The following is a 144,179-nucleotide window of genomic DNA, read 5'->3' on the forward strand; positions in this document are numbered from 1 at the left end:
AATTCAAATTCCACATTTCTGGTTCCACCAGTCTTATTAGTTGTGGGCAACTAAACCTCTCTATGCCTCAGTTTCCTCAATGGGGAGAATTTAAAAACCTATCTCATGAGGTTGCTGTGAGATGTAAGTGTAAACCAGTTACAGGCCTGAAACATTTTGAGTCACCCCAAATCAGCACGTTAGCACTTTTCTGATGACACCTGAACTCCGTTGGTAAAAGCTTATCATAAAAACTAAAACTACATTCTAGAAAGCAGAATCTTTGGAACCTTGAGGAAGGCAAAGATTTCTTAGATACAATGACAATAAAAGGCATTACTCAGAAAAGGAGAAACAGATGGGGCTTCATCAAAATGTAAAACTTCTGTTATCCCAATGACATCATTTAAAAAGTGAAAATATTCACAATGTATATTGTGATAAGGAACTTGTATCCAGAATACTATATATATAAAGAATCCTTGCCTTAGCCAGTTTGGCTCAGTGGATAGAGCATCTGCCTGGGGACTGAAGGGCCCCTGGTTCAATTCCGGTCAAGGGCACATGCCCAGATTGTGGGCTTAATCCCCAGTAGGGGAAATGCCTCCTGCGTTTAAAAAAAAATAATAATAATCCTTATAACTCATAATACAACAATCTGGTATTTTTAAATGAGCAAAAGATTTCAATAGACATTTCACAGAGAAGATATAGAAATAGGAAAAGATTTTCTGCACAGGCCAACAGAAGCAATCCGCTTGTTAGGCCTTCCTACTGGCCACAGTCAGGGGACGGCCACCTGAGGACTAGAGACCCAGCTCCGTGAGCTTCTCAGGGTATGCAGTCATCGTCACCCATAGGAGAAGGTTAGGGACTGCACCAAAGAGGAAAAAAAGGAACCTGGTCCAGGAGGGTGGTGATCCAGGCTCTCAGCCCACTGCCCAGGCAGTTCTACCAGCCTGCTCCAGAGAATTTAGATAATTTTAATTTTTGTCTTTTTTAAAAATATAGTTCTTTATTATTGAAAGTATTACATATGTCCCCCTTTTCCCCCTATTGATTCCCCCCAGAACTTCAGCACCCTATTGTCTGTGTCCATGGGCCATGCATATATGCATACAAGGTCTTTGGTTGATTACCTCCCACCCACCCTCTTCCACCTTCCCTCTGAGATTCCTCACTCTGTACCATGCTTCCATGTCTGAATCCATTCCATTCATCAGTTTATTTTGTTACTTAGATTCCACATATCAGTGCAATCATGTGATACTTGTCTTCCTCTGACTGACTTATTGCACTTAGCATGATACTCTCCAGGTCCCTCCATGCGGTCTCAAAGGAGAATTTAGATAATTTTGAGGAGGACATTCCAATAGGGGAAGGGGGAAATGGGGTACGGGAGTTTGAGATGCACCTAGGACAGTGGTCGGCAAACTCATTAGTCAACAGAGCCAAATATCAACAGTACAATGATTGAAATTTCTTTTGAGAGCCAAATTTTTTAAACTTAAACTATATAGGGTAGGTACATTGTTATTAACTTAATTAGGGTACTCCTAAGCTGGCCTTTGCTAAAAACATCCTCAATCTGAGGGGTCGACCTCAGTGAACGTACCCCCACTTCTTCTAACGCCACTTCTTCAAAGTAGATTCGCCCAGGCCAAAAACCGACTTCTGCGCATGGGCCACGAAGTTTCAATCGCACTGTACGTGCACGCCCGCACGTAGTATTTTGTGGAAGAGCCACACTCAAGGGGCCAAAGAACCGCATGTGGCTCGCGAGCCGCGGTTTACCGACCACTGGCCTAAGAAGATATAAAAATTGTTCAAAATTGTTCAAATTTGATGAACACTGTGAACTACTATTTTTAAAGGCATTTAAATTGGAAAGGAAGAGGTGAAACTATTGGCAAATAACAACATTGTGTGATTAGAAAATCCTAAGGAATCTACAAAAAAATATTACTGGAACTGGTTGCAGGACACAAGGTCAGTGTAACAATCAAACATTTTCTATATAGTAGAAAAGCACAACTGGGAATTGAAATTGAAAAATAAAACCATATAGTGCTCATCAGCATCCCAAAACATGAAATGTATAGGAATAAACCTAAAATATGTACAAGACCTGAACCCTATAAATCACTGCCAAGAGAAATAAAGACCTGAATAAATAGCTATTCATGCTTATGAATTAGAGGACTCGGGATTGTAAAACTTGTCAGTTATCCCCAAATCCCAGAAGAAGAAAAAGTTAATTTGACAAGGTGACTCAAATTTATATGGAAATACATGCATAGAAATCACAAAGTTGGAGCACATACATATCTGTTTTCAAGCCTTAGTATAAAACCACAGTTTATAGGACAGTGTGGTAGGTAGGCATAAGGATGGACATACAAATCATTGAAACAGAATACAGTCCAGATGCATATGTCAACTGATTTTCAACAGATTCAAGATAAGTCTTTTCAACAAATGGTGCTGAGACAATTGGATATCTACACACAAACAAAATGAACCTTGCTCCTTATGTTATACCAGAGACGAGTATTAATTTGATATGGATCATAGACCTTATCATAGAAACTAAACTATAAAATTCTAGAAGAAAACAGCATCTTTGGAACCTTGAGGAAAGTAAAGATTTCTTAGATACAATGACAAAAAAAAAAAGGCATTAATCAGAAAAGACAGATGGAACTTCATCAAAATGTAAAACTTCTGTTATTCCAATGACACCATTTAAAAAGTGAAAATATTCACAATGTAGCTGATAAGGAACTTGTATCCAGAATACTTACTATATATAAAGAATCCGTACAACTCAATAATACAACAACCTGGTATTTTTAAGTGAGCAAAAGATTTCAATAGACACTTCACAGAGAAGATATAGAAATAATAGCACATGCAAGGATGCTCAGTCTTATTAGCCATTAGAAATGCAAATTAAACACACAATGAGATATCACTACATCTAATGTTTTTAAATGTTGGCAAGGATGTAGAGCAATTGGCATTCTCATACATGGCAAAAGAGATACAACTTTGGGAAAAGGATTTGACAGTTTCTTAAAAATATCAACATACACTTGCATATGACCCAGAAATTTCATTCCTAGGACTTTATTCAAGAGAAGGAAAATAGGTTCACACAAAGACTTGGACACAAGTGTTCACAGCAGTTTTATTCATAGTAACCCCTGAAAATAATCCATCAACATGTGAACGGATAAACAAATTGTAGTGTACTCACTCGTGGAATATTATTCAGCAATGGAAAAGAACTCACTACTGTACAGACAATATGAATGAATTTCATAAACTTTAGCTGAGCAAAGGAAGACAGACACAGAAGATTGCATAGTGTAATGATTACATTTATATGAAACTCTACAAAAGGAAAATCTACAATGACAAAAAAGAGAAAAGTTGCTGCCTGGCACTGGGGGTATGTGTGTGGATAGAACTGACTGGGAATAGACACAGGAATCCTTTTGGAGTAATATAAATGTCTATTCAATGATTGTGGTATATACGTTTGTCAAAACTCATTATATGAAACATAAAATGGATGCATTTCTTTGTGCGTAAATTATTACATGGGGTTGATTTTAAAGTATCATGAATAGCCCTGACCAGTTTGGCTCAGTGGATAGAGCGTCGGCCTATGGACTGAAGGGTCCCAGGTTCGATTCGGTCAAGGGCATGTACCTTGGTTGTGGGCACATCCCCAGTAGGGAGTGTGCAGGAGGCAGCTCATCGATGTTTCTCTCTCGTCGATGTTTCTAACTCTCTCTCCCTCTCCCTTCCTCTCTTTAAAAAATCAATAAAATATATTTTAAAAAATAAATAAAGTATCATGAATAATAAATATTTTGAAGTGTAAAATTTACAACATTATTGATATGTTTAACATAAAACACACATACTGTAGCAGAATGGGCTTGTATATTGCAGTTAATAGTTTCTCTTCCAATTATTCAATTATTCCTTTAAACCATTAAATATGACATGAAATGTAACTCATTTTTACAATGGCTATCTTTTTTCTAACTTTTTTTTTTATCCTCACCTGAGGATATGTTTTTGATTGATTTTTCGAGGAAGAGGAAGCGGGAGAGAGAGAGAAAAAGAAACATTGATGTGAGAAAAAAAAAACATCAATCAGTTGGATCCCTTATGTGCTCCCATCAGGGATTGAACCCACAATCCAGTATGTTCCCTGACTGGGAATTGAACCTGCAACCTTTTGGTGTGGGGGATGATGCTCCAACCAACTGAGGCATCATACCAGGCCAATGGCTATGTTTTTTACAAAGTTGAATGTGACATTCAAAAAAAAGATTTTTTATTGGTTTTTAAAGAGAGGGGGGAGAGGGAGAGAGAGAGGGAAAGGAGAGGGAGAGGTGGAGGGGGAGGGGGAGGGAAACATCAATGTGAGAAACAAACATCAGCCAGGTGCCTCCTGCACACCCCCTACTGGGGATGGAGACTGCAACCTGGGCATGTGCCCTGATTGGGAATCAAGCCAGCTCTACCTTTTGATACACAGGATAGTACAAAACCAACTGAGCCACACCAGCCAGAGCTGAATGTGACACTTTGGAAAAAAAAAACCTTTTAAATGTCTTAAGAGTAACATGCTAACAGACTTGTAAAACTTTCCCTTTAAAAAGTTGATAAATTAATATGTACTAATTTGTAAGTTGATAAATTAATATGTACTAATTAATATGTACTAATTTGTAATATGTATTACAAATAGGTAATACCAAAATGAATGAAAATAGGGTTTGTCCTCATGAAGTTAACAGTACTTTATAATAGATAAGAAAATCATACATATGCTCCAAAATATGTTAGTAGCATACCACCTCTCCTATGCCAGGCACTTCAGTTGATTTAATCCACACAACAATCTTTACAGGTAGGTATTAGTATTCACATTTTACAAATGGGGTAATTGAAGTCTGGAGAGATTAAGAAACTTGCCCAAGTCCAGCTAGTATGGCTCAGTTGGTTGAGCATTGGGCCATTCACTAAGAAGTTACCAGTTCAATTCCCCGTCAGATAATGTGCCCTGGTTGCAGGCTCAATCCCCAGTAGGGTTGGTGCTAGAGCAGTGGTTCTCAACCTGTGGGTCGCGACCCCTTTGGGGGTCCAACGACCCTTTCACAGGGGTCGCCTAAGACCATCGGAAAACACATATATAATTACATATTGTTTTTGTGATTAATCCCTATGCTTTAATTATGTTCAATTTGTAACAATGAAATTGGGGGTCACCACAACATGAGGAACTGTATTAAAGGGTCGTGGCATTAGGAAGGTTGAGAACCACTGTGCTAGAGGCAGCCCATCGATACTTCTCTCCCTCTCCCTTCCTCACTCTCTAAAACCAATAAAAAAATATTTTTTTTTAAAAAAAAGTTGTTCAAGGTAAAAAAACTAATAGGTAGTGATTTATAGTTCTATCTGACGCCAAAGTCCATATTCTATTATCAAATGCAAAGTAAAATAAATGATAAAAGTCAGTATCAAAGTGCTGGGGAACTTAAAGAGCTGTCAGAAACTGTAACTTGTTTAGGGGCTCAGAAAGGCTTGCTTCATGCAAGAAATCACTTGAATACCTGAAGGATAAGTACAATTCCAACAGAAAAATTGCAAGAAGTTATTGTAGGCAAAGGGCTTGCCATGAACATGGGGGCAGGAAAAACAAGCTGGAGGAACTTTGCATTGTGTAGTTTCACTACATCTTAAAAGTATTAAGAGAGACAGAATATAAATATATTAAGAACCATTCTATTTTATTTATCTACTAGAGGCCCGGTGCACAAAAATTTGTGCACTGGTGGGGGGGGCGGGTGTCCCCCAGCCCCACTTGTGCCCTCTCACAGTCTGGGATCCCTCAGGAGATAATGACCTGCTGGCTTAGGCCCACTCCCAGGTGGCAGAGGGCAGGCCCAATCCCTAGGTGCAGCCCCCTGTCACACACAGAGCAGGGCGGATCAGGGGGTTGGGGCACTGCCCCCTGTCACACACAGAGCAGGGCGGATCAAGGGGTTGGGGCACTCCCCCCGTCACACTCAGGGCAGGGCTGATGGGGAGGTTGCGGCTCCACCCCGTCACACACAGAGCAGAGCCCATGGGGGGGGTTGGGGCGCAGCACCCTGTCACACACATAGCAGGGCTGATCAGGGGGTTGGGGCACCTTCCCCTGTCACGAACAGAGCAGGGCGGATAGTGGCCCCGCCCCGTCACCCACAGAGCCACAGGGCGATCAGGGGGTTTGGGTGCTGCCCCCTGTCACGCTGCTCCAGGGGCCAGGAGGCCTCGTGGCTCCGCTGATTCCAGTGCTGGGAGGCCTCGCTGCTCCGCTTGACATCGGGGCAGTGAGGCCTCACTGCTCAGCTGATCCCGGTGATGGGAGGCCTCGCAGCTCCGTTGATCCCAGTGCCAGGCGGCCTTGTGTCTCCACTTGACACAGGGGCAGTGAGGCCTCGCTGCTCCGCTGATCCCAGTGCTGGGAGGCTCCACTGATCCCGGGGTGTGAGGCCTTGTGGCTCTGCTGATCCCAGTGCTGGGAAGCATATTACCCTTTTACTATATAGGATAGAGGCCTGGTGCATGGGTGGGGGTTGGCTGGTTTTCCCTGAAGGGTGTCCTGGATCAGGGTGGGGGTCCCGCTTGGGTACCTGGCCAGCCTGGGTGAGGGGATGATGGCTGTTTGCAGCTGGTCACACCCCCTTCAGGGTGGGGGTCCCCACTGGGGTGCCTGGCCAGTCTGGGTGAGGGGCTGAGGGCTGTTTTCAGGCTGGCGGGTGACTGAAGCTCCCAAACTCTCCTTTTTTTCTTTCTTTTTTTTATTCTGGGATTTATTTACCTTCTATGGCTGTCACTGGAACTGAGAGTCGGCTTTAGCTCTGAGGCTTGGCTCCAGCTCTGAGACCTCGACTGCTGAAAGCAGGTATCTGGTTTGTTTGGCTTCTATAATTGAAACACTGTTGCAACTCCAGCTCGGCCAGCTGGCTGAAAGCATGGGGTTTGTTTAGCTTCTATAATTGCAACATAGTTGCTTGGAGTGCAAGCTCAGAGGCTGGCAGTGGCAGGTGGGGAACCTTGGCTTCCTCCTTCACTGGAGCAAGAAAGCCTCCTGTTTGCTTCAGCTGCCTGGCTGCCAGTCGCCATCTTGGGTGGCAGTTAATTTGCATATCACCCTGATTAGTCAATGGGAAGCGTGTCAGAGGTAAGGTTAATTACCATGTTTGTCTATTATTAGATAGGATTTTAAGAAAGAAGAGTTTTTAATTCACAAAATTTGAGGTATGAGATATAAATCATTAATATTTATGTCAGGAATATACTCTACTGAAACCAGAAGAAAATCTATCAAACAATGGCTTATACAAATAAGGGGTTTTTATGGCCCAAAGTCTAGGACTCTGATTCCATCAGGACTCATGTTTCTTCCATTTTCCACCTATTTTAAAAGGCAGCGGTGAACTTCTGAAGACTTGTGAGAAGGAAAACCATATTAAAGAAACCTCTTTTCAAAGGTTTGGGAACAATATATTGAATAGATTGGAATGGGAGGAGAGGAGGGGAGATTCAGGAAATGAGATCAGTAGTCTAGGAGAGAAGTCATAAAGGACAGAACTACGTTGGTGGTCACTTTCAGCATGAAGCGGGGAATAAATAAGGAGATACCTTGAGACACAACAAAGAAAAAAAAGTTTTTGTTTATTTTCTGACGTGAAGGTGCCATAAGATAGGGAGAGATTGATTGTCTATGTGAAATAGGCTATTTTATGAAGCAAAATCCCTCTAATTGTTGGATAGTAAAGGATTAGGAAGGTAGAACAGAGAAATTAGGTTTCAAAGAGAAAAGACAGGTTTTTTTTTTTTTTTTTCAGAAAGGAATGAAAATTGGAGATAGAGATATTTTAAGGTAGAGAAAATTGAGGTAGCCTAATTGAAAGCAAAGAGGGTTTGATTTCTCACATCTTTTATTTTATCAATCTATAGATTAGCCCTTGCATTTAGGATAAAAACTGATTACTTAAGTTGCCTTCAGGGCTTTCTACTATAACCTGAGGCCAGGGGAGCCAATAGAACATTATTTCTTTTCTTTCTTTTTTTTTTTTTTTGACATTTTTTTCCTTTATTGATTAAGGTATTACAAATGTGTCCTTATTCCCCCATTTTCCCCATCCCCCCACTCATGCCCTCATCCCCCGGTGTCTGTATCCATTGGTTATGCTTACATGCATGCATACAAGTCCTTTGGTTGATCTCTCCCCCTTAGCCCCACCCTCCCCTGCCTTCCCTCTGAGGTTTGAGCATCTGATCCATGCTTCTCTGTCTCTAGTAGAACATTATTTCTTATTAAGTACCTGTCACCAAAATACTATGATCCATTAAAGCAGGTCTATTCATTTTCCATGAACTAATCCAATTCTCCATTCTTAGCATCCTACCCAAAAAGCTATTTTGCCTTCCTTCTTGTTTTCATAAATCTCATTCACTCTTCACGGCTGCATTCAATACCAATTCTTTCAACTGGCTTTCCCTGACCACTCCAACTCATACTGGATGCTTATTTCCCCTCGCTAAAACAGTTAGTATTGTTAAAATGTCATTCATTTTAGCAGTTAATTCATCTAGACTGTCTTCTGCTTTTACTTAACTTATATTTGTGTATATTTTGTCTGTGGGGAAGAATTGCATATTAGAGTGTGACTATATTTTGAAAAAGGCTTCTCTAAGGTCAATCAATATTTTGCAATTTTGCCGAAACCAGTTTGGCTCAGTGGCTAGAGTGTCAGCCTGCGGACTGAAGGGTCCCAGGTTCGATTCCGGTCAAGGGCATGTACCTGGGTTGCGGGCACTTCCCCAGTGGGGGATGTGCAGGAGGCAGCTGATCGATGTTTCTCTCTCATCGATGTTTCTAACTCTCTATCTCTTTCCCTTCTCTATGTAAAAAATCAATAAAATATATTTAAAAAACTATTTTGCAATTTTAATAGCTCTGTTGAGGGATAATTGACATACAATAAAATGCATCTATTTTAAATGCATCATTTAATAAGTTTTGACATATGTATCATCTCTGAAATCTTTTCCACAATCAAAATAGTGAACATATCCATCATCCCCCAAAGTTTCCCTGTGGTACTTTATTTTTATGTTGCATTTTTTAAAATATATTTTTATTGATTTCAGGGAGGAAGGGAGAGGGAGAGAGAGAGATAGGAGCATCAATGATGAGAGAGAATCATTGATCAGCTACTTACTGCAGACCCCACACTGAGACTATACTAGTAGCCCATAGCCTGAGCATGTGCTCTGACCAGGCACCAAACCTTGACCTCCTGATTCATAGGTTGACACTCAACCACTAAGCCACGCCAGCGCCACAGGCCAGGCTCCCTGTGCTACTTTTTAATCTCTTCCTCCTGCCCCATCCCATCCTCTGAATGTCCCCAGGCAACCACTGACCAGCTTTTTATCACTACAAATTAGTTTGCAATTTCCAATAATTTTATATAAATGAGGTCATACATATATATTCTTTTTTGTCTGGCTTATTTCCCTCAAATAATTATTTTGAGCAAGTCCAGGTTCACAGGCATGAGACCTATGCAGTCCCACAGGATCCTGTGCTTAAAAGGGCCTGGCACTTAGTTTAATGCTCTATTGTCACTGTTCTGAAATTCCTAATAATATATGAGCAAGGGGACCTATATTTTTATTTTTCACTGTGTCTCACAAATTATGTAACTGGCCCCAAATTAGAGATTCATCCATGCTATGGTGTGTATCAATAATTCACTCCCCTTTACTGCTGAGCAGTAAGTACCCCATTCTATGGATACGCCACAATTTATTTATCTTCTCACCAGATAATTCGTTTATTCATTCATATTTAGACACTTGGGTTTTTTCAGTTACAAATAAAGCATCTGTGAACATTTGTTGACAAGGCTTCACTGAATTGCTTTTGTACCTTTGTCAAAAATCAGTGCCCATATACGTATAGTTGTATTTCTGAAATATCTATTCTGTTCTATTCATCTATTTGTCTATACACCAATACCATACTATCTGGATTATCATACTCTTATGAAAAATCTTGAAATCATATAGGTTTAGTGGCTTGTATTAGTGATAGTGTTAGTGATGTTAGTAATCCATAAATGCATGTTTTTAGCATATGGGGATGAAACTTGACCAGGTTTGGTGTGGTAATTTCAACAGGATAAGAGCAACAATATCATTAATATGAAGTAATGCCATTGGGAGAGAAGAAAGCTGGTGGACTCCAGAGGAGAGTATTGTGAAATACAGCAGAAGTCATGGAATACAATTAAAAGCAAATGCTCACAGCAGTGGTGGCTCCTCTGGTTGGCTAGTAAAGAAAGAGAATGAGAACTCAAATGTGAAGAGTGAGAAACCTCAAAACAGAGGTATTAATCTAAAAAATGATAAGTTGAGTACTGTGGTTTGGAAGAAATATTAGAATTAATTCAATTTCTTATTGATGTGGAAACAGAGTCACAGTAATGTCCTCAGGTTGAATTTATCTATAATCTCCTCTAAAACAGAATCCATCTATACAAATTTGGTTCTAGGCTGGCAGTTGAAAGTCAAATCTTTGTGAGTAAAATCTTTCTAATCTATAGAATTATTATTCTTATAGGTAAGAACTTCATTCCTGGAGAACTATTTCATACCTTACAAAATTGATCATGAAAATGAAACAAAACAGGCACACATGCCATTATAAACATTAATTATGTTAGACTAAGCACAATATAAAAATTAATATTTTAGCTTAGACTGGGTAGCTCAGTTGGTTAGAGCAGTCTCCTTATATGCTAAGCTCTTGAGTTCGATCTCAGATAAAAGCACATACAAGAATCAACCAATGAATGTATAAATAAGTGGAACAACAAATCGATGTTTCTCTCTCTAAAAATCAATCAATAAAAAATTTTAAATTAACATTTTAAATGCTCCTTTGGGAAACATCTACATTGGCACATACGTAACACAGGGAACCTGAGAATGAAGATGACCTTTTTTCTTGTAAATGTCACTACAGTAAGCACATACAACTTTCATTCTGGCAGGAAACTTTGAATTACCTTCAAAATTGGAGTTATCTGTTTTGAAAATCTGGGCTTATTTTAATGTCCATGAAAGCTTTTGAAAAGTCTTTGAATGGCAAATGCTGGGGAGAAGCAGATTCCTTGGTGAGGTCTTCATTTTCAAAGATCCTTCAGGATGTACCAGCTGCAAACAGACAGCTGGATGACCACAAACCCTGACCAGCTGGTGAGTGTTGCTCATCCAGTTGCCCTCTAACTGCCCCCCACCCCATGAGCCTGGTCGCCCCTCAAGGCCCCCCCCGCCAGCCTGTTCGCCCCATGCAGCCGACATCCTAGGCTTGCCTGCGCCTCAGGCTGGCCCTGGGCAGTTGGGGGGCTGAGGGGACTGGGCGCCTCCATCTTGTGGTTGTGGGCACCGCCATCTTTGAGGGAAGTCAATTAGCATATCCCGTCCTTATTGGCTGTGGGCGCCGCCATCTTTGTGATGGTGTGAGGGTCAATTAGCATATTCCCTCTTTATTAGATAGGATAGTCAATGGTGGAAATAAATGGAATTATTTTAATTTTTTAAAATTCCATTTATTTCCACCATTGCCTATCACCTTTATTTGATTTTGGGGGGAGGGGGAGGATATTGCTCTAGGGCTTGCAGTATACGTTTTTAACTTATCAGACTACTTTTGAATAATATTTATACCACTTTATGTGTAATATAAGAACTCTTCCAACACTGTATTTCTATTTTCCTTCTTCCATCCTTTGTGTTACTGTTTTCCTATATTTTACTTCTACCCTATGTTATCAGCCCCATAATATATAGTTAATGTTTATAAAAAAATTTAAAATGAGTAGAAATTCATGATCCTTTTCATGTTCTTCATGCCTACGTGAGGAGTAATATCATGGAGGGAGTGCTTTGGTCTAAAGAAGTTACTTTAGTTTGTATGTTTTAACATTTCTCCGTGAATAGGTCTCTGCTGGTGATGATATTTTTTGTATGTAATTTGTGATTTCACCTTCTTTTTTTGTTTTGTTTTCTGATGCAGCCAGGGCATGAACCAGGCACAGGCACAGACCAAAAACCAAGCTGGGATAAACAAAGAGTTACTTTGCCCCTGGCTGATATGAGACAAGCATCACCAATCCAGGTGCAACTCTACCCAGGAGAGGGACATCGTCTTCATTTTTGAAATATATTTTTGCTGATAGAGAAATCTAGGTTGACAGTTTGTAAGTTTAGGACTTTAAAGGTACTGTTCCACTGTTATTTTTTATTTTGCATAGTTTGATTAGAAGTCTACTATAATTTGTATTTTCATTCCTGTTTATAATGTCTTGTTTACTGAATGTCTTAAGACTGTCTTTATCAGTGACTTCCAGCAATTTGATGCTGTGCCTTGATATCATTTTTTTACTGTGTTGTTAATTATGGTTAGGGTTCATTTATATTCTTACATCAGTGGGAATATAGTTTTTATTAAATTTGGGAACATTTGGGCATTTAAAAATATATTTACTCCATTTTTCACTTCCTGTGAAACTCCATACATGTTAGACAGCTTTATTTTTCCTACATGTCATTGAGGTTCTGTTAATTTTTTTCTTCTGTGTGCTTCAACTTGTAGACATCCCATTGCTATATCTTCAAGTTTATTTATCTTTTCTTCGGCAATGTCTAATCTGTTAATCCTATGTAGTGAAAGTTTCAATTAAAATTTTTTAATTTTTTTATTTGAGAGAGATCAATTTGTTGTTCCACTTATTTATGCATTCAAGGGTTGATTCTTGCATGTGCCCTGACTGGAGATCAAACCTGAAACTTTGGCATATGAGGACTACACTCTAACCAACTGAGCTACCCAGACAGGGTCAAAAGTTTCACCTTAGATATATTTTCATCTCTAGAATTTCCATTTGCTCCTTTTTTATATCTTATTTTCCCTTTTGGTGTATATTATTTTTTTCTTTATTGATTAAGGTATTACATATGTGCCCTTATCCCCGCCACCGCCCCCCCCCCCCGACTCATGCCCCCACCCTGCTGTTGTCTGTATTCATTGGTTAGGTCTATATGCATGCATATAAGTCTTTGGTTGATCTCTCCCCCTTACACCCACCCTCCCCTACCTTCCCTCTGACGTTTGACGGTCTGATAGATGCTTCTCTGTCTCTGGATCTGTTTTTATCTTTTATTTCTCTCTTCATTATGTTCATCTGTTTGCAATTTCCTTGAGTATGCAGATAATAGTTCCAATAAACATATTCTTATGGGTTAGTTCCATCATCTCTTTAATTTCTGGATTTATTTCTAAGGACTGATTTCTCCCCACTGGTTATTGATCACATTTTCCTGGCCCTTCACGTGTTCAGTAACTTTTTTATAAGAGTCTTGCCTTTGTAGAATTTTACATTCTTGACAGAATTTTGGGGGAGAATATTCCTTTTAAATTTATTACTTTGTTCTGACCTTTGTATAAGTTAGTTATATGTGTTATCCATCTTCATCTTTTTAAAAGTTAACTTTTAGGCTTTTTAAAAAAGAAAACCTAGAGTAGCTTTCTCTCTCAGGCTACTCCCTAGCACTAGGACATTGCCCTTGTGTGAATTCTTGGGATCTTTCAGATTTTGCTTCCTTGGTAATAGTCCTTACCTTGAAAGTTCTTTACTCAGACTTGTAGAGATTTACAATATCCATGACTAGATTAGTGGTCAGCCAGAGTCTCAAATTAATTCCTGTGCAGATTTTTGGAGCCTTTTCTCTTCATAACAGCACTCTCCCAGTGTTCTGTCCTCCAAATTGTAGCCCCCGGGGTTCCCCAAACTCTGATTTATACAGTAAGAACTTCTGGCTCTTTTTGGGTTTCCCATCCATATGGCACAGTTCATAAAATGACTTGTAGGCCTAATGCAGCAGCAATCATGGGGCTTATTGCCTGTTTCCGCTCTCCTTGGGATCAGTCTGTTGTCCCATGTTTGAAATTGTTTCCTTTTATTCCAGTGTTCTATTTGGATATGATGAAAAGTCCAGATCCTGTTAATCTCTTGTGGCTGGAAATGGTAGTATGCTATTTTAATAACACCCTTTATTTACTACATTTAACACATATTTATGGAACACCTACTATGAAAAGCCCAGAAATACAAAGATAAATGAATCACAGACGAAAAGTTACAATATTGCGGTAGCTTTCAAATGTGGCCCCATATTCTTTAATATTCCTTCCACCAAGAAGTGAGATTTCTTCTCCTTGAGTACAGACAGACACTGTGACTCCTGTTCCAGTACACTATGACTGAAATAATGCCGTGCCCATTTCCTAACTCAGGTCTTAGGACAGTGATAGTTTCCTTTTCCTGAGTCTTGAAATGTTCAGTTCAGTATTCTGGGAGGAACCAAACAGTCACTTAGGAGGTTCCCTGTCGTTGTTCTGACTAACAACCCCAATGACCCAACCAACTGCCAGCATCAACTGCAAGACCCGTTAATTGTGTAAGTTTTCAAAAGATCGCAGCCCCAGGTGTCATCATCCCACCCTTTGAGCCATCCCTGCTGATAAGGAGCGAGACGGGCAAGCTGTGCCTGAGGAACACTGACCACATTTCCAATTTGCAAGCAAAAGAAATAATGACTGTTGCCCTAAAATACCAACTTTGGGGTAATTTTTACATAGTAAAAAACACCTGGAACAAATAGAATACCATTAAGTGCTGTGATAGAGGCGACCAATATCAAATGAACAAATCTTTATTACATGCCTATTTCCAGTCAGGTACTGCACCAGGAAAGGCTTCTGAAAAATGAAATACGTGTGGAGGTTTACAGAAGGTATAGAATCAGAGCAGGAAAGGCAAAAAGAACTGCTTGTTTAAAGCCATGGAAAGTCTGGGGGCATCAGAAAAACTAAAGTAGGGGGTATGAATAAACTTTGAGGAGCCTGAGGGAGGGGTGGGAGGGATGGAAGGGATAGATGGGGTGGAAAAGTGAACATCTGTAATACATTCATCAATGAAAATAAATAACGACTAAAAAAATTCGAAAATGTGATAAAAACAAAAAACTGAGATGAGGTATTCAGGGACCAGTTTAGTAACGATGTAGTACTAAAGAATTAGGATTTAATCCTGAAGGCAGGAGGCTGATCTGCATGCTTGTAATCATGCAGCTAATGTATCATTTATTTAATGACTGTTTTTCCCATAGGTTATTAGACTCCGAAAATGGTTATCTCACATAGAGCTTTTATCCCTATGGCATTTCCAGCTTTTAGAACGGTACTTGGCACAAATAAGGAGTTAATAAATATGTATTGAATGACTGAGTGGCCGAAGAACCATGTGAGAATTTCATAGGCATATGATCAGGTTTGTGAGCTAGAAAAATCATTCTAGTAGAGGTATGGAGAATGGTTGGGAGATAGGCAGGTGTATTAGCTTGGCTGCCGTAAGAAATGACCACAGACTGTGTGGCTTAAATAATAGACATTTATTTATTTTTTAGCTCTGGAGAGTGGATCCTAGATCAGGGTGCCTGTATGGGTTTAGTCCTGGCTTGCAGACATAGCTGCCTTCTCACTGTGTGCTTACGTGGTGTTTCCTCTTACTAATCCATCAAGAAGACCTCACCCTCCTGATCTCATTTAAACCTAATCATTACTTAATCATCCACCAAAGGCCCCATCTCCAAATAGTACCTCACTGATATTATGAATATCAACCTATGAATTTTGGGAGGACACACTTCAGTCTATAAGGAAAGGAGAAAACCCCGGTAGGAGGTGAATGCAATCATTCATCTAAGAGATAATGAGGGTGTGAACTAAAGTAGTGTTAGTACTTCTCCTAGGATATTTTCCCCCTACACGTTAAACTTACAGATTTTTCTTGAAGTAGTTCCATTTGCATGTTGCTTTTTTTTTAATGTATAAGAATTTTCAAAATTAAACCAAAGAAAAGATTTAGCATTTTAAAATTAACCACAGAATTTAGTAAACACATTACAGAAATATTTGAATATGAAATTGACATAAAGTTTCTACAGTGTTTTTAAAACTATAGTGAAAAATGAAACTCCTGCAGTTTCAATGTTTTAAGGGCTAATAATGAAAAGCTAACCTCAAAATACAAACTCATTTCACTTTTTTATATTTGGCTTTTATGTTAAACATAATAATGTTTAAAACTTTACATTTAGAAATGTTTATTATTTACAGCATATTAATCATAAAAGCCCCAAATAGCTAAAGCCATCCTTCTAAGTCATATTCTAAGTCAGAATATATAGATAATGCTATCAAGATGAACAATTCCCAGTGCTTCACTATTCCCAGTGCTCACATATTGATCATCAAGGCTTGAATAATTTGATCCATAGATTATTGCTGGCAACAGAATAATTCAGTCTCATTACTGAACCACAAAGCACATCCAAATGTATTTCCATAAACATTTGGCTACGATACAAGGTGATTATAATAATGTGCCCCAGCTCTGCTCAGAAACTTGAGGCGGACAAGTTGTCCCCTGATTCTGTCAGCCCAGGAATCAACAACTGGTTTTTGATAGAAAATTCTCTGGTTCACATACCAATAGTGATGTTTAGGACGAATTTTATACTGTCAGAATGAAACACAAGTAAGCTTAGCTCTGGCTCCTCAAAATGTTAAGAACCAGTGTTACAAATGTACCACTTTTTTTTACATTATGTTTTTACTTTTTTCTGCTTTTGAAAGAAAGTTGGCTCATCATTAAAATATTTGAAAAACACAAACTGCATAGAAAACTAAAAACCAACCCAAATCTTATCACTCGGAGAGGATCATGTAATACTATTCTCATGTATTTCCTTTCAGACTTAAAAAATCTGGGTTATTTTGTAATTCTGCATGGTTTTGTAACCTGCTTTTAAAAACTTATGTATTTAGATGTCATTCTATGTAAAGATACATCTATATTATCACTTTTAATAGCTGTGGAGTTTTTACTAGTACAGCGTGTCTACTGTGTTTACTGGACCAATACTAATTATAACTATTGCTTATACTTATTTAATGCTTACTATATGCTAATCAACTAAGGGTTTCACTTGTATTAATCCACTTGATCTTCACAACCCTATTATTTCTCCTGTTTCTTACAGAAGAGGAAACTGGGGCCCCAAGAAGTGAAGTAATTTGTCTGATCTCTTAATATTGGACATTTTAGTGGTGATCAATGCTTTGGTAATATAAGCAATGTTGTTATGAATATCTTTGCTCATGTTCTTAAAGGATGTCTTTGGGATACATTTCAAAAAGTAGAATTGCTGGGTACAAAGGTGTTCACATTTTTAAAGGCTTTGGTTACATACTTCCAAATATTTCCTTGAGGAAGAATATATTAATTTACACTTAATTCAACAGTGCGAATGTATGATTCCACATTTCTAATTCTATGTCTGAATGACAAAAATGTATCCAAATACTACTTTAATTTGCATTTTCACTTTTAGAAATGGAACTTCATTCTTAATGGATGTTTGTAAGCACTCTTTGTACACCACTACTAATACTGTTGCTGACATTTTGCAAACACTTGTTTACATGCTACATTTGGAAGTGCTCTATTTTTGGACACAATTTACCTAATTTCAGTTCTCCTGCAAGATGCTGTTTGTTCCAAATGGGATGCAACATCCAGCAGATGCTCCTTAAAATTTCGACATTTGTTAAATAAACGTAAGTGAAATTAGTAAGTAAACATTTTAAGTGGTTAGGAATCACCAATCAATTTCTAGTTCCATTTTTCAGTTTTCTTTTTTGCTCGGTTTAGGGGGGGCATTCTTGGGTTATGACACTTATTTTCCAACCAGCACAGCTGCCTACTGACTGCACAGTTAGTCAGTACCCACCAACGCCCAACGAGAAGCGTTTTCCAGGCATTCTGCAGCCGGGCGTTCGGGGAGACTCCGGGGAAGGTGCCAGCGAGACCTCAGCCCTCTCCCGGGAGCGCCCGACACTCCCCTCTCCAGGGATGCCAGCCCAGCCGTCCCGCTCACATGACTTCATCCAAGCAAGCTTGTCACCGGGGACAGCAAATTACTCTCAGCCTTGTTGACTCCAAATGCAGGCGTTCCCACCCCCCTCCACTGAACTACAAAGTTAGGACCACCCACCGAAGGGGGGAAAGGGGGTCTCGCTCAACACAAACGCGACCCCTTTCTTTCCCAGCCCCTTTCACTCCTGGGATTGTTAGTCGGCTTCCGCGCGCCTGGAGGACCCCGTACCCCGCAGACTGCAAACCAAGGCACAAGAAGAAAACGCAGGCATTATTGCCACTCTCCTGTATGACTAATCAAAAGAGAAGTCGGGTGGAGGGGACGCTTTGGTTGGACCTGTTTTGGAGGGGCAGTTTCTGGGCAGGTTCTGGTCAGGCAGCGCTGAGGTCACCCCGATTCCCGACAGGCTCCACGCGGGGGCCATTCTGGGCTCCGTAGCCGTGGCCGCCGCTGCCGCCGCTGTCGCCACCGCCGTTGCTGGGGGTCCGGTGAGGCGGTAGCCTGTCGCGGACCCCGCAGGGTCCGTGTCAGTCGCTGTTTTTGCCTGAGGGGTCCTCCTTCCTCCGCCGCACCCTGACTCCCGCGGCGTCGACGGGGAGTCCCTGCGGACACCTCGGCACGCGGGGGAGATGCCTCTCTTCGCCACGAACCCCTTCGATCAGGATGTCGGTAAGTGTTTCTGCCGCTCCCGGTGCACCGCCCCCCGGACTGCAGCCCGCTCTGCCCGCTCTCTGCGGGCGCTCCGGACCCCGGGGCCAGGCCGTCCCCCTTACCCGAGGCTCCAACCTTAAGAGTTCGGAGGAGGTCGCGGGCTTGGCGCATCCTCTTTGAAGGAAGATGGGACTCCGGGAGCCCGCGGAGTGGGCCTTGAGCCGGGACCGTGGGTTTGGGAAGAATGGCCCGAAGGGCTGCGGTGGAGAGAGCCCGGGAGGAACCGCTGGCGTGGCATCTGGTGCTGGGACCGAGCCGCTGGGAGAAGCGAGCTGGGGGGGCTGGGGAGGGGCGCCTCGGCTCCGGGGGGGGGGAGGGGGCGGGGATGCTGAGTCCGCGCTCCAAGTGGGGTTCTCGGCCACCGCTGAGGCCGAATGGAGGACCCGAGCTGCTGCTGCCAGTGGGGGCGCGGGCCGTGGGTCTGAGAACGCCGGCTTGTTTGGGATGTAGAACGCCCCTCCCCCCTTTTGTTTCGGAATCACTGGCGGTAGGTACCGACCGGCCGTACCGATTCAACAGGTTCGCTTTTGTTTATCTTCTTCCGGCTTAAGGGCATTAACTGCGCGGGTTGGAGTTTGCGAGCAGAGAATTTTGGGGTGATCTGACTGCAGCTGTTGTAGTAAAGAAAGGGGAAGGACAGCTGTGAGTGGAGTTGCCTCTGTATTTTCGTGGTGAATGGTGGGTGTCAGGCTTTGCCTTTTTAACCCTTCCTCACAGCGTATCACTGAAGCTTCCATGGAGATGCGGGGGAAGGCCAGCAGAGGGTTAAATCTGATATCTGCCGCTTCCGAGCTGCGTGAAGTCAAGGGCAGGCCACTTCAGCGCTTTGGGCCCCAGTATCCGCATCTTTAAAGAGAGAAAAACACATCCTCTTCATGGTTAAATAATATGTGTAAGTGCCTACTGCAGTGCCTTCATACAGTAGTCACCTAAATGATGGCTTTTTTTTTTTTTTTTGGTTCAAGTTTAAATGAATGTCCTAAGTACAGTGGATGGAACTTTAGAGTTCACCAATAATACTTGTAAATAATTAATTGGAAAAATTGCATTTAATCTAGTAAGCACTTAGCACACGCTATTTACCGGACACTCTTCAGTGACTTAAGAAATTGAGGTACTGATAAGACATGGTTGCTGCCCTTTAAGTAGTTTTACAAATTATTACATTAATTTCTAGGGCAAATACTTAAAGTAAAACAATTTCTTAATAACTGCTTCTTTCGTTTCCAGTACCTTTGTCTAGTTTTTTTTATAATCTAGCTTCCAGTTCACTTTTATATCCTACTGACTCTTTTAATGCACCTTTTCATTGCGATCAGATACATTTCTTAATGTTTTCTTACAAAAGGTTTCTTACAAAACCTTTCTCACTATCTGCAGCCACCAGTTCAAAGCAGGCTCCTTCTTGCCTTTATATGTTTGCGTCTTTTATTTCTTCTACCTTTCTACATGTCCTCATGATGAAAGGCCAGCTCAGGAATTGTTTCTTGATTACTCTATCCTAGGGTTTTTCAGTAGCAACAGTATGATGGTTTGGACCAGATAAATGTCTTTGGTGTATGTGTATGTGTTCGTTCTATCCTGCGCAATGTAAGCATCCCCGACAAATACCCACTAGATGCCAGTGGCACCTCCCTTCCCCAGTCATGATTTAAAAGATTTCCAAAAATTGCTAAATGTCCCTCAGGCCCACAAAATAGCTCCCAGTTGAGAACTGCTCTAACTTACCATAATCTCCACTCTTTTCAAAATTTCTGCAACACCGTTTATCTTTACCAAATTATTTGGCATCCTTTTTTTACGCTCCTTAATTATTTAATTACATAATAAGTGCTTAATATTTGTTGAATTGAGAATGTGTCATGTGAGCTTGCTAGATAGTAAGTTTCCTGAGTATAGGAACATTGTTCTGTTCCAGAAAAGCTTACTTTTTAAAGTTAGTCAGGTTTGGGCATTTTCTCTTCTCATGATCCATGTATCAAAATATTATGAAAAGTTATCTAAGAAGACCTGTCAGAGACTCCCAATAAATAATCCTTGGACAGAGTCTTATAAACTCCTATGTTAAATAGTTTACTAGGATAGCATGTAGAATACAGTATGTAGAATACATTTAACTGAGTATGTCAGTGGTATTAAAGTCCTCTCACTAAATCACTTGATATAATTATTTACCATTTAACATTAGTAAACATTTGTACTTAAAAATTATCTTCTACTTTATTCATAAACTGAAATGGTGAATAAGGAATTCATGAACTGATTTATGTAATATAGCATTTTATATAAAGAAGCAAAATACTGGCAATAGCTTTTCCCTTGAAGAAATGTCTAGACATGTTATCAGAATGTAAGCTCCACGAGGACAGGGATTTTTGTTTGTTTTGTTCGCTATGATGTTCCCAGCATGTAGTGTGTCTGATACTAATAAACATTCAGTAAACAGTTACTGAATAAATGGATCTCATTTTGGATATTTCTTGTGAAGTTCAACTCTTGAATTATAGATATAACTCATTCCATCAAGCTTTTATGTCAAAGCCCCTAGTGACTTCCATCTTGCCAAATTCAGTAGTCAACAGTCAATTCCTAGTCCATTTTTTTTATTGTTGATCTCTTAGCATTCCTCTTTGATATACTTTATTCAGTTGGTTTCCAGTACACCAAACTTTTCCTGATTTTCTGCTTTAAGTCCTTTTTAAGACTCTTTTGGCTTATCCTTTTTGTGACTTCCAAATGTTGAACTGAACCTGGAGCTCAGATCTAGAACTTCTTTCAAATTTTGTTCCCTTAGAGTCTTAGGAGGCAGTTTAGCTTAGCTTTAAGAATTCAGATTCTGGAGCTACACTGCCTGAATTCATTTTCCAGGTTTGCTGCTTACCAACAGTGTGACTTTGGTCTAGTTGCTTAGATACTCTGTGCCCCAGTTTTCTTTAATATGGAATATAGAGATAGTAATAGTTCTACTCATTCCTTCATCATTACCTATTTCAGTAGATGGCATCATTGGTATTTCCTGTCACTCTTCTCTGTTGTCTAGGAGCCATCATTGATTCTTCATTTCCTTTCACACTCCACATCCATTCTATCAGGACAGTGTGCCCTGACTGGGACGAACTGTGATCTCTTGGTTTCTAGGTTGATGCTCAACCACTGAGCTACGCCGGCTGGGCAACTTTTTTTTTTTTTAAATCTTCACCTGAGGATATTTTTTGTAATTGTTTTATTAGAGAGAAGAGAAAGGGAGAGGGATGAGGAAGAAGAGAGAGAGAGAGAGAGAGAGAGAGAGAGAGAGAGAGAGAGAGAGAGAGAGAGAAAGAGAGAAACATTGGTTGCCTCTTGTACACACCCTGACCCCCAGTCTGGGTAAGTGTCCTGACCTGGAATCAAGCCCACGACCTTTTGGTGTTGAGATGATGCTCCATCCAGCTGAGCCACAGTGGCCTGGGCTCTACTTTAAAATGTATCCAGAATCTCATCACTTCTCCTTGCCTCACCACTATTACTTTACTCCAGTCATCATGACTTCTTTCATAGACTATGGCAAAAGCTTTTTATTAGGCTTTCTTTGCTACCACTCTTACCCCACATAATCAGTTCTCATCTACAAAGCTCAGTGATCTTTGAAAAATGTCAGATAATGTCACCTGCTCAGCATTCTCCAGTAACTTCCCATCCCACTTACAAGGAAATGCAATTCCTTACTATGGTACCCTATCTGACTCCTTCCTGTATCTGATGTGATTTTGATCCGCAAACACTCACTTTCATCTAAGCCTCTTGGGTCTAAACACTCTAAGCTCATTACTGCCTTTGTATCTATCTTGTGCTGTTTGCTTTCCCAGGGATATTCTTCCCTCAGGTATTTGAAGGTCTTCGGTCACATCATTCAAGACTGTTCAAAACAGTTTATAAGAGAGGCTTTCCCTAACTACCTTCTGCAAAAAAAAATATTAATCTTTACCAACTCACTGTTTTCTTGTTCCATCTTATTATTTTGCAATATTCAACTACATTGATTGATTGATTGACTGTATGGAATATAAACCCCATAAGGATAAGAACTTTTTTTTTAACCCTTTTATTGAAGTTATTGAGGTGACGTTTAATGAAATTATACAGGTTTCAAGTGTACAATTCTGTAATTCATCATCTGTATATTATTTGTGTGTTCACCACCCCAAGTCAAGCCTCCTCCTATCACCATTTATTCTCCCTTTATCCTCTTCTAAGGACTTTTCATTTCTATCCCCAGTACCTTAGGGACAGAACATAGTAAGCACTCAATAACTATCATAGATCTGCAGTCTTGTATTTCTAAATATGTGTGTTTTTTGTGTGTTTTTTTTAATTGATTTTAGAGAGAGAGAGAGATAGACATTAGAAACATAAGTGTTAATTGATTGGCTGCCTCCTGCATGCCCCCTGCCGGGATCAAGCCGGAAACCCTGGGCATGTGCCCTGACCAGGAATCCAACTGGTAGCTTCTTGGTGCCTAGGTTGCTGCTCATCCACTGAGCCATACCGGCCAGGCACCAGTCTTGTATTTCTGTTTAGTGTTTTGTTATCACCTAAGAAAATAAATCTATCAGAAAATTGAACTTACCTTTCCTAGTCTGGTTCTTCAGCCATTATTTAGTAGTTTTATAATGTTCTAGTTAGCTTGACTTGAAACCCAAGAGGCATTTTGAATCATTCCCCTGCCTCTGCTAAATCATCAAGTTTTGTTTTTATAATAGTACATTTGCATTACTAGTCAGATTATTTTGGACCAGTTTGTATCCTACAGTTGGACATGTTTTTCCTTTGTTTTGCTTAGTGTACCCTGTCATAAACCACAGCTAGATTAATCTTCATAAATATTAATGTCCTATTCTCTTGCAGTATGGTGTAATGGAAGGACCTTGGGCTTTGGGTTTTTGTTTTTTCTTTTTTTTAATTCTTTGTTGTTGACAGTATTACATATGTCCTCCTTTTCCCCCATTAGCCCCTTCCAATTTGCCCCCCGCCCCCTGCCCCAAACCTTCAGCACCGTATTGTCTGTGTCCATGGGTTATGCATATATGCATACCCGGTCTTTGGTTGATTACCTCCCTCCCACCTCCCCTCTCCCACCTTCCCTCTGAGATTCTGCACTCTGTTCCATGCTTCCATGTCTCTGGATCCACTCCATTCATCAGTTTATTTTGTTACTTAGGTTCCACATACGAGTGCAATCCTGTGATACTTGTTTTCCTCTGACTGACTTATTTCACATAGCATGATACTCTCCAGGTCCCTCCATGCTATCTCAAAGAGTAAGAGATTCTACTTTTTTTTACTGCTGCATAATATTCCAGGATATAAATGTACCACAGCTTTTTTATCCACTCATCTACTGATGGGCACTTGGGCTGTTTCCAGATCTTAGCTGTTGTAAATTGTGCTGCTATGAACATAAGGGTGCATACATTCTTTCTGATTGGTGGTTCAAGTTTCTTAGGATGTATTACTATAAGTGTGATCACTGGTTAAATGGCAGATCCATATGTAATTTTTTGAGGAAACTCCATACTGTTTTCTATAATGACTGTACCAGTTTGCATTCCCACCAGCAGTGTACTAGGGTTCTTTTTTCTTCACATCCTCACCAGCACTTGTCATTTGTTGATCAGCTGATGGTAGCCATTCTGACAGGTGTGAGGTGATACCTCGTTGTCGTTTTGAGTTTATTGCTGTGTATGGTGTAAGGTGGTGGTCTAGTTTCACTTTTTTGCATCTATCTGTCCAATTTTCCCAACACTATTTATTGGAGACTTTCTTCACTCCACTGTATGCTCTTGCCTCCTTTGTCAAATATTAGTTGACTGTAATGTCTTGGGTCTATTTCTGGGTTCTCTGTTCTGTTCCATCCTATATAATAAAAGGCTAATATGCAAATTGACCCAACTGCAGAATGACCGGTCGCCATGACGTGCACTGACCACCAGGGGACAAACGCTCAATGCAGGAGCTCTCCCCTGGTGGTCAGTGTGCTCTCACAGGGGGAGTTCCACTCAGCCAGAAGCCAGGCTCATGGCTGGTGAGCACAGCAGCACTTGGCGGGAGCTTCTCCTGGCAGCGCTGAGGATGTCCAACTGACGGCTTAGGCCTGCTCCCCGCGGATCAGGCTTAAGCTGTTAGTTGGACATCCCCTGAGGGCTCCTGGACTGGGCGCAGGGCAGACTGAAAGACCCCCACCCTCCCAAATGCACGAATTTCATGCAGCAGGCCTCTAGTTGATCTATATGGCTTTAGGTTTAAATTGCAGCTGAAGCATTTGCTCTTAGTGGGCAAAGTATGGACTTAGGCAAGTATAGAACCCCATGAGTTCATTTTCCACCTTTGTAAATAGGGATAAAAATATTTAGCTCATGGAGTTATTATGAGGAATACTTACAAAAAGACTGATATTCTCTTTACTGGAATTGAGTATGCTTCAAATATCTTAAATTCAGCATGCTCAAAATCATACTTAAACTTTTCTTCTCTAGTGTGCTTTTCTGTTCTGTTGACTGGTTCCTTAGTTTACGTAGTCAGATACATATGTCAAGAATCTGCAGGTTGTTCTTGACTTCTGTAGTTGTAATTCTCTACATTCTAAACAGCAAGTATGTACTGTCTTCTATGTGGCAGGCACACTGAATATGCCCCCACGGATTCTGGTGTTGTTGTGTGTAGTCTGGATGCTTTACCTTCCTAATAGATTGGCTCCTTTTTACCTCATCAGCCTCACCTTCCACTACTTTTCCTCAAGGTAAAGTTCTTTCCTTGTTGGCTTTATGCTACTGTTTTTTCAGGTTTGGATCCTCTGTCCTGACAACCTTTCTCTTAATTAGTCTTTATTAGGGTTAGTTTAAGGGGCCTTTGCATGTAAAGCAGTTAGTTAGCACATTACCTGGCATATAATAATCAATAGTTACATTTTAGCTTCTCTTATAAAATTAGGAATACTTGTGGTGTCTGTGGATACTACTTGGATTCTAGGGGTGGTACCAGTTGTTGTCAAAAGATACTCAGGAGAAAAAAAAAGATATTCAGATAAAATTAAGCATACAGATGTGTTAAAGGTCTGCTATCCACTGGGTTAAGAAGTTATCCTCATTGTTTCTTTTTTTCCTATTTTCCCTTTCCTGTAAGCTATTCTTTCTAATGCTTTTAAGTTTTCATTTCTCTTTTGTGCTCTTCTCTTTCATTTCTCTTTTGATGCCTCCTACTTTCTGATTAGTAGAGCTTCAGATTGCTTTTCTTGGTAGATAGGATTTCCAGTGGTCAGGAGGTACAGGGAATTTGATGAACATTTCTGAAAAATTGATTTCCATAATCCCCAAAAGAGGACAGTTTAAGACTTGCTTTCTCCATTGATCATTTTTGAAAAGCATCTCTAAGCTGATTGAAAATCTTTTTCCTATAAGCATTTCTCACCTCCCTAAATCTTTTGACAGTCATAAATTTTGAAAAAGTCAAAAGAAGCAAGCTGCTTATCAGAAAAAAGTTCTCCAGTCCATTGAGGCTATTGAAATTTAAACGAGGCTGTGTATGTTATCTTCTGGGTATTGCTGGGCAAATTGATCAATCTCTTATTGAGTATTTGTGTAAGGATAATCTGAGGATGAAATGGGATTATTATGTTTTGAATTCTTTAGAAGCAAGTCTGTTTTTGTTGTCACTTTTCCTTTTCCCACAAGCCCTGTTTTGAGGGTCTTAGAGAGTAAATAGTTCTGACTTCATTTGCTATTCATAAAACCAGGTTGAACTGCTGCCAAGTAGTTTATATTCTTCTGGTTTAAAAAATATTTGTATTATAACTGAGAAGAATTCTGCTTGTTGACCTTGAGGCAGCATCAGTAAATGATATGAATGGATTTAGAGCTCTGAATGGGTTGCATTTCTGATCTGTCTGTATATGTATGCTTGAGTCAGGTACTGATTCTGTTTATGCATAGGAAAATAGCAAAGGTAGTTCATGAGTGTTCAGCATATCATCTGTTAAGGACTATATAGACACTCCTGGATATGACCTAATTTGGGAACAGTAAGATCATACTTAGTTATGATAATAGGTAACTTATATTTGATCAGACAGAGTTCTATAATTTCTAGTTATTACCTTTTTAATATAAAGTTTTAATAAGCATAACAGTTATGCTTTTAAATAAAGTGATGGGTTTTAAAATTTAAATGTGTTCTTTTTTGAAAAAATGCACTATGCTTTTAAAAAAAGTCTGCTTGGCTACCAGTCAGTAGGATGATGAATTAAAGGCATTACAGATCAAAGTAGTAACTTGCTTCCCTTTTCTAAGAAGTAGTAAATGGAGGATATTGTTTAGGATGACACACTGAGCCTTCTTGGGCTTCAGAGGGGTTGAGGGTCAATGGGGTAGGACTATGAGACTCCTCAATTAGAACAATTTCATTTGGAGTTGTGAGATATATATATATATATATATGATTTTCCATTATAAGAGTGCTAAATAATAAAAAGTTTGAATAGTCTTTGTTTCTGTTTCCTGGGAGGGAGCTTCTGAATTCTTAAAATTTCCTGAGTGAGGGGAGCATCTTTCTTATCCATGGTGGGTTCCTGGTACTAAACCTTAGTTTAGATACACTGAGCATGGGGGCTGGCACCTCCAGAAGGAATACCTTGTGATCAGAAGTTGGGGCTTTGAGTCTTATGATAGCAGCCCTGCCAGAAAGCAGGGAGGGGATTGGAAATAGAATTTCAAGAGATGTTCAGTCATACCTTAATGAGGATACTCCCATAAAAACTCTGGAAACAAAAGCTCAGTTGAGCTTCCTGTGGGTGATGTTAGTGGCAAAACTGCACCAGCATGTTATCAGCGATTGTGTTATTATCTGTGGAAATAGGGTGTCCACCGGTAGATCCCTTTCCCCACTGGGTTCTTGGGGTTGGGTCCTTGCGATATCTTGAGAAAAAGAATTTTCTAAGACTCGCATGGGAGGATGAGTGAATTTTATTGGCATGGAATTATATCCCTGGGTTTGCAAAGTCCCATTTCCCTTCAACAAGTCCTGGAAGAGGGGCAGCTGGGGATTTAGCGGAACTGGAAGCAAAGCCAGCATCCAGAGTTTCCGTTCCATGGTGGAGCTGGGTCTGGTGTAGCATGAGGCTAGTCACAATCCATCAGTCTATTGTGGTAAATAACCTGATTATTTACCGTGATATCAATTGGACCTTGATTCAGCAATCTCAGTACTTGAGGTCTTGCTAAGAAAGAATTCAGATTCCAATACAAGCAAAAATATATATAAAAGCCTCAGCGACCAAATGACTGGTTGACCGATTGCTATGACGCGCATTGACCACCAAGGGGCAGATGCTCAACGCAGGAGCTGCCCCCTGGTAGTCAGTGTGCTCCCACAGTGGGAGCGCTGCTCAGCTGACCAATGGGCGCCAGAGGCAGGGCTCATGGCTGGTGAGCACCGCTGCAGTGGCATGAGCCTTTCCTGATAGGGCAGTGATGGCAATCCTTTTGAGCTCGGCGTCAGTATTTTGAAAAACCCTAACTTAACTCTGGTGCCATGTCACATATAGAAATTTTTTGATATTTGCAACCATAGTAAAACAAAGATTTATATTTTTGATATTTATTTTATATATTTAAATGCCATTTAACAAAGAAAAATCAACCAAAAAAATGAGTTCACATGTCACCTTTGACACGCGTGTCATAGGTTCGCCATCACTGTGATAGGGACTGCCTGGGCACGAGCCTGTGGCAGGCATAGTGAGGCCAGGATGAGCAGGAGTGGTGTGCGCCCATCCTGGGCTCCTCCCTGGCCGCCTGCCACTTAGTGCACTACTACATCCCTCGGGGGATGTCGGACTGCTGGTTTCAGCCTGATCCCTGTGGAGATTGGGCCGAAACTGGCAGTCTGACATCCCCCAAGGGGTCCCGGATTGCGAGAGTGCACAGGTTAGGCTGAGGGACCCCACTGGTGCACAAATCCATGCACCCGGCCTCTAGTTTATTTAGAAAATCACAGAGGTAGAAGTGAGCCATCTGGGTTGCATGGATTCAAAACAAGTTACAGAGGCAAAAGAAGGGCCCTTGGAGGTTAGGAGAAAGAAAGCAGAGATATGCCTAAAGTAAGAAGGTATAGGTAGGGTGTGGGGGAGGTAGAGGGGGGCATTAGAGGGAAAGGGGGAGGGAAAGAGAGAGGGTGAGGGAGGATGAGGCAGGGGAGAGAGAGAAAGAGGGCACTGGATCCTTTGTCTCAAGGGCATTTAAGGGTGGGGATTTCAGGGGAGATCTCTTGGGAGGATCTCAATAGAATATTCATCACCTTTTCAGGTGTGTCCTTTCATGTTCTGTGGTGTCCACTGATTGGTTGGCACTAGGAGATCATTAGTCATTGCATCTGGTCCTGATATCAGCCATGGTATCCCTCTGTTTGGTTTAGCTGATTTTCTGGGCTTAGAGCTGAAACACAACTGAGGCCTAAATGTCATCTCTAGTTTGACCAAAACTCTGTCTCTACGGGCCACAGGCTCATGGCTTTGTTCCTAAGATTATTTGATTTAGGCTAGAACCTCATTGTCCCGAGGGCTTAATGCTTAAGGGAGTGGTCATGCCAGGGTTGTATGGGAGTCATATGAGGTTGTTCTCTAGCCCCTTTGTTCTTCCTCTGTGGATTTCACTACATGACTAGAAAAATGCTAGGGGAAGAAAGGTCAGGGGAGGGTCTGAATCACATAGGACTGGAACTAGAAGCAAAGTCAGCGTCCAGTTTTCATTCTGTGGTGGAGCTGGGTCTGGTGTAGCATCAGCCTAGTAACAGTCCATCAGTTCATTGTGGTAAATAACCAGGTTATTTACCACTTGACCAGTCATATGAAAGGTCAAGGGGTCTAAACTGCATGACCAGCCATATGCCAGGAGAGGAAGGGTCACCCTCTGGGGGAGGTTCTTGTTTTCCCAGTTGCTAGGTACCCAGGGCTTTCCATCTTGGTTACATTTTATTGTTCTTACTCTGCTCATGCCTGTCTAACTGCCTACTACAGTGACACATTGATGTGTCAGGAAGGTGATGCATCCTGAGGGCTCAGAAGCTTTCTTTGTATTTGGGACCCTCCCAGAGCTAGCTCTGTGTATGTCTTTATTGCCTGGTTCAGATTTGTATCTTTTCTAATAAAACTAATCGCAAGTGCTTTCCTGAGTTCTGTGAGTTATATAGTGATTTATTGAACCTGAGGGGTTATTGGAGGAATGCATGGATGGCTTTTCTCATTTGCTAATGGGAGTGGGGTTCTTGGGTACTGCTGGAATGAGCATACCACTGGAGGGTGCGATGTGGTAGAAAGCTTTATTTTCATGGAATTACATCCTTGGGTTTCCAAAGACCTCTTTCCCTTAATCCAGTCATGGAAGTTGTGCAGCTGTGAATTCAGTAGAGCTAGAAGCAAAACCAGTATTCAAAGTTTCCTTTCCATGTTGGAATTGGGTCCAGTACAGCACTAGGTAGTTGCAGTCGTCCATAGCAAGAGGACCAGGAGCCAAGAGAGTGAACTTTGTTTAGGAGATTAAATATCTCAAATCTTCCTGTGCTTGCAGTGGCCATGCCTGTTCTAGCCAGTGACCTGTTCCCACGTGTGACTGACAGATAAGTACCCTCCCTATGTTATCCAGACTTGCTGGCAAAGCTGTACAATGACATGCCTGTATTATTTGTCCTTCCCTTTGCGCCTTTCCAGTTATTCATAATTAGGTTAAATTACCTATTGCAGTTATGTGATTAGATTAAGTATTTATTGAACACAGAGACTGAAAGCATGGATATTGAAAGAATTACCCAGAGCAGAAATTGTTATTATTTTCAAGGGACTTACAATATGTTGTTGAAGCTTGGATAGCAACAGGTTAATTTGAATCAGTTATCAGTGGCCCCTGCTGAACAAAATTATACGCTGTTTCAATATTTGGTTTCTAAGTAACCCACTTAATTTTCAGAGTAGGGTTAGTTTCTCTTGTTTTCTTCCTTTCCTTCTACCAAACCATTTTTACATACTGGCTATAGAGTCTGTTTCTTTTTTTTTAATATATTTTTTATTGATTAAGATATTACATATGTGTCCTTATCCCCACGGTACCCCCCCCATCCCCCCCGCTCATGCCCTCACCCCCCCCCCCCCCCCCCGCCCACCCCCGGTGTCCGTTGGTTAGGCCTATATGCGTGCATATAAGTCCTTTGGTTGATCTTTCCCCCTTACCCCCACCCTCCCCTACCTTCCCTCCAAGGCCCGACAGTCCAATCAGTGCCTCTCCGTCTCTGGATCAGTCCTTGTTCATCAGTTTATGTTGTTCATTATATTCCACAAATGAGTGAGATCATGTGGTATTTATCCGCTCTCCAGTTCCATCCATGCTGTGGCAAATGGTAAGAGTTCCTTTTTCTTCTTCCTCTTCTTAAAGAATACCTTTCAGCATTTCATATAATCCTGGTTTGGTGGTGATGAACTCCTTTAGCTTTTTCTTATCTGTGAAGTTCTTTATCTGACCTTCAATTCTGAATGATAGCTTTGCTGGATAAAGTAATCGTGGTTGTAGGTTCTTGGTATTCATCACTTTGAATATTTCTTGCCACTCTCTTCTAGCCTGCATGGTTTCTGTTGAGAAATCAGCTGACAGTCGTATGGGTACTCCCTTGTAGGTAACTGACTGTCTTTCTCTTGCTGCTTTTAAGATTCTCTCTTTGTCTTTTGCTCTTGGCATTTTAATTATGATGTGTCTTGGTGTGGTCCTCTTTGGATTCCTTTTGTTTGGGGTTCTCTGCGCTTCTTGGACTTGTAAGTCTGTTTCTGTCACCAGGTGGGGGAAGTTTTCTGTCATTATTTCTTCAAATAGGTTTTCAATATCTTGCCCTCTCTCTTCTTCTGGTATCCCTATAATTCTGATGTTGGTATGCTTGAAGTTGTCCCAGAGGCTCCTCACACTACTTTCATATTTTTGGAATATTTTTTCTTTTTTCTTTTTTGGTTGGGTATTTTTTGTTTCTTTGTATTTCAAATCTTTGACTTGATTCTTGGGATCCTCTTGTCTGCTGTTGGATTTCTGTAGATTATTCTTTATTTCAGTCAGTGTATGCTTGATTTCTAGTTGGTCTTTTTTCATATCCTCCAGGGTCTCACTAAATTTATCGGCGGTTTCCATAAAATTCTTGAAAAACCTTATAAACGTGGTTTTGAACTCTATATCCAGTCGTTTGCTTTCCTCCATTTCTGTCATTTGTGACCTGTTTCTTTGTCTCCGCATTTTTTATGCTTCCCTGTGTTGGTAGAGTGGTTTTGTGTGCTAGGTGTCCTGTAGGGCCCAATGGCTCAGCCTCCCGAGTTACCTGAGGTGGACACTCTTGGTGCACCCCCTTGTGGGCTTTGTGCACAGTCTTGTTGTAGTTATGCCTTGATTGTTGTAGGATCACTGGGAGGAATTGACCTCCAGGCCAATTGGCTGTGAGAATCAGCTGTGTCTGCAGTGGGAGAACTTCTGTGCTGAAGACACCCTTCTGGGGCAAGACTTGCTTCAGTGGGGCTTTGGTGCTCACTGAGTCTGCGCCCTGAGTGTGTCCCTTATGGATCTGAGGAGATATAATCTGGATGGTCCCACTCTGACCACTGGGTACACTGGCTCTTGGATCTAAGGAGGTGCTAATTTAGCCTCGGCCTGAGGTTACCCGGCAGGAGCTAGAAGAGAACTGCGGATTCCCCTTCCTTTTTTGGAGTTTGGAGGTGCCCAGATGAGGCCCAGCTGTGAAGCAATGCAAGTTGCTGTGGGGCCTTGGGCCTTCTCTTGGAAGTTCTGGGTCTGTCTGGCCCAGCTGCAATTTTTTAGGTAATTTTCTGGTTGCAAAGGGCCGGGGCATTCATATGCAAAAGCCTCTGCCTCAGCCTGGGTGGGGCGTGGTCTCAGGGAATCAAAGGGCGGAGCAAGCAGCTATGGCTGATCCTCAGCCCTTCCCTAAGGGGCTGCGCGTCTCAGTGTCCCGGTAATTGCTGCAAGCACCTCTGAGGGAAAGCCGCCCTCAAGCTCTGAGTTCTGCCTGCTGCCAGACAGTCCAGTTTCTCCCCGCCTGAGTCCTGGGTCCCCAGAGACTTCCCAGAACCAGAGTTCAGAGCAGTCGTGAGCTTGTGCCTCCCTCCCAATTCAAAAAGACAGCCGCGTCCTCAGGTGCCAGCCCCTTTTCGTGCGCGGGAGCCTCCGTACCTCTGCACTTTACTTCCTCAGCTCCTCTGGCTCTCAGTGTGCTTTTCTCTTTTCTTCTAGTTGTAGAATTTCCACTCAGCCAGCCTTCCTGTAGTTCTGGATGATGTCTGTTTTGTCTTTTCGTTGTATTTTTGAAGTTGTTGTGGGAGGCAGCAATTTCCCGGTATTTACCTATGCCACCATCTTAGTTTCTCTGTTTTTTTTTTTTTTTTTTTTGTTTGTTTTTTCCTAAAAGTCTAGCTCTTGCACACAGCCTCCACCACTATCAATGGCCTGCAACAGAGTGGTACGTTTGTTACAGTTGTGAACCTACCAACATTCATCTTCATATTCAAAGTCCATAGCTTATACTAATGTTCACACTAAGGTTTGGAGAAAGGACTGTATAATGACATGTATTCAACATTATAATATACAGAGTAGTTTCATTGTCCTACAGATACTCTGTGTCCACCTATTCATCTCACTCTCCCCCTAACCCCTGGCAACCTCTGATCCATTTTTAGTGTCTTCATAGTTTTGCCTGTTTAAGAATGTCATATAGTTAGAAACATACACTATGTAATCTTTTCAGATTACCTTCTTTTATTTAATGGTATGCATTTAAAATTTGTCTTTTCTTGGCTTGATAGCTCATTTCTTTTTAGCATTAAATAATATTCCATTGCCTGATGTTACCACAATTTTACCTATTTCCCTACTGAAGGACACCATGGTTGCTCCCAACTTTTGGTTATTAAGAATAAAACTGCTAAAAATATCCATGTGTAGGTTTTTGTATGGACATTTTTCAGCTCCTTTGAATAAATAACAAGATGTATGGTAAGAGTATGTTTAGTTTTGTAAGAAATTGTCAAAATATCTTCCCAAGTATCTGTACCATTTTGCATTTTTACCAGCAATGAGTGGAAGTCCTGTTCCTCTATATTCTCACCAGCATATGCTGATGTTAGTGTTTTGGATTTTGGCCATTCTGATAGGTATAGAATGATATCTTCCTATTGGTTTAATTTGTAATTCCCTAATGACATATGATATGGAGCATCTTTTCATATATTTATTTGATATCTATAGATCTTCTTTGGTGAAGTGCCTATTCAGGTCTTTTTCCTGTTTTTTAATTGGGTTGTTTTCTTGTTACTGAGTTTTAAGAATTCTTTGTATTATTTGAATCACAGTCCTTTATCAGATGTGTTTGGCAAATAATTCTTCCCAGCATGTGGCTTATTGTTTCATTTTCTTTACAGCATCTTTCAGACAACAGAAGTTTTTAATTTTAATGAAATTCATATTATCTATTATTTCCTTCATGGATCATGTCTTTGGTTTTCGATCTAAAAAGTCATTGCTATACTTGGGTCATCTAGAGTTTATCCTGTGTTATCTTTTGGGGAGGTTTTTTTTCTTTTAAGTTTTTGTTGATTTTTAGAGAAAGAGAAAGGGAGAGGGAGAAAGAGAAACATCCATGTGAGAGTGAAACATCCATCAGCTGCCTCCTGCATGCCCCCTACTGGGGATAGAGCCTGCAAACTGGGATCAAACCTGGCAATCTTTGGGTGCACGGGACAACATCCAATCAACTGAACCACACTGGCTGGGCTCTAGGAGTTTTTTAGGTTGTTTTAAATTTAGACCTATGATCCATTTTGAGTTGGGAAAAACTGACATCTTCACAATATTGAGTCTTCTATCAGTGAACATGGAATAACTCACCATTTCTTTGATTTCTTTCATCATCAGGGTTTTGTAGTTTTCTTTATATAAGTCCTGTATATATTTTGTTAGATTTATACTTAGGTATTGCATTTTTTCTTTGATTGCTAATGTAATGCTAAATGGCCTTGTGTTTTTAACTTAAAATTCCTTTTGTTCATTGCTGATCTACATAGGAAAGTAGTTGACTTGTCTTTAGTGAATATATTTGACAAGTAGCATTATGTAAATTTAAGGTGTGCAACATGTTACTTTAGTAAGTTTGATGGTTATACTATAATATACTAGAGGCCCGGTGCACAAAAATTTGTGCACTCGGGGGGGAGGGGGATCCCTCAGCCCGGTCTGTGCCCTCTCGCAGTCTGGGACCCCTCGGGAGATAATGACCTGCTGGCTTAGGCCTGCTCCTGGGTGGCAGAGGGCAGGCCCAATCCCTAGGTGCAGCCCCTGGTCGGGCTCAGAGCAGGGCCGATTGGGGAGTTGGGGCGCCGCCCCGTCATGCACAGAGCAGGGCAGATTGGGAGGTTGCGATGCCACCCTCAGTCACACTCAGGGTAGGGCCGATTGGGGGGTTGGGGCACCGTCCCCTGTCACACTCAAGGCAGGGTTGATGGGGAGGTTGCGGTGCCACCCCCTGTCACGCACAGAGCAGGGCCAATCAGGGGGTTGGGGAGCTCCCCCCTGTCACGCACAGTGTAGGGCCAATCAGGGGGTTGAGGCGCCACCCCTTGTCACGCACAGAGCAGGGCCAATCAGGGGCTTGGGCGCTGCCCCCGTCACACACAGAGCAGGGCCCATCAGGGGTTTGGGGCGCCGCCACTCTCACACTCAGGGCAGGGCCGATGGGGAGGTTATGGGTCTACCCCATCACACACAGAGCAGGGCCCGTGGGGGGGGGGTTGGGGAGCTCCCCCCTATCAGGCACAGAGCAGGGCTGCTCAGGGGGTTGGGGCCCCGCCCCCTGTCACACACAGAGCCGCAGGGCGATCAGGGGGTTTGGGCACTGCCCCCTGTCACACTGATCCCAGTGCCGAGAGGCATATTACCCTTTTACTATATAGGATAGAGGCCTGGTGCATGGGTGGGGCCAGCTGGTTTGCCCTGAAGGGTGTCCTGGATCAGGGTGGGGGTCCCCACTGGGGTGCCTGGCCAGTCTGGGTGAGGGGATGTTGGCTGTTTGCAGCAGGTCACACACCCTTCAGGGTGGGGGTCCCCACTGGGGTGCCCGGCCAGTCTGGGTGAGGGGCTGAGGGCTGTTTTCAGGCTGGGAGTGACTGAAGCTCCCAACTGCTCCTTTTTTCCTTTTTTTTTTTTTTTTTTATTCTGGGCCAGCTTTAGCTTGAGGCTTGACTCCAGCTCTTAGGCCTCCGGCTGAAAGTAGGTTTCTGGCCTTTGCTTACAATGTTGCAAATCTGCTGGCTGAAGTCTGTCGGTATTTGTTACAATGTTTCTTAAACTGCCCGCTCAGAGGCCTGCAGCCGCAGGCGGGGAACGTTGGTTTCCTCTGTCACTGAAGCAAGCAAGCCTCATGTTAGTTTCAAGCTGCCTGGCTGCCAGCGGCCATCTTGGCTGACAGTTAATTTGCATATCTCGCTGATTAACCAATGAAAAGGGTAGCGGTCGTACGCCAATTACCATGTTTCTCTTTTATTAGTGTAGATTGTTGTCTGTTTTCATGATACTGTGCGTTAGATCTCTATGACTTATTTACTAGTTGTCGAAAGTTTATATCCTTAAACAACATCTGGTTTACCCTCCCAGCAATTGACTTTTGTATATTAATTAACCTTGTATTCTGCAATCTTGTTATAATCACTTATTAGTTCCAGCTTTTTCTTTTTCAACAAAAAAGATTCTTTTGGATTTTCCATATAGATAATTATGTTACCCGTGAATAAAGACAATTTTATTTATTCTTTTATTTGTGTGCCTTTTGTATTATTTTCTTGTCTTTTTTTGTATTAGCTAGGACTTCCCATATGATGGAGAAAAGGTGTGGTGAGATGGGATATCCTTGCCACAGTGGTAAATAAAAGGTTCCAAGTGGGCCGCGCACCTATGACACGAGGCCATAATGTATCTAAAGAAGCCATTATTTCAGGCACCTGGGTGCAGGTGGGTTGAGTCCGAAAAACGAATCAGCAGAGACTGAAGGGAGAGGCAGGTTTTTATTAATCCTTGCTGGCTGCAAGCTGTTCTGCTGATGTAAGGGTCGTGTCTGTCTTTGGTTCCTACTGATGCCAGGTGTCTTCTGGTTATCTAAGCTGTGCAGTGCTCGGATGCAAGCTTTCTGCAAGATACCTGCTAAGCACAATACATTTTCTCTGCCCTGTTTTATTCTCTTTAACCCTTTTAGTAAAACTTTCAGTTTCTCACCATTAAATATATTAGGTTTTTGTGGATGTTCTTTGTAATTTTGAAGAAGTTCGCTTTTATTACTAGTTTTCTGAATAGTATTCATCTTCATTTCACTTATACACACACACACACACACACACACACACGCACACGCACGCACACACACTATCCTTTACCTCTCCCTTCGAAAAACTTCTTTTAACATTTCTTGCAAAGGCCACTCTATTGATAATAAATTTCCTCAGTGTTTCTTTGTTTGAGAAAGTCTATTTCTCTCTCTTTTTTTAAAACATTTTTTTTTATTGATTTCAGAAAGGAAGGGAGAGGGGAGAGAGAGAGAGAGAGAAACATCAATATGAGAGGGAATCATTGATCGGCTGCCTCCTGCACTCCCGCCAGTGGGGATTAAGCCCACAACCCAGGCATGTGCCCCTGACTGGAATTGAACCCGGGACCCTTAAGTCTGCTGGCCGATGCTCTATCCACTGAGCCGAACCAGCTAGGGCTCTCCTTTTCTTTTGATGAATAATTTCACAGGGTACATAATCCTAGGTTAGTGGTTATTTACTCTCAACGTAGCCATTTCACTCTGTTCCTCTCCTGTTTGCATGGTTTTTGAGGCATCAGATGTCATTCTGTTTATTCCTATATAGGTACAGCAGCGGTTCTCAACCTGTGGGTCGCGACCTCTTTGGGGGTTGAACGACCCTTTCACAGGGGTACTTAAGAGTATTGGAAAACACATATATAATTACATATTGTTTTTGTGATTAATCACTATGCTTTAATTATGTTCAATTTGTAACAATGAAATTGGGGGTCACCACAACATGAGGAACTGTATTAAAGGGTCGTGGCATTAGGAAGGTTGAGAACCACTGAGGTACAGTGTTGTGTTTTTTGTTTTGTTTTTCTTCTGCTGGCTTCTTTTTCTATATATTCTTCATCTTTGATCTTTTGCAGTTTGAATATGATATGCCTAGGTGTTGTTATTTTGACATTTATTGTGTTTGGTTTCCTCAGTTCTTCTAGGACCTGTGGTTTGGCGTCTAATTTGGGGAAGATCTGAATCATTGTCTCAAATATTTCTTCTGTTTTTTTTGTTTGTTTGTTTTTTCGCCTCTGTGTTGCACCTTTTGTAGTTTTCCACAGTTCTTGGATAATCTGTTTCAGTTTTTTTCAGTCACTTTTTTTTCTCTTTGCTTCTCAGTTTTCAAAGTTTCTGTTGACATATCCTCAAGTTTAGAGATAATTTCTATCATGTCCAGTCTACTGTAGAGCTCATCAATGGCATTCTTAATTTTATTCTGTTCTTCATCTCTAGTATTTTTCTTTGATTATTTTTTAGAATTTTCATCTCTGCTTACATTGCCCATTTGTTCTTGCATGCTGTCTCATTATTCCATTAGAACTCGTAGCATATTAATCATAGTTTAAAACATTCCTGGTCTGATAATTCCAATATTCCTGCCATGTCTGAGTCTGGTTCTGATACTTGCTCCGTCTTTCAGACTTTTTTGCTTTATAAGTGTGCGTTAATGAAACTTAGACATAATGAACTAGATAAAATGAACACCAGCCCTTAGTGGTCTGGTGGTAAGGTGTCAGTGGGAAAGCATTCTATATTCCTGTGATTGGGTCTCAGTCTTGTCGTGAACCTCTGCCACTGGAGTGTGAATTTCTCACATGCTGATCAGTATCCCCTGTATCCCTCCAGGTGGAACAGGGTGGCCACAGTGGGTTGGAGTTGGGTATTTCCCTTACCTAGGTGGGTTAATCTCTGACCAAACCCTAGTTGGTTAGGTGCTGGCAAATAGTTTCTCTTGAGAGTAGTGGGTCTTATTAACAAGAGAATGCTCTGGTATCTTTCACAATAATTACTGTTCTCCTTCCTCTGGCATTTTGGCCCAGACTTGTCCACACTTAGTCCCAGCAATTTGTTACAGTTTAAATTTTCATGCCACTAGTGGTTTCTGGTGATGTTTCTGCTCTAAGTTGTGATTCTGTGTATCCACCTGTCTGTGTTTCTAATTTGGGGGGGTAGCAATTTTCTCTGTGACTTCACCTTTGAGGGACATACGAAAAGTTGTTTCTTATCCACTTTTTTAGTGCTTTACTTGTTAGAATGGAGTGATGACTTCTAACTCCCTGACATGTTGGACAGGAAACAAGAAGTTGATGCCTGTGTCTTAACTATGTCTGATGTCTCCTTGTCTAGAAAATCTTCGCTTTACCTCCAGAAAACAAACCTTCACTCCTTTTTTTTAGGAGGAGTAGAGGTGGTTCCTAGAGCCCTTGAGTAAGAAAGGCAAAGTAAGGACCTGTCTACATTTCAAACAGCATTAACCCATTTACATCTAACTTTAAATCATCTTTATTCTTCACTCTCAGTTTCAAAACTTCCTTTTGCTACCAATATTTGAATTTTCTGAGAATTCAGTGGTGTAAAACATGCCGGTTCTTACACTTTTTTTCTTACTGCCAATATACGATCCACTTTTCTTGGTCTTCTACATTGTTATATAGCTTTTGAGGTATTGTTGCTATTATTGCTTCTCATGTTTTCCCTCTCTTGATATTTTTAATTTGTCAAGTTTTTATTTAAGGGAAATATTCAGTTAAAGCTTGTTTTTCTTTTGTTCAGTTTCTTCTTATCAGAACCCAAAATCAAAGCTAAATAATTAATTTAATTCCCTGAAACATTTTATAGAGATTTGCCTATGTTCCTTCACTGGCAAGTAAAGCTAAGAATTATTTGATAATGAAATGATTTCTTATTTTTATTTTGATATCTGCAGGGAGAGATAGACCTGCATATAATTATTTAAAAAAAGAAAAATCAATGGCATATTTTTTATACAAAGTAAAAGCAACTGAAATGGGAATGGGGAAAATAATTGTGACAGGTAATAAAGGTGCCCTTTTTAAAGATGGACTTGAACATCTCATTAATCAGACTGCTGACAGTTATTGTGATTTGTTGTTGATACTTGATTATACTACAACTAGAGGCCTGGTGCACAAAAATTTGTGCACTTGGGCGGGGGGAATCCCTCATTCCGACCTGTGCCCTCTCTCAGTCTGGGGCCACTCGGGGGATGACCACCTGCTGGCTTATGCCTGCCCCCCGGGGGATTGGGCTTAAGCTGGCAGTCAGATATCCCTCTGGCAGCCCGGGAGCCCTTGGGGGATGTCCACTTGCCAGTGGGAAGCAGGCCTAAGGTGCAGTTGACATCCTTAGCACTGCTGAGGAGGTGGGAGAGGCTCCCACCACCACCGTTGTACTGGCAGCCATCAGCCTGGCTTGTGGCTGAGCAGAGCTCCCCCTGTGGGAGCACACTGACCACCAGGGTGCAGCTCCTGCGTTGTGCGTCTGCCCCCTGGTGGTCAGTGTGTGTCATAGTGACCAGTCATTCCCAGTCGTTCTGCTGTTAAGGTCATTTTGCATATTACCCTTTTATTATATAGGATAGGGGCCTGGTGCATGGGTAGGGGCCGGCTGGTTTGCCCTGAAGGGTGTCCCGGATCAGGTGGGGGTCTCGCTGGGGTGCCTGGCCAGCCTGGGTGAGGGCCGTTTTCAGACTGGCCACACCCTCTTCAGGGTGGGGGTCCCCACTGGAGTGCCGGGCCAGCCTGGGTGAGGGGCTGATGGCTGTTTGCAGGCTGGCCAAGCCCCCCAGCAGGGACCCTCACCCCATGAGGTTGTGGCCAGCCTGGGTGAAGGGCTGATGGCTGTTTGCATGCTGGCCACAGCCCCCTCAGGATGGGGATCCCCGCTGGGGTGCCTGGCCAGCCTGGGTGAGGGGCTGAGGGTCATTTTCATGCTGGCCATGGCCCCCAGCCACCCAAGCTCCCAGTGGAGGCTGGCTGGAAGCAGGTATCTGGGATTTATTTATCTTCTATAATTGAAACTTTGTTGCCTTGAGCGGAGGCTACGGCCAGCAGGGCAGGCTGGAAGCTTGGCTTCCTCCATCACCGGGGCAACCAAGCTTCCTGCTTGCTCCAGCTCCATGGCTGTCGGCCACCATCTTGGTTGGGTTAATTTGCATATAGTCACTCTGATTGGCTGGTGAGCGTGGCTTGGGGCATAGCGAAGGTATGGTCACTTTGCATATTTCTCTTTTATTAGAGTAGATTTGATGATTTGAATCTGATTATTTACCCTTTAAAGGTTTTTATAAGGTACTATTTCTGCAATTTCTCTTTATAATATACAGAGAAAGCAACTAGTGAGATGAATACTGCTGAAGATTGGGGTCTCATTTTGGATATTTGTGATAAAGTCGGTCAGTCTCGCACTGGGTAAGTGTTGCAAAATTTCAAAGAACTTTTATTCATTTGTCCTTTTTATTAATATGAATACAAAAAAGATAAGGTGGAACGTATTACAATTATAATTTATTTTAAAAGAGAATGTTTTTCCTAGAAGGATTTGAAGAATCATCCTATTTGGGTTACTTCTTATCACCAGTTAGAGTAACATGACTGGTAAAAATGTTGCCACTTTAATCACTCTTTTCCTCCTGAAATCTAGTTTTTTTTCACTTGATTTTTCAAGTCATTAGGGATTTTTTAGTTACAAAGTTTGATGGTCATTTCTGAGTTCTGTTCTTTGTCACATCTGCAACGTACTACCACCCAACTGATGAGTGACTACTGAAAGAGGCACTTTAGGGAAGTAGAACCTTAAACTTTTTGGTATATGGGCTTTTGGGAAACACCCAGCTTTCTAAGCAGTTCAGTGAGTAGATTAACTGGTATGTATATATTAGTGATTTCCTTAATTCCTGGGCTAATAATATCCAGATATTAGCAGCCTTACCCAAACATTTTGTCTTATTCATGTACTTTCATATGAAAAATGTTAGGGAGCACTATTGCATTATACTTGATTCTTCTGCTCTGATGTACCCTCTTTTGGCTGTTGTTCTTTCCCTTCTAAATATAGTTTCTTAAACATTTTTTTATTTATATTTTTCCCTTAGTATCATTTTCTAATATTTTTTTTCTCTTAAAATCTGACAACTTTCAGGTAACGTGTTTTTTCAGCTCTAATTTTGTATCCAATCACTAGTTTTGTAGACACAGCATTATCTATCTATCTATCTATATCTATCTATCTATCTATCTATCTATCTATCTATATATATATATATATATATATGCCTAAGTGACCAACTGTCCGTCCAACCAACCAGCCAGCACATATGATGTGCACTGGCAATTTAAAAATAAATGTTGCCAAAACCGGTTTGGCTCAGTGGATAGAGCGTCGGCCTGCGGACTGAAAGGTCCCAGGTTCGATTCCGGTCAAGGGCATGTACCTGGGTTGCGGGCATATCCCCAGTAGGAGATGTGCAGGAGGCAGCTGATCGATGTTTCTCTCTCATCGATGTTTCTAACTCTCTATCTTTCTCCCTTCCTTTCTGTAAAAAATCAATAAAATATATTTTAAATAAATAAATAAATAAATAAAAATAAATGTTGACTTGCATATGTGTGATAGATATAAAGCTCTCGCTGACACCAATCACACACGATGCCAGAAAGTATCTGAAGACCAACTATTGGCACAACATGCCTCTGAAGCTGAAATTAATTAATTTTCTTTCAATTGCATGAATCCATGCACTGGGTCACTAGTTTCTGGATAGTCATGCTGTATAAACCTTAATCTTGCCATCTGTAAATCTGTCTTGTGTCTCTTTTATCTTTAAACTTACTTTCCCTCCTTTGTTCCCTATTTCTGTTAATGAAAAAATTATTCTTGTATTTGTACTTAAAACCTTAGTTCCTGCCACATTTATTTTGTTACCCAACTCTATGAATTGCCCCCATAATATCCCTCAGAATGTTGGTAAAATATATGGGTTCATGTCATTTGGTATGTTTGCGTTGTTGTGCAATCATCACTGCCACCCAGCTCTAGAGTTTTTTATCATCCCCAACTGATCTCTGTACCTGTTAAACAACTTTCCATTCTCCCCTCCTCCCGCAACTGAAAACCACATATAGTTTGTTTTTAATCTTTTAAATCATTTTATAGTTAATGTATATGAAAAACTTATGGAGATCTATCTGGTTAATGTTACTAGGAATCTATATACTCATAAGATTTCTCCCCCAAAATGTATATATATTTGAATAGCTGATAACTCACTTAATTTTCACTCCTTTTCGGGAAATAATGGGTGAAGCCAGACTAAGCTTTGAACAAGGAAAATTTATCTTAAAGTGCCACTAGATTTTTTAAAAATGGATATACACAAAAGATAAAATTTACGGTACAAAACTGGCAACAGTTGACGGATTGAAGGCACACATACCTAATGAAATTATCGATGTTTGCAGTTCCATTGCTTTGTGTTATCAGCAGTGCTTGGACCAGAATGGCTATCAGTTTAAAAACAGGCATTGAGAAAAAAATTGTTCATTTCTGTAGATTCTTTTAAATTTTGAAAATGAACTGTATGTTAATAAACACTGAGTTTATAGTCATTCAAAGTGCATATACATTTTTTGGTGGGGACACCCTGTATGTTTAGATATGGGTTGCTGAGGGTAGCATAAGATTATTGAACAATATTATAGGTTGTCAGTGAGTTATTCTAGATACCTGGTGTGCTTTAAAGAAGATTAAGACATGTAATTGGTGTGAGAGAGGAGAGGGACATCAGCTGTCTTGCGACAAATTTAGACAGGGTAGGTTAGTGTAGAGGGAAGTTATAGATTGCAATGCAATTAGTAAGTTTATTTTTTTAGGCAATAGTTTAGATTTTTTTAAAAAAAGTATTACCATTTGGTGTTAATCTGTAATTTTATAAAATGTACTAGAGGCCTGTTTCATGAAGAGATTTGTGCAATAGGCCTTCCTTTCCCCTGGCAGCCGGCACCAGTTTGCCTCTGGCACCCGGGGCCCAACTCTTCGCTCTGGCCGAGTTCTGGCTGGAGCCGGCCCCAGAAACGTCAGGCTTAGCTGCTCTGCTGGCCCCGGGGCCGTGAGGCCTCCCTGCTCCGGCCCTGGGCCGTCAGGCTTCGCTCCACTCCTTGGAGCCTACGTATGCAAATTAGCCGCCATCTTTGTTGGTGGTTAATTTGCATATCGTGCTGATTAGCCAATGGGAGGCATAGCAAAGGTACGGTCAATTACCATGTTTATTATTATGTATAGATCTATTTAAGAGGACTCATTTAGGGATGATAAAGGGGACTTTTGGAAAAACATTTCTTATTTAGTAAGATTTTTAAAAATAAAAATGATGTGTATCAAGCAACATATTATAGAATTATTTAATGCATAAATACAATGATTTAAGTCTTTCTTCCCTAAGGAAATAGTTTTTAAAAATCCTTCGGCCTCTCCTTCCCCTCCCCCTTTCCCTCCCCCTCTCCTCCTGCCCTCCTGCCCTCTTGCCCTTCCCTGCCCATTCCTTTCTTTTTGTTACAGTAACCTGTTTTGGAGTTCTGGTAGTTTGGAAAATGTTCACTGGTGTTTTGAAAATCTTTTCTTAATTCTTCCTCTCTCAAAAAAAATCTTGCTGTTCTGTTTTTTAAATCACACACACCGTGTGTATTAGTTGATTTAAAAATTTATAGTATTTTTATATAATAAAAATGCACTTTTTTTGCTTTTAAAATAGAAACATATTCACATGGCTCAAAAATTAAAACAACTTAAAAGATGACCATTGACAAACTCCTATCCTCCTCCCCCCCCCCCCCCAATCCTCTAGGTAACCACTTTTGTTTCTTTTATATCATTTCATTGTTTCTTTACACACATGTGAATATATTTCCCCCATTCGTAGACAGTCGGCATATTGTATACACTATTCTACATTTGTAATTTCTTAATATATCCTATTAGTCTTAAAAATGTATTTCCTCTAATGTCTATTAGTATTACATTGGTTGTAAAAATTGAAAAATTAAGAAATAATTTTCTAGTTTAGCATTGGTTTTGATTAGTGGCATGTAGAATATTTAACATAATAATTATTAGTTAAAATTATTATTTTAAATATATCAATTTCAGGAAACGTAAGAGATGTAATTCCTGTTTGCCTCATATAGATGATAAGGTTTTTTAAAAGCCTGAAGTGTTTGAATATGCTGGACTTAAAACCTTAGAAACATTCTGAAAATTTTTTTCTAACTTCCTGAGATATTCACATGATTTTTAGTGTACAGTTCCAGTGTATGAGTAAGTACTGGAAAACGCCTAGCCAGTGAGGTCATATGATGGACTGAACAGTCTCTGTTTAGAATCAAGAGAACTTTTAGAATGATAGTAGCAGTTTTCTTTAACATGTTTTCACATACTAAAAATAGCTTTGTCTGTTAGTTTTGATTGATTTGTTTATATTATATGTAAAAAATGTGAGCATAAGTATAGGTTAAATATATCAGAGTTAAAATTAAAGTTCTGTAATTGACTGCCAGATTATTTTGTGCTACTATTTTATATCTGAACTGTCTTTAAAGATATAGTTGACTGAAGGTGGAAAATGTACCTTTTCTTTTTAACTCGGCTAAGAGCTCAATTTAGGTTGTAAGTTTTGATTTAGTCAAACAGAATTAGAAGGATAAACTAGTAGTCATTACTAATATTTTGTGAAAAGTCTTTTGAAAGGAGTTTGTTAAAAATGTTTTTCATTGGATCTTTAATGTCCTGTCCTGGACCTGGGCTATGACTTTTTCTGACCTTCAACTGGAGATTGATAGAATACTATATTCCTGGTTTTTTAAGGGAAAATTAAAGTCTTCAAGTTGGAAGGGCTGCATCAGGGAGAGAAAAAGTTCTGTTGCACTATATATTTTATTACAATCATATCCCCAATTTCCAGGCCTTAATTTTCAGAGTTTTTAAATGCCTTTTTAAGACTAAACTCAACATTTATTGACTTATTATTTGCCAAATCTTAAGTTGTTTGTATGAAAAAAGGCATGCAGGTTATAATTATTGTAATTGCTTTATTAACTTTGTTTTGCCTACTCACCACTGCAAATCTATGTTTGCTCACCACTGTATATTCTTGAATGGTAAGTTGTAGTAAAGCACTTTTTATAGCATATCAAATGAAAATGTAAAACTTAATTCACTCTGAAATAGCTTTGGAAGCTAAAGTTGTAAAACTAACTTGATAGAAGAAGATATGTTTGTGCTTTCTAGAACTAACATGGTTGAGTGTGTCTCTAAGTCCCTGGCACCAGTCTAGTATTGTAATAACATAATGATAAGAAAGCATTATAATTCCCTATTATAGTTAAGGTCTGTCAAGTTACAACTCTTTTTTTACTGTATCACAGTGCTGCTTTTGTCTGGCAGTGGTTCTTAGCCTGGTGGTATTGCTCTACTAGGGATGGCTTTGGTTGTCACACTGACATGGGGTTACTACTGACATTGATTAGGGGGGACCAGGGGCATTATATGCCAGATCATCTTACTCTACAAATAATTTTTCTGCCCCAAATACCAGGTGTGCATCTGTTTAGAAACATATTACTAATATTTTTGTACTTTTAAGTTCTATTTCATAGTTGATTAATACTATGTGAGCACATTCATTAACTGATATAGATATAAGTGGGTAAACATTTATAAGTAATGTGTGGTAACAATTTTGGAAATTTACTTGGAGCTATTCAGAAAGATTTGAAATTTCATTATTCTTTGAAAAGAGAATTGTAGGATTGCAAAATTAGTTTTAGTTTTCCTTGACCCCCTGACAATATATTTGAACTACATCATATGCATGTTTAACTTATTGAATTTAACTGTATTCTTTTGTAACCCCTCATTTTACTTTTCCTAAAAACTTGTCCCTGGTATTCATTTAATGAGCTTATATGTGCTATCTCACAATTACAGCCCCCATTTCTCTTATAAACTGTGAATGTCTCACTGTGAGTGTGATTCTTGCTCAGAATATGCATGTTTTAAACAATATAGCCCTATATGCAAGCTAACTTCTTTAGCTGGTGCTAAAAGTAACATTTTGCTTTAATAATTAAGGAACAGTTGCCTGTATTGAGCATAATTGAGAGATGGCAGAGTATGTTCTCCAACAGATAGTCCCCTAATCGAGAACAGTTGATGAACTGCAGTTTTTCCTTTATAATCTTGACTTTTCAAACAAATCCTAGGAATGGTGCAATTTCATTACATTTTACAATAGTGTGATATATGCTATTTCTGTTTATCACATGGAAGAAAAACAGTTATTTTGTGGTTGGAAAATTGGGAGAGAGAATTCCCCTTTCCTGTTTTTTGTTTGCTTGTATTTCACTTCTTATTTTGTTTTCCCATCTCAAAATAAGGAAGAGAGAGAATATATCATACAAAAAGTTTTAAAATATCAAAATGAGGTTTTGACAAGTTTTTAAGAGAGATGAGGATTTGATTACCCTTACAAAGGTAGGTGATAGAAACCATTGGTACACTCTTAAATGCACATGCAGATTTTATTGTAGCATGAATTTTTAGAAAATACTTCATTTGTGTTTATTACCATGTCATTTTTCTCACATGCTGTGTTCCTCCCAGTACTACTTATTGTTCATCTTTCCCTTATCATTGTCTTATTATAATTCTAAGAAATAAATTTTATGATTGTGCATTTTTCACATAGAAAGCAAATTCAGTGGAAAATATGCAGAAATTGATAAATGGCTCTATAAGGGAGACTTTAATTCTAAATACTATGGTACAACAGTGAAAAGTAGTATTTTCTATATTTAACTCAACAGCTTTTTATTTTATTTATTTATTTTTAAAATACATTTTATTGATTTTTTAGAGAGGAAGAGAGAGGGATAGAGAGTTAGAAACATCGATGAGAGAGAAACATCGATCAGCTGCCTCCTGCACACGTACTGGGGATGTGCCCGCAACCAAGGTACATGCCCTTGACTGGAATCGAACCTGGGACCTTTCAGTCTGCAGGCTGACGCTCTATCCACTGAGCCAAACCAGTCAGGGCTATTTTATTTATTTTTTAATTATTTTTTAAGGTTCAAATAGGTATGCTAATTTTTTTATGTATTATTAGAGGCCTGGCCTGGTGCATGAAATTCGTGCATCGAGGGGGGGTGTCTCTCAGCTCAGCCTACACCCTCTCCAATCCGGGACCACTGGCTCCTAACCACTCGTCTGCCTGCCTGATCACCCCTAACCACTCTGCCTGCCTGCCTGATTGCCCCTAACTGCTCTCCCCTGCTGGCCTGATCACCCCTAACCGCCTCTGCCTCGGCCCCCACCACCATGGCTTTGTTTGTAAGGATGTCCGGAAGGATGTCTGGAAGATGTCTGGTTTAATTAGCATATTGACCTTTTATTAGTATAGATTTTTTAAAATTTATCTTTATTGTTGAAAGTATTGCAGATGTCTCCCTTTCCCCCCCATTGGCCCCCTCCATCCTGAACCTGCGCCCCCAGCTCCAAGGCCTTCACTACAATACTTATTGTCTGTGTCCATGGGTTATGCATATATGCATGTAAGTTTTTGGTTAATCTCTCCCCACCCACCCACCCACTAACTCCTGCCTTCCCTCTGAGATTCATCAGTCTGTTCCATGCTTCTATGTCTCTGGGTCTATTTTGTCCACATAAAAGTGAGATCATGTGATACTTGTCTTTCTCTGACTGGCTTATTTCATTTAGCACAATACTCTCCAGGTCCCTCCATGCTATCTCAAAGAGTAAGAGATCATTCCTTTTACAGCTTCATAGTATTCCGTGATGTAGATTTACCACAGCTTTTTTATCCACATCTACTGATGGTCACTTGGGCTGTTTTCAGATCTTAGCTATTGTAAATTGTGCTGCTATGAACATAGGGGTGCATGCATTCTTTCTGATTGTTGTTTCAGGTTTCATAGGATAAATTCCTACAAGTGGGATCACTGGGTCAAATGGCACTTCTATTTTGAAATTTTTGAGGAAACTCCACACTGTTTTCCATAGTGGCTGCATCAGTCTGCATTCCCCTAGCAGTGTACTAGGGTTCCCTTTTCTCCACATCTTCGCCAGCACTTGTCATTTGTTGATCTGTTAATGGTAGCCATTCTGACAGGTTTGAGGTGATACCTCATTGTCCTTTTAATTTGCATCTCTCTGATGATCAGTGACTTTGAACATTTTTTCATATGTCTCTTGGCTATCTGTATGTCCACTTTGGAGAAGTGTCTATTTAGGCCCTTTGGCCATTTTTTAATTGGGTTGTTTGTCCTTTTTTTGTTGTTGTTAGGTTGTATGAATTTTTCTATGTATTTTGGAAATTAAACCCTTCTAAGATGTATCATTGACAAATATATCCCCCTATACAGTGGAATTTCTTTTCATTTTGTTGATAGTCTCTTTTGCTGTGCAGAAGCTTTTTATTTTGATGTAGTCCCATTTGTTTATTTCTCATTTGTTCCTTTGGTCTAGGAGATGTAGCCACACACATATTGCTACGAGAGATGTCTGAGATTTTGCTGCTCTTGTTTCTTTTAGGATTTTTATGGTTTCACAACTTACATTTAAGTCTTTTACCCATTTTGAGTTTATTTTTGTGCATGGTGTAAATTGATGGTCTAGTTTCATTTTCTTGCATGGATCTGTCCAGTTTTCCCAACACCATTTATTGAAGAGCCTGTCTTGACTCCATTGTATATTCTTGCCTACTTTTTCAAATATTAATTGAGCATAATGGCTTGGGTTGATTTCTGGGTTCTCTATTCTGTCCTATTGATCTATATGCCTCTTCTTGTGCCAGTACCAGGCTGTTTTGATTACAGTGGCTTTGGAGTATAGCTTGATATTTCAACAGCTTTTTATTGAGCATCAACCATACAGATGGCACTATTCTACGCAATATGCAGAATGAAAGTATATTACCTTCAGTCACTGCAGAGCAGTAGTAGTTGCTTTAGGATCGTTGATAGTTGAATGCTTGACACATAATGAGTAGTCAATAAACATTACCTCTTTTATTTATATTTTTCCTCTTATCCCATACTCTTCAAGTAAAACTTCCCAAAAGACAATGAAACATCCTTAGGAACAGATGTTTCTATTTTTTATTCTAATTTTTCTCTGTTAAGAAGGGTTTTTTCCCCCCTTTTTATCACAGTGCTTGGTAATTGTTTTTTCCATTCTTAAAGAATTTTCCTAGGATAATTATTTTTACTGGTCAAAATTTCTAGGGCTCATTAGAATTCAAATCATTTGATAATGTTTTTTCTTTTGTTTGTGTATTTCTATTTACATATTTATTTCACAAACCATGAAATCTATCAATTCATTAGTTTTTAGTATATTCAGATGTTTGTGCAACTGTCACTACTATCTAATTTCAGAATATTTATCACCCCCAAAATAAACCTGTATTCCTTAGCACTTTCTTTTATTCCCATCTCTCCTCAGCCCTATAAACCACTAATTTACTTCCTATCAGTATGGTCTTACCTATTCTAGACATTTTGTATAAATGGAATCATACACTATGTGGTTGAATCATAAAATATGTGTTGTTTTTGGGACCAGCTTCATTTAGTATAATGTTCATCCATGTTGTAGTATGTATCAGTACTTCATTCTCTTCCTCCCCCCCTTTTATTTGGCAGAATACAAGTAACATGAAATTTACTATTTTAACAATTTTTATGTGTACAATTCAGTGTAATTCAGTACATTTACTGTACTGTGCAGCTGTCACCACTATTCATTTCCAAAACTTTTTTAATAATCCCAAACAAACTCTGTCTGCATTAATAAGAACTCTTCATTCCCCCCTCCTCCTAGCAGCCGTGGGCAAACTACGGCCTGCGGGCCGGATCCAGCCTGTTTGAAATGAATAAAACTAAAAAAAAAAAAAAGACCATACCCTTTTATGTAATGATGTTTACTTTGAATTTATATTAGTTCACACACACACTCCATCCATGCTTTTGTTCCGGCCCTCCGGTCCAGTTTAAGAACCCATTGTGGCCCTCGAGTCAAAAAGTTTGCCCACCCCTGTAGCCACTGGTGACTCCTGTTCTATTTTCTGTCTCTGTATTTGCTTGTTTTAGGTACTTCATATAAGTGGAGTCACACAACATTTGTCCTTTTGTGTTTGGCTCTTCAACACATAGATCACATTTTTTGCCCAGCCTTGTGGAGTTTTTAACCTTTGTATGCCTGGATTTTCCCACAGCAGATTGAAATGGACCCTTATGTTGGTATATAGAACCCTTTCTTCATATACTAGTAGTTCCTTCTACTCTGTCTTGCAAATTTTAGCTCCCTCAGCCTTTGGAGTTCTGATTTCTGTCCTCTCAACTCAGTGAGATAATGTTCTCTTCTTGGGATCACCTTCTCTTTACTGAGATCCAGGAACTGTTTTAATGCAGGAAGCTTGTATTGCTATCTGGAAAATGTCTCTAGGCAGAAATTGAGGCAAAAGTCTAGCTTATTCAATTTGTCTTCCTTCTTAGAGATCATCATTATGCACTGCCTGTGATCTTGCATACTAAACAGGTTCCTCAATGTATATTTTACATATGTTTTTCTAGCTTTGTAATTGTTTATAGCAGGAGTATAAGTCTGGTTCCAGTTATTCTGTCATGACTAGAAGTGAAAGTCTTGGTCTTATCATTTTATTTTCAAAACTTTTTTTACTCAGAATTAGCCTAAAATGCCTCATCTGTGATTGCTAAGGAAGAGAGTCTGTTAATCTTGTTTGAAAAATTTAAAGGAACTTGTCAGTCTACGATGTTTCAGTTGTGCCATTAATAAAAATTAAACTTCTTTACCATATTCTCCCTATTGCCTATGATAGTTGGGGGGTGGGGCTGATGTACTACTAATTGAGTGTTACATTTCTCATTTTTTAGACCTAAAGATTGTCTTCGGTCTATTATGAGGAGGGTGAACCATAAAGATCCTCATGTTGCTATGCAAGCTCTGACTGTGAGTGATTTGATTTTAGGTTCTATGACAAAATTACCTGCTGAAATTGAGCCCTTTTAACTTTGGAATTTATGTTTTTAGCTTCTAGGAGCATGTGTATCAAACTGTGGCAAAATTTTTCACTTAGAAGTATGTTCAAGAGATTTTGCTAGTGAAGTAAGCAACGTATTAAACAAGGTAAGGAACATTATTCCCAGAAATGAATTAAGACAGTGATTTTTTTTTAATGTATTTAATTGTTCAGTTCTTTACATTTTATATCAGTGATTGCCAACCTTTTGGACCTCACGGACCACCAATTGGCGACCACTGCTCCAAAGGCTTCCTTAAAACGGTGGTTGCCAACCTTTCGGACCTCAGGACCACCAGTGGTCTGCAAACCACCGGTTGTGGACTGCTGTTTTAAACCACAAAGGACTAGTCTGTCCTTTTTTTAAATAAAACAAAAACAAAACCCACAACAAAAACCTCTTTCTAGGCTATTTTCTATCCAATATATAAGTAGATATTATGTTTTGCTAAGGGGACTACATATTTATAATTTCGAGAGTTGGTTTTTTTCCAGCCAAATTAGAGTATATTGAACCTCTTTATCATTCCTTTCATCTGATAAGTAAATATGTGTATTTCTCTGATTAAATAATACCCATCAATTTTTAGGCACAGTTTTTTTTTACCACAGAATAATTTTGTAGCCACAGAATTATTTTCTCAATGTAGAATTGTTCAGAAATATTCCCAAAATATAGCACTGTTGAGTTTCATCTTTATATGAATAAGGCTACCGCTTGACCATTATAGGATTTTAATACTATATATTTACTTAATGAGTACAGAATAAAGAATTCAAATCTTGAAATTTAAGGACTTTAAAAAATGTAAGTTTTTAAGTAACATGTGAGTTTTCCCAGTAAAAATCTGTATTCTAAAGGTAATCATTTCTGGCTTTTTGGGGTGGGGGTGGGGATGGGGGATGTATTATATCAAGAAAGAAATTTTTTAAGTGTTAAAAGGGAAAATGCCTTTTTAAAAAATATATTTTTGTATTGATTTATAGAGAGGAAGGGAGAGGGTTAGAAAGATAGAAACATCAATGAGAGAGAAACATTGATTGGCTGCCTACTGCATGCCCCTCACTGGGGATCGCACTCATAACCTGGGCATATGCCCTGACCATGTACCCTGATTGGAAGCTAACCATGACCTCTTGGTTCATGGGCTAATGCTCAATCATTGAGTCATGCTGGCCAGGCAAAAATGTCTTTTTTGGAAAAATAAGTATTTTTAGGTTTTTGTAGAAAACAGTACAGAAATGAGATAAGAAATATAAAATTCTGTACTTTTCAAACATGATTACATAAAAATGTTTTACCTGTTCTGCTTTATTAAGTTGTATTTAGATATTTTCTACTAATTAATAACCATTCTTTTTTTCTCTCTCTCTTTTAATCCTCACCTGTGGATATGTTTTTATTGATTTTTAGAGAGAGAGGAGTGGGGGTGGGGAGAGAAAGAGAAAGAAACGTTAGTGTGAGAGAAAAACATCAATTGATTGTCTGGTGCATATGAGCCCTGACTGGGGATCAAACCTACAACCTAGGTATGTGTCCAAAACCCACAAATTTTGATGTATGGGACCGCAGTCTAACTGAGCCTTCTGGCCAGGGCAGTAACCATTCTTATGATGTCCTGATAGCCATCAAAATGTATCACTGTTTATAAAGAGACTATAATGCTATCCTAATGTATAAAAAGCCAGGGGCCGTCATGACCAAAACAATTGGATGGACAACCAAACAACAGGCTATGTGGGGCGACCAGGCCGGCAGGGGGGTTAGTGAGGGACAGCCAAACAACTGAACAGCAGGCTGCGTGGGGTGACCAGATCGGCAGGGAGGTTAGTGAGGGACGACCAAATGACTGAACAGCAGGCTGCGTGGGGTGACCAGGCCGGAAGGGGATGGGGGTGGGCAGTAAGGGGTGACCAGGCCAGCAGGGGTGATTTAAAAAGAGAATTATAACACTTCAGAATTCTTATGTTTAAGATATCTATACAGTGGGGCCTTGCCTTACGAATGTCCCGACTAACGAGTTTTTCGAGATACGAGCTGTCTCTCAGCCGGTTTTTTGCTTTGAGTTGCGAGCTAAAATTCGGGTTATGAGCCAGCTTCAGATACCCCACCGCTAGTTGGCGCAGCGAACGTCACAGTGAACGCCACAACATCAGCCCAGCATCACGTGTTTTGCTCGTTTACTTTAATGATTTGACATACAAGTAATTTGAGTTACGAGCTCCGTCACGGAATGAACTAAACTCGTAAGTCAAGGCCCCACTGTATTAAATCATTGGTCAGAAATTAGTATACTTTTTAGTAATATTTTTGGTATGAAAAACTTTAATGAAAACATTAACCATACAAAAATTAAACAGCAAAACCATTTAAAGTGACTTACAATTCAAACAGATTTAGCTTACTGATAATTCTCTATCAACTGATTATTTCCAGATATATTTTTCTATCCAGTGACTATTTCCAGATACAATCTTACTAATTATTTTCTCTACTTCCAGGGTCATCCTAAAGTGTGTGAAAAATTAAAGGCCCTTATGGTTGAATGGACAGATGAATTTAAGAATGATCCACAGCTCAGTCTAATATCGGCAATGATTAAGAACCTTAAAGAACAAGGAGTTACGTTTCCAGCTATTGGCTCTCAGGTATTTTGTAAAGTTGTATGTGTGCTACAGTGTTTTTCTGAAGTAGCCATATTTATTTGAACTTTTCACCCCTCCAAACCCAAGTAGCTTTACTTTGAAGGATTTTTTTGTTAATAGTAACCTTGCATTTCAAGGTGCCATAAAAATAGGGTGGAATATTAATGTGTTCTAACTTCTACATTCCCACTGTTTCTCCTTTTTTATAAATGAATTTGCTGTAACATTTGCAATTAAAATTTTAAAAAATTTAGTTCTAATATAGACAAAATTACTTTATTACATCAAGTAAGTCTTATTAAATGCTCTTAATGCTATCATCAAAAATAGGGATATCCTTAAAATTTAAAGATGAGTTTAGAGGTTTTTTTATTATGAAATTTATGAATACCTATATTAAAAGTGAGAAGGAGATATAAAGGGGTCAATGGGAAAAGAAGCACATGAAGCATTTCTTCCCTTCATAAAACCTGACCAGTGGCTTCATCTTTTTCCTTTCTCCTAATAAATATGACTGACCAAAAGGCTTAACTTTCCTTTTCAAAAAATTATGTAAAGAGACTGATGTCTAATTAATGTCATATAAAAAATGAAACGGGCCCAGCTGGGTAGCTCAGTTGGTTAGAGTGTTGTCTGGTACACCAAAAAGGTTGTGGATTTGATTCCTAGTCAGGGCACATGCCTAGTTTGTGGGTGCAGTCCCCACAGGAGGCAACCAGTGTTTCTCTCTCTCTCTCTCTCTCTCTCTCTCTCTCTCTCTCTCTCTCTCTCTCTCTCTCTCCCCCCTCTCCCTCTTTCTCTCTCTCAAATCAATAAACTTATCGTCAAATGAAGATGAAGGAAGGAAGGAAGGAAGGAAGGAAGGAAGGAAGGAAGGAAAAGGAGGGAGGGTATTTCTTCTCTTCTTTTTCTATTCTGGGTAACCATCCTTTAGCATGCCCAACTAATGAAAAGGGTTTAAAATGTATGGATTGGAGTAAAATGTAATGAGTGGTACAAAAGCATGAGCAGAAAATCTCAGCTGTCCAAGGATTCAAGTTTGGGATTTTGACCACTTCAGGAACTCATGAACTGATTCATCCAGACTTATCTAGACTTTCTCCAAGACACTTCTACTTTATCTGTGTACTTTTGAACTGTAAAAAAAACCAGAAATATACTTAGGAGAGTAAGGAAGGGAGGATATTTTACTTCTTCAAAAAATTTGGCTTTTGAATAGTTTTATAATGGTAAATTATATCTTTTAGAAGTATTCATGACTGACAGCTGGTTTTTACTACTCTCAGAATAATTTCTAAATCTATAATTATAGAATAATTTTTTGCAGAATAATCCAAGAGTCTTATAAGTTTCTTGACAATAGAAGCAATGTTTAATTATCAAAGTGGATTCTGTAGAGTACCAAAGTGTAGATGCTTAATGGAATTGTAATTTCTATGCCTCAAAAACCTTTTCTAGAGCTTGTAACTCAAAATTTGGTTCATTGACCATCATCATCATCAAGTTGTTAGAAATTCGGCATCCATGGATTTATTATCTTCCTTTTATCAAAATCCTGGATGATTCTGTATACACATTGAAGTTTGAGAAGCACTGCTCTCAAATACAGCTTTCAGTGCAAGTGAAAACTGCTTATCTGTCCACTAAGGGACTTGTTTCTATAAGAGAAGGAAGAATTAATGATCTGTTTGATATATAGCACTTTTTGGTTAACCTAGACTCTCAGTTGTGGGGACATCTTTAGGGATTTTCTAATCTAATCCCCCCATTTTACAGATGAGGAAACTGAGACCCAGAATGATTAAGTGACTTGCCCAGGGACACTTGGGCAAGAGTAGTTGACAGAGCTGGAAGGACAACACAGGGTTCCTGACTTTCAGTCCAGTGTTCTTTCTACTACATCATTCTGCCTTCTGTTGATACAGAAGTTAGTGGATATGTGTCTGTCCAGACTAGACTTCAAAGGACAAGAAGTGGAGTGAACACTGGCAAGAGGATTTGATTGATTGATCGATTGGCATAGAAGTTAGGTTACTCTCCTGCTCAAAAGATTCAGGACATAGATCAGCAATATTAAAGTTAAGAGCTACTTTTCTTCTTTTCATCTAGATGTTACAAAATACATGAAACCTAATTTTATTATAGTTGCTATCATTTAGCCACAAGAAATATATAAAATGCATATAAAGTACAATAAGATGAAATAGAATGGGTTTTTTTATACTACTTTCTGGAAAGTGTATCATTGAAAACCCTGTTTGTAAAGAACTTTATGTTTAATGAAAATGTGTCATCTAGGGAAAAAAGGGAAGATCTGTAATACTTTGAACAATAAAGCTAATTTTTTTAAAAAAAGTCATCTAGGATCAACTGTAGACATCCCTTTAGATTTTGAAATCAGTTGTATGTCATCACATTTAGTCAGAGTAGATTTTTGTTATCATTTTTAACAAAAGCCTATGAAAATATAAGGATTTTTAAGTTTATTTTTTACCCAAGTTCAGAAGAAAATAATAAAAATGTTAAGAAAAGTCATACTTTAGTTACCTAACTTATTTTTATGCTGTTGTGATTTTTTTTTTTAGTACTAACTTTTGATGTAGAGATAAAAGTAATGGTAAACTGCTCCTCTATTTGGCTAGTTAATAAGACAAGTGTCATTGCTACACTTAGAACCTGATGATAGAAAGGAACTTTGAAAAGTGTGCAGTTCAGGAATGCAGGCTTAATGCAGCATGTTCTGCACTTCCTTCTGCACCAATAGAGATTTCTTCATAGACCACAAAAAATCAACATATTTGTTTTGTGAAATTGACCAGATTATGAAAAATTTTTATATGTTATGAAAAAGATTGCCTCTGACTTTCAGTTTTCAGTTGTATAATGATTAAAATACTGCAACAAGAGAAGGATCAGAATTGAAAGTACTTAAAGTTCTATGCAGTGAACTATAAAAAGCTTTTTTGTAATCAGCTTTTCTAAAAATAAGTGCCTTGTGTGTTTGTTTGTCATTATAAAGTATAAAAGTGAGGAATATATAACTGTATGTTGCTATAATATTTTGCCTTTCATCTGCTTAACAATCATTTAAAAATTAGAATTCCATTTTTTATTGATTTATCTGGGAATTATACATTTGTAACTTTAAAAAGTCTGTTATGGTTGCAACTGCCCCGGTGAGGTTGAAATGGCCCCGGTGAGGTTGAAACAGCCCCTGTGAGGTCGAGACGGCCCTGGTGAGGCTGAGGCGGACCCGGTGAGGCTGAGATGGCCCCGGTGAGGCTGAGATGGCCCCGGTGAGGTTGAATCGGCCCCGGTGAGGTCGAGACGGCACCGGTGAGGTCAAAACGGCCCCGGTGAGGCTGAATCGGCCCCGGTGAGGTTGAAACGGCCCCAGTGAGGCCAAAATGGCCCCGGTGAGGCCGAAACGGCTCCGGTGGGGTTGCGACGGCCCCGGTGGGGTTGAGACGGCCCCGGTGAGGTCGAGACGGCACTGGTGAGGTTCAGCCCTGATGAGGCTGAATCGGCCACAGTGAGGTTGAGACGGCCCTGGTGAGCTTGCAACAGCCCTGGTGGGGTTGAAACGGCCCGGTGAGGTTGAAACGGCCCCTGTGAGGTTGAGGCGGCCCCTGTGAGGCTGAAATGGCCCCCATGGAGCTGGGACGGCCCCTGTGAGGTGGGGACGGCCCCTGTGAGGCTGAGATGGCCCCTGTGAGACTGAGATGGCCCCTGGGAAGCTGAGAAAAATACCACATGAACTCAGTCATTCATGGATAATAAGAAACATTATAGACTGATGAACAAAAAAGGATACAGAGGCAGAGCAGCATTGAGCAGAATGTCAAACTACAGTGGGAACCCTGGGGAGGGTTGGGGGGAGTAGGAGATCAACCGAAGGACTTATATGCATGCATATGGGAATAACTAATGGACACAAGACACTGGGGGGTGGGGGAAGCCGGGGGAATGTCAAGGGGGAGAAAAAAGGAGACGTGTAATACTCTTTGTAATACTTAAAGAAATAAAAATAAATTTAAAAAAATCTGTTTTGAGTTAATACTATATTATTTCATGTAAAATGTAGAAACCTTGCAACAGTATAGGGTTGGTCTACTCCCCACTTCAGCATCCTTTATGCTATAGTCATCTTACGTATGACATATATTCTCCTACATACATTATAAATCCCAGGAGACAATGTTATACTTTCTGTTTAAACCTTCTTGAAGGGCCCCCATTTTATCTGATTTTAGAAGCTACATGTGTTAATTTAATCCTCTTAATATCCTGTAGTGTGTAGGTGATATTATTATTCTCATTTTGTAGTTGAGGGACTTGAGAAACAACGTGCATGAATTTATAGTTTGATCCCGTGTTTGCCTGACTACCCATTCTTATCTACCCATGTCATAGCACCTTGTTTGAGAGGGAATGCTTTAGTAAGAGGCTTAGGGATGTTTCACTGAGAAAGTGATATTTTAGCTGTTTACCCCCTGATGAGTTGCAACTCAACAGGGAAAAATATGGATGGAGAAAACAGAGCCAGAGGGGAGGACATTATAAGTAAAGCAAATGTGTGTCATAGATGTAGAAATACCAGTATGGGTATCTATAATAATAAAAGGGTAATATGCTCATTAGACCAGACTCCTTTTGGACGAAGCAGGGCTGGAGGGAAGCCAGTGCCGACAGCTGGGGAAAGGAAGGTCTACTCTTGCATGAATTTTGTGCATTAGGCCTCTAGTATGTGTATATATATACATATGTGTGTATATATTATATACATATAATATATCTGTATATAGGCTAGCAGTTTCTGGTCACTGATAGAATGGTTGAAAATAAGACTGGTAAGATAGGCTGGAGTCTGAATTGCCTTTACTGCCATGGAAAAACCAAGAGGCCATTGAGGCTTAGAAGCTTCTAATTCCTTAAGTGTGAATCAATTTATGTATTAATTTACTTGTAAACTACCTTATTTACAAAATATACTTAAGATGGACAGCAATATATTCCCAGAATTAACTGCATGTATTTTGTTTTGCTAAATAGTATAATTTTATGAGCATTTATATTGTTATATATAAATCTGGGTCCCTAAAGAGAACATCCTGACTTTTAATCTGGAAGCAAGCAATAGAATCCTTAAATACATATTTAAAATTTTTTTGAAGCTATCTGTTTTTAAAATAGTCATCTTCCTCCCTCTCTCAACCCCTTTTCCAGTTTTATTTTTCTAAACAGTTTTAAATCTCTAGTTGTTTTTTTTTTCCCCTTTGGTTTGTGTACTGTCTGCTTTTAGTTTAACCTCTTTACACAAATCTGCAATGGTGTTATTTAGGCTGTTGGCTCTAAGTATCCAGCTGCTCTCAGTCTGTTTTCTCCAGTTCTAACTCTTCTCCTTTTCAGGATGCTCCAGTTGGATTTCTTTATTCTTCAGAAGTTTGTTTTAGATTGACAAGAAGGATCTTGCACCTTTTTAGATTAGGTGGGGTAGGAGTACTTGAGATCGGCCCTCAAATATTGTGTTCCTTTTTTGTGTGTGTTAGGCTGCAGAACAAGCAAAAGCAAGCCCAGCTCTGGTAGCCAAGGATCCTGGTACTGTGACTAACAAAAAAGAAGAAGAAGATTTAGCCAAAGGTATGTTTTTAAGTCCCTGATACTGGCAAAAAGATGGGTTGCTTACTTAATATTTTTTTTCCTGAAATATTTTAAAATAAAAGAAATAGCTGAAATCTACTTTGTTTCCCTCAATATCACTTCTTCCTCTTCTCTCCCAACACAGCTGTCATGTATGTCTTACTGATCAGTATTTTTACCACACAATTTACCCATAAATATCCATAAACAGTACCAAATACTTTTTGTGTCCAATAAAATGTTTTTGTAAATAATATACATTTATCTGCAACTGCATTTTTTTATGCAGCGTTTTGTGATCTATTCATGATTAGACATATGAATCAAATTTACTTTTTTTTTAACTGGTATATAATATTCCAGTGTACTAATAAATACATACTGTAATTTATCCTCCTACTGATGGACGTTTGGGTTTTCTGTTTTTCATTTTTACTATAATAAATATGCTGCATTGAATATACCTGTATGTGTTCCCGTGTGTGTGTGTGTGTGTGTGTGTGTGTGTGTGTGTGTGTGTTTGTTGTGTGACTAAGAGTGAAGTGTTGGCTTATGGGGCAGGCATTTCTTCAATTTTGGTAATAATTTTATTTTCTTTTCCATCAACAGTGTATGAAAGCTATTATTATTTTAAACTTTTTGACAGCATTTGGTCTTGTCACTGTTTAAGTTTTATGAATATGATAGATTCAAAATGATGTCCCATTATTTTAAATTTTATTTCTTTTAGTACCAGTGAGGTTGAGTCCTTTTTTGTATGCTTATTTGCATTCTGACTTTCTCTTTTTTTATTGAATCTCTTTTTAAAAAACATAATGATATGTAGAAAGTCTTTATTTTGCATGCTAATCTTTTGCCTGTTTTATCTGTAGTAGATATCTATTCTTTTCTTGATTTTTGGCTTATACTTTAACTTTGATAATGGTGTGTTTTATCAAACAAATTTTAAATTTTGATGTAGTCAAAATTTTTGCTTTTCTGTTAGTTTTGCTTTTTTATGTCTTAAGTTGTTCTTTTCCTACTCTAACATCCTAAAAGACATTTTCCTATATTTTCTTAGGATAGTTTTAAAGTTTTATTTTCTCATTAGGTCTTTTATTGATCTAGAACAGAGGTGGAAAGGAAGAAGGGGTTTGGGTTGATTTGAAACCAAGGTAATCAATCCCATAGTGATGGCCTACATGGGGAGAGGAGGATGGAGATAGAGGAGACACATTTGAAATCTATTTTAGGGAATTTGTTAGGTGAGACTTTATTGTAGTTATTTCTAAATTCCAATTCTTAGACTGATTATAAAAGAATTATCTTTGGAGCAATAAAATATAGGTTCTCAGTAATCAGTAAGTCCCCAAATGAGGCTTGAGACTATTTCCCAAGTGATTTTATCATTTCGGGAACTTAGTCTATAGAAATACATTGAAAAGACAAAAGAAAATATATCTGCAACTAAAATTTTTAAAATGGATCTAAGTTTATGTCTTTTAATTACCCAGAATTATTTTAATTGTCTTGTTCAGTAAAAAATAGTCATCATGCTGTTCAATTTTTTTGTTATTTTTTTGAACTTTCAGTTGTGAATGAATGAATAAAATTGATGAAATGATTTTTATTGTCCTAGTTTCCAGCTACACTACTGAGAGAAGAATACTTTTTACCTTCAGATATATTTTTACACTTCTTTGGATTATTGGACATGTTAACATTTTGGGTCCTTTTAAACCCATTATTTTCTAGCCATTGAGCTGTCCCTGAAGGAACAAAAACAGCAGTCCACCACCCTTTCCACGTTGTATCCAAGTACATCCAACCTCTTAACTAACCACCAACACGAAGGCCGAAAAGTTCGTGCTATATATGACTTTGAAGCTGCTGAAGATAATGAACTTACTTTTAAAGCTGGAGAAATTATTACTGTTCTTGATGACAGGTGATGGATCTTTCATGTGAAAAATATATAACATATTACTTTTGTGTTTCGTATTACTCCTGTTGGATGTTATCACCAAATGCAATTAAAAAATACTGATCCAGCTATTTTCTTTGTCTGATGGTTGCTTTGGTTGTGGTATAAAGGCTGGATTCTTATTTTGTAGTTTAATTTTTTCTTCATATATTTAACTAGCTTTAATTTTTTGGGGGAAGGCTTAGTTTAATCTATTCATTTTTGGTTCCATTTTATAATATAGATTGTTAAATTAGTAAAAAAGTTAAGATTTTAGAAAAAATACCAAATATATGTGTATATGTGTATTTATGAAATTTATAATAAATACAGAATATAGTGTGTTTATTATTTAGTGTATTTTTTAAAAAATATGTTTTATTGATTTTTTACAGAGAGGAAGGGAGAGGGATAGAGAGCCAGAAACATCGATGAGAGAGAAACATCGATCAGCTGCCTTCTGCACACTCCCCACTGGGGACGTGCCCACAACCAAGGCATATGCCCTTGACCGGAATCGAACCTGGGACCCTTGAGTCTGCAGGATGACGCTCTATCCACTGAGCCAAACCGGTTAGGGCTATTTAGTGTATTTGGAACAAATTAATTTTACATGGAATTATATGCATTTACATTATCATAGGAGGGGTGATTCAGTGCATTTGTCTCTTACTGCAGCTTTATGTTTATGAAAATTGTTATTGATAATGAAGTTCTAAACTTGGCAGATAAGTGGTTTTAAAAATAAATTCAAATAGATTTAAGGTTATTTCTATAATCTATATATATAAAAGCATAATATGCAAATCGACCAGAGGACGGAACAACTGGTCATCTGTGATGTGCACTGATCACCAGGGGACAGACGCTCAACGCAGGAGCTGCCTACTGGTCAACCTCTTGGTCCCTCCCCCCAGCCAGCAGGCTCCGATTGCCCGATGGGGAACGGGGAATTGGGGGGTGGGTGGCGGTGAATGTGGGTGGCGACCGGGCCCCGATTGCCCTGCCAGTTGCCCCTACACACAGAAGGCGACCAGCGGCGGCGGCAGGGGGCAGGGCTGGCTGCTGGCAGCCGGGGATGATTGGCCCTGACCACAGGCCAGGCGTAGGGACCCTACCCATGCACGAATTTCGTGGGCTGGGCCTCTAGTACATACTAGAGGCCCGGTGCATGAAATTCTTGCCCTCGGAGGGCAGGGGTCCCACAGCCTAGCCCAGGGGTGGGCAAACTTTTTGACTCGAGGGCCACAATGGGTTCTTAAACTGGACCGGAGGGCCGGAACAAAAGCATGGATGGAGTGTTTGCATGAACTAATATAAATTCAAAGTAAACATCATTACATAAAAGGGCACGGTCTTTTTTTTTTTTAGTTTTATTCATTTCAAACAGGCCGGATCTGGCCCGCAGGCTGTAGTTTGCCCACGGCTGGCCTAGCCTGAGCCCTCTCACAGTCTGGGAACCCTTGGGGGAAGTCTGACTGCTGGCTTAGGCCCGCTCCCCACCGGGATTGGTCCTAAGCTGTCAGTTGGATGTCCTTAGCACTGCTGTGGAGGCAGGAGAGGCTCCTACTACTGCCGCTGCACTTGCCAGCCATGAGCCTGGCTTCTGGCCTCTGTCTACCATGGGGCAGCTCCTGCATTGAGCATCTGCCCCCTGGTGGTCAGTGTGCATCATAGCGATGGGTCGTTCCACAGTTCGGTCGATTGCCATATTAGCCTTATTCCTGCAGAATCGGGCCAAAACCGGCTCTCTGACATCCCCTGAGCGTTCCTGGATTGCGAGAGGGCACAGGCTAGGCCAAGGGACCCCACTGGTGCACGATTGGGTCTGAGGAGGAATGCAGGAGTTTGGCCAGCCGGGCAGGGATCGCGGGAGGGCTCCAGGGGATGTCTGGCCCCTCTCGTTCAGTCCCAATTGGCCAGACCCCAGCAGCAAGCTAACCTACCCATCGGAGCGTCTGCCCCCTTGTGGTCAGTGCACCTCATAGCGACTGGTTGACCAGTTGACTCTCTGCCCCCTGGTGGTCAGTGTACATCATAGTGACTGGTCAGTCAGTTGACTGCTCCTTGGTGGTCAGTGCACGTAATAGTGAGTGGTTGAGTGGCCTTAGCATATCATTAGCATATTACCCTTCAATTGGTTGAATGGCTCACCAGAAGACTGGACACTTAGCATATTAGGCTTTTATTATACGGAGTCATTTCTTGAGTGGAAAATAATGAAGTTAGTTGAACTATTTTATTGGAAATTGCACAAAACCTTGATCATTTATTCAGAAATACTTGAGAGCTTGCTAGCTTTTCTTAGACTAGATACAGATACAGTAAAGATACAGTATGCACCTTGGAGTGTGTTCCTTGTGAACATTTTATGCTATAAACAGTGTCTCTGTCATATGTGTTTTCTTGTGGGGAAATATTTGCTGATACATTTTAGATAGAGCACAAGAATGGACATCTTAAGATCTTGCTATATATCATACTAGAGGCCCGATGCATAAGGGGGGGGGGTCCCCTCAGCCCCGCTTGCACTCTTTAGCAGTCTGGGAGCCCTTGGAGAATGTCCGACTGACAGACATTCTTAGCGCTGCTGCTTATGGCTGAGCGGCATTCACCCTATGGGAGTGCAGTGACCACCAGGGGGCAGCTCCTGCATTGAGCATCTGCCCCCTGGTGGTCAGTGCACTTCATAGCGATTGGTTGTTTTGCTGTTCGGTTGATTTGCATATTACCCTTTTATTATATAGGACTAGAGGCCCAATGCAGGAAATTCATGAAAGAGTAGGCCTTCCTTCCCCTGGCTGCTGGCACTGGCTTCCCTCTGGCACCCAAGACCCGGGCATCCCTCACAGCCCCAGCTTTGTCCTGAAGGACGTCTGGTCTAATTAGCATATTATGCTTTTATTATTATAGAAGATTACAAAGGATTCTTACAGTGGAGCCTTAAAACCACCTGAACTTGACAATTCTTAAGTACATGGACCTCTTTTATGAGGGGAGAGTTTAGTGTCTTATAGTAAATCCTTTAAGCATTCACCAGCCTTCCAAAAGATAAAGCACTATGTGTTTAATAACTTATTTTCTTTGAGGCCTCATCTCTTATTTATAATAATGATACATTCATTTCATTCTTCACTGGATTGATGTGGGTTTCAAATCTGGTATTAACGTAAATTAAACACTATAAAAGGGAAAGCTGTATAGAAATAAAAATCTTTATTATAGTCAAATATTCTTTTTTGTTCCTCATAGTGATCCCAACTGGTGGAAAGGTGAAACCCATCAAGGCATGGGGTTATTTCCCTCTAATTTTGTAACTGCAGATCTCACTGCTGAACCAGAAATGAGTAAGTATTTTCCAGTCTGCCAATGGATGATAATCATTAATCCTCTTAATGAAGGCTGAGTAAATTCAATTTTTTGGAGCAGGTACTTTCAAACAGTAGTGTTTTCAAGGTGTTTATTAAAAATGCAGCTGCCTGGTCAGTAGATTATTTACCATAAATATCTAAGAATTGCAATCATTTGTCTACCAAGATTATCTTTAGAGAGAGTATGGATTTTTTCTTTAAAAAACAATCTATATCTACCTATACCTATAAATACACATATATGTATATTTGTATGTGTGTGTGTATATATATATATGTATATTCACACATATATGTATATATGTGCTAGTGTAAAAATGCATACTAAAAAGTGTTAATGGAATTTATGTATTTTCATTATCATCAGTTGATAAAAGTATGACAAATGCAGTGCAACCTCATAAACAATTCTTCCTTTTCAAAGGTTGAGACCATTTCTCTAGTGTTTTAACCTCAAATTTGGAAGCTGTGGCCTCTAAGCAACAGTAATGGCTTTTCTAAACCTTCTTGTTAGATATTCAGAAACGGCCATAACTAATCATATAAATCATTTTTTTTGTTTTATTGCCAAATCTTTGCTGACTAGGAGAAATAAACTAGAAAGTGGGGCCAAAGAGGTAGTGATATTACTGGCATAATAGTTGCAGGAGATGTAACTGGTGGTAGCCTATCAAAATGTTGATAGACAGTTGACTATATTTTTTCATCATACTGTACTTTAGTGAATCTTCATTATGAGGAGTTTGATTCTTAATATTTTTATGAGTAATGATTGACCATGTGGATACAAGGATGGAAAATTCAGAGAGGAAATTAATTTTTTTCTTTTTTTTTCTTTTTATTAAGTTCAGAGGGGAAAGAAGAAGGAGAGAGAGATAGAAACACCAATGATGAGAGAGAATCATTGATTGGCTGCCTCCTGCACGCTCCCACTGGGAATCGAGCCACAACCCAGGCCTGTGCCCTGACCAGGAATCTTGAACCATAACCTCCTGGTTCATAGGTTGATGCTCAACCACTGTGCCATGTCAGCTGGGTGGAAATTCATTTCTTTTAAGCTGTATGTGCCTTGATATTCTTTTGGAGAAGGTTAATTGCTATGTTAATCATATCTTTATATGTACTAGTTAATGTTATATTGAATAGATATTTAAAGTTTTCTTTATTGAGCAAGAGAAATACGTGTTTCTGGCCAATGGTTTGTGGATCCCTTAATAATCATTTTTTAATACAAAGAACCATGTAACTAAAATGTATAGTGTGATGTAGTGGCAGATCCCTGCCAAGGCTATTTGTAAAATTTCCATTGGCTTGGATGTTGTTCTCTTAGTCAAAAGTCTGAGTGGCATGGTGGAGAACATATAGCTAACTTTCTAATTCATTGCATCAAAATAGCATGGTCTATCAAATGAGATTTTTCTAAATTTAAGAGTTCGTTCATGCCATTGTAAAATTTTGCTCTTTTTCACCAATTTAATAAACTGTTGAGTAGTAGGTGATTAATCTTTGTTTCAGAAATATACCTCTTATTTTTAGTAATGTGTCTTTTATGGGAAATGTAAAATCTTTAGAAGGGAAAATTTAGAAATCTTGACATGAAGTAATGTTTAGTCATTATTGTCTAAATCTGCAACCTGATTATTCTTTAAATTAAGTCTCTCAGTTTAAGGAAATATTTAAAAAATTCTCTCGTGTAACTTAAAGTGTTCTCAAATAGAATTTTAAATGTATTCTAAGGAAAAGGTAAATATTGCATGTTTTACAGTAAAAACGGAGAAGAAGACGGTACAATTTAGTGATGATGTTCAGGTAGAAACAATAGAGCCAGAGCCGGAAGAACAAGCCTTTATTGATGAAGTAAGTGATTTCCATATACCTCATTATTTTAAACTAGAGGCCCAGTGTACAAAAATTTGTGCACTCGGGCCGGATCCCTCAGCCCGGCCTGTGCCCTCTTGCAGTCTTGGACCCCTCAGGGGATGACCACCTGCTGGCTTAGGCCCGCTCCTGGGGGGGTGGGCCTAAGCTGGCAGTCAGAAGTCCCTCTGGCAGCCCAGCAGCTCTCGGGGGATGTCCACTTTGCCAGTGGGAAGCAGGCCTAAGCTGCAGTCGGACATCCTTAGCGCTGCTGAGCAGGTGGGAAGCTTGGCTTCCTTCATCGCCCGGGCAACCAAGCCTCCTGCTTGCTCCAGCTCTGTGGCTGCTGGCTGCCATCTTGGTTGGGTTAATTTGCATATAGTCGCTCTGGTTGGCTGGTGGGCATGGCTTAGGGTGTAGCAAAGGTATGGTCAATTAGCATCTTTGTCTTTTATTAGTGTAGATTTCTGCTTAATGTTTTACAGAATGGATATATCATGATTTTTTAATTATGTTTTTGGACAGTGAGTTTGTTTTTAGTTTTTTTCTGGTGTTTTTTTGCTATTACGAACACTTTAATGAGATTTTAAAAATATATTTCAAATAATGTGTAATTGTTTTATTTTAAAATGTTTGTACTTAATGCTCTGGAAATTATATTCTTGGTAACATTTTAAACTTATGATGAAAAATGAGAAGTTATCTTTAAAATATGTGAAGGGATTAATAAGTTTTTAGCTTTCTTTTAGGGGAGCCAGAGCAGAAAGTTTGAAGAGTGTTCTTTTACAGAAATAGATTGTAGAAGACTGCTAGGAGCCAAGGAATCCAACTGGATTAGGGAAAATTAATTAGCTGATTGCATTACATAAGAAATGCGTGTAGTCAGTGAGGGATCTCTCTAGAAACCTTATTTCTCTGATAGTAGGTAATTTCAGATAGAGTATAGTATTCTGTAAACACAGCAAAAATTATCCAGGTATTAGTGGCTCTCACTCTTACCAACTATAACCACCTCCCTCCACGCCCCCCCTCCCCTTTTTTTTTGCTGTAGGAAAACTTTACTGACATGTGCCTTCTTTTTTGAACTGCTTGAAATGAAAGTTGAATCTTTTACAATGAAAAATAGTACCCATTTCAAAACATAAAATTCTTTTGCCTTCAGAGTTTTCTTATATGCTGTGTCACTTTTACTCTCTAGTAATTAATCCATCTCTCAAACTGTTCTTCTATATATAACACAGAGTTTTTGTTTAAATAATTGCTATGCTTTGAATTGGTCTTCTTTACATTATTTACCTAATATACATATGTTTAATAGTATTACCCTGTAAAACATGGGGAAAAGCTTGTAATTATTATAGTAGTATTCATTGGTATGCTATGTAAGATTTATATTTTGTTTTTTAAAAACGTACATATAAATACATATGTACTTATATAATGTATAGAGGTACTAATGTAAAGATGGTTTCATTAGTCCCATTGGTGATTAAAACAAAAGATTCTAAAATATGTGTAAGTCACTGACTTGAGATGCTTTCCAGCCTTTCCCACGTAGAAGAATAGAGAGACCACAAACTGAAACAATGGTAGCAAGAAAATGTAGACGAAGTCTTTATGGCCCTCCTTAGAAAGAGAACAGCTGTAATATAGCTGAGCTATGCCTTTCTAAAACAGCTGTTGTATTCACCCTGGGGGAGAAGTAATAACTGAGTAGTTAGTCATAAGTAATGCCATCGTGAGAGAGAGGTTACACCTGTCAGCGTGTCAAGGCTAGGCTGCTTCAGAACAGAGTGAAATTCACTACCATGAAATTAGGTTGAAGAGCTCACATATTGTAAGTTTAAATGTGGCTCTATTCTCTTTAAGAGAATCATTGAGGACTAAAAAATAAGTAGGTAGAGCTCTCGAGGCTCTGACTTCACATGGTACTTAAAGAGAGTACACAGATATTAACCACATAAAAACAAAATTGGAGTCTACATATCTGAATTACAAAAGTTCTCTATCCATTATCTTATTAACAAAGTGCGAACATATTGTTTCGTAATGACTAGTTGCTTTTTATATTAACTATTTAATTCCTGTAGGACAAAATGGACCAGTTGCTACAGATGTTGCAAAGTACAGATCCCAGTGATGATCAGCCAGATCTTCCGGAGTTACTTCATCTTGAAGGTAAACCTTGTTTTTCATTTATCTTCCAAATAAAGGATAATTAGAGGTTATATCTACTGTTCTGTTACAGAATGGTTCATATTTAAATAAAATTGAGAATGATACAAAACATGTTCACATTCCGCACTCTTCTGTGACCCAGTCTCACGTTTATATGCTATTTAAAACTTTGATAGAATTCACATTCTTTTTAAAATATATATATTTTTATTGATTTTTTACAGAGAGGAAGGGAGAGGGATAGAGAGCCAGGAACATCGATGAGAGAGAAACATCGATCAGCTGCCTCCTGCACACCCCCCACTGGGGATGTGCCCGCAACCGAACCTGGGACCCTTCAGTCCGCAGGCTGATGCTCCATCCACTGAGCCAAACCAGTCAGGGCAGAATTCACATTGTTATACATTTCTATAGAAATTAAATATATTATTTAAAATACTCAAATATTTTATTCAACATTTTAGAATAAAATTCTAAAGCAACATTTTTTTGCTACCAATGTTTCAGTTTGTGGTCTCTCTATTCTTCTACGTTGTAAAATAAATATTGGTATTTTAATATTTTTGAGATCAAGAAAATAAATCTTGGGGTCTCTTTATTAATATCATTTTTATTATTCCAAATTACATCTTGTATTTCTTATATGAATATTCATCAGAGATTTGCTTTCCTTTGTTGTGTTTTCTTATATTTCTTCAAATCTTCTCACCTTAGCAATGTGTCACCAGATGGGACCTCTTATTGATGAAAAACTGGAAGATATTGATAGGTAAAAGAGCATGTGCCCTCTATATTGTGTACCTTCTTCCCTGAAGTTCTCTGTAAACTACCTACTGGGATAGAGCTGCCATTATAATTTATTTCATTACTAGTTTTGTTTATTTATTTATTTCTATCGTGTTATATTTTGTATTTTAATTTTTCTATCTTATTTCATTTGAATTTTTCATTTTTAGTTTTTAATATTTTCTATTTTTATATGCCAAAGGAACCAGTCCGCATTTACTTGTTTTCTACTAAATGTGGGAATTTGAATTAGACCCAACTCTCTTTTTTTTATTTTTGTTTAAGGTGAGGATTTATTTGACCTTCACTATATTAGCCTTTTTTAAAAATAAGGGTTAACTATTATAATCATGAGTGACATTACCAGAGCCCAAATGACCCATCTATTATAATCTCGAGAAACCTAGATATTTCAAAGTAAAGTCAACTACAATAAGCTCTCCCAGCACAGTTCCTAAATCTGAGTTTTGATTGCCTTGGAGCTAAAATACAGGATATTTTCTGTCACAAGGTAAATTTTTAATAATGTCTATATCACTTTCTGCTATTTTGATATGCCTTATTATTTAGAACATTGTACTATTTAAATAGCAATTATGTTTCAAATTATTGTATAATATTTCAGAAAACATTCAGAACTCTCAGAACTTAATGTTAAAGTGATGGAGGCACTTTCATTGTATACTAAGCTAATGAATGAAGATCCAATGTATTCCATGTATGCAAAATTACAGAATCAGCAGTATTATATGCAGTCATCTGGTGTTTCTGCCTCTCAGGTAAGCTTTTAAAAACTCAAGTATATCATTTAAAATTCTCAAATATTTGAGAGTATTTGGAATAGCTGTGTTTTTATAAAATTTGAAACTTTCTAAAAGTAATGTAAAATAAATTTTAAAAGAAACTTTTACTTGACAAATATAGTGTATACTATACCATTATACCAGTGGTTTATTTTAAATATAGTTTTATTGATTTCAGAGAGTGGAAGGGAGAAGGGGAGAGAGATAGAAACATCAATGATGATATTTCTCTTGCATGCCCCACATCGGGGATTGAGCCCGCAACCTGGGCATGTGCTCTGACCTGGAAATCAAACTGTGACTTACTGGTTCATAGGTCGATGCTCAGCCACTAGGCCATGGCAGCCATGCCCAATAGTTCTTTTTAAATAAATTATTTTTCTGTAGGAATATCCATCAGAATCACCCATCAAACTTTTTGAAAAAGTACAGATGCTTTGATTCTATCCAGACTTGTTGAAGCAGAATCTTCAGGAGGGAGGCCCAAATGTGTGCATATTTTTAAAGCTTTATATGTAATTATCTGGTTAAGAACTGCAGTTTTTTTGTCTCAGTAAAATTTCTAATTATTACTAAATTCTTCTGACTATGTACGGTGTTCAGTTTTATAGTGAGCTGCTTTAATCTGTATTTCACTCCCTTCCTTTACATAACACATGTAATGCAATACAGAGCCCTTTCCCTCTTTTTCTTTTTTGGTAATCTTCACCCAAGGATATTTTCCCCATGATTTTTAGAGAGAATATAAAGGAGAGGGGGGAGATAGAGAGAAATATCGATGTCAGAGAGACACATCAATTGGTTGCTTCCTACTTGCGCCGTGACCAGGGCTGGGGATCGAACCTGCAAACCAGGTAACATGCCCTTAACTGGGAATTGAACCCATGACCCTTTGGTGCACAGGCCGATGCTTTATCCACCGAGCAATATAGGCCAGGGCCCTTTCCCTCTTTTCACCTCAAATAGCTATTTGAAGAGCTCTTTTTCCACAAACTCAGTAAGTTCAGGGTATAGGGAGTAATTCGCCAGGCACTTCATTTTATCCATGTAGAGTGGTATAAACATTATATAGATTAATTTTTGCTCTAGAATAGTCAATGTTCTCTGAAGTGAGAGGCCACCACCCTGGAGATATGCAGCCATGCCTGAGTAACGTGGCCAGATGATTCCTACTCACAGGTGTTGATACCAATTTGAGCCAAAGAAACCCCCCCAAAACCTTTCATGTTCGGTTTGAAAAGTACAAAAAAAATGCCCTCATGAGGACCAGAATAGCTGTGTTTACAATGAAGATCTTTTGGATTCTGATGCGTGGGAAGTGCGTTAGGACTTAGGAGAAGTGCTGAGATGATTGAGCCTTGTCTCCTCATGGTTGTGTTACTATCTGTACAACTGGTAAAAGGCCTTACTACATAGAAAGTGGCATTCTGTTACCAAACTTCTGAAATGGAAGGATTTAAAGAATACTACAGAAAACTAGAATATTATGTATTTTAAGACTTTTGAAATTTAAGGCTTCAATCTCTTTCGATTCAGACAGGTATAGTTTTTGGATGCAAAAACAATGGCCCAAGGGCCAAATCCAGCCTCCCATCTGTTTAAATAAGCTTTTATTGAAACGCAGCCATTCTCTTTTGTTTATTAATTGTTTTTGGCTACTTTCTATATGGGTCAAATTCAGTAGTTGTGACAGAAACCATGTGGCCTACAAAGCCTAAAATATTTACTACCAGAACTTTTACAAAAATGTTTGCTGACTAACCCTACTTTAGAAAGTTAGTTTGTTCTGTGTTCAGTAAACTGTAATTTAAAACATATAAATTTTATCTATAAGCAGATGCAGTCTATTGATACAAACAGTCAATTCAAAGACACTTCTTAGACATCTTTTGGAATTCCTTTTAGGGAAGAACTTAAAATATCAACATGGAAAAAGAGACTATATTAGTATAAAGTTTCAAGTTAAGTTCCTTTACTACTTTGGATAGAGGTAAACATGAATTTAGCCAATGTTTACCTAAGAATTAAAATAATCAGAAGCCAACTTCACTGAAAAATATTTTTTAAATGCCTGTTAACTGAAGTAACTATGAAAAAAGATTTCAGGGATATAATTGTTCTTTTTATTAACTGAATGTCTCTATAAAAGGTTTGGCATGCTTACTAAAATCTTAGAAAATCTAATATGTTATCATGAACTGTTCTAGGTATATCCAGGGCCTCAAAGTGGTACTTACCTGCTTGCAGGGAATGCCCAGATGAGCCATCTCCAGAGCTATAGTCTTCCTCCAGAGCAATTGTCTTCCCTCAGCCAAGGAGCAGTTCAACCCTCTGCAAACCCTGCCCTTCCTGCTCAGCAGACTCAGGCTTCTTACCCTAGGTAATTTGATTATTGACTGTTACTTGGAGTTAATGCTATTAAAATTCTTTTCTTTGTAATATCTTTAAAAATTTTTTTTAAATTTTAGAGAGAGGAGAAAAGAGAGAGATGAGAGGTGAGAGAGAGATATCGATCTATTGCCTTCCATAAGTACCAGAGAGAGAAAGGTGAGAGAGAAACATCGATCCGTTGCCTCCAGTAAGTACCCTAACCATGGATTAAACCCAAAACCTGGATATGTGCCATGACCAGGAATCAAACCCCACCACCTTTCAGGTTTGAGCCACACTGGTCAGGGCAAAATTCTTAAGTTCCCATGATCATCTGTAACCAGAACTGGATAAGAAACTCCAGAAAAGATGCCATCACTGATACCAGATGGTTACCTCTGTTTGTGGTGATGAGTGAGTTCTACAGGAACCCCTGCAGTATTGCAGCATTAGCCAGCAAGCCGTTCTCTCTCTTACTGCCTCACTGAGCTGCTGTATTCTGATTCTAACTTTGTCATAATTTGTTTTTATTCGAGTCCGTGGTGGTATTTGCTAATGAAACTTAGATTTGATAACTATATATTGTTTTTCACAAATTTCATAAAAATCTAAATACTTTTATCATTATTGTTTCAGAATTTATGTCAGAAAGACACACATTTCCTTCTTTTTGACCTGTGTTGGAGTTTAGTATATACCACAGCAAAATATATCATTTGAAAAGAGATGGGTTTTTTGACCCTGTGGTCCATGGAGCAAATATCTGAATATAAAATGATTGGCTCATTGTTTTGGCCATTTACTTATAATATCCTCTATCACACAGTTAAATGATTATATATTATGTAATTTATAATTACATAAATGTCTTTTTCTGCTTCTGTGTGAATCTAAGCTGAAGCCTTTCCCTCAAAACAAATAAAAGGCAGACTTTAGAGTTCATCAATTTGTAATTCTAGAAGTCATGTTATTCTGACTCACATTAGAAGTATCTTGGTGGCACAGGTGCAATTTCTAGAAAACTTTTCTTCAATAGTGGGGTTGCCTGTGAATGCTCCTATACTGTCCTTACTGTTGTATTACTCATCCTCAAAAGAGTCACACTCTGGGGATGCTTAGGGATTCACAAGCATTATTTGCTGGTCACCTCTATTAATCTCGGAGTGAGGAAGCTATTAGAGCATCAAAAAACAGGATACTCTCTACTGAAAGTAGCTCAGAAAAAAAATGTTAGGTATAACTCTTTCTGCCCCAGGACTTTTTTTTTTTTAGCTGAAATTTGGTGAAACGAATACCCTTACATGGAAAAGAAGCAAACAGGTGGGGAGCAGCTATTGTTAGCATACTGTCTTAAAAACCAGATACAAAGTGAGTAGGGGTAGGTATTGTTGAGAAATCAGCCAGTGTGCATGAGTTATGTAGGAATCTCTTAGGTATTTTAGTGTCATCCAGAAATGCTGCCTCTTACCCAGCTGGTCCTCTGTTACTGTGTCGCATGCTGCTGTAGCTGCCTTGTTCCTTGTTCCTTGAGACCCATTCTTAGTTCAGGGCCTTGAGAAATTTCCTTGTAAATGATAGCTGTAACACCTTGTTGCTGTTTTCTGGGCATTGTTCTGTCTGCTTCCATAGCTTGGATGTGAAATATCTGATGCGGGGCATGCACTGTAGTCCAGGGCCTAACTCTACTGATCCTGTGTGGCTATTAACATCACCTCTCAAGAAACACATGTGCACTTCAGCAGGTGCTTTTTCCTTGACATCTTTAGCCCTCTTTGTCTGGCTAATTCCTATTTATTGGTTCCTAGCTTTCTCTTTACTAGAACACCTTCCCACACTCCAAACACTGTTCCTGCTCTCTTGCTGTCACAGGACCCCAGCCTACTGTGTACTGTCTTGTAATCACCTTTAGACTAGTCTGTATCCCCACTAAGCTATCATATCTTGAGAGGTGGGATCAAATTTCTTTAACCTTTATATCTATTGTATAACAGAGTTTTATACTTGATAAGGACTCAGTAAATACTTGATAAATAAATGTTTAAGATAGGAATTTGAAGTGCTGTGTTGGGCCAGTGAGATATATTTTTAAATTATTTACAGAGGCTTCACAAAGGCTTTGAGGCAGTTTTTAAAAACATATAAATGTATAACATAATATATAAGAACGGGGTGGGGCAAAAATAGATTTACAATTGTGAGTATACAAAACACAGATTTTATTCTTATATTATTATTTATTAATTATTGTATTATTTTCCATACCAACAGCTGTATTTGACTCAAGCTTTCTAATTGCAGATCAAGGTCAATGAGGAATTTTTTCCCCATTTTGGTGGGCAGTTTTTTATTTTAGTGGCCCTAGTTCATATCTAGGAGGCAATTTCTTATTCTTTTACGTATAATTTTGGTTCTAGGGTTCTTACTTTTCCAGACTATGTAATAACCTTAGTATGATCTTACTGATAATTAGGGAAGGTGGAATGGATGCAGTTTCCTAAACTCATCTAGAATGGTGATGATGGTAGTACTCAGGTGACCAAAGCTATGTACTTACTTGTCTATTATTTCAGACTACTCTGTTAAACAGGTGTTTATTGAACATTTAGTCTGTGCCAGACACTGTGCTAGACACTTGACATACAAGTGTGTGTTTCTTCCTCTCCCCACAGACACAACTGACATAAAACATTATGAAAATTTAAGATGTACAACTTGTTGATTTGATACATTTCTATATTGTAAAATGATTATCACCATAGCATTAGCTAACACTTTCATCCTGTCATGTTGTTACTATTTCTTTTTTTTTTTGTGGTGAGAACATTTAAGGTTTATTCTGAGCAACATTCAAGTATATGATAATAGTATTATTAGGGAAAATCACTGTGCTGTACATTGGATTCCTAAACTTTTTCATCTTATAAATGGAAGTTTGTACCCTTTGTCTAGTATCTCCCCATTTTCCCCACTCTCTAACCAACATTCTACTATTCGTCCTTTTTAGATTCCACATGTGAGGTAATATAGTATTTCTTTCTCTATTTTACTTAGCGTAATGCCCTCTCAAGTCTCATCCAAATTGTACAAATGGCAGAATTTTCTTTTTTCTTGTGGCTGAATAATATTCCAGAGAGGGGGAGGGGAGGGAGGGAGGGAAGGAGGGATGGCAGAGAGAGAGGGAGGGAGGGAGGGAGGGAGAGGAGAGAGAGAGAGAGAGAGAGAGAGAGAGAGAGAGAGAGAGAGAGGAGAGAGAGAGAATGAACACGTACACATACACTGCATCTTCTTTACCCATTCATCTGTTGATGGATGCTCAGGTTGTTTCCATATTTTGGCTGTTTTGAGTAATGTTGCAGTGAACATGGGGGTGCAGATTTCCTAAAGATCCTGATTTCAGTTCTTTGGGATATATACTCATAAATGGGACTGCTGAGTCATATGGAACTTTCATCTTTTAAAAATCTGTTTTTATTGATTTTAGAGAGATAGAAACATTGATAAGAGAGAAACATGGTTCGGCTGCCTCCTGCAACGCCCCTTATTGGGGATCAAGCCTGCAACCCCAGGCATGTACCCTGACCAGGAATCAAACTGGTGATCTCTTCTTTCAAGGGTTGATGCTCAATCATTAAGCCACATAGGCTGGGCTAATTTTTAGTTTTTTGAGGAACCTCCGTACTGTTTTCCAAGTGGCTGCACCAATTTACATTTCCACCAGTACTGCATAAGGGTTCCCTTTCTCTGCATCCTTGCCAACACTTATCTTTTGTCTTTGATGAGAGCCATTCTAACAGGTGTGAGGTAATATCTCATTTTGGTTTTGATTTGCATTTCCCCTATAATTAGTGATATTGAGCACATTTTCTTTTCTTTTTTTTTAATTTAAATTCTTTATTGTTTAAATTATTACGTGAGTCTCCTTTTTCCACCATTGACCTCTCTCAGGCCACCTTCATTTCCCAGCACATTCCCTCACCCCCCTACTGTCTGTGTCTATTGGTTATGCTCATATGCATGCATACAAGTCCTTTGGTTGCTCTCTTACTCCTCCTCCTCCTCCCCTGCCTTCCCTCATAGGTTGGACAGTCTGTTCGATGCTTCTGTGTTTCTGATTCTATTTTTGTTCATCACTTTATGTTGTTCATTCTATTCTACAAATGAGTGAGATCATGTGATACTTATCCCCTGCGACTGGCTTATTTTGTTGAGCACCTTTTCTTGTACCTATTGGCCTTTTGTATGTCTTCTTTGGAAAATTGTGTATTCATTTCCTCTGCCTATTTTTTATCTAGTAGTTAGTTTCTTTACTATTGAGTTGTATGAGTTCTTTATATATTTTTGGTATTAACCCCTCATTAGATATATGACTTACAGATATTTTCTTTTATTCATTGGTTGTGTTTTAATATATTATTGTTTCTTCTGCTGTTCAAAACTTTTTAGTTTGATGTAATCTCAGTTGTTGACTTTTGCTTTCATTTCCTGTGCCTTTGCTGTCACATCCAGGAAAATTGCTGCTGAGATGATTGTCAAGGAGCCCTTTCCCTATGTTTTCGGGTAGGGATTTTATGGTTTCCAGTCTTAAATTAAGGTCTTTAATCCACTTCAAGTTCTTCTTTTTGTGAGTGGTGTAAGACAGGCCTTCAATTTCATTCTTCTGCATGTGGTTATCTAGTTCTTCCAGTGTCACTTGTGGAAGAGACTATTCATTCTCTACTGAGTATTCCTGGCTCCCTGGTCATATTAGTTGACCACTGACTTAGAGTTTCTTAGCCTCTGTGTACTTACTGGTTAGTAGAGGCAACCATACAAAGAAATTGCAATGAAAATATAAATTACAAATAAAGGTACATGCGGGTGCTTTAGGAACTTAAAGATCCAGGGAAGGTTTCGAAGAGCATATTCTCAAGTTGTTATTCTTAGCGTGGAGGAAAAAGTAAGGAAGGTTTCTATCATGAGCAAATATATAGCAGCATGAAATGGCATGGTACTATGGAATGGGGAGTTGTGAAAAGACATATTACCAAAGGGTTAAAGTCTATGGTGGAAGATGTGAGAGATGTACTTGCAGTTATTGTCAAAGATAATGACTGGTCCTAGATATCATGTTAAGGAGCTTGCGTCTTGGAAAAGCCTCCAAGGGGATTTAAATGGCAATAAGATTGGTGAATTCATAGTTGCTGCGTTAGAAGCTGGGAGACTTTGTATATTAGACAAGAAATCATGAGTTCTAACTGCAAGACATAATGATAAAGATGAAAAAATAGTAATTATGGAGATTAGGAAATGATTGCATGTAGATGACAGGCTGGGGCGATAGTGCAGAGCAGATATAAAAGAGAGTAGTGGTGAATTGCTGGGTTTTGCCCTTGGGCAACTGGGTGAATGGTGGGACTGTAAGTTGAGATAAGGAATATAGTATAAAGCGTGAATAATTACAGTAATGGCGAACATTTATTGGGATGTCCCATGTTATTAGATGGGAAAACTGAGTATGGAGGGAGGACTAAGGTACCACTTTGCTAAGATACAAAATCAGGCATTTTGGCTCCAGAGCTTAGCACTTTGTCACAACATTATAGTGTAGCTGTATTGTGGTCCTTATCGATGTAAATAAGAACATAAAATCTGACTTCTTGTAATACTTTTTATCTCACAGAGTAACACATATAGAATGATAATGAGTGATGCCTTTCAGCATTACAGTAAAACCTCGATATAATGGACTAATACAGGCGAGGGGGTGCCCATTAAAGCCCAAGTCCATTATATAATGAAGTAGGTTTTCCAAATGTATATGTAAAAAAATTGGCAAATTAGTTTACCTGTTTTTACTTATGTAGACATGTTTGTGTAATTAAAATTTACTATGTATGAAAAGTTTAATTTCACACAAAAGCTTTCTGTATGTATTACCGTAATTTTAAATTTATACTGAATACATCTAGTAAAAGCTTGCGTTCACCAGTCACCACGAATAAACAGATGCACACGCCTGGGGCGCAGCTTAGCTCACATCGGAAGTGCTGCAGAAAGTCAGGCCAGATGACAGCAGAACCAGTTACTGCGCAGTGTGATCATGTGCTGATCAGTCCCTAACATGTTTGCCAGTGCTAACTCTTGGATTTAAATATGTAGACTGTAATATTTATTTATGTCGGTGAAATTACTACAGTGTTTCTGAACATAGGACCTATTAACTAAAATTTGTTAAAAATAACAGTGAATTAACAACATAAGTTGTTAACTCTAAGTCAGTTGTTAATTTAATTATAAGCCAATCTTGGTTTACAATTTTAATATTAACAGGGTGTTAATTTTCACATATGACATACATACAGACCAGAAATTTTTTCCATTAAATCCAAAGTTCATTAAATCGAGATTCTCAAAATTGAGGGTTTATTGTACTTAAGGGACTACATTAGTGGGGGGAATGTAGCACTAAAAGACTGTCAACTTTAATAACGAATTGTTTAATCTGTGCAGAATGCAAGGGCATTGAGTTTACCAGCAATTGATTTATAAACAATCTAGCAATTGAAGAGTTTAGAAATAGGCAGTATTTTGAAAATTGCCCAATTTATAATTTATTTTTACATTTTTAACAGAAATGTGTGTGTTGGGGGCGGGGGAGGAGCGCGCGGGGAATCTCAGTGTTAAAGCTGTTAGTATTTCTCTGTATATAGCTATGCTAGTGTCCTATATATGGGAAAAACTCAAATATCAGACCGGAAATGGGAAGAGAGAAAGCAGAGACAGCGAATAAAGACAGCCCTGAAGGAATGTTTTTGGTGGAATGAGAGCAGTGCCCAAGTGGAGGGCACCTTGCAAGGGAGACTGACAGCCGATGAGTTTTAGCAGGAGAGAGGGCACAGCAGATGAATGGGCGTAGGAACAGATAGCTGATGAATGAGATGGTGGGAGTAGATGGAAGGTCTCTTTTATTTGCTTTTCATTTTCAGGGCAGTAAGAGAAGCAAGGTTATGAAGCTTTCATCTTTCCTAGTCCACCTCTTGTCAAGGACTGATGATTTCCATATCGCCAGATCCAGTGGTCACTTCCTTTTTGAAACACTTTCTTCACTTGACTTTGACCATTCTCTCTTAGTTTTTCTTCCAACTTATTGCCTCTCCTCAGTCTTCTTTGCCTAGTGTTTCTCTGTCTTTTTGACTTCTAGAGTAGGACTCAAAATATGGACTGCTTTTTTCTCTGTAGTCATTCCCTAGGGGGTCTTATTCAGGCCCACAACTCTGAACACCAGGTGTATGATGATGACCCCCAAATATGTATTTCTATTCCTAACTTTTCACTGGTCTCTAGACTTGAGTAGCTGACCATGGAATATCTTCCTAGATATCTCACTTTACATGTCCAAAACATATTTTGATTCTCCTTCCCCAAATTTATTGTAGTCCTTATCTGCCATCTGTCATCTTTTTAGTGAATGGCCACTCTACCAGTTATTTCTTCCAATCATTCAGTTCTAAAACCTCAGGCATTCTTGACCACTCTACCAATTAGCATGGATAGTAATGCCTTCAAAATCATACCTTTCTTCTTTTCACCAAGTCTATCATGGCACTAGCCACCTGTCAGCTCTTACCTGGACAATTGTAAAAGCCTTCAGTCAGATATCCTTGCATATCCTTGGCCCACAGTGAGTCTGTTAAAACCTAAGTCAAATCACATCATTCTTCTGTCCAGAATCAGTGTCTTTCCATCTCACTCAAATATAATCCAGAATCCTTAGTATGGCCTCCAAGGCACTGTTTATCTAAGGCTCCTCTCCCCTTTAATTCTGCCACTTTATTATCTTATGCGACTTTCCTCCTTTCTCACTCTGCTTCTGCCAGCATGGCCTCCTTTCTGGTCCTTGAACATGCCTGGCATTTCGTTTTCTCAAAGGATTCTGTGCTTGCCATTCTTTTCGCTTGATCAGCTTATATTCCTATATAATCAGCATGACTCCCTCTCTCACTTCTTCAGGTCTCTGCTTAAATTTTTCCCTTATCTGAAATGCCTTCCCCTACCACACTGTAAAAGCCAGACTCTCTTCTCTCAGGAACTCTTGGGCCTCCTAACATGCTTTATTTTTCTTCACACTAATTATTACCACTTGACATAATATAAATTAGTTTATCTTTTTTTCTTCTACTAGAATTAGAATGTAACTTCATGATGGTGGGAATTTTTTCCCCTCCCTTTTTTTTTTTTTACTATATCCCAGTGCCTAAAATAGCACATTTGACACATAATATTTGACACATTACGGGTATTTAATAAATATTTACTGAATGGGTATTTAATGAATAGCTTCCTGTTTAGCTCTAAATGGGTAAGTTAGTCAATATTGATTTGAGTGTTTTTTCCCTTCCACAGCTCAATGGTCAGTTCTGTTCAAGGAAATACATATCCCAGCCAGGCGTCAGTATATAGTCCTCCTCCTGCTGCTGCTACTGCTGATGTCACTATATACCAGAATGCAGGAACTAATATGTCCCATGTGCCAAACTATAGTTTAACATCATCAGCACTGCCTCAACCAGGAGGCAGTCAACAGCCACCTCAGCCACAGCAACCATATTCTCAGAAGGCTCTGCTATAGGATTTGGGATTCCTCTTTGATCTGCTAAATGCCGCTGACAATGTTAGAGATTCTTTTGATATCTTAAGGTTTGTTTATCCTCAGCTTATAGGAATCTGTCGTGGTCAACAAGTTCAAATATTCAAGATTATGTTGTCAAGAAGGTAGAACTCTCTTCAGTTTGCATTGACTTTTCAGAGGTTCTCTCCCCCCCTCCCCCCCCCCCAGAGGAATGAAACTACTTACAACATTTAATTCTTTTCATCATATGAAAGAATTGATATAAGATTATTTGTCTCATAAAATTACCTGGTCTGCAAGAAGTCAAACTTAACAAAAATTGTTGTGGCAAATATTATGTACATATATTGCTGTGTAACTTCATTAGTGGCCATTTTTGAATCACAATGGTGATCATGTGAATATATTTAACACTGTTAAATTAATTTACATTGCTATTTTATTTTAATCATGAACAACTACCATGTTTCATAATATTTTGTGTAAATTTAAGGTAATTACACTATCCTTTTAAAGTGTAAGAGAACAAAGCTGTAGCATATTTACATGAAAGTATTATATTAGTGTTTTGTTTTACATTAAACTGAACTTTCCTTTTACTGATTGTGAATTAAACATATGTACATTATGTCTTTCTGTAGCCTCTGCATACTACTAGCTGTCATCACACCAGCATACAGTAGCTAAATTTTTGGTGCAGTTATAACAAATAATGTTCCCTTGGAAACTTTTACATTTTGGCATGATATTTCAGAATATTGTGGGACCATGACACAAAATTAAGTTAGGATCATGTTCTTTATATCTTATTTTTAAAGAAATAATGTTGATTTACTTTTTCCTAGTTGAAGGTAGTAATTAGGTTTATAAACTGTATACTGTGTTTATTGGTGGCAGTGACACCAAAGATAGAGGCAGTGGATAGAAATTTGTAAACTGGAAAGAAACCATAAATAACACTACATTCTCAAAGTCTCTTGTAATTATTTAGTATATTAAAAAATTGATTCATTTGCCTTATCTCACTACTAGTCTTTTAAATATGTCTTTAACGCATTGTATCCCTTAATTCTTCATTAAAATGGATATTAGCAGATGTTTCAAAGTAATCAATATTCCTGACTTCGCTTAACAGTTTGCATGTTTATTCTTATCTTTCAAACTGGGTTATGGGTTTGTTCTCTTGGCTTCCTATTCAGGAGTTTTTCAATGAACATTTTTTTTTTTAAATCTACATGAAATATGTTTACAACTGACATTTTAATCTTCTCAAATAGTTACAATTTTCTTGGTTGTGCTATACTATTATTTAACACTATTATTTAAACAACTGAAAAATTGAGCTCAGCATCATATTAAATGAGTTGATTTAACAAATTTCATACCATAAGTGAAAATTTAATTTGTATTTTCTAAGACTATTATAATCAGATAACTTGTTTCTTTCCCTTTGGACAAATGATTCCATCTTTGGCAAGAAAACTTAATGGTGATCTAATTATAGTTTCAAATTTAAAGCACTGTCTTCAACGTAAGTGTTTTACCTGGTGTTGTGTTTTCTTGACTTTAGAATATGTTGCCCTCAAATAGAAATTTTAAAATTTGAATTCAACCTTTAGATTAAAAAAATTATTATATTGTTTTTTGATCGGCATTGTCAAATCATAATCTTTATTTCATTTTGAATATTCTAGTTTAACTGATATACTTTCCCCTATCACACTATATTTTTCTCTTTGTCTTTTGATAAATTTCTGTTTACCAATGGCAAATGTATCATTTCCCCATTTTGTTTTGATATTCTTCATGCTGTAAGATCAATTACATATTCTCTTATTTGCTTTTTGCCCTGTAAAAGTCAAAAGAATGGTAAAATGAAAAAAAAGACCCTTATTACAATGCATACCTATTATATTAGTGTGCTTATAAAGGTTTTAATGATGAATACTTAAAACTGACACATCAGTTTGTGCTTTTAATATCAGATGGAAAAATTCCAATGACAAGGAACCACTGGGTTTTCTTCTTTTTGATGACATGGCAAGGGCAGAAATAGGAAAGGACCAGTTAGCACAGTGATTTGTTCTGAAACTAGTGTACGAGCTGTACTTAAAAATATATTTCTTTAAAATATGACAGCCTTTTTTTTTTAAGGAATGCAGTTATTTATAAAATGAACTAATTAAAATGTGAATTTCTGTGAAGCAAGTTTGGCGTCTTAGTTTATTTTCTTTATAAAGTTTGAGTGTGTATCTTCTATAAACCAGTGACATCTAGTTGGAAATATTCAAGTTCATTTACTATCTAGCATAAATAGCCAACAAACCCCATGGCCAATAGGATGTCATAACAGAGCAATGCCCTTAGCTTAGGAGCAATGCTCTGATTTGACAGTCGTTTCTAATTCTGTGGTCCTCTTCCACTGTTACCTGTCTCTCCTCAGTGAGGGGTCTTTTTATGTGCCTAGACATTTCCTTCTTTTTATTAAAAACTTCTGGAGCTTTGTTTCTATACCTCTTAATTTTTGTATTTAAAATACTTACTTGACAACTAATATTATTTTTGATATAGCTTTCATATATAACATATATAATTCAGCTTGAGAATATCTTTAGTCCAAAGCTTCAAGTTTATGTAAGACACATTATTGCCCTGTTCATGATAAACTATGAACTATAGTTTAAAATTTTCACTCTTGTATCATTTTCGTGTTTGTTTTTTTTAAATTCTTTGGGTGATTAACTGCTTATACCCCTTTGAATAAAATATATAGGAGAAACTTACCTAAATCTTAAAGGCCTATGACATACTCCTATAAGTATGTCATCTTTTATTTTAGAATCATGACTTGATTAAATGTCCTTGTCAAGTATCTAGATCATTTTCTATCCTATATGTAATGACATATGCCTCCTGGTTTTTAAGCAAAGCTGCCTGAGTTTTATATATATTTTCTTAGTATGATCTTTCTTTAAAATTACAAAACTTAGTAAATTTTTTCTGAAGCTTTCCTAGTTTCCACAGTATATTTTTTCTTAAGCTGTTCTAGAGCATTTTAAATCTCAGTATTTAAAATCTTGAGGCACATGCAAGATTTAAAATCTACTTAAATATTTAAAATCTATTTCCTTGCTGAACAAAATGTAACATTTTATTGGCAATAACTTGTGGTCATACTGAATTTAAACGATTTTCAGGTTCTAGCTTATGCTTATACTTCCCACTACCATTATTGTCTGTTTGCTGCTTCTTATAGATGCAGAGAATTTCTGATAAGGATTACATATTAAATTAATAAGAATCAACAAACTCCTGAACAAAAGCAAAAAGTACTGCTTTTAATGATCTTTTGGTGAACAGAGACTCTTAAAAAATCATGTTGATTTTTTTTAAACAAGTTTATTTAAACAACATGACACTTGACTTGAAGGGAAAACTAGGATTAATTTTTAGAGTAATTTATCCCTACTTAAAGACAGATTGCCCCTACATTTAACAGCTACATACAAAAAAGTTATAAAATTGTTCGTGGTTTTAACAATGATAAATGAAAAGCATTAAAATTCTCCAATCAAACCAGGTATGCAAGAATTTTTATGATTTTTTTTATTAAACTGAGAGCAAAATAACTTGCTGTAATATAAAGATAAGAGCTGAATGATCATGCCACTAATGGAGAAAGGGGATGCTTCACAGAACCAGTATTTTTCCCATCCCATCTCCATTTGTTGTCAATCAAAACATACCATTGCCCATCTAGTTAAAAAAAAATGCAAATGCTTGTGCATGTACATCAGTTACTTTATGTACGATAAAGGAAGGGAAAAGGGAAAATGAAAGAATAGAGAAAACTATACTCTAGCAGTCAGAAGTGTTGAAACCAAATTGCAGTTTTCTAATTGAGAATGTCTTCTTGGTCTGGAGGCACAGAGTTCTGGAGTAAAATAGGTTCCTTTTTAGTAGACCCCCTCCTGTCTGCTGCTGGACCACATCAATTGTATCTTCTTCCTCCATTTCCAACTGTGCAAGTGTGTCTGTTTCATTGATTGGCTGCCCGTCAAATGGGAATCTGACCTGCCTCAAGACAAACCCTGTCGTTCTCAATAGGCTTTCCTTAGTTTCCTAAGCGTTGTATGCCTCTTAATTGAAACTGCACCACAGAACGAACCACCCTGAGGATAAATTTTCATTGATTTCCAGAGAAGAGAGTAAGGGGAAAGAAACATTGACTGGTTGCCTCTTGCATGTGCCTCAACTGGGGATTGAACCCACAACCTTTTGATGCACGGGATGATGCTGCAACCACCTGAGACACCTGGTTAAGGCAGAGAGCTGGGTTTTAACCCAGATATATGTTTTGTCAAAAAAATATCTTGCTAATGTATGATCTTGGGCAGGTCCATCAATTTCACTGGGCCTTCTACTTATTTATAAACTGAAGTCGTCAGTGTAACTACATGATCTTTCGTAGCTTGCAGAAATTTTGTGCTTCAGATCCTCTGCCTCTGTGTACCATGAATATCCATGCCGTTCAGCCTGAATAGCTGACTGATGCCACTGAACTTACTCTTGTAGCTTAGAGGAGGAAAAGGCATGGGAATGGGGTTGAGGACTCTGGTACTGAAACTTGTGATTTCTAGCCAACCTCCTACAAGTAACCTAGAGGTAGTTTATTTTCAATAGTAAACTCTCGAGCCTTTTGTTTAGGTTTGATCCTACCAGGAACATCTGCATTTAAGGTACAAATGCAAATTTGATAATGCTTTCACTTTCTTGGGGCTGATTTGGGAGAAACAAATAATTACAGCTCTGAAGCTGTAATGTTTTTGTATATTGCTTCAAGCTAAAGGAAGTAGGCAGCATCAGACTATGTGAAATTTTATTGTTCTTGATTTCTTGCAGGCAAAGAAGTACTCTTGGTCTTATTGACCTGATAATGGTGATAGAGGCACCATACTATAGCCAGCCACAGTTTTCTAGCTCCTCAGGCAATCTGCTTAAGTGCAGATTGCCTGAGGTGCTAGAAAACTGTGGAAACCAGCAGTTTCCATCTTTGGTACTGGCTATGAGAGTCTTTCTGTAATATTCCAAAGAAGGTGCAAAGTCAGCATTGGCATTTTTTCATCACAAATATTTGGCTTAGAAAAAATGCCATTAAATGTTGGCTAGTTAAAAGTTACTAATATAAGTAAACATTAACTAGCTAAAGAAAGGTTAGTTTTTTCCCTAACCAAAACTTTTTTTCTTACATGTTAGTTACATGTACTTATTATTTTACATCTATAATAATAAAAGCGTAATGTGCTAATTAGACCGGACATCCTTCCAGACATCCTTCTGGATGGAGCTATGGCGGGCCGGGGCTGAGGCTGAGGCAGCTGCCTCAGTGGCGGGGGCCAAGCCCATTGCACGAATTTCATGCATCGGGCCTCTAGTTTTTATATAAAATAATTACCAGAATAAAATGTTTGTTTTTAATTTTCTTGTTTTACTTTAGAAAATTAGATACCTTGCTTGCAGTAAAAAAAATAAAAAATAGTTTCCTAAATTACTTTGTTATGTAATGGAATCTTATAAAGAAGGCTTTATCAGGTATTGACTAAAGTAAGCTTTTTTAGTAGAGGGGGAAAGACAAATTGCTTTCTAATTATCACTGGTTGTGTTATGTTCTCCCTGTCTAAGCGTTATAGTCACTTCCTTAGAATCTTTTTTGCTATCTCATAATAAATTTTTAAAGAATAATTCTAGGAATGAATCCTAGTTGGGTTTTACAACCCCCCTCCAGAAAAAAAAAATTTTTTTTATGTCATAGTAAAGAACAATTTTGTTCTTCTACAGTTAATGTTCTTCTTAAAAGATTACTTAGATTCTAATTGGTCTTAGTGAAATGTTTTAATATCAAAACATCAGGATAATTTCATTCGGGTCGTTGCCAAATACTGGTTTACTTGGCGGGGGGGAGGGAGGGTGGTATAGCCACACCAGTGGATTCTCTTCAGGTTAAATTAAATATGTATTTGAAATATGAAGACTTCTGGTATCTGGAATGAAATTAACTTAGGATGTAAGTTAAATTATTGTGCTTTTGCTTATTTCTCAAAACATAAGCCAAAGAGGATATGTTAATAGTTAAAGGAGCTGTGTTTAGGTAATAATATATTTTAGCAGTTTTTTAAAAGGAAAACTTCTGAGATTAGAAACTCTGAAGTGCTATTTTCCATTTTCGACTAAGAGGTAAGTATTACTAAATTAAAATTAAGTAGCCTGATCTAAATTATAAAATATTGTGTTTAATGTCTGTTGAAAGTGGTATTTCTGTGTTCTAAATATCACTGTTGTGCATATTTGTGAAATTAAAAAAACAAAGTTTATGGGGACAACAGGTATGGAGGCACAATATCAAAATTTCATCAACGACACACAACAATAAAGATCGGTACCTAATAAAAAGCACAGTTTTACACATCTTAGATGGTTAATAAATACATGAATCCTATATAATAAAAGCCTAATATGCTAAGTATCTGGTCATCCTGTCGGCTGTTCAATCAATCAAAGCTTAATATGCTAATGATATGCTAAGGCTGCTCAACTGCTTGCTGTAATGTGCACTGACCACCAGAGGGCAGACGCTCAATTCAGGAGCTGCCCCCTCCCTGGTGGTCAGTGCACTCCCACAGGGGGTCAGGGGGGAGTGCAGCTCAGCCAGAAGCTGTGCTCACTGCTGGTGAGCACAGCGGTGGTGGCGGGAGCCTCTCTCGCTTCTCACCTCTGCAGCAACGCTAAGGATATTCGACAGCCATCAATTGGTCCCTCCTCCGAGTGCACAAATTTCGTGTACCGGGCCTCTAGTATTATAATAAACTAGAGGCCCGGTGCACAAAAATTTGTGAACTCAGGGGGGAGAGGAGGACCCTCAGCCCGGCCTGTGCCCTCTCGTAGTCTGGGACCCCTCGGGAGATAACGACCTCCTGGCTTAGGCCTGCTCCCGGGAGGCAGAGGGCAGGCCCAATCCCTAGGTGCAGCCCCAGGTCGGGCTCAGAGCAGGGCCGATTGGGGGGTTGAGGTGCCACCCCCTGTCATGCACAGAGCAGGGCGGATTGGGAGGTTGCGATGCCACTCCTAGTCACGCTCAGGGTAGGGCCGATTGGGGGGTTGGGGCACCGCCCCCTGTCACACTTAAGGCAGGGTCGACAGGGAGGTTGCGGCGCCACCCCGTCATGCACAGAGCAGGGCTGATCAGGGGGTTGAGGTGCTGCCTCCTGTCACACACAGCATGACCCATCACGGGGGTTGGGGCTCCATACCCTGTCACACACAGAGCAGGGCCCATCAAGGGGTTGGGGAGCTCCCCCCTGTCACTCACAGAGCAGGGCCAATAGGGAGTTGGGGCACCGCCCCCTGTTACACACAGAGCAGGACGGATCAGGGGGTTGGGATGTCACCACTGTCACACTCAGGGCAGGGCCGATAGGGAGAGGTTGGGGCGCCACACCCTGTCACACACAGAGCCGCAGGGCGATAAGGGGGTTGGGGAGCTCCTCCCTGTCACGCACTGAGCAGGGCCGATCAGGGGGTTGAGGAGCTCCCGCCTGTCAGGAACAGAGCAGGGCGGTTAGGGAGGTTGTGGCCCTACCCCCTGTCACACACAGAGCCGCAGGGCAATCAGGGTGTTGGGGAGTTCCCCCCTGTGACACACAGAGCAGGGCCGATCAGGGGTTGGGGCACTGCACCCTGTCACACACAGAGCCGCAGGGCGATCAGGGGGTTGGGGAGCTACCCCCTGTCACGCACAGAGCAGGGCTGATCAGGGGGTTGAGAAACTCCCCCTGTCAGGAACAGAGCAGGGCGGATAGGGAGGTTGTGGCCATTCCCCCTGTCACACACAGAGCCGCAGGGCGATCAGTGGGTTTGGTCGCTGCCCCCTGTCACGCTGATCCCAGTGCTGGGAGGCCTCGCTGCTCCGCTGATCCTGGTGCTGGGAGGCCTCGCGGCTCCGCTGATCCCGGTGCTGGGAGGCATATTACCCTTTTACTATATAGGATAGAAGCCTGGTGCACGGATGGGGGCCGGCTGGTTTGCCCTGAAGGGTGTCCTGGATCAGGGTGGGGGTCCGCTTGGGTGACTGGCCAGCCTGGGTGAGGGAATGATGGCTGTTTGCATCTGGTCACACCCCCTTCAGGGTGGGGGTCCCACTTGGGTACCTGGCCAGCCTGGGTGAGGGGATGATGGCTGTTTGCAGCTGGTCACACACCCTTTAGGGTAGGGGTCCCCACTGGGGTGCCTGGCCAGCCTGGGTGAGGGGCTGAGGGCCATTTTCAGGCTGGCGGGTAACTGAAGCTCCCAACCTGTCCTTTTTTCCTTTCTTTTTTTTCTTTTTTTTTATTCTGGGCCAGCTTTAGCTCTGAGGCTTGGCTCCAGCTATGAGACCTCTGCTGCTGAAAGCAGGTTTCTGGCCTTTGTTTACCCTTCTGTATTTGAAACAATGTTGTGGTCCTGCTGGCTGAAGCCCGGGGTTTTGTTTAGCTTCTATATTTGTTACAATGTTGCTTAGAGTGCAGCTGAGAGGCCGGCAAGGCAGGCGGGGAAGCTTGGCGCCCTCCGTCACTGAAGCAAGCAAGCCTCCCTGTTCGAGTCAGCTGCCTGGCTGCCGGCCGCCATCTTGGCTGGCAGTTAATTTGCATATCGCCCTGATTAGCCAATGGGAAGGGTAGCGGTCGTACGCTAATTACCATGTTTCTTTTTATTAGATAGGATATTACACTTGACCTTGTAAAAGGCCTGAAGTGTGCCTAGTGAAGTGGGTGCTGAAAAATTGTAACTCATGAGTTATTGTGAAGGTGGGAGGAAGGACTGCTGTAATTCGAGGTCAGGTTGTGACACTGGATGTGAGTGAGCTTAATTCAGCCTTGGCAGTGAACTGAGGGTACTGGTGCTGGTGGGAATTGGTGTGTGTGTGTGGGTGTATGTGTTGTGTTTTGTGTGTTCCTGCACAGCTCATTTCAGCTACGTACGGTTTTTTAAATTTCACCTAATGTTTCTTCTGGACAAAATCTTGCACAAACAAACTCAAATTTGCATTTTACTGATGTTTCCTAGTATATCAATCTGCAACATGTTTGTGTTTTCCAAACAAATGTATCAAAACTCACTCTAAAAGTTATTTAGAGATGGAGAACGAGTTGGTACTCACCATTTGTTTCTAACTTTAGAAAAATTCCTTTTTTAATTTTAAGCAATTGATAAGAATTAAGGACATCTAGAATATAAAATCTCCCTCTTATCAGATCTGAAAATATCCCAATTAAACAGGTGAGCACATTCAAAGAATTGTATATTTTGCTTAAATACAGCCTGTGAGAAATTATGCCTTAAAATCCTGCCCTCTCCCCACCCTCCTAAAAAAAAGTAAAGAGCAAAATTAATGATGATAATTTTCTGAGTTAAGTGGGCATAGATATTACATCATTATTTTCATTGATTTTTATTTATTGATTTATTCTTTAATTTGCTTGACTTTTGAGTGTATACCAGATTTTCAAGGTTTACTAATTGCTTTTAAAATTTTTACATGTCATAAAGTAAATATTGTAGATATTTATTTAAATACCTTTATAAATCTGAAAATATGAATGCAGTTTATTTACAAATTTGTTTTGATGTCAATAGATAAACTTACTAAGAAACAATAAAGACACATACTAAATGTGCCCAGTCTTGACAAAATTTGATAAAGGTATGTTATGAGGTCTTTTACACGTCTTACCTAATTTATGTTTCCTGAGTTTATTTGTAATCTAGTACTGAGAAGCATTTGAGTGACAGTGTTGAACCAGTGATTAGAATGGCAGGCTAATACCTAAACCTAACCAAAGTGCAGCATTTTGTTAATGGTGTATTGAATTTATTTATCACTAGAGGCCCGGTGCATGAATTTGTGCACCAGTGGGGTCCCTCTGCCTGGCCTGCGGGATCGGGCTGAAACTGGCTCTCCAACATCCCCTGAGGGATCCCAGATTGTGAGGTCGCAGACCAGGCTGAGGGACCCCACTGGTGCACGAAAGGGGATGGGGAGGTTGGCCAGCCAGGGATGGACCACAGGAGGGCTCCAGGGCATGTCTGGCCTGTCTCACTCAGTACTGATAGGCTGGATCCCAGCAGCAAGCTAACCTACCAATTAGAGCATCTGCCCCGTAGTGGTCAGTGCACATCATAGCAACCTGTCGACTGTCTTCCCCATGGTGGTTAGTGTACATCATAGCGAGTGGTTGAGAGGCCTTAGCATATCATAGCATATTATGCTTTGATTGGTTGAATGGCCAACTGGTCGACTAGACACTTAGCATATTAGGCTTTTATTACATAGGACTAGAGGCCTGATGCATGAAATTCATGCAAGAGTAGGCCTTTCCCTGGCTGCCAGCACCAGCTTCCCTCTAGCACCTGGGACCTGGGCTTGCTTCCCTCCAGCTGCCGGCAGGCACTAGGGACCTGGGCTTCCCTCTGGCCCTGGCTTCATCCGGAAGGATGTCCGGTCTAATTAGCATATTATCCTTTTATTATTATAGATGGTTGCTTTATAGGAAGACACTCAGTCTGAATTTAGATTGCCTGGAGCATATCTCCTACTTCCCGTTGGTGGGTTCATAAGCAGTGGGGCTTGCCTCATTCCAGCCTCGGAATGCCCCATGTGCTCTCCTGTTCTTTTGGAGAGTCGCAAAGATGAATCTACCTGTCTTCCCCCATTTTTACAACTTGCAGCTCCAGGTCACATTTTCTCTTCACCTGACCTATTGGAGGACTAAGGTCTCACAGCTCCTCCCTCTCTCCAAAGCACCTTTTTAAGTAGTTTTCCGATTGCAGCCGGAAGCACCAAGGCTGAACTGAAACAGAGGCCCCAGGCAGGCTAGTTTGATGTCTGTTCAACATGATGCTTAAATTTGTTTACCTTTATTTCACAGAGAGGCTACACCTTGTATATTCACCTAGGGCAGTGTTTGGCAAACTCATTAGTCAACAGAGCCAAATATCCACAGTACAATGATTGAAATTTCTTTTGAGAGCCAAATTTTTTAAACTTAAACTATATAGGTAGGTACATTGTTATTAACTTAATTAGGGTACTCCTAAGGCTTAGGAAGAGCCACACTCAAGGGGCCAAAGAGCCGCATGTGGCTCGCGAGCCGCAGTTTGCCGACCACTGACCTAGGGAATCCAAAGCACTGTCCCATTGGACTGTTGAGGACTTGTAATGGAATAACAATTAAAGAACTGGATTATAAATCTGATTTAACTTAAATTTAAAACCTGAAGCAGTGTGAAAATAGTTTTTCAGTTAACTATCATTTTGGTAAGATTACATTTCATTGTAGCTATTGTATCACATAAATTAGTATTATTATGTGTGCATTTAAATTTTTTTTAATGTAGCAATTAGAAAACAACATCACACATGTGCTTCACATTCTATTCCTATTGGACAGTGCTGATACAAGGCCTCCAGGACCGGACCATATAATTCTCAAGACTGTGCCTGGTGCGATGTGGCAGATAGACTCGAGTGGGGATCCCCATGATCTCATCCTGCTGATGTTCATGCCTTTGTTTAATCCCGTCCCTTTAAATGCGGGCAGGACTCAAAACTTGCTATGGACTATTGTTCCTGTGTGTGTGCTGTGTAGAGTCCGTCTTGCTAGGTGATGGAGCTTGGGAACAGACCCTTCCTGACGTGCGTCTCTGGAGGAGATCCTGGCTCCGGCCACCATCTCCTGTGCAGCGGGTAGAGGACCTTGCTCAGCTGTGCCAGGGTCCTCACCCACAGAGACTGAGATAATACTGTGTGTGTCCTAAGCCAGTGGTCGGCAAACTGCGGCTCACGAGCCACTTGCGGCTCTTTGGCCCCTTGAGTGTGGCTCTTCCACAAAATACCGACTTCTGCGCATGGGCCATGAAGTTTCAATCACACTGTACATGCGCGCCCACACGTGGTATTTTGTGGAAGAGCCACACTCAAGGAGCCAAAGAGCCGCATGTTGCTCGCAAGCCACTGACCACTGCCCTAAGCCATTAAATGTGCTTTAATTTGTTACTCAGTAATGGGAAACAGAGCCTGGGAAAGTAGGGGGTCCTGTGGAACTATGGAAGTCTAGCAGGAGGAATCTATTGGGAAGAGTGAAGCTTAGTCAGTATTTGGAGTGTCCTAGCCCCTTAACTAAACTGTTCTTCTGGTCGTGCATAAGGTTTGGTTCAGGTTAGCTTACCTGCCTTGTTTTGGTATCATGCACACAGAACAATTGTTGAGTATTACTTGCTCCCGGTGTAGGCTCCCTTCAGGGAGAGGAAGTTCAGGTTCATCAGACTTTTGGCGGTGATGCCTCCAGTTTGCAGGATTTGTTTAACTGACCATAGGCTCTTGGGACCTGGTTGAAATTGGCCTCATCCTGCTGCCTGGTTCCTGCTGACTATAGTTTTAATTAAATGCGGCATGAGGCAAACAGATTGATCCCAGCTTCAGTCAGGCACATTAACTATAGTGATCGATGGAATGTTAGTATTCATGAAAATTTGCCAAAAACTAAGATGGTGTAGAAATAAAGGCTAGAAATTATCCTATCTAATAAAAGAGCAGTATGGAAATTAACTGTCACTTCATCACTCCATCACAAAGATGGCACTGCTGAAGTGTCAAGGCCTGTCACCACTCCGGCGGGCCAATCGCGGCAGTGTCTGGGCCTGTGGACCTGGCCGGGGCCACAGGGGCAAGCAGGAAGGCATGACGCACCCACTCTGGCGGGCCGATGTAGCCTCGCTGCTCTGCTGCCACCGCTGCAGTGTCCGGGCCTGTCAGCCCCTCCATGAGGCTGAATGCTGCGTCCAGGGGGCACATGCAAGTGGGTGGGGACTTGACTCTGGATCTTCTGGCACAGGGGGACTTGATGCTATGTCTCCGTTTGTGCTGGCCAGCAGGTGGACACCCCCCGAGGAGTCCCAGACTGTAAGAGGGCATAGGCCAGGCTGAGGGACCCCCCTGAGTGCACAATTTTTTGTGCACCGGGCTTCTAGTCTTATATAATAAAAGCCTAGTATGCTAAGTGTCCAGTCATCTGGTGACCAGTCAACTGTTCAACCAATCAAAGCATAATATGCTACTGATATGCTAAGGCTGCTCAACTACTCATTATGACGTGCACTGCCCACCATGGGGCAGTCAGTCGACTGGTCGACCAGTTGCCCTGACATGCACTGCCCACCAGGGGGCAGATGCTTCGACCGGTAGGTTAGCTTGCTGCTGGGGTCCGGCCAATCAGGACTTAGCAGCGTGGGCCAAACATGCCCTGGAGCCCTCCTGCGGTCCCTCCCCAGCCCCGATCGTGCACCAGTGGGGTCCCTCGGCCTGGTCTGCGCCCTCTTGCAATCCAGGACCCCTTGGGAGATGTCGGAGACTCGTTTTTGGCTTGATCCTGCAGGCCACTCCCCTCGGGAGGGCGTCAGACTCAGGGCTCACGACTGGCGAGCACTGCTGTGGTGGTGCAAGCCTCTCCCTGATCAGGACTGATTGGGCATGAGCCCGAGGCAGGTGCAGTGGGGCCAGGATGAGTGGGAATGGCAGGTAGGAGCTGCAGGCAGGGTTGGACTGCGGGTTTCATCCTGATCCTTGCAGGCCACCCTGGGGAACCCCACCCATGCATGTATTTGTGCACCGGGCCTCTAGTTTAAAGATAATTCTCCATAGTTCTTTAATGTTTCTGCATATCAAGCAAGCAGAGACACTGACTTTTTTCTAAACTACCTTTTCAAGGATGTTTATATTGCACACAGCCTCAGAAAACAGAGATGGTGTCTCCGTTTAGAGCAAAATGCAGGCAAGCTCACTGGTGTAAAATATTGGGGTTTCTTAATCTCAGGGTTTCTCTTGTTTTGCAACTCACTCATGTGCAGGTGTCAGCTGACTGTCTTCTTTTACATTCCTGTGCTCAGGGAACTGGCACAAGAAAATGCTGATATTTTAGCTACTGCTAATGCTATAAATAATACAGCCCTTAGTTTTGGACCCATGCATCCTGTATCTCTGTCTGCATTCATGGAATAGTGCAGGGCTCACTGTTAGCTTGCAAGTAAGGTAAAATCTCAATCTTCATGTGACTGACATGTGTTGGATAATAATAAAGTTAAGACGTTTCTAGTGAAATCAAAATTCATTTGTGACCAAACCTTTTCCAGAATGGATTGGGTGCCCATATGTTTTTCTACTCTGAGAGAAAAAGATGTGCTTGTTTTGTTGGATAAGATCACACCATTTCTTTCCGAAGCATCCTGTGTCAGTGAGTAGATCTTCCTAGGAGTGAGGTTATCTGGGGCAGTGACACCTTCTACACTAGCTTATTGCATTAACTTCTCCTGGGCTCCAGTTATCCATAATACTAAAAGCGTAATATGCTAATTAGACCAGACAGCCAAATAACGTGGACGTCCTTCTGGACGACCTTCCAGATGAAGCTGGGGCTGCAAGGGCTGAGGCAAGCCTCAGCGGCTGCAAGGGCCAAGCCCCTTGCATAAATTTTGTGCATTAGGCCTCTAGTATCATCTATAAAATGAAAGAATTAATGTCATTTGCAGCTACAGTGCTTCCAGGCAATGTAAAAACACCACTTCAACTTGGTGTATTAACAGGCACTTACATTATACTTACTGTGAGACAGATACCACTCTAAATGCTTTTCAGATAACTCACTCAAACCAGGGTGATGTTATAGGAGAGGAAAAAAGAGGCAGAGAGTTTAAAAACTTGCCAAGGTCATCCAGCTAAAAAGTGGCGGAGCTGGGTTCATATCTAGGAGCTGGGTTCATATCTCACCCGCTCTGCTGTACTGCTCTCTGCTTGTCATTGGGAAATGATTCCCTCCCTACCTGAGAACGCCGGAAGCCACAGGGGAGAATGAGAATGAGGCAGGCACCTGCTCTCCAGAACCTTCACACTAGGAGAATTTTGTGCTCCTGTGTGTGTGTCTTCCACAGGAGGACTCCCACGTAATCATTCGTTCGTGAGAATAACGCATTAGGATACAAAAGCATACACTTTCGGGTTAAGCAATTAGTTCCAGGTTTTTAGCAGATTTAAATTATTTAAATAATCCTTAACATTCTAATCTGGGGACTCTGGAGACATACTTAGCCAAAGGGTTACCTAATTGATGCCCAAGGTTAATAAAATTCCAGAAATTAAATAGTTATACTGAATCATTTTCCTGAAAACTTTTACTCAACTCAAATCTCCTTATCTATGTGAGCTTCTTGAAGATAATAATGGGGTATTTTTCATATTGGTATCTGTATTGTCCTAGAATAATATTTTTTCAATGTATTCACTTACTAGTAAGTGTTGAGTAAATGATCAATTCAACTTTATTGTATGCAAGATGATTCTCCACAGAGCTCTATGTATCTGTCAGGGCCCTGGTAAGAAGCAGAATTACACTCAGGAGGTTCACCTGAGCACGCTTTCGTGAAAGAACTATTTCCTGAGGACTAAAGGGACGAACACCCGCGACTGTCGTGACTCCTAGGCCTACGGGGCAGTGTTTAGAGTTACACAGCAACTGCTTGGAGCCCAGTGGGAGCTAGAGTTTATGGAGAGGGACAGAGTGACAGAGCTCTAACGAGCACAGCAGGCAGGACAGAGGGACAAGGGGACAAATATCTCAGGGTCTCCTGCTGCCAATCCTCTCATTGGATGAACCCAACTGCAATACCAAGTGATGAAGAATGCATCTCGGGGTAGTGGGACAAAGGAAAAGAGCCAGCATCCTAGAACAATATCCAGACATGTCTTAGTCCAGGCTACTAAACAATGCCATAGACTGCCTGGCTTATGACCAACAAATTTATTTCTCACCATTCTGGAAGCCTAGAGGCCCAAGATCAAGGAGCTGGCAGTTCTAGTGTCTGGTGAGAAGCCAAACTTCCTGCCAAACCTTACGTGGCAGAATGAAGCGGTAGGCAACGCTCTGGGCCTCCTCTATAAAGGCACCTCCCCGGAGCGCCACCGCCTGATCCCATCGCAGTGGTGGTTAGGTTGCAACATGAATTGGGGGGGGGGCACAAACATTCATTCTGTAGCAGGACTGCAGCATGTACTGTCACCTAATGCAATTGGATTTGCCACCTGCCAATATAACTAAAATCTTCCTCTATCAAATATGCATATTTTATGAAAAGCCAACATATTCTAGGTGTTTTCAAGTTAATTGTTTGATATTAACATGACTAAGAATTCACATAAAGTACTGAATTAAAATTATCAGTAGGTGGTGCTGCTGAGATTAAATCCTGAAAAATCTAAAATAGACATTTAACTGAAGATTTGGTAGGATCCAGACAGGTCATTTGGAAAAGATAGGGTAGTCAGTTTATAACTCACTGTTTTTCATGACATTTGTAAAGCATTACTTTTTACAATTTTGATTTACTGAATAGATGGAATATTCTGGACTTGTCCAACAATCAAAGCAGCAGCAAATGATGTATCTTTACAGAATTGGAAAGTTGAGCATGCTATAGAACATATTAGAGAAAATTTTCTGACATGCTATATTGGGAGGGTGACTTGCTCTAACTTTTAGAGATATAGGTAATGAATCATGGGCGTGTGTCGAGATTTTAAAAGTGATTCCATTTCCTGGAGAAGAGAACTACCTGCAAAGAACTTCACAGCTTTATATTCTGCTAGCATCATCTCATGAGACAAAAATGAGCAATGACTTGATGACCCTGGGAGGGACCACTTTCCTGTAAAACCCCAGCAAACAGATCGTAATAGGCCTATAAAAATCATGGCATTTAAAAATATCTAACCTAGCATGGATTGTAATGATGCTTCAGTCTTCTGTTCCCCAAATCACGTCACGGGGTTAACTGGTAGAATACAGATCCCCAGGCCATTTCTGATTCTGTTGCTCTGGGACAGGACCGGAAATCTTTAACAAGTACCCCAAGTGATCCGCATGGTCACATTAGTTTGGGAAACAATGATACTGTGCAACTTCCTTTTGATCTAAGTTTCCATAAGCACTTGGCCCTCGCCTTTTGGAGTCACACTCACCTTTGCAAAGGTGAAGAATGGCATGGGCCCTCCCCGCAGAAATATGTTCCTACACAGAGTTTTACATGTAACTTTGGGTGCTTCAGAGACTCTTTGGTATCCTAGCTCACGAACCCCTGTCCTATTGAATCAATTTGAAACTGCCAAGCCTACATGTTAAGTCTTCATAATCTTTTTAAAAATGTTTTTATTGATTTTAGAGAGAGAACAAGGGAGAGGGAGAGATAGAAACATCAATGTTGAGAGAATCATTCGATCGGCTGCCTCCTACATGCCCCCTGTTGGGAATTAAGCTTGTAACCCAGGCATGTGCACTGACAGGGAATTGAACTACGGACCTCTTGGTACACGGGTTGATGTTCAACCACTGAGCCACACTGGCCAGGCAAGTCCTCATAATCTTGGTCTACCCTTAATCAAGTCTTTGTCCACTATGCCCATCATAGTCAGGAGCTATGGAGATGAATAGATTTTACCATTCATATTCCTGGACATATAAAAAAATAAAATCCAAGGGACCTGTATGAGTTCTACATGAGTTCTTAACAACACAGAATATAGTTTATTAAGAAAATGCTCAGACAAAATTTCATAGTTTGAGGTCATTGGCATCTTCCAGAAAAAAAACAAAAGTAGACTGTATTGATCTGTCAAAGTGTGTGTTTAAATTTATTTTATTTTCAAAGCTAAGCCTCTCGTTTGGGGTATATTATACCACATTAAATGTCATTCCTGCAGCATGGGAGCTCACAGCCTTCCAGAAAAACATCCTTCAGCATCAGGCCTGATTCCACCAGCAGGTATATTGTTAAGTCACTCAAAGGTGTTTTTGTTTGTTTTTTATTGATATTAGAAGAAGGGAGGCATGAAAGGGGAGGGGAGAGAGAGAGGGAGAAAGAGAGAGAGAGAGACATCGATGTAAGAGAGAAACATCAATCAGTTGCCTCCTGTATGTGCCCCTACCAAGGATTGAACCCAAAACCCAGGTATGTGCCCTTACTGGGAATTGAACCTGCCCCACCTCTTGGTGTATCTAATGATGGTCCAACAGCTGAGCCACCTGGCCAGGGCTCAAAGGTTTTTAATGACTGAAACTAATAGGTTTGTTACTAGACTGAGTTGCTTTATCAGCAGTTTGATAATGACTGTAATGTAAGTTCAAAGTATTACAAGAGAGGGTCATATAGATGAAATACCTTAGGTCAGATCCTAAATAGATGTTAAAAATAGAAGTCATATCTAGCCCATTACCTCTGTGGGGGTGATTTAACCATTACATTTTGTTTACTTCTGTATTTAGTGTAGTGATTAGCTATTTACATGAAATTGATTGATCCAAGCTTAAGTAATATAGGAAAAATAACTCAAAGTGGCAAGACACATGTGGTTTTTAAAAATATGTTTTTATTGATTTCAGAGAGAGGAAGAGAGAGAAACATCAACGATGAGAGAGAATTATCGATCAGCTGCCTTCTGCATGCCCCCTTTTGGGGATCGAGCCTGAAACCTGGACATGTGCCCTGATTTCCTGGTTCGTGAGCCACACCTGCGGGGCAATCCACACCTGCCGGGCCCTGAGCCACACCTGCCAGGAATCCACATGGTTTTGAAAACACCCGCAATCAGTTTCAGCTGTAAACATTTTTATTTAATTCCCAGTGTCGCAGTTTAGCAATAGCATGTAGTTGACAATGGAATGCAGCCGCTGTTTGAGCACTAGTAGCTCTCATACTGACTAAGTGGACAGGAAAGGGCATGCATAGCAGACGTGACTGCTGTTTTTGAAAGTCATGTTTACAAGATTGGCCCTTGGCTGGCATTTGGGAACTTGGATTTTGGGAGGGCTCACCATTCCCAGCACCGATAAGAGTGGCTCACTGTGTCCAAACTATTTGCACAAACAATGTGGTTTATGCTGATCACCTGTTTTCCTTCAGGGAGTGTGGAATTTGGGTACCTGACAGGCAAAGAGTGCTTACATGGTCAATAAAAGCCCCAGGCACTAAGTCTAATGAACTTTCCTGGTTGGCAACATGTCACATGTCACAGCTTGTTGCTAAGGAAATTAAACTCAACCTGCGTCACCCTATTGGGAGACTTTTGGAAGCTTGTACCTGGTTTCCCCTGGACTTTACCTCATGCACCCTCTCCCTTTGCTGATTTCGTGTGGTGTCCTTTTGGTGTAATAAATCATAGCCATGAGTACGGTACGCTGAGCCCTGTGGGTCCTGCTGGTGAATCATCAAAACTAGGGTGGGGGTGTTGGGGCTTCTGCAACACAGCAAGATACTGTCACTGCCTTTAAGGAAGTCATAGCTGTGTGAGGAATAAAAACACCTACATTTAAAAGTACAGCACAGGTAGGATTTAGCACAGTACCATATTAAGTACTATAAGAAGAGGTTGGGACTAATGTTGCTCGCAGCTGGGAAGTTTGATATAGTCTTTAGTCATTTCAATGGGGCAACTTTGTTGAAATAATCTATAATAATTAAAGCATAATATGCTAATTAGACCGGACAGCTGAATGACCTTCCGGATGTCATTCCGGATGTCATTCCGGACGTCCTTCTGGATGAAGCCGTGGCAGCGGGGGCCAAGACAGAGGCAGTTAGGGGCGATCAGGCAGGCAGGCGAGCAGTTAAGGGCTATCAGGCAGGCAGGCAGAGTGGTTAGGGGCAATCAGGAAGACAGGTGAGTGGTTAGGGGTGATCAGGCAGACAGAGTGATTAGGGGCCATCAGGCAGGTAGGCGAGCAGTTAGGGGCTCTCAGGGAGGCAGGTGAGTGGTTAAGGGTGATCAGGCAGGCAGGCAGAGTGGTTAGGGGCAATGAGGTAGGCAGGCAAGTGGTTAGGGGCCATCAGGCAGGTAGGCGAGCAGTTAGGGGCATCAGGCAGGCAGGCAGAGTGATTAGGGGAGATCAGGAAGGCAGGCAGGTGAGCAATTAGGAGCCAGCGGTCCCGGATTGCGGGAGGGTGCAGGCCAGGCTGAGGGACCACCCCCCTCCGGTGTACAAATTTTGTGCACTGGACCTCTAGTTGGTATATAAAATTACACACAATGTCTATAATTTTGTGAGTGTGGACATATGTACACACTCATGTTACCATCACCACAGTCAAGTTAATAAACATATCAATCACTTCCAAAAGTTTCTTGTGTCTTGTTTTGTTTTTGTAGTAAGAATATCTAACATGAGATCTGTCGTCTTAACAAATTTGTAAGTGTACAGTATCTTGTTGACTATTGGCATAATGTTGTACAGCAGCTGTCTGGAACTTACTCATCTTGTGTAACTATAACTTTCTACCCATTGAACAATAACTCCACCTAGTTCCCTCCATCCCCTGATACCCACCATTGCCTACTTCCATACATTAGACTAGTTTAGGTGCCTCATGTGAAATGAACATGTCATATTTGTCCTGTGACTGGCATTTCAACTTGGCATGTCTTCCAGGTCCACCATGTTGTTGCAAGTAGTAGGATTTCCTTTTTTTTTTTTTTTTTAAAGGTTGACTAATATTCCATTGTATGTATATACCACAATTTCTATATCCATTCATCTATTATGGGCATTTTGGGGTATTTTCATATCTTGGCTGTTGTGAATAATGCTGTGATGAACATGGGAGTCAATAATCTCGTCAATATCCTGATTTCAATGCATTTGGATGTATACCCAGAAGCAGGTTGCTAGATTATATGGTGGTCCTATTTTTAATATTTAAGGAACCCCGTACTGTTTTCCATAGCAGCTGATCCATGACCAGGAGTAGTGTACAGATGTTCCAATTTCTCCATGTCCATCCTAAACAATATGTATAAAATAGGCATCCTAACAGATGTTGTCTTGTTTCTGATTTTAGTGGGGGCAGGTTTTGGTTTTTCACCATTTCGTATGATGCTAGCTATGGGCTTTTCATATGTGGCCTTTATTAAGTTGAGGAAAGTTCCTTCTATACTTTTTTTTTTTTTTTTTTTTTTGATGGGGAGTGTCATGACAAGGTGCTGAATTTCATCAAGTGCTTTTTTTCTGCATTTATTGAACTGATCTTGTGATTTTTGCCCTTCATTCTGTTAACGTGGTGTGTCACATTGAATGATTTATGTATGCTGAACCATCCTTGCATCCCAATGATAAATTCCCCTTGGCCATGATATATAATGCTTTCAATGTGCTGATGAATTAAGTTTGCTAATATTTTGTTGATTTTTACATCCATGTTCATCAGAGATATTGGCTTGTAGTTTTCTTGTAATTTTGTCTGGTTTTGTCTGTTGATATCAGGGTGATGCTAGTCTCATAAAATGAGTTTGGAAATATTCCCTCTTCTATTTTTTTGGAAGAGTTTAAAAAGAATTGGTATTAATATTTAAGTGTTTGATAAAATTCACCTGTGAGGCCACCTGGTCCTGGGCTTTTCTTTGTTGGGAGGTCCTTAATTACTGACTCAATCTCATTTGTTATCAATCTGTTCAGTCTTTCTATTTCTTCTTGATTTAGTCTTGGTAGGTTTTGTGTTTCTAGGAATTTATCTGTTCCTTCTAAGTTGTTCAATTTGTTGGCATGTCCTTGTTTATGACAGTCCCTTGTGATCTTTTTTATTTCTGTGGCATCAGTTGTAAAATCTCCTCTCTCATTTCTGATTCTATTTATTTGGGTCTTCTCACTTTTTTTTCATAGTAAGTCTAGCTAAGGGTTTGTTCATTTTGTATTTTACAAAACCTGTTATTTTTTCAGTGTTTTTCTATTTTCATTTCATTTTTTCTTCTCTAATGTTCATTATATTCTTTCTTCTGCTATCTTTGGGCTTATTGTTCTTTTTCTAGTAACTCGAGTTATATAAAGTTAGGTTGAATCTTGAAGATCTATTTCAATGTAGTTGTGCGTCACTACAAATTCCCCTGTATCCCATAAACTTTGGTGTGTCATGTTTTTGTTTTCATTTATCTTAAGATATTTTTTTAATTTCTCTTTTGATTCTTACATTTGAATATTGTAGTTGGCTACCTAGACTCGTGTCTTGAGCACAGTGAATGGGCCTTTTTTGCTGTTCAGGAAACTTTATCTGAACCTTTAGGTTGATCATATGCCTCTCTTCTTTGCTCCCAAAATGACTTGGACATACATCTCTCATTGTGCTTCTTTTGAAATTACTAATGGAAATATCAACTAGACTGTAAGCCTGTAAAGGCAGAGAGAGTGTATTGGTCATTTTTTTTTTTTCACCCAATCATTAGCATAGTAGCTAGGATAGAGTCTACTAGGTTCATTTGTGAATTCATCTGTCACTCCTTCAGTCAGCAAGTATTTATTGAGATCTTACTCTGTTTTGAGCACTAGTTAAATATGACCCCATAGGATCACAGGAAACAGAAATAAAAACTGGTAAAAATTCTTGCCATAAAAAAACTGATATTCTAGTTGGAGAAGCAGACAATTAATGTAATAAATATGTCAAATAGACATTTTTTATTGTTAAGTAATAAGAAAAAAATAAATCAGGGAGAAGGATAGGAAATTTGGGGTAAGCAGTCTTACTGAGAAAGTCATTACATAAAACCCTAAGAAAGTAGTTGGCTTTTTGGATATCTGAGGAAAAGAACAGTAGGCCAGAGGCTGGGATAAAAAAATGTGTGTTTAAAGAATATTGAGGAGGGCAATGAGAGTGAGAGTAATAAGACATAAAGTTGGAGAGAGCGGTGGTGGGGGAGATATTGTGTGGAAGATTGAAAATTCTGGGAATGCCTTGGTCGTTTACTCTAAATGAGATGGGAAGCCACTGGGGTCTTTTGACAGAGAAGAGAAAAGTTGACGTACTTATTCAATGTTTGTAAAACAAAGTGGGTCAAATATACATAGTATAAGAAGACACATTACTTATATACCTTTAGAGTCTAAGTTTTAAAAGGCTAATTCAGGTTAGGAGGTTCTACACCCTCAATATCTTTTAAAATATCCACTTAAAAACTGCCAGTAAAGCAAAATCTGCACCACCCAGTGGAGTTAGGGAGCATTGCAGTTAGTAAACCACTTGGAAATGTTTTTATCTACATTAACCAAAATAACTGAATAGCTGTAATTTTTGCGTGCTTTGTGAGGATATGGGCACGACTATTAATTTCAAGTTATTTTATGTTAAATAAGAAAAAAATTGAAGAGCTTCAGACATAAAATTCTTAACAGTGCAGATTCAGGAAGTTTAGATTAAATCATTTTTGTGAACTTTGGGATTAATGTACACTGATTAATTAGGACTGTATTTATATTTAAATAGATCTTATTTTTTTCTTACATTTGTTACTTTGTGATAGTTGGATTATTACAATCTCCTGAAAAATAAAATCTGAGAATCATTGTATCAAATGAAGTCACTTTCTCTTTTCTTTAATACTCTATTTCTATTTAAATTAGGTTTTATTTGAGCCAAACTTATGACATGCCGAGAAGCAAGGTCTTAAATGCTCCTTTAAAAATTTTATTTCTAATTCTCAGCTCTCATTCATTGATAACCACTACACACAATTTGTGTGATGGCTATGTGGTGGGATGGGAAGTCTTAATTCTTTCTTCTCTTTTCTTTTTTCCTTCCTCTCTCCCTTCCTTCCATTTCAGATATGAACAATTATAATAGAAAAGCATATATAAGAGAGCATTATTTTTAAAAGGTAAAGACACTCTTTACATTTTGTTAAATTCAAGAATAGAGTCCCTAGATAAGTACTGGATATTAAAAGAGTTTCAAAAGTGAAGCCTTTGATCTTACAAATGTATTTAATAGCCAGAGAGATGAGGAGACATATATATATATAAATAATATAAATTTAGTGTAGTCTGGACTATGATAACATAAATTGGTAAAAGGGGCCTATATCAAATGGTGAAGTAATCTTACTGAATTCACTTCAAGTGAGTTGTTTGGTGACACCTGCTTGTGAGAATCAGTGATATAATTTGGGAATTGTAAATAACCACTAAATTAGGCCCAGGGACACACTGTCACCTCTTCCCCAGCCTGATCCTCAGAGCGGTCTTGCTGCCACCGCCTCCTGCCTCTTTGCACATCAACCCCAAAGGATCACAGGAAACAAACCGCAGATATGCCAGGACATTCCTGGAAGTTTGTACATTTTGTTTCACAGACGCCACACCGAAAACAATGAACAAACTTTGAGATTACAAATGGTCTTGCTAACAGTTTCAGAGACTTTCAATTTTGACTTCCTGCCCGCAGGAAGGAAATGACAGCTGGGAGTGTGGGGAGCAGGTGTTCCCTGGACAGCATATCTTCTGCTTACTAAAATAAAAAGCACTGCATCAACACTCGCGCATGGAAGTGCACGCTGACCGCAAGCCTCAGTCTGTCCACCGCAGGCCCAGCTTCGGAAAGCCAGCCATGCTTCCCACCAGGAAGTTGTTAAAGCCAGCATTGCAGAGCAGATGAGGGGCACAGTTTTTTTGAGTCAGCCTTGGATGAATCTAAGTAAAGAATCAGGGAGGTTTGAAAATGTCCCCCTTCATGTCCTTCCAATTATTGGAGGTGTAATTGCATGGTGGACTCGCCTGGGGAACTGAGAAGGGAAAGGATCGGGATTGGCATAAACTGAAGGGCGGGTGATTTTAAACCCGCTTTCTTCTCCCCTGGCCTTTGTCTCCAAGTCTAGGGTCTGGCATGACTTCCTCCCAGTAGCGTGACGTTGGCATGATGGCACAACGGCAGTCTTCTCCTTTGCCAAGCTAGCGTATTCCTCTATCCCTCAGGAAGAAACCTTCCCTGCCTCCCATCTGTTACGGAGAGTGTCGACAACTGACACCAGAAGGACTGAGGACTAAAATAACTGAAGGCTGTACCTTGAACCGGACAAATCCTAGACGGTCCTCTCCAGCGGCCTTTGGATCGATCCATTACTGAACACGCCTTTTCGAGGACACGTGGGTTGAAAGGCTGGGAAGGGCACTGTAACACGGGGACTCCTGAAGCCTCTGTGAGTGCACAGGGGCATGGTCTTTTCCTAACACGCATGATGCGAGCAAGAACCTGCCGCCCCTGGGGGCTTTGCTTTTCTCTCTTTTCTAGAGAGACTGTCAGAAGCCATGGCCATGGAGGAAGGAGGCATGGGGGTGGGCTTGGGACCACGCAGGGAGACTGAGGCTCGCAGGTGAACAGATGGTCTTGTGACAGGTTGTAGGTGATGTCTCCTTCTGAAAGGGACAGCATTCCTCTGGGATAAAAGATGAGCTAGCCACTGTCAAAGCCTAACACAGACCCCCGGCCCACCACTCCTCTTCTCCTCCATGCATTCCTTCCTCCCACAGGTATGCTTTGGTGGTAGGCAGTGTGCGGAGACAGGAGGGCACGCAGTCGAAAGCAGATGCTCTCTGCCTTCCAAGAGCATCGGGTTTTGCAGGGGACCCCGTGCGCAAACAACAGGGAGGGAAGTGTTGCAGCAGAAGCCTGAGCGATACAGAGTATTCAGCAGATGTGTGGACATAAAGGAGGAAATGCTCACTTCTGCTGGGAGGGGGCGAGCAAGGAGAGGATTCATACCGGGTTTAACTGAGGACTGAGGGTGAAGGCTCTCCTTCACCCTCTCCTGTGAGAGCAGAAGGCAATCAAACTCACACCCAAATGCCCGGCCAGGGGAGGGTTCCTCCAGGCCTTCTCCCATCTTCCCTTTGCCCCTGGCTATTTCACTGCTCTTGAGTACGGCTCTTAAAGAGAGAAAGTGGAAGTGGAATTTGTCTCTTTTGCTTCTACTGAGAGGTTAGGGAAAACAAATTAGTGGAGGAGAGGTAACAAAAAAATAAAGCACACCATTTTTATTAAGCCGGAATCGCTTTGTTTAATTGATTGCTATGAGTCTAAAATTATTTTCTTTTTTTTGCTTATGAAATGTTGCAATGATACAGATATTAATAAATAAAATGAAAACCCCCTCCACCCCTCATCACCCATTCTCCAGGGCCAGCACTGTTAGCAGTTTGATGAGCGTCTTTCTGGATTTTTAAATCTACATTTAAATCTACAACTGTAGTTTAAAACAAAAATGAGATTTTGCCATCCATATTGTTATACATAGTATTAAACACTTGCCTTTTTCTCCCAACCCTCTCTCCAACTCACTACATCGTGAACTTTCTTAGAACTATTTTTCAAAGGAAATGTCATCAAATGATACAGAGAAATGCTGTACAATATGTAGATATTGCTTTGAGTCAATAGGAAAATCAAGATAGGTCAAAAGTCCCCTCCGCCAGAGGCCTTCTCTGATCAACTGTATTTGGATTTTTTGGGTCAGTCCTCTCCTCTGAATCATCAGTAGCTTTGCATATAGTTTCCATATGATATCTGCCCCCTGCTTGTAAACGTATTCTTTTGTCTTACACTGAAGCTCTTTTGGTTGCAAAGAGCAAAGTCCCCGTTTTCTAAGAATACATGTGAACTGGAAAGTTCAACCGAGGGACTGGTCTTTCTTCCATCTCCCTGTTGATTTGTTCCAGTTGTCTTTCTGTCTACCAACTCTTCTATTCCCTCACCATTTGACTTCCACTTGTTCATTCATTCATTCATTCATTCATTCACTCATTCATTCATTCAGTCATTCATTCATTGCTTCATTCATTCAGTCAGCAAGTAGTTACAAGTGTCATTGGCATGCTGGAAGTGGGTATAGCACATACAGTTTGGGCTGTTCTAATCCTGACTCGATGAAAGTCATGGCCTCTTTTAATTCCACTTATTAAATTTTCCCCATGTTTCTTAGTTCAAATTCCTAAGGGAAAGTGATTGGCCCAGTTTATGCCAGGCCGTACTTAGATGTGGCCCAGAGCCTGTTCATCCTGATGTGGCTGGAGAAAGCCCTTCACAGACCTAACCTGCCCGGCTCACTCAGTAACTGTTCTCAGGCCTTACCTGTGCATTCGTGTCATCTCCCCACCCGGAGTGGCAGTCAATACTAACTGTGTGGCTGCCATGACCTGCACACAATTAGTTTTCAAAGAACAATGTTAACAGATCTTCCCTTTACATGGAGTTGGGCTCATGGTGGGCAGTGGGGGAGAAGCAAACCTCTCTCCCACTCAGAGAAAGCACAGCTAGTTTTCACAGCACCCCACGTGGTGGAGAGCAGCAGATCTCATCACAGGAATGCTCACACTCTTGGATGGTCTTTGAAGGTAAAGGTGGAGAGAGATCAGGAACCAGAGGAGGATTTATAGGTAAGAAATATAAAGTGAGTGTCACTGTTAATTCCCATACATGGAAATAAAATGTAAGCATTTAGTATGTAATTACAGACCTGGGCAAGGTTTCTTTTCCCTGGAACCAGGATATTTTTATTCAGCAACTGTCTTCAAATGATCAGGTCACAATTCCTATTAATACATAAAGTGTGTATAAGAAATTGTAATACAATATAGCATTGATGACTCAAGACAGAGGTTTAGTAGGTTAACATAATTTGTAACTAGTATAATTTATTTTTGTTAATCCTCACCTGAGGATATTTTTTTCCATTGATTTTTAGAGAGAGTGGAAGGGAGGGAGGGAGGGAGGGAGGAAGGGAGAAAAGGGGGGGGGGAGAGAGAGAGAGAGAGAGAGAGAGAGAGAGAGAGAGAGGAGAGAGACACATCAATTGGTATCTTCCACAGGCTCCTGGACTGGGCCAGTGATGGACCTGCAACCCTTCAGTTTGGGGGCCCACGCCCCAGCCACTGTAACTAGCATCTTTTAAAAAGCATATTTGTTAGGGATGATATAGAGAATCAATGTCAGTTACATGATATTGGAAATAGTTGGCCACAGAACTGCTGCTCAGATGTCTTCCTGCCCCATCCTTCCATATCCTTGTCACCATTCTTCCACATCTTTTCTTTCCTTTGAGAGGACTTCTGACAAACGTCAGGGAATTCAAACCTCAAGTTCAAATAAAATACTAGATAGCTTGAGGCGCTGGCTGACCAGTCCTGCGGTGGGAGGGCAGCAGGTGCTACTCCTCAGAGCCACGACCAGAGCCCGGTCCGTCCCCCGGACAGCCAGACAGTGCAGGGCCCCTTCTGCGAAGGGCCTTGGGACAGAGGAGCCTAGAGGAATATCGGCTGCACCAGCCTGACAGCAGGCACACAGGGCCGTCTGAAGAGCAAGCAGTGCCTGTCTGTGTGGTGCAGCTCCTCTCAGCACCCCCCTCCCCTCCTCCTTTGCTCCCAGCTGGCTTCCTGCCTCCAGATTAGTGTTGCTCCCGCCCTTCCTCCACACCTGCACTCCCTCCCCTTTCCAGGTGATTCAGTGACTCCTCTTCAGAAACAATTGCCTACACACACACACACACACACACACACACACACACACACACACACAGTCCTTTATGGGACGTTTACGTTCTGACCCCAGCTGACTTTTCTAACATCACCTTCCCGTTTCCTGCCGCCACACTGGACTCTATAACCCATTCCAGTCTCCTTGCTTCCTTTTACTGCCTGAAATGTCACTGCCACCCAACGCCTGCCACCCATCCTCCTTGTCCTTCTCGTTCCCTCCCCTTCCCACAGCTCAAAGAGGAAGCTCTCTGCTGTGTTGCCATCGCATTTAGGTTGTGATTCTGACCTCAGTTACTCTTTGTTGCTCAGGGATCTGTTTCCTCCTGTGGACTGTGAGCATTTTCAGGGCAGGAACCTCTGTCACTCATTCATCCTCACACCCCAGCACCTAGCAAAGTGCTCGTCACAGGGGCTACGCAAGGATATTCAGGGAAACAATTGTATTTTAAGCATGTGATGTGCTTTTGGGCTAGATGTAAATAGCTCTTAACTTCGTGTTAATCCCGATAATGGGTTTATATTGCCATGTTAGTTTCCTGACCAGCAAAATAACCATAAGGTATAAAAACAAATACATAGCAATTAGTGTGTAAGAACAAATAAACAATTGAAGTACCAGGAAGACGTCTGGTTAGAAAGTTAGCAGAATAAATCCAAACTCGCTTTGCAAGCACACTGAAGAAAAATGAGGTGTCGTTTTCCAAGATGAAGACTCAGGTTTTAGGTACTTTGCTTTGCCTGAATTTGCTTAGATATAGATATAGGGGGTTGGATTCCCCTTTAACTGTAAAGTTATATTCTTCTGATGATTCTACTTCACCAGCGTTAAATGTTACATAAACTATTTTTGTGTCCAAATGAGCAATAAAAGCTCCATTAAGATGCCTCTTTTTCACAGTGCTTCGCAGCATGTTCTGAAGTCCACCTGACTTCTAATAACAGATGTGCAAACACACGAGGTGATCACTTCCACAACTGCTCTGTTTCTTTAAGAGACCTCGGTTGTTAAGTTGAAAGATCACTGGACCATAGGAGGGTCAATAAAAGAATAAAGTCACTGGTTAGTGATTCGAGTACAAGGAACTTGATCCTAGTTCATATCTGAGTGCCCATATGCTGCTCACTGTCGGAGGGGGAGCGTTGGGCCCGCGGCTGCTCGCACTGCCTGGAGATGGCTTCCGGAAGACTCATCAAGCTCCTGGTGTTCGAGCTTCTTGAGTTTGCTGCTTTCTCCATCCCCACGCTCGTGATTCTGGAACAGTTCGCCACTGCCTATCAAAGGTCAAAGAATACAGGAGAAAAAACTCATTATTGGCTGATCGTTTCCTGTTCAATTGCCTATGTGGCTTCAGTGAGTCTATTGATTTGGGTTCCCATAAAAGTTCTCTTATACAAGAAACATCATCTTTCAAAAAAAATTAAAGGATGGTAAGTAAAAGAATTTTTTAGCAGGGAATCCCTCGGATGCTTTCAAAGATATTTTCTCATGTACTTTGTGTAAGGACGTTAGCGTAGCAGAAATGTGCATAGTGTAAGCTGAAGGAGAAGTAACAATCACTGTTTCTATAAATGTATTAATATTATAGCATCTTCCATATTTGTGCGCGGTTCTTTTTACTGATGGATAATAATTAATTCCATGTGTTCATAAGATAGGCGTTAACCTGACTGCACGATACCGTGAGCAGTAAATGTTAGACTTAATTCCTTTGTACACCAACTGCATAAAGTTATGACAGTTAATTTACAGAAATAATAACCACAGATTAGAATATAGAATTCCACTTTTGTATAAAGCTGAAAGTAATGTGTATTTTTAAATGTCTTTAATGCCTGGTTTGCAGGTCTAAGGCATCCTTTGACCATTAACCAACTGAGATTTTTAAGCAACTGGCTCCTTTAATGAGCTTTTCAAAAATAATACTTTATTGTGTCCATAAATTATATTACCCTGGTGGGGGAGAAGTATTTAAATAATAATACAAAATACTTTAAGTAAATTAAGATTTAATATTGATTTAACTGACAGTTTAGCGAATGGCTGTACCGACTGACCCATGTGAAGGTATTGAGAACAATCTCTGATACTAATATATTTTTCTTTTTAGATCTTCAGATCTGATTCTTTCTCATCAGGGATATCTTTGTTTTCTTTGATATCTTAAATCTTCTTTTATTCAGATCTTTTATTTTAAAGTTAAACAGCATAGAGTGTGTTTGAATTTTAAGATAACCAGGGGTAGAAATGTAAAAATAATAAATATAGCTATGCCTGTGGGAGGGTGTGGAAAGGGACAGCTGAAGTGTGGCTGGTGAAGTGCTCTTTAGATACTGATATTTATGTGGCCTCGAGAATCACACGGACCAGGGGGCTTCAGTTCCCTGTGGGCAGAGCTCCCGAGACGGAAAATAAAACATTTGGTTGGTTGCTTTTATCAGTGGCATTCAATGTCAGAAAGAATAAGGAAAAAGTTGCATGAGGTAGAGAAAATAGCACAGAATCAGGCAGATCCGGACTCTCAAATGTGAATTTGCATATTTTAACATATGTGGTAATATAGAGTGTGTCATGTATCTTAATTGCTAGCAGAAGATGATGCAAACCTTGACCTAAAGCCTCTAGATCAGTGGTTCTCAACCTTCCGGCCCTTTAAATACAGTTCCTCATGTTGTGACCCAACCATAAAATTATTTTCGTTGCTGCTTCATAACTGTAATGTTGCTACTGTTATGAATCGTAATGTAAATATCTGATATGCAGGATGGTCTTAGGCGACCCCTGTGAAAGGGTCATTCGACTGCCAAAGGGGTCACGACCCACAGGTTGAGAACCGCCGCTCTAGATCATCTGAGGGGGTGGGTTTGGAGCTGAGCTGGGCCCTCCACTCCTCATACCCGCTGGGAGTTGCTTTGACTGTCTAAGACTCTGGCTGGGCCAGGGAGGAAGGTCCAAGTGACCACGAGAGTAAACCAATGGGAAGCTGGCCTGTGGCAGCCCAGGAAGGGGCTTACTTATTTATTTATTTATGTATGTATGTATTTATTTATTTTACATTGGCTCAAATTCCTAGGACCCCAAGTTCTTTATATCATTCAGGCAGCAAAGCTTCCCATATCACACATCATCATCATCATCATCATCATCATCATCATCATCATCATCATTAAGCTATAAATGCTTCTGTACTGATCTCTTATGTGCTAACGAGACTTATATATGAATTTCATTTCATTCTGTAACACCTCATGCAAGAAGAAATTGATGATTAGAGAGTTGTGCAACTTTCCCAGTCAACTAGTGAATGGAAGGGCCAGACTTTGGACCTAGGTCCTTCTGATTCCATGATTGGTACTCCTAACCTCTACCCGAAACTGCCTTTTGAAGCTCCCAGTCTCCTGGGGTGACTGAGTGTAAGGAAGAGAGTAGGTTTCATTTCTACTCCTCAGTGAACATGTTTCTTTTGTATATCTGCTTTAGGTCATCCTCCTGTGTTAAGGTGTCTTGGGCTGTCACAACAATTATATCTTTCAGTAATTTCTTTTGGAAAATACTCTTTCCTTTCTGTTTGTGGTTGTGGCTGGCTACAAGTGTTCTAAATATGTGACAGGTTATCTATAATTTCAGTGAGACTGTAAAACTATTTCCTCATGGCCTCATGCATGAGCACTATCATATTATTATCTCTTCCTGGCATAGAAGAGAAGAAATATCTACTGAGCACTATTCTAGGAGTTTCATGCATTCTGTACTATTAAATTTGAACTTTGTGACAATTCAGGGAGATATGTGCTAGTGTCAAATTTCATAGATGAAGAATAGAAACTCAAAGAAATGATTAACTTTGCCAGGTGACAAAGTTCGTAAGTGGTGGAGCTGGGATTTGTGAGTCCAGATCTGCCTGATTCTGTGCTATTTCCTCTTTGTCATGCAACTTTTTCTTTATTCTTTCTGACTTTGAATGCCAAGTGTGTTTCAAGAAAAATTCAACCCTTTTGGTGTCATTAGGATACATTTCCCCTATAGATGGATATTGGGATATTATATGTGTTTCCCAGATGTGTGAATTTGGATATTTTAATATATGTGGTAATATAAAGTGTGTCGTGTATCTTAATTGCTAGCTGAGCTAAGCAAAAATAATTGCTACTATAGAAAGTAGATATTAAAAGCATGAATTATTCTTTGAAGAATAAATAGCTGTTTATGTGAAATTTCATAGGTCTTTAGCATTTATGTATTGTTGATGGGCCTATTTGAGAACCTCTCTGCAGGTCTATATTGGCATCATGAGCCCACAAGGCTTGTTTCAGAAGAGAGTGAGTCATCCAGCTACTAAAGGGTGTGTCCTGGCAATACATCTGAGAGGTGCAGACTTGAGTCATTGACCTGCCTGCCAGTGTTGTGAAGCTGACCAAGTGGATGTAATTCCCATTGTATAAAGGAGGAAACAATGTCAGAGAGCTGAAGACATACACACTAAATCAACAGTAGGGTCTGAACTTTAATACAGTGCTCCTTCCTTTACTCTTGTTAAACACTTCCTCATTCTTTTAGAATGATTGTTCCTTTTTAGGGATGCCTGTCATAACTCATAACAGACTAGGCAGATGGTTTGAGGAATGAAGAAAAGCTATTTATATATAGACCAAATTGTATATCCCAATAAATAAGAAACCCTTTCCTGTAATAACAGTGAATGTGTGAAACCATTGAGCAAGGCTAGCTGGAAACTGGAGCAGACCTCCAAGGAGAGGGTACCTGGGGGCAGAATAATACTGGAGGATTCCTAGGGATTCCTGCCCTGCCTTGGGACAAAGGGCTATCTTTCAGGAATTCTCTCAAGTCTTTCAGAGTTTAATTGCTTTAGACATGGCATGTCAGGAATCCTGGGCAGTGCCAAGTGTAAAAGACTCCAACATTTTGGGCTACATTTTACCTTGCTGAAGTCCTTCACGTATTCGATGAGCTTTTGCTGATGATTTGTTTAAGGTAGTGGTAGTAATAGCAGTTGTAAAATAAGAGCAAATATTTATTGAATAGTTACTATGTACCAAGCATAGTTGTAAACACATCGCCTCTATGATTGTAATTAATTCTGTAAGCTTTATATGTAAGAACACTTATAGTATCCACTTGACAAATGAGAAAATGGGGGCACAGAGATTAAAAGACCACCTAGCCAATGAGTACTGGAGCCAACATTGACCCTAGGGCAGCGGTTGTCAACCTGTAGGTCGCGACCCCTTTGGGGGTCGGATGACCCTTTCACAGGGGTCGCCTGAGACCATCGGAAAACACATATATAATTACATATTGTTTTTGTGATTAATCACTATGCTTTAATTTGTAACAATGAAAATACATCCTGCATATTAGATATTTACATTAAGATTCATAAAACTAGCAAAATTACAGTTATGAAGTAGCAACGAAGATAATATTATGGTTGGGGGTCACCACCATGAGGAACTGTATTAAAGGGTCGCGGCATTAGGAAGGTTGAGAACCACTGTCCTAAGGTGTCTGTCTCCAGAGCCTGGTCTCCTGAGCACCTAGCTGTTCCATAGCAGCACCAAAAACATCTGGGCACGGATGGGCAGACTGGACAACCTCAAGGAAATCGAGCTTGTCTTTTCAGCACCTCTGAGAATGTCATCGTAAATTACCATGAACTAAATAAACACTGGTGCTTAATGGTTACTTCTTCCCAGAGGACATCTCTCTGTGTGTCTATCACCTTAAATTATTCAGTAGTAATAAGTATGTGATACCTGACTATAGGCTTTCTCTTCCTTGTCCAGCCCCTCCATAATCAATAAATCAGCAAGAGTATATTTACTTTTGCATTTCTTTCCCAGCACATGCAGTAAGTCATCAGATTCTGTTAATTCTTCCTCTTTCATTTCTCTTGCATCAGCTTCTAGTTCTCCATGACTGTTTTCCTCAACCCAGCGAGGCCCTCATTTCCAGAGCCACCTTACACTGGCACGGTTCCCCCAATTTCCATAAGTTCCAGTTCATTGTCAGATGGTTGCCCTGGTTGTTTTGTTCAAGGAAGCCTGAGGAATATTGTATTATCCCAAGCTGGGACTGGGCAACCTTCACCAGCAGGTGTCCTTGCCCTTTGCTTCTCTCTACGCCCCCTTTTCCTTGCAGTCCTTGTTGACAGAGCAATGATCTTGGAAAATGTTTTCTGCATGTCAGTACCACCACTTAAAAATCTACACTTCCCTTACTTGTATAATTCAGGGTTGACATTATACTACAGAATCCGAAAGCTGGACCACACCTTAAGCGTTCGCCTGCTACACTATTTCTCACAATACAGACATAGTCTACCTCTGATTAGAAAGGGAATTCACTGTATTTTGATGTGATGTATTGACTTCCATGCCAACTGTGTCACTTGTTTCATGACTGAGGGTGTGATTGACTAAAATTCCTTGAAAAACTTCCTCTCAATGCATAGTTTCTGCATCTCACGCCTTGGCAGCATCCATAAGCCTGTCTTTCTAGCCTTAGAACAAGTGTAGGCCAACATTTAGATCAGCAATTCTTTTTTTTTTATATTTTATTGATTTTTTACAGAGAGGAAGGGAGAGAGATAGAGAGAGTTAGAAACATCGATGAGAGAGAAACATCGATCAGCTGCCTCCTGCACATCTCCTATTGGTGATGTGCCCGCAACCCAGGTACATGCCCTTGACCAGAATCGAACCTGGGACCTTTCAGTCCGCAGACCGGCGCTCTATCCACTGAGCCAAACCGGTTTTGGCTAGGTCAGCAATTCTCAACCTGTGGGTCATGACCCCTTTGGCAATGGAACGACCCTTTCACAGGGGTCTCCTAAGACCATCCTGCATATCAGATATTTACATTACGATTCATAACAGTAGCAACATTACAGTTATGAAGTAGCAAAGAAAATAATTTTATGGTTGGGTCACAACATGAGGAACTGTATTTAAAGGGCCAGAAGGTTGAGAACCACTGATTTAGATGAATAGGTCAATGGATAAATACTTGAAACATTTTTTAAACCTGAATTCAATAATATACTCTTATCCCTATGAAATATCATTGCATTGATTTTAGTCATGTTTTTAATCAATTGCAATCTTCTGGATTCCTATTGTGTCATTCAAAATGCTAGCTGAAGCACTTGATTTTGTGTCCTCTGCCTCTGAGAGGACACATATCTTCCTCATCTCCCGGAGTTACCAGTAACAGTAGTAGATGGCACAGTTTTACTAGAAACCCTCCAGGTTAACAGTGATCCACTGGTCCACTCCCAGGGTTTGTTACAACAGCTGTGAATTCATCTAACTGAACTTCCTTTCAGTTCCCATTTCTCATTCACTCAGTCCCTCGTTTAATAAACATTTACTGAATAGCTGTTGACTGCCTGGCATGCAAGACCATGCATTCTCTAACTTCTATCTATTTTTCCAAACTACCTCCCTACAAAGATTCTTCATTTGGAGACTACTGTTGGGGAATACCTGAATACACATTAGGTATTGTCGCCTTCCTCAGGGAGCTTGTAGTCTACTGTGGAGACTGCAGTTACACATTAAAATATTGGAAAGTAATGTAAAACAATATACACTAAATCACTAAATAGTATGTGACTGCCACAAGTTCTTGATGAGCCCAGAGAAGAGAGTCATCAAAATTTTGTATGGATTCAGGTTTGGAGTAGTCAGGGAAATTCTGACTACTAGTAGAAGTCTAGTAGTCAAGCTAGACTTGAGCGAAGCTGGGAACAGGAAGACATTCCAGACATTGGTTTAAGTAAAAGAGAACCTAGTGAGTTTCTGAGCAGAGTGGTTTCCCAAGTTATTATCTGGCCTTTCCACTCACCATGCTTCCTCTGTGAGAGATCTCAAGGTCAGGATTCTTGCTGCACAAACAGGGATCTATAGCTCACGTGGCTTGGCTCAGGTCTGTCTTCACAGGCCTGCTCCTGGGAGAGTCCTCCTTTTAGACAATTTACTATGTATGCACACAGCACTCTCCTGGTAGCGCCCTAATGCAGCCTTTCATTTGTAAATTACACCAAGTCCACCAGTTCTCTTCATCTATTCTGTCCTCTGGTTTCAGTCTTGCATTCGTTTCAGCCTGAGTACACCTTCAAAGAAGCGTCTATATTTCTAACATAAATTCTATTACTCATTGGGTTTGTTTCCCAAGACTGCTCTTACGACATACCACAAACTTGGTGGCTTCAACAACAGAAATGTACTGTCTCCCACTTCTGCAGCCTCGAAATCTGAGGTCTAAGTGTTGGTGACATTGGTTCCTTTTCAGGGCCGTGAGGTAGAACCTGTCCCAGGCCTCTCCTCCAGCTTTTGTTGTTTTGCTGGCGCTCCATTGACATCCCTTGTCTTGTAGATGCATCACCCGGTTGATCTCTGCCTTCATCTCGTCACACTGCCTGTGCCTCCTCAGAGTCTTCCCTTTTTGCATGTCTATCTCTAAATCTTTCCTATTTATAAGGACATCAGTCATGTTGGATAAGGGCCCACTCGAATGGCCTAATTTTAACTTATTACCTCTGGGATCACCCTTTTCCCAAATACAGTCATATTCTGAGGTGTTTGGGTTTGGGACCTCAATATATCTCCTTTTGGAGACAATTCAACCTACAACAGTCTGCCTGTTGTCCCCCAGCCCCTAATCTACATTCTTCCCATGTGCAAAATAAATTCACTCCATCCCAACATCTCCAAATTTTTAATCATTACAGCATCAACTCTAAGTCCAAAATTTCATCTAACCATCATGAACTCAGAGTCCCAATACTCATAATCTAAATGATCCAAATAAGTTATGGGTGGAAATTATGAAAGAAAAGACGGGAGAGAAAAAATTAAGAATAAAGATATGAAAATGCAAACAATAAAAAAGAAAAGGAAGAGAAAAAAGTATGAACAGATAAAAAGAAGGGAAAGTATTAAATGAAAGAAAAGAAAAAGTAGAGTAAGAAAAGGAAAGAAAAAAATAAGAGTTATGAAAAGAATAAGAGAGAAGAGAGTAAAAGAAATATTACCAAAGTAATAGAAAAAGAAAATAATGGGGGTGGAAGTGGGACGGGGAGGGGGTGGGGTGGGCAGGGGAGTCAAGTTCTTCAGGGCAGATTTTAGTGCCTGCTGTATTTCCCCTTGGAACCTGCTCTTATGTTGTCTGAGGCCAACTTTCTTGTATGCCAGTTTTGTTCCTCCTGGAAGGTGCCTTTGTGCTAGCCAACGTTAAACTGTCCATGTTTGGCCCTTGGCACCCTGTTTGAAGCTTTAAACAATCTACAGCTTGTAGCTGCCTCCATTGGCTTGGTTTCCCATGGGAGGCGCCAAGTTGAGCTCTGAGGCTGACTTTTTAGTAGCGCAGGGACCTGGGGCAGGTCAGAAAATGTCCAAACTTCAGGGAAGATGGTTGGTATGTTCCCCATCCCAGAGCCACATGTGTAAGTCTGTCCCAGAATATTTCCCTGACCTCAGCAGCCAGTGGGGCCTAACGGAAGTCAGGAGTTTCTATCAGCTCTCTCATGAGGGGGAAGTGCCAACTAGTGTCCTGGGAATGTGGGGGGCATTTCGCCAACCCACAGACAGTCACTGACACCACCTGAGACTGCTGCCTCCTCAGCAGGGTTTGAGATGCAGGGTGGAGTACACTGGATTCCAGAGAGTGGGGCAAGTGGGATTCCTTGGGGGTGAGAGGTGTGAGCTGTATACCAGGGGGCATGGTATTTGCCGTTCCCCAAGCTTCTGCTGCTGGGAGGGTTTTGCGCCTCTCAAGAAAAAAGGCTGCTGTGATATCGGGTATGATCCTGGCAGCCACTCCTCTACAACTGTCCCCAAATTCCTTCTACCCCAGTCTCTCCTCAGGTGACTTCAGTACACACCACCCTCCCTCTGCCAATACCTGGGGTGAGTGTGTTGGGAGTGGAAATCCTGTGCAACAGCCCTTTAAAAAAAGTGACTTTGTCTCCGGTAGGCTCAGATTCTCCCCGGTGGATGGAAGCCCTGCAGCTGGATGGTAAATGGGTGGCTCTTTCCGGCTCTGGCTCTCTGGGCCGGAGAGCCCAACCTGAGGTCCAGGCCTCTCTCCTTTCAGGGGCAACCCCCAACAGTCAGCATAGCCCTCCTCACCCTTAGCCTGCCACTCCTGTGACCTGGGCCAGCTCCTCTTGTGACCCTGCCCTCCCTGCCAGTCTCAAAGTGGTTTCTGCCCTTCCTTGTTTGAAAGTTTCCTTTTCAGCTAGTCTTCAGTTGCTAATTCAGGGTGAATATTCCCTAATTTAGTTTTAATTCCAGTTTGTTTCTGGGAGGACGTGTGATCTTGGTGTATGATCTCTCTAATGTATTGCCAGATCTGGTTTGCTAATATTTTATTGAGGATTTTAGTATCTATCTTTATCAGGAATATTGGCATATAATTTTCTTTCTTTGTAGTCTTTTTGTCTGGTTTTGGAATTATAATAATACTGGCCTTATAAAATGTGCTTACAAGTCTTTCCTCCTCTAGAATATTTTGGAAAAGTTTGAGGAAGATAGGTGTTAGGGTTTCTTTGAATGTTTGGTAAAATTTGCCTGTGAAGCCATTCAGTCCACAACTTTTATTTGTTGGAAGGCTTGACTTTTTATTGGTTTATTTTTAAATGACTGCATCAATTTCATTATTTTGAACTCTATATCTGACCAATTGTTTGCCTCCATTTCATTCAGCTCTTTTTCTGAAGATTTCTTCTTTTCTTTCGTTTGGGGTATGTTTCTTTGTCTCTGCATTTGAGCTACCTCTTTGTTTCTATGTATTAGGTAGATCTGCTATGGCTCTCGGTCTCGGTAGGGTGGCCTTATGTAGTAGGCATCCTATGGGACCCAGGAACACAGTCTCCTTGATCACCTTGATACTCCAGGAATATCTCTAGTGTGGGTTATGTGAGCCCTCCTGTTGTAATTGAGTCTTGATTGCTATTGCCCCATTTGTGTATGGGGTTGACCCTCAGGCGTGCTGACTGTGAAGATAGGCCCTGACCTCAGTGTACGAGTTGCTGCACAGGTGCTGATCACATGAAGGAGAATTCGCCTCAGCAGGTTCTGGTGCCTCCTGAGATCTCACTTAGGATATGCCACTTGTGAAACTCATTGGATCCTGCTCTGATATTGCCAGAAGCTGGCTAGTGGATGTGTCTGCTCTGGGGCCTCCTGGGAGAGACTCCGGTGCAGGTCGATGTCAGACACTGCCCAGGGCAATCTGTTTAAAGATACAATGCAATCTACCATTTGTGCCTGCCTCTGCTGGGCCTTGGTGTGTGTGGGAAGGACCACACTGCTCACTAAGGCTGGCTTCCATTAGCACTGAGCCCAGAGGCTCATCCGCAAAAGGCCAAGGCTCCCCGATCCACCTCAGCCTGCCTCCATTTGCAGGCGGCCTGTTAGACTTAGTCACTAAAACATCCTCTGGCAGTATTCAAGTTGCATGAGGTAAATTCTCAGTGAGTCATCAAGTAGGCACTAGTGGTATTCACCAGATTGATACAGGTTCAAATTCAATGCCAATGTGGAGTCTGAGAAAAAGTCCCAGGATGTGCCAAGTCTAACTGCCCCTCACCTTTGTTATGGGGCAGGGTCTCAAAGACTCACCAGGGTGAGGCCGATGGAGTTTACCAGGCCCAAACAAAACCAAGGTTTTGGCCTTTTTGAATGTAAGGCTCTACTCCGGTTAGGCATGAGAGGGAAAAATGGCCCCATCTAGAGCCATACAACTCAGTCTGTCCCAGATTCTGCTAGTAGACCAAGCTTAGTAGGGTAGGCCGCTTGGAGTGGGGAGTGTGGAACTAGTGGATCTTTCATGTGGGGGAAGCATTGGACAGGTTAACCAGAAAGTGGGGGCAATGGTTTTTCTGCACCAAAGCCACACAACTCAGTCACTGACACCCCTGTCTTCCCAGACCTCTACATCCTGGCCCAGGCAGCTGACTCTTCATCAGGGCAGGGTGGTATGACAGGAAGCCCAGAGGGTGGTGCTATTGCATTCCCCCAGGCTGATGCCATATGGAGGGAAGTGTTCCACTTAAGAGAGATGTCATCTGTGATATGGGGGAGGGACTCAGCACAGGAATCCTGGTGTCTCAGCCTTCAGCTCTGTCCCCAGAGCCACAAAACTGCCTCTCTCACATGACTCTAGCCCACTCTGCCCTCCCTCCACTGGAGCTCAGGATGAGTGACTGCAAACAAGGTTTCTGTCTTTGGGCCCTTTTTGATGGCATCTGTGTCTCTATCATATTTCAGTTTCTCCCTGGCAGACAGAATTCCCGCTCATTTTCACAGCCAGATGTTATGTGGGCACCTCTTCCTGGCTCTGGTGCGCTGGGCTGTGGATCCCGGCGTCAGAGTGAGACCCCGTGCTCCTCAGGGAGGAGCCTTTGCAGCTGAGATATTCCTCCAGATTCTTAGCCATCACCCATGGGGCAGAGCTAACCCTTTTTGTGTCTCTCCGCCCTTCCTACCAGTCTTGTTGTGGCTTCTGTAAATCCTGGGTTATAAGACTTCTGTTCAGCTGGTCTTCAGTTGGTTATTCAGGTTGATTGTCCTGTATTTTAGTTGTAGTTGCAGTTTGGTCCTGGTTGGAGTTGAGTTACTTACTCTGCCGCCATCTTGGGTCCCCTACAATTGTGCAGGTAATTCAAGATATGGTTTATGATCTTCACTACCCTGAAATTATGAGTGATTAAAGTTACCACTAGTGATTACAGTTTTCACTCCAAAGAAAATAAGAAGACACTGTGTTTATAGACAGTAACATTTATTAATATATCAATTTTTTAAGGTTTTGGATTACTTTGTCAACATAGTTACTTTATTTTTTAAATATGTATTTTATTTTTTTCATTTAAAAGTTATATTCTTAGAAGCCTCTATAGCAGTGGTTCTCAACTTTCCTAATGCCGCAACCCTTTAATACAGTTCCTCATGTTGTGGTGACCCCCAACCGTAAAATTATTTTTGTTGCTACTTCATAACTGTAATTTTGCTACTCTTATGAATCGTAATGGAAATATCTGATATGCAGGATGTATTTTCATTGTTCGCGACCCTCAGGTTGAGAACCGCTGCTCTATAGGGTATTCCAGAGTCCTAGAAGTTTTATTGCACAAAAATGTCTGAAAAACAGTGATGGTGAAGAGTAAGTAGTGAACAATTAGATAAGGCCCCTGCTCCCTAGGAACTTATCTTGGATATGGACAAGGAGCAATATAACAAATAATAAGCAAGTAAATAACTAATCAGCAGAATTTCAGGTAGTTTATATATTTAAATGACCACAAGAAGCCAGACATAGAAGATCCATGCATAGAGAGCCCCTGGCAAAAGGAATAGAGATCATTTGACTTGGAGGTGGGGCAGCCTTTGTGTGAAATAACCAGGAGGCCAGAATGGACAGTGTTAAGTAGGTGTTAGGGATATAGGTCATTCTAAGTACGGATGAAAGAAGGAGAAATGAGAGGAACCACATCATATAGAGTATGTAGGCTAGGGTTATAGGCTTCAATTTTATTTTAATTGACCAGTAGGCTGCTATCCCTACCATCCATTCATAGGATTCTTTTCATTTTGCCAAACTGAAACACTGTACTCAATAAACAATAACTTCCCATTTCTCCCATACACCGGCATTGGAGATTTTTGAGCAGGGCAGTGATAACATGTATTTTATATCTAAAAATATGACTGTTGGCTCTATGGGGAAAATACTGTTAGGTAAGAATAGAGTTACCAACAGGGAACTGGTTAGAAGATACTGCAGATGAGAGATGATAGTATATGAACCACTGTGTTAGCAGAGGATGGATTCAAAATGCATTTTGTCAGTAAATCAGACAGGATTTGAGGATGGTAACAACAGATATGGAGAAGGATGCCGTTCTTCTTTAGGAATGTTAACTGTCAGTTGCCTTTTAAATGTCTACTAATAGATGGAGGTGTCACATAGTTGGGCATACGCATCCAGAACTAAGGATAGAAGCCAGCATCTGTATATGATAATACGTTGGGGAGTCATTGGCAATTGTGTGGTATTTAAAGCAATGGAGTTGGCTGAGATAATCAAGGGAGATAATGCAGCTAAAGAAGAGGCGCAGGAATAGTTCCTGGGGTCAAGCTGGGAAGAGGCCTCTATGAATGTGCTGCTTGGTCTTAGGGAGCTGAGTACTGCAGGAACCTGGATCTGGACTCACAAAGGAGGCAAAGCTATGTATGTAAAATACGATCATATTCCGGACTTTACAGGTTGTACTGGGTCTAGTTGTGAGAGAGGGGATATCCCGCCCCATAATTTATGTCTAAACCAGAACATCTGAGAGGGGGATGGAATTAGAGGGATGCCTGCCAGTAGTGAGAAATTCTTAGTCATTTGAAAGACTCCAACACTTTTTTTAAATCCACTTACTTATTTGACTAGTTTTAATTATGATAAAATGTACATAACATTTATTATCCTAACCACTTTTGAACACATAGTTCAGTAGCATTAAGTACATTCCCATTGTTGTGCAACCAATCTCCAGAACTCTTTTCATCCTGGAAAACTAAAACTCTATGTCCATTAAACAACAACTCCCCATTCTCCTCTTCTGCATCTCTTGCACCCACCATTTCGGTCTCTATGAAATTGATTATTCCAGGTATTCCATATGTTTGTCTTTTTGTGACTGATTTATTTCACTCAGTATAATGCTCTCATGGTTCACCCATTCCAACACTTTTTGTTATTAGATTCACAATATGCTAAACATGTAATTAATATATTTAACTAAGAAAAAAGAAGGTAAATATTTCATGATAGGAAACCTTTGAGTATATTTTTTTCCCCCAAATTAATGATGCTAACATGTATATTTAAATTGTCTCTATTATAAGGTAGAATATTAAATACACATTACATCTCATAACTATTTGATTGATCTTGAAAGGTTTCATAAGTGGTTCAAAAACAAGTTTAAAAAATTATGTGATTTTTATGTATATATTATTTCTTTGGGTTCAAGTAAATAATATCCTTTTTTTTTTTTTTCAATTTCTGCTGCCCTAAGTATCTAAGTATCATCTTAAATTAATTTTTTGAAAACTAAATTTTATGACATGGGTCATAATATAACTTGAAAAGTCATGCTGTTCTTTTTTCCAGTTGGTCACCAGAGCCTGAATTTTGGGGTAGGATCCTAACTAATGAATTATGAAAACCGTGCATGTCATGTGTCTTGCCTTGTGATGATTTTAGCTGTCTATGATTTGTTAATTATTTGGAAATCTCTCACCCTTTCTTCTAGAAAAGCATTCTGGTTGTTGCATGTGTTCTCCTTTGCCATCTTCAAGCGTTTGGGAAATGGAAATAGGGAAGCAGTAGCTTCTTAGAAAAACTATAGATGAATGGAACAGGAACTGCAAAATTAGCAAAAAGTAACAGGAACTGTTGATCTTGTACATTATTGCTTTTGCTTATTTTTTTTCTCCTTTGCTAGGAGACCTGTTATGATGATGTGTGTAGTGCTCACCACACTCCCCAGTTTCAGCTTTTCTATAGCAGTGACGGAGGTATGGAATTTTTATTTCTTCTGACGCAAGATTTTAAAATTTCCTGTTATTGGGATTTGATAGAGTGGTGTGCCCAACAAGTTTCTTAAAGTTTATTTTATCCATTCTTCTTCCCAAATGCAATATATATATTTGTCATTGTTACCTCCATGGTTAAGGAGGAAAGTCTAGAAGCCAATTTAAAAGAGATTACTTCTGTGTTTGTGTGTGAGAAGCAGGAATGTTATTTCAAAATAATTTTTAAAAGCAAGGTTTTGGAATTTGAAAATAGATCCACATTTGTTTCTTCCGAGAAACAGTGGTTCTCAACCTTCCTAATGCTGCGACCCTTTAATACAGTTCCTCACATTGTGGTGACTCCCAACCATAAAATTATTTTCGTTGCTACTTCATAACTGTAATTTTGCTACTGTTATGAATCATAATGTAAATATCTGATATGCTATATGTGTTTTCCGATGGTCGCGACCCACAGGTTGAGAACCGCTGTAACCTGATGTTTCTCATGATCATATTCAATTATAAAGGAAAAAAACATTATTCCCGTGAACAACCACCCACACTCTAAGACAGTGGTTCTCAACCTTCCTAATGCCGCGACCCTTTAATACAGTTCCTCATGTTGTGGTGACCCCCAATTTCATTGCTACAAATTGAACATAATTAAAGCATAGTGATTAATCACAAAAACAATATGTAATTATATATGTGTTTTCCGATGGTCTTAGGTGACCCCTGTGAAAGGGTCGTTCGACCCCCAAAGGGGTCGCAACCCACAGGTTGAGAACCACTGCTCTAAGACCTTTGATAATATACCCATTGACAAATAATTTGTGTATGATACATAATTGAAAATAACTTTATATTTTTGACTACATGCTGCTTTAATGGATGGAGGCCTGCAGAACAAGAATATTATAGGCAGAACTTTCTGGATGTAGAATTTATTATCCAAGAAGTTAAAAAAAGAACACCCTCCTAATCTTATTAATTGTAAGGTGCTGTGAAAGATAAGAGTTTTCACTTCCCCAAGGTGCACAGCTCAAATTATTTTGTGATATTTCATTTATATGTTGACCAGATATCATTAAATGCATGTACATGCCAGGCGCTGTATTAGTTACTGGAAATAGACCCCTCAGGAAATTTGACGACTCTGATCTTCAGGAATTTACTGATAATAGAGAGAGAAATAGACAATTAGACTAAGTATAGGTGCCGTGAGTACCCAGGTAATTTTCCACTCCAGTTTAACACACAAACAGAGAAGTGCACAAAACATCAATATACAATATTAATTCGATACCACAAAGCAAATCTCTGTGTAAAAAAGTAAAAACATAAAGCTTTGCCATCTGCCTGAAGGCAACCCTATGTTCCTTGCAATGACTACGTCCTCCTTAAAGGTAGCTCTCCCGTAACTTCTAATACTTCAGATAAATTCATCTGTTTTGTTATATATTCAGAGTTCAAGCCCTTTGTTGATTACATGTATTGCAAATATCTTCATGTTCTATGACTTAATACTCTTAATGGTATCTTTTTGATAAAGAGAGTTTCTTTATTTAAAAAATAGCCCCATTTATCAATTTCTTTCCTTTATGGACAGTGCTTTGGTTTGAGAAGATTTTGTCATATTGTGACTCTGAATCTTGAGGAACTGAAGATCTCCTATATTATATTTTGGGTCCTGTATTGTTTTGCCATTCTCTTTTAGATTAAAAATCCATCTAGAGCTAATTTCTGTACATCTTTACAGTAGGGAGGCAATTTCTATTTATTTTTCCCCCCAAATAACATCCAATGGACTATGCACCATTTATTAAAACGTCTGTTTTCCAACATCTCTCTATAGTGCTACTTTGCTACTTTTGTTATAAATCAGGTCTATTTCTGAATTTTCTGTTCTGTCTCATTACCTTCTTTTCTTTTCCTGTGCCAATACCACATTGACTTAATTCCTGTAGCTTTATAATAGCTCTTTACAAACAGAAAAGTAAATCTTCATATCTTTTTCTTTTTCTTCTAGTGTCTTGCCCTTTGTATTTCTATATACATTTTAGAATCAGCTTGTCACTTTCCATAAAAACTTGGAATTTTGATTGAAGTTGCTTTAAATGCTATCTTTTTTAAAATCTTATTTTCTCTTTGCTATTGGTATGTAGAAATAATTAATCCATTTGGGGAGGATTTTTCTTCATATGCACCCATATAGTCTATGACTATTTTGTTTTTCTTTCTTGCCAAAGTTTATATGGTTTATTTCTTTATCCTGCCTTATTACACTGGCTGGAACCTCAAGTGCACTGTTGAACAGAAATGGTTGCGGTGGCACCTTTGTTTCACTCCTGATCTCAGAGGGAAAACTCTTAACATGTAACCATGAATACGATGCTTGCCACTGTGTTTTTAAGTAGATGCCTCAACCAAATGAAGAACGTGCCCCAAAGCCTCGCTGGGTTTACTGGGGCTCTCCCTTCTTGGAAGATCCTAAACTCCAATTCTTGTCCTCCTAGGTCTTTGATATCAGACCTTTCAGAGGCTGTGCTCGCCAGCAGGCTTGGAGGAACTGTCCATTTACCACGGCCAGAAGCCTGCTGTTATATTTTCACATGTATTGCCTTGAACTGAAGGCTCATCCATTGATATAAATACTTATTACATCTTTAGAAATGGTTCAAAACCTCATGGGGATAAATATCTGAGAAGCTGAAAACCAAGCTTTTAGTACCTTAATACTAAATGTATAGCACTGCTTTCAGATAATTAAAACTTTTTTTTTAAAAAAAGAAAGCATATGAAGTTGATGCTTCTAAATGGTTTTATGACAACAGGTTCAGAAGAATGTTAGCACTCCTGCTAATGGCTTGCCGGACACCTTGCCTGACCTGCCAGTCTCTCTGGTCCTGACTTCCTTGATCGTGGTTGACATCATTGAAAGACTCAGGACATACCCTCTTAGAGGGAGGCAAAAAAGTAAGTATTCTCTTAAAGGTATTTTTTTTAAGTTTGACTTGTTGTTCACTTTTCTGCCACTTGTTATCTGTTGACATGTTTAGTGATAATCCCGTAAAGCTAAAGTTACAGACAGAAGATTACAAATGAAGATATCTAAATACAATTATTTTTAAACCTACTTTGATAGCTTATTCTTGTTTCTAACTTTCATTTTGATAATACTGATAAATGAATAAAGTTACCAAATATTTAATAGCAAACATTTTAATGTTTAGCAAGAAAATTATCTAAGTAAATTATTATAGCTTTATATTTTTAGGAACTCTTAAAACTTTATCCCTGGCCAATGTGGTTCAGTTGGTTGTACATCATCCCATGCACCGAAAGGTTGCTAGTTTGATTCCAGGTTAGGGCACGTGCCCAGGTTGCGGGCTCAACCCCTAGTAGGGGCGTGCAGGAGGCAGCCAATGATGTTCCACTCTTGCATTGATGTCTCTCTCTCTCTCTCCTTCTCCCTTCACTGGTCTCTAAAAAAAATCAATAAAAATTATTTAAAAACACAAAATTATTTAAAAACACAAAAACTTTAAGTTTAGATGAATATGTAAAGAGTGTAGTATAGATACCTTTGATACAGGAATTAATATGACTATTGCAGTTATGTCCTGTATAATTATTTTTGATAGTGGATTATCAAAAAGCTAAAGATCACACTAAAAAAAAACCACACACACACACACACACACACACACACACAAGATATGCCACAATTCTCAAAAGGGATCAGTCAAAACTAAATAATGGCTGGCCTTTTTAAAAAAATATTTTGTGAATTGAATATTTTGTTTGGTTAGCACTGAATTCCCTCAACTTTCATGTGAGAGTATCTGTGTTTAAATCACAGTATTTGTACGCTACGGTTATTGTATGGTTAAGATTTTATATTTGGAAGGAGTGGGTTTTGACTCATCACTTCCTGATGAACTGGATGGGGTAAACTGAATGAATCATAGGAGAGTGCTTTGGAGTGATAGGCATGACTACTACAGCCAGGAAGGAAAAGAGCAGAGAATCATTTTATGGGTTATGAGCCACCACCCTTCCAGTCAGTCACTCTTGATCCTCAAACTGAAAAGCAAAACGGAGTTGGAGGCCACCAGGAAATGTGGCACTCTGAGCTTCATATGTTGTACTTTGTCCTTTGGTGAGAAGTGATGAACTATTATGTTTAACACACACATGTGACATGTTAGATAAGATGGCAGCCAGTGGCCATCTGTCGAGGAAAAGGTACTCCAAAGTTACATCTGCCCTTCACTGTCAAGTGTATTTTTTTTTAGCTGAGGAGACTTGGGAATCGTTAAACCCTTTGCTACTTCTCTATGCTCCTTAATGACATAAGTGAATTTTGAAATTGCACTTTTTTATTTTTATTTATTTTAGAGACAAAGAGGGTGGGTGGGGGGGGAGAGAGAGAGAGAGAGAGAGAGAGAGAGAGAGAGAGAGAGAGAGAGAGAGAGAGAGATACACACAAATTTTTAGTTCCACTTATTTATGCATTCATTGGTTGCTTCTTGCATGTACCCTGACCGGAGGTCAAACTTGCTACTTTGGTGTATTGGGATGATGCTCAAACCAACTCAGTTACCCAGCCAGGGCCTGCACTGTATTTAATGACTCTGTATTTCCATGCGAATATGAACTTTCCTGTTCCTACTTTTTAGTGCAATTTCTCTTAAAAAATGCACATTTATATTTTTGGGAAGAAGTTATTGGCTTTTTATATTTTAAGTGATGAGTTGGATTTTTAAAGGGGAATTTTGCCTGCATCAGAAGTCACGATGACACTGAGAATCAAAATAAGCACACTCCAAAGAAAAAGTCCATCTTAGGGAGAAGCCTCCAGGGCATCTTATATAACTGCTTCTCCTTCTCGTGCTCCGCTTTGTCCAAATTGAAGAGGGCTGATATCTGTTTTAATAGCTCCACCATTTAAACCCCAGTTTTTTAAAAAAACTAGCATTCACTCAAAATACCTTTGTAAATATTAATTATATATGCATCTAATTTTTATGCAAACTCTGAACTCAAATAGTCTCCAATACGTATTTTAACATGCACACTAATAAGATATGTGAATTTTGAATCCATGGGAAATTCTGATTATCCTCTGGAACTTAAATTAATACACAAACTCAATAACATATAAATTGTATTGCATACATCTTAAAATAAGCAAGTGTGCTACAAATATGGTTTCACTGCATGGGGTACTTCAGGATCAGAGAAGTAGGGTAGGGTGGGTGACAAGCAGGTTTAGGAGTGTTTGGCACCCTCCAGGCTTGCAGCAGCTCTGACCTTCTACTGATGAAGCTAAGGTCACCTCATTGCTTAGATGCTCTTTTGTTTATATATATTTTATTGATGTTTTACAGAGAGGAAGGGAGAGGGATAGAGAGCTAGAAACATCGATGAGAGAGAAACATTGATCAGCTGCCTCCTCCACACCTTCTACTGAGGATGTGCCCACAACCAAGGTACATGCCCTTGACCAGAATCGAACCTGGGACCCTTCAGTCTGCAGACTGATGCTCTATCCACTGAGCAAAACAGGCCAGAGCACTTTCTTTAAAAAAATATATATTTTTTTAATGTATATATTTTTATTGATTTCAGAGAGAAAGGGGGAGAGAGAGAGGGAGAGAGAGATAGAAACATCAATGATGAGATAGAATCATTGATTGGCTGCCTCCTGCACACCCCTACTGGGGATTGAGCCCGCAACCTGGGCATGTGCCCTTGATTGGAATTGAATCTGGGACCCCTCAGTCTATAGGCCAACACTCTATCCACTGAGCCAAACCAGCTAAGGCTGCTTAGATGCTCTTTCTCTAACTGAGCTGTCTCAGTTCCAAGTCTGACCATCATGTAGTGTTTCCTTTTCTAAATCTAATCTAATAAAAGAGAAACATGCAAATTGACCACACCTCCGCTATGCCCAAGCCATGCCCACCAGCCAATCAGAGTGACTATATGCAAATTAACCCAACCAAGATGGCAGCCGGCAGCCACAGAGCTGGAGCAAGCAGAAGGCTTGGTTGCCCCGGTGATGGAGGGATCCAAGCTTCCCGCCTGCCCTGGCTGGCTGTGGTCTCCACTCAAGGCAACAAAGTTTCAATTATAGAAGATAAATAAATCCAAGATACCTGCTTCCAGCCAGCTTCCACTGGGAGCTTGGGTGGCTGGGGGCTGTGGCAAGCCTGCAAACAGCTATCAACCTCTCACCCAGACTGGCCAGGCACCTCAGCAGCACCCCCCCATCCTGAAGGGGGTGTGGGAAGCCTGAAAACAGCCCTCAGCCCTTCACCCAGGATGGCCAAGCACCCCAGTGGGGACACCCACACTGAAAGGGCTGTGGCCAGACTGAAATAGCCCTCAGCCCCTCACCCAGGCTGTCCATGCATCCTAGTGGGACCCCCACCCTGATCTGGGACACCCTTCAGGGCAAACCAGCCAGCCCCTACCCATGCACCAGGTCTCTATCCTATATAATAAAAGGGCAATATGCAAATTGACCCTAATAGCAAAACGACTGGGAATGACTGGTCACTATGACACACACTGACCACCAGAGGGCAGATGTTCAATGCAGGAGCTGTCCCTAGGTGGTCAGTGTGCTCCCATAGGGGGAGTTCTGCTCAGCCACAAGCCAGGCTGCTGGCTGCCAGTACAGTGGTGGTGGTGGGAGCCTCTCCTGCCTCCTCCGCAGCGCTAAGGATGTCCGACTGCAGCTTAGTCCTGCTCTCCGCTGGCAAGTGGACATCCCCCGAGGGCTCCCGGGCTGCCAGAGGGATGTCTGACTGCCAGCTTAGGCTAAATCCCCTCGGGGAATGGGCCTAAGCCAGCAGGTGGTCATCCCCCGAGGGGTCCCAGACTGGGAGAGGGCATAGGCTGGGCTGAGGGACTGCCCTGAGTGCACAAATTTTTGTGCACCGGACCTCTAGTTAAAAAATAAAAGTTGCCGAAACCGGTTTGGCTCAGTGGATTGAGCATCGGCCTGTGGACTGAAAGGTCCCAGGTTTGATTCCGGTCAAGGGCATGTACCTGGTTTGCGGGCATATCCCCAGTAGGAGATGTGCAGGAGGCAGCTGATCGATGTTTCTCTCTCATCAATGTTTCTAACTCTCTATCTCTCTCCCTTCCTCTCTGTAAAAAATCAATACAATATATTAAAAAAAAAAAAGTCATTCTTGCTCAGCTGGTTGGAACATCATTCCTGTTTACCAAAAAGATTGCAGGTTCAATTCCAGCCAGGGCACGTACCTAGGCTGTGGGTTTGATTCTGGTCAGGCACATAGGCAATGAATTGATGTTTCTCACATCGATGATTTTCTTTCTCTCCCTTCCTCTCTCTCTAAAATCAATGGAAAAAAACAACTCATACCCTCAGGTGAGGATTAAAAAAATAATAATAAAATAAAAGGTATTCTTAATAGGAAATAAACTTATGCTTAAAGCAGTCTTCCTGGGCCAAGGCAGCCTTGGGCTCACTTCCTATAACTAGTTGAAGTGTTTCAGTATCAAGTGATTACATCTCACATAGGGATGTTTTCTGGTAGGTAGCTCTCTGAGGCATGGCAGAGTCACACATGGACGTATTACTCTAATAATGTTTCATTCAATGTCGTAAAATTGTTTTTGCTATATGTCATTTTGCTTAAAGTTACAGAACAATGACAGTAAGTGATAACTTACCATAATGTCAGGCCCTAGTCTTGTGAAAAAATAAGAATATAATATACAGACTGAATGTCCCCAGCTTTTATTATTTTTTCTTTGTCCCCAGCTTTTAGTGGTATCTGTGTACAAATGAGCATACTGTTACATTTCCATCTGAATTTTGCTAGTTCACTCCTAACCTACTATTGCCCGGACCTCCATCTCTCTGCCTCTCTCATTGTTCCCTCTTGTTTTAAAACCAGACCCAAAGTGAGTCTCCTGACCTCTCATTTGTTGTCTAGACTGTTGACTACCCCATGGCTCCTGCTGTCCTCCCAGTCATCATTCTCATGCACAGACAACTTGCTGTGCTATTTTCCTATCACTCCTGCCGGCCTCTCTGCTCTAAACACTCAGTACTGCTGCTGCTCGCCTCTGGGATGTTGCCTGATGTTCTGCTGCGGCTTCACACTGATAACCTTTCCTCTGCAAGTTGGATACCGACATTCTTCCGCTGAGTCCTGCTTTTCTAGAGAGGCCCAATCAGTGTAATGGAATAGCTATTTCCCCGAGGAAACAGAAGCTTTTTATCCCCAGTGTGCTGGTATACGAGGGTTGGCTGAGCTTTAATGATTGCAAGTAATGGCCATGCGACTTCCCTGAAACCACGATTTCTCCTCCTATCACTAGATCTTGTGGCTTCTTTTTTCCCCACAGGATCTCATAGATTCTCTTTACATCAAACGCCTATATTGTCTGAACCTCCAAATCAGGCTCACCTTTAGATTTCCTTTCCTGCCTCCTATATAAACCAGCTAATGCAAATAGACACATAAAGAAGTCCATGGATAGGGTGCACATTTTTAGTCCCACCTGCAGGACTCATTTGAATAGCATGAGCCCTGCTTGTGCACCATGTTGTCAGCGGTATAACAGAGTATAATAGTTGAAATACTTTGGGGCCGCAGATGAAGGAAAGCTTTATCTTATCCAAGGGTTTAGTGTACATGTTTTGGTAGTAAAAATAACTTCAGTTGGATTTCACACCCTGAATTGACAAACCTTGCTGAAATGGAAGTTGCCTTCTTAACACCAACTACTGTTTGTTTCCAAATGATCAATTTGGAAATCTACAAAGCTACTTCAAGAGTTACGCTGAAAACTTCTGGATGCCCCAAGTCCTACTGGAACCAGATCCACAAATTTTTTGCTTTTCAGAAGTTAGCGTTTTATGTCAGATTTCATTTAAAAAGCGGATCTTCTGCTAATGATTGAAAGCCATTAATCTAGGCCTTCATTTAGAGTCAGAAGCTGTGTCTATTTCTAGGGTGGTAATATAACTTGGCGGGCCAATTCTCTATCCCTCTAGTCGTTGGCTCTCTGGGAATCATGACACTGCGCCCCCTACAGACAAAGTGTGTCCACAATCAAAGTCTTGTGGCTGCTGCTGCTCTGGGATACAATACAACAAAATACAACACAACACAACACAACACAACACAACACAACACAACACAACACAACACACAATTGCGTTACAGGTAGAGCAGGCCCATGCCAGTAGAGTATTCACACACAGTTTGTAGCCCAACACATACAAAACCCAGAGAGCCTTTTGTAACATTCCATTTTGAATTGTCTTATTTCTAACATTTTCTGTTTATCCAAAATAATACAAATTCATTTAAAATGTCAAAAAAGAAGAAAAGGGAAATCAACCAGACTCCGACACACTAGAGATTTATAACTAACAGCATCTTGATAGACATTCTTCACTTAAGAAAATCTATTTTGTAACTTCCTTTTTTCCTTAACAGTATGTTGTGGGTATCATTCTTGTTATTACATCTTTTTCTGCTGTGTCATTTTTATTGGGTGAATAATATTCCATTATATGAATGAACCATGATTTATGAAATTATAATATAGTTGATGTGTGGATAGTGTTTAGGGAGTCTGTGTTTAGGGGGACCCTGTGCTGTGTATGGGAGTGAGAAGCCACTCAGCGAGGTGACTAGCCAAGCAGAGGCTGGGGACAGAGAGAGTTATGTTCGCAGCAGTTATGCCGCTGGACGACAGCTGAGTGGTATCAGGATGATGACTGCAGTGTCCTCAGAAGACCCTGAGCATCTGCACATGCCCACACTCCTTGGCAACAGTGCTTTCCAGAAGAAAGGAACTATTATGGACTGGCTGCACAGGAGGTCGTGGGGATTGTACAAACAGGGTGGCAAGATAGTTTGGCTACATAAGGGATATCTGCATAGTCAGAAACAACTTTCTAGAGGTGAGATCAACAGGCTATTTGAGTAGAAAACATCAGAGCTTTCCAGAGGAGTTGGTTTCCACTATCACATCAGTAAGAGATGCCAGAGATGGTGTTGGCAGTGTAAGGTTTTCAAATAAATCTGCTCACAGTGGCCCTACTCCAGTTCCGTCTGTGCAGTTTCTTTAATACCCAGAGACTTGGGCCAAGTATGGCAGGACCTCAAAGCATAATGCTATGTCTTTAGGTAAAATGCTAGATGTACAATTTCTGGCTTAAAGTATATGCAAGGCTTTAAGGTTTTTGATGTGTCAATCAATCAATGGCTCCCACCAAAGAATGCCCTACTTTACCTTCTAAACAGCAGTGTCAGAAAACACCTGTTTCTCCTCAGCCTTGTAACATTAGATGATTTATTCCTTTTCATCTTTGCTAATTTCATAGGCAAAATAGCATCTTAATGTTTTTATAATCTGCTTAAAGTAGTACTTGTGTTGCATATTTCTCATAGATTTATTGGCTATTTGTGATTTTTAAAAAAATCATATATTTATATCCTTGATCTGTTTTTCTGTTTTTCTGACACATCCATTCTTTGTTTTTTTTAAAGTACCGACTCATGAGTTCTGTAAGTAGTAAGAATTTTAAGCTTTGTATGTCCTAACTTATCATATATTTCAGGGATATATGCCTCTTAATTTCATTATGGTGTTTTTGCACTAGGAAAGGTTTAATTTTGATACAATTCAGTCTATTAATATATCCTTTATGGACTCTGTCTTTCATGCTATGCTTAAAAAGGTTTTTTTTTTTTTTTTTTTTTTTTTACTTCAAGGGGATATAAATATTTACTAATTATTTTATCAAAAATATATATATTTTTTACTTTTTAATTGAATTTATTGGGGTGACATTGTTTAATAAAATTACACAGTTTTGGGGGATAATTCTATAATACATCATCTGTATGGAGTATTCTGTGTTCACCTCCCCAAGTCAAGTTTCCTTCCCTCACCATTTATCCTCCCTTTACCCTCTTCTACCTCCCCATCCCTCTTTTCCTCTGGGAACCACCACAGTGTTGTCTGTGTCTATGAGGGTTTTGTTTTGCTTTGTTTTCTTGCTTAATCCCTTCACCTTTTTCACCTAGCCCCCCAAAACCCCTCCCCTCTGACAGCTCTCAGTCTGCTCTCTATCTGTGAGTCTGTTTCTATTTTGTTTGCCAGTTAATTTTGTTCATTCTATCCTACATATGAGTGAAATCTTTGGCATTTGTCTTTCTCTGGCTGGCTCACTAGTACTTTGCTTACATAATGCTTTCCAGGTCCATCCATGCTATCACAAAGGGTAAGAATGCCTTCTTTTTATGGCTGAGTATATTCCATTGTGTAAATGTACCACAGCTTTTTTTATCCACTCATCTACTGATGGACACTTGGGCTGTTTCAAATTTTCACTATGGTAAATAACACTGCAATGAGCACAAGGGCGCCTATATTCTTTTGTATTAGTGTTTTGGGTTTCTTTGGCTATATTTCCGGATTTGGAATCACTGGGGTCATAAGGCAGTTCCACTTTTAATTTTTTGAGGAAACTCCTACTGCTCTCCACAGAGGCTGCGCCAGTCTGCATTCCCACCAACAGTGCACAAGGGTTCCCTTTTCTCCATATCCTCACCAACACTTGTTGTTTGTTGAATTATTGATGATAGGCATTCTGACAGGTGTGAGGTGATAACTCATTATGGTTTTAATTTGCATTTCTCTGATGATTAATGTCATTGAATATCTTTTCATATGCCTATTGGCCATTTGTGTATCCTCTTAGAAAAAAAGTGTCTTTTCAGGTTTTTTGCTCATTTTTAAATTAGATTATTTGTTTTTGGTATTGTTTTATGGGTTCTTTATAAATTTTGGATATTAATCCCTCATCAGATGTATCATTGGTGAATATGTTCTCCCATTCAGTGGGTTGTTTTTTCATTTTGTTGATAGTTTCCTTTGCTGTGAAAAAAACATTTTAGCCCTAACTAGTTTGGTTCCGTGGATAGAGCGTTGCCCTGCGGACTGAAAGGTCCCAGGTTCAATTCTGGTCAAGGGCATGTACCTTAGTTGCGGGCACATCCCCAGTAGAGGGTATCAAGAGGAAGCTGACCGATGTTTCTGGCTCATCGATGTTTCTAACTCTCTATCCCTCTCCCTTCCTCTCTGTAAAAAAATAAATAAAATATATTAAAAAAACATTTTAGTTTGATGTAGTTCCATTTGTTTATTTTTTCTTTTGTTTCCTTTGCCTGAGGAGATATATCAGAGACAATATTATTATGAGAAATGTCCCAGATTTTACTGCCTATGTTTTCTTCTAGGAGTTTTATGGTTTTGAGTCTAACATAAGGCTTTAATCCATTTTGAGTTTATTCTTGTGTGCAGTGTGCGAAGGTGGTCTAGTTTCATTTTTTTTTGCATGTATCTGTCCAATTTTCCCAACACCATTTATTAAATAGACTATATTTTCCCCATTGTATGATTTTGCCTCCTTTGTCAAATATCAATTGACCATAAAGGCATGGGTTTATTTCAGGGCTTTCCATTCTGTTACATTGATCTAGGTCTGTTTTTATGCCAGTACCATGCTGTTTTGATTACTATGGCCTTTTAGTATAGTCTGATATCAGGTAGTATGATTCCTCCAGTTTTGTTCTTCTTTTTTAAGATTGCTGTTGCCATTCAGGATCTTTTATAGTTCCATATAAACTTTTGGAGTACTTGTTCTAGTTCAGTGAAATACACCATTGCTATCTTTTTTTTTTTTTTTTTTTTTTTTTTTTTTTTTTTTTTTTTTTTTTCATTTTAAACAAGAAGTTTATTTAAACAACAAGACACTTGACTTGAAGGGAAAACTATCTAGGATTCATTTTTTTAGAGTAATTTATCCCTACTTAAAGACAGATTGCCCTACATGTAACAGCTACGTACAAAAAAGTTATAAAATTGTCCTTGGTTTTACAATGATAAATGAAAAACATTAAAATTCTCCAATCAAACAAGGTATGCAAGAATTTTTATGTTGTTCTTTTTTGTTAAACAGTGAGAGCAAAATAACTTACTGGAATATAAAGGTAAGAGCTGGATGAGCATGCCACTAATGGAGAAAGGGGGTGTTTTCACAGAACCAGTATTTTTTCCCCATCCCATCTCCATTTGATGTAGATCAAAACATACCATTGGCCATTTAGTTAAAAAAAAAAAATGCAAATGCTTGTGCACATACATCCGTTACTTTATGTACAATAATAAAGGAATGGGGAAGGGGAAAATGAAAGAATAGAGAAAACTATACTGTAGTAGTCAGATGTGTTGAAACCAAATTGCAGTTTTCTAATTGAGAATGTCTTCTTGGTCTGGAGGAACAGAGTTCTGGAGTAAAGTAGCAGGTTCCCTTTTTAGTAGACCCCTCCTGTCTGCTGCTGGAACACATCAATTGTATCTTCATCCTCCATTTCCAACTGTGCAGGTGTGTCTGTTTCATTGATTGGCTGCCCGTCAAATCGGAATCTGATCTGCCTCATTGACAAACCCTGTCGTTCACAATAGGCTTTCATTAGTTTACTAAGTGGTGTATGCCTCTTAATCTTAAACTGCACCACAGAACCATCCTGCCCCGCCACCTTCAAATTAATATGATCGTTGTTCTCAGTCTTGACTCCTTCCTTGGGCTTTTCGTCGGCCATGGCGAGCGCCTGAGTCTCCTCAGCTGCCGCTTCACAAAAGAGGTACCAGGTCCGCACCAAACGAGCACACAAGCAGCACCAGGAGCGGCAGAAGAAGCCACCATTGCTATCTTGATAGGAATTGTTGAATCTACATATTGCTTTGGGTAGTATGGACATTTCATAATCCTAACCCAAGGACGTGCTTTGAAAGAGAGAGAGGGAGAAGGAGAGAGAGAGGGAGAAGGAGAGAGAGAGAGAGAGAGAGAGAGAGAGAGAGGCATTATAATCAATTGGCTGCCTTTTGCATACTCCCTGGCTGGGATCAAACCCTCAACCCAGGTACATGGCCTGACTGGGAATTGAACCAGCAATCTTTTGGTGCTCAGCCAACTGAACCACTCTGGCTGGACAATATGGACACTTTAATGATGTTAATTATTCCTATCCATGAACACAGTCTATACTTTTACTTATTGGTATCTTCTTCAGTTTCTTTCTTCAGTGTCTTGCAATTTTCCAAATACAGATCTTTTACATCCTTGCTTAAATTTATTCCTAGGTACTTTATTTTTTGATGCAATTGTAAATAGGATTGCTTTCTTACTTTCCCTTCTGGTGGTTCATTATTGGTGTGTAAAAATGCAACTCATTTTTGGATATTTATTTTATATCCTCCTACTTTACTTAATTTATTGACCAGTTCTAGTGGTTTATTTGTGGAATCATTAGTGTTCTCTTCATACAGTCTCTTGTCAAATGCAAATAAGGACATTTTTACATCTTTCTTTCCACTTTGTATACCTTTTATTTTTTTCTTCTTTAATAACTGTGGCTAGAACTTCCAGTTCTATGTTGAGAAAAGTGGTGAAAGTTGACATCTCTGTCTTGTTCCTGATCTTAAGGGAAATACTTGCAGTTTTTGCCTGTTGAGTACAATGTTGGCTGTGGGTTTGTCATATAAAGCCTTTATTATGTTAAGATATATTCACTCTATTCTTACTTTGATGAGAGTTTTTTTAAATAATAAATGGGTGCTGGATTTTATAAAATGATTTTTCTGCATCTGTTGATATGATCATGTGGTTTTTATCCTTTCTTTTGTTTCTGTTTTGTGTCACATTTATTGATTTGTGGATATTATACCAACCTTGTACCCCAGAATAAATCCCACTTGGTCATGGTGTATGATCTTTTTAATGTATTGCTGGATCCAGTTTGCTAATATTTTGTTGAAGATTTTAGCATCTATCTTCATTAGGGATATTGCCCTATAATTTTCTTTCTTCGTGGTATCTTTATTTGGTTTTGGAATAATGCTGGTCTTGTAAAAAGAGTTTGAGAGTCTTCCCGCCTTTTGAATTTTTTGAAATAGTTTAAGAAGAATAGGTGTTTCTCAAAAATATTTTATATTTAAATATTTAATGAAGAGGTTGGATTCTCTGTAGGGTAGGAACTTACTCATTTACAGGCAACTAATAAATTAGACATGGTCATCAGTATATTTATTTATTTGATCTGGCAAAGCTTTTAGATATCTGTCTTTATTGTATTTGTGTCCATTTCTCCTGATAATTTCTATCATATAAGAAGCACTTAATAAAGTGCTTTAAAAATATTAATGCCACCCTAGCCAGTTTGGCTCAGGGGATAGAGTGTTGGCCCATGGACTGAGGGTCCTGGCTTCGATTCCAGTTAAGGACATGTACCTTGGTTGCAGGCAACCAATCAATGTTTCTCTCTCCCTGTCTTTCACTCTCTCTAAAAAAATATATCCTTGGGTGAGGACTAACATCAACAATAAATATATGTCAATACCAATCCTAGTCACAACAGATGAATTGAATTAGAATCTCTGGTGATGGGACTTGGACATATGTAGATTTTTAAAAAGAAAACCTCATTGAGTTCTGACATATCTCACATTAAGATCTGGCTGGTGGTTGAATGTCATGAATCAGGAGGTTATGGTTCCATTCCTGGTCAGCGCACATGCCCAGGTTGCAGTCTCAATCCCCAGTAGGAGGCATGCAGGAGGCAGGTGATTGGATGATTCTCCCTCATCATTGATGTTTCTATCTCTCTCTCCCTCTCCCTCTCCCTTCCTCTTTGGAATAAATAAAAAATTTTTTTTAAAGAGAGCAGTTGTTCTCAATTTGGGCTGCAGGTTATAATCACCTAAAGCAGTGGTTCTCAACCTGTGGGTCGCGACCCCTTTGGTGGTCAAACGACCCTTTCACAGGGGTCATCTAAGACCATCCTGCATATCAGATATTTACATTACAATTCATAACAGTAGCAACATTACAGTCATGAAGTAGCAACAAAAATAATTTTGTGGTTGGTTCACCACATGAGGAACTGTATTTAAAGGGCCAGAAGGCTGAGAACCACTGAAAAGGGCTTTAAATTCTTTTTATTTCTAGATGGCACCCCAGATAATTAAATCATGATTTGGGAAGTGTGTGAGAACTAGGCAGTTGTGCAGTGTGATTGGAGTGGATGAGTAGAAAGAAACAGGGGCAATTTACACCTGATAACCCCCTAATATCTTTGTGAAATGGGAGACGGGTTATCTGCTGAAAACCATGATGATGCGTGAACAGGAGAGCATCTGCAATAGGATGGGCAAGGTTTGGAGTCACTGCTGTGGGGAAGGGAAACAGAGTTAGTCAGGGACGTGAGGTGCATAGATGAACACTGATAAGGGTACAGAGGAGGGTGGGAAGCAGGATTTTGTCCTGGGTCCAATCAAGATTCTGTGATTTTTCTTCAATGATACTCAGAAATCCGGGCATTGACTATAGGACTGATCCCAGTTGGGAGTTTTTAGAGCAGGAATGAATGGGAGAAAGAAAAGGATCTATTTCTGAGTTATTTTGTCTTGTTATTAATTTACCAAAACATAATTTCTTAAATGAATGGCAATGATGATTTTTATTGAACGTCTGAGCTATTTCCAGTGAATCACCCCCCACCTATTAAAACATATGCAGGAGGTTCTTACCCACAAGATACCCACCATAACCACCAGAGGGGTTGTTTCTATTTTTTTAAAAAAAAATTATTTTATATTTTTTATTGATTTCAGAGAGGAAGGGAGAAGGAGAGAGATCTAGAAACATCAATGATGAGAGAGAATCATTAATTGGCACGCCCCCTCCTGGGGATCGCAGCCAGCAATCCGGGCCTTTGACCAGAATTGGACCTGGGACGCTTCTGTCTATAGGCTGACGCTCTATCCACTGAGTCAAACCGGCTAGGGCCAGAGGGGTCTTTTCAAAACACATTGGCAGAGCTCTGCCTACTGATCAACAGCACATCAGGGGACAGCTGTTGGACCGTGACATAGAGGACTGACAGGCCTAGATGAGCAATTTCTGGCTCAAAGAACGTGCAAGGTGTCAAGGCCTGGCATCTGTAACTTTTTAAAAGGTCCACAAGCAATTCTGATGTCCACCCTGAGTGAGAGCCCTTGATTATAGGAAGTAGGAGGAACTGAGATGAATAGCAAGTTAAAAGCAGAGAGAACACATCTAGATTTTTAAAGGAACCTGCTTTCCAGGTTTCCTTGAAATGGAACTCATCACACCTCCAAATAGAATGTGAGAGATTCCACAGAAGGTAAAAGAAAAAAAAAAAAAAAAGGATGCTGATTTTCTCTGGAGAAAATGAATAGCATTTTGAGTTCCCCTTTGCTTCTTTTTAAGAAAAAGCTTATTATACAATATGAGCCCAGTGTGTGAGCTGGGTTTCAATAATGTGTTTTGCAATGTGTTTAGAGAGTGCGTATGAGGAACACTGCGTTCAGGGACATGCCAAGGAGGGGGGGTATTTCCTTTCATATCCTCCCTTAGCTATTCAGAAGAGGGAAGTTTCAGGAATCGGTGTCAGTTCTAGGATTTTTACCCCCTTCTCAGGAAATAAGTAGCCACTTCCCAGACGGGAGTGAGAGCAGGGTAGACTTTCTGATTTACACATTTCAGTGAGGTACAGCTGTCAGGATAGGTCAGTGTGGATTGGGAAACTATATTGCCATGATCCCAAAAGACATAGAGCATCCAGGCTTCTCAAATCAGAGATTTTACATGATCTTAACGATTTGGCATTTGGAAAAAATTGAACGATTTTAGTATGTAGTGTCAGATTCTTGAGGGT

The 144,179-nt window shown here is 40.0% G+C and overlaps 3 protein-coding genes across 3 annotated transcripts in view; 2 read left to right on the plus strand and 1 right to left on the minus strand.

The window, feature by feature from the left end:
- The first annotated feature begins 16,974 nt into the window (after nucleotides 1-16,974).
- On the plus strand, nucleotides 16,975-84,565 carry STAM (signal transducing adaptor molecule). The gene is made up of 14 exons (XM_081091354.1): nucleotides 16,975-18,798; nucleotides 41,369-41,453; nucleotides 52,011-52,086; nucleotides 52,168-52,263; nucleotides 54,659-54,805; nucleotides 60,352-60,442; nucleotides 62,177-62,369; nucleotides 65,637-65,731; nucleotides 67,521-67,612; nucleotides 69,703-69,790; nucleotides 70,505-70,559; nucleotides 71,202-71,355; nucleotides 73,587-73,759; nucleotides 82,132-84,565. Exons 1-14 carry the CDS (start codon nucleotides 18,759-18,761, stop codon nucleotides 82,355-82,357), a joined length of 1,611 nt encoding a protein of 536 aa, XP_080947480.1. The 5' UTR covers nucleotides 16,975-18,758; the 3' UTR covers nucleotides 82,358-84,565.
- A 27,381-nt stretch (nucleotides 84,566-111,946) lies between these two features.
- TMEM236 (transmembrane protein 236) overlaps nucleotides 111,947-144,179 on the plus strand; it is a gene marked incomplete at both ends in the record, with an annotated part of 41,866 nt that continues 9,633 nt past the window's right edge. Inside the window, 3 exons of the mRNA XM_081103140.1 lie at nucleotides 111,947-112,203; nucleotides 126,297-126,369; nucleotides 129,204-129,345. Coding sequence (XP_080959266.1) covers nucleotides 111,947-112,203; nucleotides 126,297-126,369; nucleotides 129,204-129,345 — 472 coding nt within the window. The remainder of the gene's footprint in view (nucleotides 112,204-126,296; nucleotides 126,370-129,203; nucleotides 129,346-144,179) is intronic.
- LOC308527736 (small ubiquitin-related modifier 2) lies at nucleotides 139,356-140,133 on the minus strand. The gene has a single exon (XM_081103146.1). It carries the CDS (start codon nucleotides 140,040-140,042, stop codon nucleotides 139,755-139,757), a length of 288 nt encoding a protein of 95 aa, XP_080959272.1. The 5' UTR covers nucleotides 140,043-140,133; the 3' UTR covers nucleotides 139,356-139,754.

This window comes from Myotis nattereri, assembly GCF_964212035.1.
Source record: "Myotis nattereri genome assembly, chromosome: 1".
Classification (NCBI taxonomy): Eukaryota; Metazoa; Chordata; class Mammalia; order Chiroptera; family Vespertilionidae; genus Myotis; species Myotis nattereri.

Coding starts and splice junctions, on each gene's coding strand:
- STAM (XM_081091354.1), top strand. CDS start 18,759: ATGCCTCTCTTCGCCACGAACCCCTTCGATCAGGATGTCG. Junction 18,799..41,368: donor CCCCTTCGATCAGGATGTCG/GTAAGTGTTTCT, acceptor TATAATATACAG/AGAAAGCAACTAGTGAGATG. Junction 73,760..82,131: donor ACTCAGGCTTCTTACCCTAG/GTAATTTGATTA, acceptor TCCCTTCCACAG/CTCAATGGTCAGTTCTGTTC.
- LOC308527736 (XM_081103146.1), bottom strand. CDS start 140,042: ATGGCCGACGAAAAGCCCAAGGAAGGAGTCAAGACTGAGAACAACGAT.